The sequence below is a fragment of the Ahaetulla prasina genome, chromosome 2 (genome assembly GCF_028640845.1).
Source record: "Ahaetulla prasina isolate Xishuangbanna chromosome 2, ASM2864084v1, whole genome shotgun sequence".
NCBI lineage: Eukaryota > Metazoa > Chordata > Lepidosauria > Squamata > Colubridae > Ahaetulla > Ahaetulla prasina.
This window is the reverse complement of record NC_080540.1, coordinates 99,412,961-99,557,139: the sequence shown is the minus strand read 5'-3', so window position 1 is coordinate 99,557,139 and position 144,179 is coordinate 99,412,961. Positions and strand designations below refer to the sequence as shown.

The 144,179-nt window shown below is 37.7% G+C and overlaps 3 protein-coding genes across 12 annotated transcripts in view; 2 read left to right on the top strand and 1 right to left on the bottom strand.

The window, feature by feature from the left end:
- AFF4 (ALF transcription elongation factor 4) overlaps nucleotides 1-42,712 on the top strand; it is a 68,975-nt gene extending 26,263 nt beyond the window's left edge. For 3 of the 7 annotated variants that reach the window (XM_058166681.1, XM_058166679.1, XM_058166682.1), the window contains 17 exons: nucleotides 4,072-4,224; nucleotides 4,492-4,618; nucleotides 7,956-8,747; nucleotides 10,433-10,477; nucleotides 12,247-12,333; nucleotides 16,139-16,175; nucleotides 17,156-17,204; nucleotides 18,274-18,294; nucleotides 18,949-19,003; nucleotides 21,589-21,626; nucleotides 21,855-22,017; nucleotides 24,004-24,927; nucleotides 28,323-28,411; nucleotides 29,473-29,707; nucleotides 30,624-30,721; nucleotides 32,510-32,573; nucleotides 32,665-33,717. In XM_058166681.1, coding sequence (XP_058022664.1) covers nucleotides 4,496-4,618; nucleotides 7,956-8,747; nucleotides 10,433-10,477; nucleotides 12,247-12,333; nucleotides 16,139-16,175; nucleotides 17,156-17,204; nucleotides 18,274-18,294; nucleotides 18,949-19,003; nucleotides 21,589-21,626; nucleotides 21,855-22,017; nucleotides 24,004-24,927; nucleotides 28,323-28,411; nucleotides 29,473-29,707; nucleotides 30,624-30,721; nucleotides 32,510-32,573; nucleotides 32,665-32,805 — 2,961 coding nt within the window. In that variant the 5' untranslated portion in view covers nucleotides 4,072-4,224; nucleotides 4,492-4,495 and the 3' untranslated portion in view covers nucleotides 32,806-33,717. Of the gene's footprint in view, nucleotides 1-4,071; nucleotides 4,225-4,491; nucleotides 4,619-7,955; nucleotides 8,748-10,432; nucleotides 10,478-12,246; nucleotides 12,334-16,138; nucleotides 16,176-17,155; nucleotides 17,205-18,273; nucleotides 18,295-18,948; nucleotides 19,004-21,588; nucleotides 21,627-21,854; nucleotides 22,018-24,003; nucleotides 24,928-28,322; nucleotides 28,412-29,472; nucleotides 29,708-30,623; nucleotides 30,722-32,509; nucleotides 32,574-32,664; nucleotides 33,719-35,628; nucleotides 35,701-36,308; nucleotides 36,403-36,749; nucleotides 36,794-37,882; nucleotides 38,104-38,354 lie in introns of those variants that run through there. The other 4 variants (XM_058166685.1, XM_058166683.1, XM_058166684.1 and 1 more) reach the window with 2 other exon arrangements.
- A 35,256-nt stretch (nucleotides 42,713-77,968) lies between these two features.
- Nucleotides 77,969-100,165, bottom strand: GDF9 (growth differentiation factor 9). 2 transcript variants are annotated; one of them, XM_058166693.1, is made up of 5 exons: nucleotides 100,041-100,165; nucleotides 98,300-98,392; nucleotides 86,275-86,428; nucleotides 79,437-79,792; nucleotides 77,969-79,001 (listed from the first exon to the last, which is right to left on the bottom strand). In XM_058166693.1, exons 3-5 carry the CDS (start codon nucleotides 86,298-86,300, stop codon nucleotides 78,055-78,057), a joined length of 1,329 nt encoding a protein of 442 aa, XP_058022676.1. In that variant the 5' UTR covers nucleotides 86,301-86,428; nucleotides 98,300-98,392; nucleotides 100,041-100,165; the 3' UTR covers nucleotides 77,969-78,054. The 2 variants fall into 2 exon arrangements, with proteins under 2 accessions (XP_058022676.1, XP_058022677.1); XM_058166694.1 differs by lacking the exon at nucleotides 100,041-100,165 and adding an exon at nucleotides 99,593-100,002.
- Nucleotides 100,166-100,318: 153 nt separating this feature from the next.
- Nucleotides 100,319-142,463, top strand: SHROOM1 (shroom family member 1). 3 transcript variants are annotated; one of them, XM_058166676.1, is made up of 8 exons: nucleotides 100,319-100,489; nucleotides 101,109-101,179; nucleotides 128,336-131,089; nucleotides 133,498-133,568; nucleotides 136,135-136,701; nucleotides 139,212-139,368; nucleotides 140,669-140,941; nucleotides 141,871-142,463. In XM_058166676.1, the coding sequence occupies exons 3-8, from the start codon at nucleotides 128,486-128,488 to the stop codon at nucleotides 142,123-142,125; spliced, it is 3,927 nt and encodes a 1,308-aa protein (XP_058022659.1). In that variant the 5' UTR covers nucleotides 100,319-100,489; nucleotides 101,109-101,179; nucleotides 128,336-128,485; the 3' UTR covers nucleotides 142,126-142,463. The 3 variants fall into 3 exon arrangements, with proteins under 3 accessions (XP_058022659.1, XP_058022660.1, XP_058022661.1); XM_058166677.1 differs by having other exon boundaries at nucleotides 101,092-101,179; XM_058166678.1 differs by lacking the exon at nucleotides 101,109-101,179.
- Nucleotides 142,464-144,179: the final 1,716 nt, after the last annotated feature.

The window sequence follows — 144,179 nt, the reverse complement described above, 5'->3', positions numbered from 1 at the left end:
CATGCTGTTATCTCAGACACCAGTTGGTCTAAAGCAAGCTTTATGGGGTCTAGCTGTACATAGTGTAACATAGTGTAGTAACACTCAAAATCAATTATGCTAAAACTAAAGTATTAATATTTATTAAGTGCCCTAAATTCATCCCCAGCAACTGAATAAACACCTGATCATATCTCCTGAATAAACACCTGATCAAATCTCCCAAATATATAAAGTGTCATGCATCTAGTAAATGCAGTGCACACATTGAGAATATTGTCCAAGATGCACAGGAACACCCTGACAGTCTTTTTATTACAATTATTACCGGCACATCGTTACTACATTATTGCATTGAACAATATTGCATTGTTCAAATTTGCCTCAACTAAAAGTATTCTCAGGCAGAAAATGGGCATAACCTTTGTTTAGAGCCAAAATGGAACGGTACAGTGCTTCACTTTTTAAAGAGAGTACAGTCTTAAACTCTTAAGGAACATATTTCAAGCCCCACAATGAGTTGCTAATGTAATGATGTTCTCTGAGCTGGGCTTGAACAAAATTAAAACCCATATTTAATTTGCATATTCTCTTATTGGCTAAAGTTACTTCTGTTCCAATGTGGCGTTTACACCCTAATCTTAAGTGACAACTTCATTTTATCTTGCGGTAAAGACATTGCATTAGAAGTTGAAGAACTGCGGTTTAGTCCAATCCTGATAATGGGATATCAGTGGGCAGAGGCAGTCTTTAAACAACAGACCAAGGACTTGAAGACACCCAGAGATATGTTCCTGTACAGTTATTCACTTTTTCCCCAAGCTTCCCTAAGTGAAGTAATAATTCCCAAAGTCAGAAGATCCGTATCCTAGCAAGTTTTAATGTCCTCCAAATAGATGTTCATGGGGGAAATTATGTGGTAGCACACTTGAATACAAACTTTGCTCCTATAATGGAGTTCCTGAATATTAATGCATGTTCTGCTATATTGCTTCTATTAACAAAGATCCCTGCAGCTAATAACATTCCATCAACTTGAATTTTCAAATCACCCGGATCCATTTTATTTATAATTGTTATTGCCAATGTCATTTTATTTCCCATAACATTGTTAAGGTTCATGTGTCAAACCTTGAGCACACCAGTTCTATAATTGAATTTTACTATAGTTTTTCTTGCTATCTCACAATTTTGTTTTTTGTTTATATTTGAGCTGGTGTTTGGCTGTAATAAAATATCTAATAAAATGTATGTTTATTTTTTCATACTTTTGAGACATAATTTCTACATTACAGTACATGATTTATACGGTACACATAAATACTTTATTGAATCTGCTCTAAAATCAGTAATTTGGGAGCTGGCCATCCTAAATGAATATGTTTAGATGGGTGTACAAAGAGCTAGTTATTTATAGTAGCACAGAAGCTTATTTATCATTCATAACTAAATATTGGCAAGCAGGAGTAAAATTGTGTCATGTCTTGCTCACTGGCAACATCTGCTAAGAGCTATTTCTTCTTTGTATTTTTATGTTGCATAGAACACTCTAGTTAGTTAAAAGGTTAGAAATAAAAACAATTAAAACTACATTATTAATCTTTAAAAGTCTATCTAAATTTTTTTTCATCATATTAGAACTAGTAGGAGCTAAACATCTCCCAAAGGGTTGCATTATTCTAAATTTTAAAATAAGATTTTTGCAACTAACAACAACAAAAAGTCCCAACGTATGACCACAATTGAGCCTGGAATTGCAGTCATTAGTTGAGGCATCACTTAACTGGATCCAATTTTTGACATTTCTTGCAGTGGTCATTAAGTGAATATGGTGGTTGATAAGTGAATGCTGCAGTTGTTAAGCAGATTCGTTTTCTCTAATGAGCATTTTTTGCCTGAAACCAAAAGTAAGCACCAGAAATAAGCAAGAAAGTTGCAAATCTCAGTCAACAGTTGTAAAGTGAATAAATTGCCAAGTGCCTAAAATGTGACCACATGACTATGGAGAAGGGGGTGCAGCTGTCGTAACTTTGAAAATATATCATAAATAGCTTGGGGGGGGGATCTAATTTCAACCAGTTAAGTGACCAATTGCAAGCCAAGAAAAACCTGTATTGTATTATTCTCTGAGCTTGGGTGGCTGATAATGATTAAAAAAAAGGAATCTAACTATTTTTAATATTTTAGAGAATGACCTTTGATATTTATTCTTTTTTCTTGAAATATATTTGATTGTCCAAGGTAACTTTAATATCCTTCTCACATATTTGTTTTAGCTGAATGTAACTGTTTTGTACCTACCGTAGCTATTAGCCTTTTGTTTACATAATGTTAATTGAAGTATTAAGTGAGCTTCATGCCATCTAGTCACATTTTACATGCTGTTTAATATAAACATTGAAGTTCGAGTGATCTTATTTTGCAAATGCATAATCCTATAAACACAGTACCACTTGGATTGTTTTGGATAAAATGCAGTTTCTGGTTATTACAAACCTCTTATTACAAGAGGAGCTAATATTTCAAACAGAATTTCTTACATTTTCCAAAGAAATACCTATATCATATATTCACAGTAAAATTTATTTCATCAAAAGCTAGTTGACAGTGCATAAGATTGAATTCAAAACTGAACATATTGATAAGGTTTATGTAAAGATTAGTTGTTAACACAGAATAAGTAGTAGCTTTTTTTATTTTGTGAGAAAGTTAGATATTTTACAGATTGCTATAACTTTGGAGCTATTTACTAAAGTATGGATGTAGAGTACAAATAAATCCTTTCTAGGGAGCATTTGAAGAGTAACGTAGAGACATTCTGTGGAGCATTCTAAGAAGACTGACAGAGAAAGGAAAGAGGGGGGGACTGTTTGTATATAAGAATGAGGAAACAGCTCTTGCTGATAAGAATTTTGAATAAAATACAGGCAGTCTTTACAACAGCAATTGGGACTGGAATTGCCATCACTAAGTGACACAGTCGTAGAGCACAATGTCATGTGACCATGCTGCTTAGCAACAGCAGTTTAGGCAGTCCTAGTTATCATTGTTAAGAAAGGATCTTTTGTGACTGTGACTTCTGACTTCCTGATGGCTTCTCCATTGACTTTGCTTCTGGGAAACCAGCAAGGAAAACTGTAAATTATGATCATGGAAACACTGCAACAGCTGGAAATCTGAGGACTGGTCATAAGTACCACTGATCAGCATTGTCACAAGTTTGAAAGGTCACTGAATAAATGGACATAAGCCAGTGGCTGCCTGTACTTTATTCAAAAGTCCTCAATTATTTTTTAAAAAATAACTTTTTAAATATGAAATTAGACAATACATTTACTTAAACAATAAAAATAATATTTAGAATTGATTGGATTCCATTATGTTTATATAGAAAAGGACTGTCAAACCCAGAATTTCATTGGAGATGTAATAAGGATAATGCTTCTTTAAAATACATATTTTTACAATGATCTCATTTCCCAAGATTTGGGAGAAAGTATGATTGTGCAACAAAAGCAAAAATTCTCAGAGGGTATTACTATCTTAAACTGCACACCTAGTACATAAAAGTTGACAATTGCACAATAAATGTAAATGGATTCTCTGAGTCTACTATGGTCAAAATACTGATATTGCAGCATTGGAAATATAAATTTATGGCCCCTTTCTTTCAGTGAATTGAAGACTTTTGCCTTTGTCACCTATGAGAGGATTTTCTATAGATGTAGATTTTGTAAGGACAAGCATAATGAAATATAGGACTCATTTATACAGCATACAGTAGGTTATATAAATGTATTAGAAATATTTACATATTTGAATAATATTTGCATTAGACAACTATATATATAAAATTATTTATTGTTATGATGTATGTGATGTGTCATATTTTTTCATTTTTTGTTAGAATATTTTAATGTGGGGTTTTTTGACAATGTATCATTATCATTCTTATGTTTTTGTTAATTAAAAAGCAGTAAAAATTACAGTGGTATCTCAGTACTCGTCATTAATTGGTTCCGGGAGGTGAAACGAGTACTAAAAATGAGTACCAAACAAACCACATGACTAATGCGTGACCCTTTGTTTCAGCTGAAAGGGTAGCAAGTCACGAGGCAATTGACATCAACAAGTTCTAGCTTGCGGGTCGAGTACCCAACAAACGACGAATACCAGGACAAAAATTTTGCGTCAAAATGCATCGATTACCAAATTCAATGAGTTTCAAAGCAGTCGAGTACCGAGGTAACACTGTAATTTTTAAAAATAGACAATACATTTAATAGTTTATTTAAAGATTGCAGCATAATTTTTCTTATGATAGTAAATGGCTAGGTTTTGTCCATATGCATGCATAAAACAATTTCTGATGTTTAGGCACTTCTAGTTTTAAAACAATGTGCAATAGAATATTTTTTTGTAAAGAGAGAGCAAAGCTACAGACTGTCAAGGTGTAAAAACCAGAATAATTTTCTGTACCCTGTCGTATAATTACATTGTTTTCCTTTATAGCAACATGAACCGTGAAGACCGGAATGCGCTGCGTATTAAAGAAAGAGAGAGGCGTAATCAAGAAATTCAACAGGGTGAAGAAGCTTTCCCACCTAGTTCTCCTCTTTTTGCCGAACCATATAAAGTTGTAAGTGCATGAGGTTTGTTATTTTTATTAATGATCACACCACAGATTATATTTTTTCTGTAAATTGAGTACTGTGATGAACTTTCTAAGTAAATGTAGTATATACTGTAAAATAATCAGTATTCTAGAAACATAAAAATAAGAATTTGAACCTTACACTCTAAATGCAAATATAGAGGAAAATAGATGTTTTGTAAACTTACATTATTTTTTAAAAAGTTGATGTTGATAGACCTATTAATGAAATGTTAAGACTGTTAGGAATAATACAAGCTCATTCATATCAACATTCTTTTATTAATATCCCAGCACTGACAGCTCAAACCATTTGACTCCCAAACTGTCTAAATATGAATTGGTAGAATAGAATTATGGTTAACAGTACTTGTAGAGATAATTGTTACAATGTACTCTTGCCTTGTAGCAAAAGAGTGATTCAAGACAGTAGCATTACTGAGATTTGCGGAGAATGTTTTCTATAGATGAAAGGTAATTGTTAGGGCTTGATATTTCTAGTATCTGGCTGTTTGTATATAAGAGATTCACTTTGATGCTGCAAAACATGTTTCTTTCATGCAGTTGAGTTATTTTCCTAATCATGAGAGCATACATTATTTAAGCATAAACTGTTATTTTTATTTGTGCTTTCATTTTTTTTAAGACTGAAAGAGGGGAGTAGACAATATGTTACTGCTTTTCTTGTCCCCTTATTTAAAGGTATTATGTGTATTTCAGTATTAAATATATAGTATTTAAATATTTTTAAAAGATAGAGGGAAATAAAGAAGAAGGAAGGAAAAGTTTTCCCACTTATTTTTCAGTCATCTTTGATTTCAACAACATTCTTAGTACAGGAAGGTAAATATGTGTGGTGAAAATTAAGAGTAGATAAAATCTGCATTAAACAGTCCAGTGAAGTTTGTTTATTCAAATATGTTATAGTTGGACAACTCCACTGACACTGGATGGTGTATGAAACAATAAAATTAAATTTAAAAAAACATATAAGAATAAACCAATTTTAAAAGTAACATAAATCAAACAGAATGAGCGGAGGGCCCCCAAAAATTAATAAAATAATAAATATGGGAAATAAATAAAATAAAATAAAATAAATAATATATTAATTCCAGGCCTGGGACCAAGCTAGAAGAGAGGATACAGTACTTATTTAGGAGAGTGGGAATGCTGTTCTAGAGGATGGGGCCACAACAGAGAAAGCAAACCACCTCAGTTCCACAAGATGGCAATATTTGATAGATGGGTGCTCAGTACGCTCTGCTGGAGTGTCCTGAATAGAAAGGAACAATTGGAGACAATTGGCAATGCAATACAAAGCACATATAAAAAATGTATTTGGGTTTGAATTTTTAGTGTTAAAAAGCTTTATTTATTAACTTGCTGGCTAGCTTTATTTGTTTACTTCCTAACTGTATAGGTGATGATTTAGTTGCAGAAATTGTTATATTTCTGTCCTTTGAGAAAGGTTCTATTTCTTTGTATATTTATTTTATTCAGTTAACTTTTGTTGGTTCTTTAGCTTAATTACTTCAAAGTTTAGTATATTTTTAAAGCTTAAGTTCTGAATATGATTTTTAAAAATCTGTTTTCTTCTAACATAAGCATTTATATCTTTCTAAACCATCTTCTATGCAAAGATTGACAATTTGTTGTTTTTTTCCATTCTCTTTATAAGATCTATACCATTCTACAGGCACTCCAACATTGCCTTACAAAATGGTCAGATTTTAGTGACACAATTTATCATTTATTTTTTTCCCTTCAAACAAGAATGGAAATGACAGTGGGAGGAATCATGGACTTTTCTATTCTCATTTTTAAAACCCCCACATGATTAAAATTTTGCCACAAATTCAGCATCGTTATAAAACATTTTTTGGCTTTCAGGGTTGGAATGGGAATGCTCTGTCTTCCCATTTCCACCATCCGTATATAAACTCATCCAGAAACTTAGATCTGAAAGTATAGCAGTACTGGGAGGCCCACAGGTTCTTGGGAAGTAACCCTTCCTTCAGTGTTGAGAATGTTCTCCTGTCTTGCCTTATATGGTTTGTGCCATTCCTTAATTTCAAAAAAGGGAGATACAGATCTCTAGAAAAAGAAAGTTCTTCTTCTGCATTTTTGCTTAGTCAGTCAGTCAGTCAAGTCTGTGAACAAAGCTCTTTATATGTTACAAGTGACAATTCCACTAGGAGGCCAGGTTATCAGTTTCTTTAAATAGGGTTTCAGGTTTCTGCCTTAAATTTATACTGCAAGATTGAAATGGTTTTTTTTACAGTTTCCTAAAGGAAAGTCACATTTACAAAAACCACATTTAAAAAAACTAGAAACGATGGTGCACTTTTGATATAAGAAATCAAAATGTTGAATATTTTTGCTACAGAAATAACATTATTTTGATATGCATGCTCCATTTGATGAAAATTATATAGTTTCCAAATAATATGCTATATTAAGAAGCTAAAATTCAGAAGCATATAGGCCTTGATACTTAGTAACTTGCAAGAATGGTCAAGAATGCTTGCAAAAGCAAAAATAATCGAGAATGATTGCTCAAATGAACGTTTCATAGGACAACGCAATGTCTTGGGAAAAGAGGAACTAGGGGACAATGTACTAATTATGGTATAATGTGCTAATTGTCACTGGAAATTAGGGATAGAAGTGCTGATTGCTGCTAGTTAATGATTGTGCTAGCTAAGCAATATTGGCTGAACTCAGATAACTTGGATAAGATGACCTAAAAGAAACAGGCATAAGGTGAGCTTTTGAAGAAATAACTACCCTATTTCTCCGAAAATAAGACATCCCCTAATAATAAGCCCAATCGGGCTTTTGAGTGCATGGCAATAAGGCCAAGTGCTTATTTCAGGGTCTTATTTTCGGGAAAACACGGTATAAAAATTGTACTATTGATGTAGTGGCCTTTGTACAGAGTGATGCCCCTGTGTTCTTTTTCTGTGCAGAATAAAGTCTTTGCAATCTCCACCTCCATTTGTGTTTCACTAGGCGTTGCACACCTGATACGAACCCAGCTTTCTCAGACAACAAGTGTAGTTTAAAAATCAAAGGAATTTTAGTGATATTTCTGGGTAATAATTATGTATTATTTTTCTGGGCAGTTGGATTGGTTTTTAAATAACTGCTTTAAATGCCAGATGCTTCAGATGGCTGCTGAAAAAGATTATATGGATAATTTCCAAATGTGTATTACCATTTACTAATTCATCTGATGTAAAATTTATATGATTACAGTATATTTTAATACTGTAACATTATGCCTCTTTTTTATTCATTTTATTCATTCTTCATACAGACCAGCAAAGAAGATAAATTGTCTAGCCGTATCCAAAGCATGCTTGGAAACTATGATGAAATGACGGATCTTATAGGTGACCAGTCTCTCCAGAAACTTGTTAGAATTCCCAAACCAACAGGTCCATCAGCAACAGATGACAAATCAAACCAAAGTTTCTTTGGTGATCAGAGACACAATACTGGCTCTCATCAGAGCAGCAAATGGACGCCTGTAGGCCCAGCGCCTAGCACTTCTTCCCAGTCACAGAAACGGTCCTCAGGTTTACAGGGTGGACATAGTAGTCAACGCAACAGTGGCAACAGCACTAGCAATAGCGGACAGAGGCATGATCGTGACTCATATAGCAGTGGTGGAAGCAGCAGTAGCCGCAAAAAAACCCAGCATGGATCAGAACATTCAAAATCCCATTCTTCCAGTCCTGGAAAAACATCTGTTGTTTCTTCTCTGAACCCCAGCCATTCCAGATCTCATGGAAATGACCATCATGGTAAAGAACATCAGCGATCCAAATCTCCACGAGACCCAGATGCCAATTGGGACTCACCTTCCCGTGTACCGTCTTTTTCTAGTGGTAGCCAGTCGTTTCCTCCTTCGCTTATGTCAAAGTCAAGTACAATGTTGCAGAAGCCTACTGCCTATGTAAGACCTATGGATGGTCAGGAATCAATGGAACCAAAGTTATCTTCTGAACACTACAGTAGCCAGACTCATAGCAACAATATGAATGAACTGAAACCTAGTAGCAAAGTACATCTAACAAAGCTGAAAATTCCTTCTCAACCACTTGATGTAAGTTGTCTTTTTAAAATGATGGTTATTGCAGTCAGAACCATGATTACTTTGATGTACTGTAAATATAAACTGGCATTAAGAAAGTTACTAAGAATGAACATTTTCATATAAAGTTAATTAAATACATTAAAATAATAAAAAAAGTATAAAAAATCCATCACTTTTAAAATATTAGTTCTGCTCTTCAGTTCTGCATATTATTATTAATTTAGTATTAAGGTACTAGTCAGCTGTAGTACATAGTAATGTTTTTTGTTGTGTTGATATTAGGTTCTGATAATTTGAAATGCAAACAGCTAATTTTGGCAACCTTGTTATAGTACATGAGCTAAATTCAAAGATTTAATACCATGTTTCCCTGAAAATAAGACCCTGTCTTACATTTTTTTGAAGCCTTAAATAAACTCTTGGCCTTATTGCCATGTGCTCAAAAGCCCGATTGGGCTTATTATCAGGGGATGTCTTATTTTGGGGAAAACGGTACTAATTTATTAGTTGTTCTGTAAGATGAATCCAAACTACTGCCAGCAGATCCAAATTCCGTATCTATCTTCTATATTTAAAACAAAAACACTATATCATATATGACAAATTATTAAAAATTGTAATTTATGTTTTTATTCCATCTCCTTTGTATACTGATAATCTCCCAGAAAAACTGGCATCATTACTTTTTAGTATGCTATGCATTTGGATTAAATGATTCTTATTTTCAATTACAAAATACAACATGCACATTTTTATATTAAAAAATACTTTTTCAATGATTCAGTATTTTCTTTTCATTCTGGATCTAAGGGCATCATTTAAAAAGTCGAGGTCCAGGGATGACATGAGAGAGCTCTCCACTCATATACTTAACTATTTGCCTCTTACTTTTTATTAAGAATTATAGTTTGGTAAACAGCTATAGATTTCTGTGAGCTTTATTCAGCCCATTGAATTTTAGTGAGATTTCTAATAATTGGGAGGGCGGAGGGATCACAGTTATTAGATGAAAGTACCTAATTGAGTTGAAGACCTGACTGCTTTGTAAAATTTACATAAATTTTAACCCACAAAAACAATAGCTCTTTACAATAGTCCTTGACTTATGACCATAGTTGGGTCCAGCAGTTGTTAAATCGGTTGTGCCTGATTTTATGACCTTTCTTCCCACAGTTGTTAAGCAAAATTACTGCAGTTGTTAAGTGAATCGTGATTGTGAAGTGAATCTGGTTTCCCCCACTGACTTTGCTTTTTGGAATCCAGTTGGGAAGGTGGCAAATGCTGATCAAATGAGCCCAAAACTGCAATTATAAATACATAACTTTAATCACATGACTGTGGGGATGCAGTAACAGTCATAAATGTGAGGAGCAGTCATAAGTGACTTTTTTCAGTGCTCTTGTAATGTCGAACAGTCAATAAACCAATGGTTGTAAATCAAAGACTATCTGTACTATGTGAAGGCCTTAGACATTTTAGATCAGGGGTCTTCAACCTTGGCAACTTTAAGCCTGGTGGACTTCAACTCCCAGAATTCCCCAGCCAGCTTTCTGGCTGGGGGATTCTGGGAGTTGAAATCCACCAGGCTTAAAGTTGCCAAGGTTGAAGACCCCTGTTTTAGATAGTACTTTAGCTTTTGGAGATGTTAACATGTTGACATGTAGTTCTGTTAAATTTTCAATATTAATTTATAGGCTTCAGCATCTGGTGATATGAACAGTGTGGATGAGATTCTAAAAGTAAGTTATATGTTTACCCTGGCTATTATTATTTATTTGCTTAATTATTTAAAAACTACTTAAAAGTTATTTAAGCTTCAGGTATAATTTTAAAAATTATGAAAGAAAAGCATATTCCTATATTAAAATAAAAGTAGAAAGCAAAATTCACAAAGAGCATTTCGCTGGAACAGATACTAATGTTGTTAATTAATTCCCTTTTATCCTGAAAAAGTGAGTTCTAGACCCTCAATGGGCATTTTGACAGCTGGTAAAGGAACAGTAATACTGCATGTCTTCAATGTTCTTATGAGCAGAATTCATATTGTTTATGAACGCACTGGTATTTTAGCGCCATTAAGGTATACCTAAAAATACTAATTCCAATTGAAAAAAAACCCGTACAAGGTTAACACAATCTTCATTAAAATAGTTCAAAGGAAATTAACATAATGCTTGATTATTGTAAAATTACTGAGCAAATTGTGTTTTGAATAGTGCCAACTAGCAATGTTAATGCCAGGCAAGTTTTTGCAACTAAAATATTCAAAGAACGGGTGCCATTGTGAATGACCCCTTCACATGTGCACACATACATATGAACAATTTTATCCAGAGAAAAGTTGCCCCTAAAGAACTTATTTAAACTTATTTAAAGAACTTATTATCAGGGGATGTCTTATTTTCACAGAAACAAGGTAGTATTGATATAGGAAGATGTGATCTTTTGTGTACTTGTTTGCCAAGCAAGTTAAGAATTTAAAGGCAAACATAAGCATCTTGAAATGGGTTGAGAATAGACAGGTGGTCTAGTCTTTAAATGAAATGTTATGTTGATCCCATCTGACTGTACCAGTTGTAGCTGCTGCATCCTGCATTAAGGTTTTCAGGTCATCATCAAGAGATAGTAACAAATAGAAACCCAGTCAGAAAACTGAACTGGATTATTGTCAGATCATTCTTGAAACACTCAGAAATCAGCTGAAATTTATTAAAGACATTCTGCTGTCCTGAAGCCACTTGAGCCTTTAGTGAATTCTCACAGAAGAATTTTCTCACTTTACTTGTCTTTACCATTCTTTACCTTTTATGTTTTATTGGCTTTATAGTAATTTCTTTCTTTGCTGTTGTGTGCTGCTCAGAGTTGTGAGGAATTAAGCAGCATATAAATTTAATAATTTATTTCATGATAAGAATGTAGCCCTGTCTAGAATGAGTTGCACCTATTTTTCAAACATGGAAATAGCAGTCTATAGTATCTCCATCTTATCAATTTGGCCTCAAATTATTTATGCAATAAATCCAATATCTTCATTGACTCAGATGACAAAAAATGGAATCAATTGGTAAATGGACTGAAGTGATCCAGTTATTCTTTCCATTCAGTATTTTAATTACTCTACTTTTAAATGTCCAGAATAGATTCATCTCTGCTTATAGCTCTATAGTTGGGGGTTGAGAATGAAAGCGGAGTTGGGTGATTATCATTGGGAAAGAGATTAAGGTGAATCTAGAACAGTGTTTTTCAACCTTTGCAAATTTAAGACATGTGGACTTCAACTCCCAGAAATCCCCAGCCAGTGTGGCTGAGGAATTCTGGGGGTTGAAGTCCATATATCTTAAACTTGCTAAGGTTGAGAAACACTGTGTCTAAATTGAGACACTGTGTCTAGATTGAGTGACACTGATAGTGTTCTGTAGGTATGTAGTTAAATTGTATTGTATTGAAAGAGAATGTTTCAGTGTTTTTTTAGAATTTTTCTAATGTTTTGGGTTTCTGTTCACAACAGGAGATGACCCATATTTGGCCACCACCACTTACTGCAATACATACACCCTGCAAAACTGAACCTTCAAAGTTTCCATTCCCAACAAAGGTAAATGAATAATGCTATAAATATTACAAGTAGCTGTTGTTAGAAATCAAATAAGCCTGGGATGAGGAAATAATATTTTCTGAAGCGTGATTTTCAGAATCTGTTTATTTCAACTCAACACTTCACTTATTTTGTGGCCTTGAAACTTCTCTTTCTTGTGTAACTATTTTGATGTTAAATTCATTTTACACTATTTTTTCACCTGTAGTTAAACATCTTTTTAATATATTCTGCACATTAAATCATATCAATTATTCATAACTGGAATCCTGTCTGGAAGCTTGAGTTGTGCTGTTTTCTAACATCGCACTTCATTGCTTTCAAAGGGTCTTATTAATGCTATAGAAAATCCATTGTAGATGATGCAGTGCTAGATTTCTAACAAACGTGTACTGGTTGGTGACAGTTTATTCTAATGAAAAAATATCCAAAAATGTGACAATCTGTTAACAAATCATTATTGCACTGGGCAGAATCAGAGAATCTATAAACTGGAAAGTGCTAATCATATTCTAGAAGACCCAACCTTGTATCTAAGCACACGAAATATTGCAATTATGGCAATTTCTCATGAAATTATTTCTATTTCTTTTCTCAATAATTGTTTTTATTCAACAACTTTAAAAAAATGTTCCTATTTTCAAATAATTTCTGATTGGTAAAACTTGAAGATTTATAGTCAATTATCTAGACATCTATTTGCAGATCCTAAAATACCTTCTACTAATCCCTTCTCCCACCTCCTCTGTTTACTGTAAATTGATAATTTGGGGTTAAGCAAAGTTTCTGAAGATACTAAATATTTTATAGCATAAAATAATTTTTATGTGGTTTAACGTTTTTCTGCTCAAAATTTGAATAGAAAAATGACAAAATGAGAAACCACCTGCCCAAATGTTTCTAGATAACAAATTTGCCTGTGTTTAATAACAACTAATAATTCAGTAGTTTGAGTGGAAGAAATGACGAATTAAAGCATTTAAGCAAATATTTTTCAATGTGCATTGTTTATAAAAGCAAAAATTGTGTATGAGAATTTTCTGGTCTGAGTTAGAAAACCAATTAACTGTTTTATGGAACATTCAATGTGACAAAAGTTCACAGAAATTGTGAATAGATATATATAAATAAATGGCACTATAACATGTCCACATTATTCATCTAATTGTGTTCTTTGCTGGCTATAATTTTCTGAACCTTATTTATGGAGATACCAATGAAATATTAATATAATTTAATCTTGAAATCCTAAGAAGATAAAGTGCATTTTCATATAGTTCCAGCTAAAGCTGTTCAACAGCGGTTCACACCAGGTGCCAGCTATTATCCAAGAATGAAGAAGTACATCCAGATCTAAAAGCACATCAGCTACCAAACTAGTGTTTCTAAAACAGGGTCTTACCTACTGTACATCTTTCCTTTTTATCTTTACAGCAGCCACAATCTGCTTTTTTATATAAATTGAGTTTAAATTTATTTTGTTTCATTCAGGATTCACATTAGTCAGAAACAGCGTAATCTCTTTTTGACAAAATTATTTGGGAGAGCTGTCCAAGGTCTATGAAACAAATAGATTTTTCTAGATTGTGTTATCAGTGAGGTTTGAAAGATTCAGGTGAGTCTGCATAATATTGTAAAGGAAGTCATTGTTTCCAACTATAAAAATTACTAACATTTGCAGACATGTGAAATGGTAAATATACCCCATATACAGTTTCTTTCTTTTCTAAAATATGTGTTTAACTTCAAACAGTATATAACAGAAAGATGATATAATTGAACAAAGAAACTATGAAAAATGAGTTTGCAATCATTTATTCAACAAAAAATTAACAGATTACCATACCATTACATTCTGTGGAAAAAGCAAGTACAGTTTTGGTAGAAGCAACTCCAGTAGGCATTTCTTATAATCGATCTACCAGTCTCAGACACTGACTGGGAAGAATTTTATCAACTGTGCAATGTTTTGAGGGGCTTCTTGTATGCAAAGCTCATTTGAAATCATCCTATAGCATCTTGATGGGATTTAGATCTCAGCTTTGACTTGGTCAATACAGAACCCTTCATTTCCTCTCCAGCCATTTGTTGATAGATTTACTGGAATGTTTAGGGTCATTGTCATACTGCAAAGTTGAGCTTCAGTCTTCTGGCAGATGGTCTTGCATCATCTTCAAGCATTCTTTGGTACAATGGAGAGTTCATAATGGATCCTATGATGGTGAACTGCCCAGGCCTTGATACAGAAAAGCAACTCTAAGCTCTTATATTTTCCCTACCATGCTTTATAGTTGGTATCAGGTTCTTCTGCTGAAATGCTGTCTTTGGTTTTTGCCTACACATTTTTTGTTACTGTGACCAAAAGCTCACATCATTACCTCATCTTTCTAGAGCACATTGTTTCAGAAGTCCTGGTTTTTTTTCCTTGGTGTTTATGAGCAAACTTTAGCCTTGTCTGATGTTCTTGCTGGACAAAGATTTAACTGGTACAGATTCTTTTTAAAGCTAGACTTAATCACTTTGACATTAGTAGGAGTTAGAGTTACTTGTAAGTCATGGATGGAATACTGGAATTTTTAAAGATTTCTTTGAGCATCTTGCATACTGCTCTTGGGCTTGATGTACTGGAATAGCTTGCCCAGAAATAGTTGGCCGGTGTTTGAAATTTTCCCCATTTGTAGATAATCTTCTGGACAATGGAATGATTTATGTCCAGTTGTTTGGCAATCTTTTTAAATCACTTCAAACTCATTGTCATCTATAACCTTCTTTCTAAAGACCCCAGAAAGTTTGTTTGATATAGGCATGATGATACCACACATATCAATAACAAAGGAAAAATCAAACTAAATACCTAAAATTTAAATAAGACAGGTTTCTTTCAGATCTCCTCTAAAAATGTAATCATCTGCATCTGATCTGGTACATCTGATCCTAATTTCGGAAATTGAGGTAGTGATAAATGTAGGGCTGTATTTTAGATCATTCTCAAATTATGATGGTGGTGAACAAATGATGGTTACCATCAGTTCTTGGAGTTCTGTCTATCCCAACATTCCCATGATCCTGCATTCTGAACACTTGGCAACTGGTTCACACTTATGAGCAGTTGCAGCACTCTGTGATCATGTGATTGCCATTTGCAGCCTTCCCTGATGGCTTCCTCAGAAAGTCAGTGGGGAAGCCAGCAGAGAAGGTCACAAGTCATTGGGGTAAGTCTTCCCCACCCGTGCACCCTCCCCCAGCCTTTTTGTGCTCATGTTGGCTGCTTGTGCACTGTTCCTGACATATGTTGCATCCTCATATACCCTCCCCAACCTGTACACTCCCCGATCCACATCAAAAACTCCCCAACATGCATCCCTGCACACCCTCTACAACTCGTGATGTAGCTCTTACACACCGTTCCTGATCCATGCCAGGCCTCTCATGCATACCCTTATGCATCCTACCCTCACCTGGCAGCAGCCACTTACCTGATTGCTGGCCTGGCATTGCAACTTCTTGTCAGCTTTCCCACTGCATTTGGTTGTGGGAAGCCAGCAGAGAGTTGCCTTGCCTAACAACCTTGGGCTTTGGTTAATAATGACAATCTAGACTGCCAGGATTGGGTTTAGTATCAGTATTTCTGGTCCTAAAAAGTGCTATTGTAAGTCAAGGATTACCTGTACTTTTTCCATATACCTACTTTGCATTTATGATTACTTAAATACAATGGAGTGGCAAATATAAAAGCTGGATGGTAGCTTAAGCTTTTCCTCTTAATATGTTCTGTTAATAACAGAACTTTTTCTTTTTCGTACAGGAAACTCAGCAATCTAATTTTGGCACTGGGGATCAAAGTAAGTACATACTTAATCTTTCTATTGAATTATTCCTTTGTCTAATTTTGATGTTTTACATTCAGATTTCCTTTGGAATGCTGTTTTTTTTAATATAAATAAACATTTAATACTGATCTGGTGGGACTTTCAGCAGAGGAAAGAACTGAATCGCATTGCTCATGCATTCTTCCAGTCATGGTTATATACGTGCTTTTTTAAGAGGACATAAGGTTAGAATATTTTGCATTTCCTTACATTTGCTCTATAGATAAATTTGAGAATTTTTTATGATATATTTTGAATCTGATATATATTTGAAGCTATAGAAATGATTCATGAATCCTATAATATCCACAAATAAGAAAAATAAGCATCAGCAGAACTGTCTTTACTTGCTTTTCTAACTGGGACAGAATTGAAAGCAGGCAACGTCTATGCCAGACTGTTGTGAGATAATTTTCCTGTACATTGGAGTGATTCCAATTTTAAAACAAATTTCTTTTAAAAACTATTGTTGTCAAAAATAATTATAACTAGCATTCTAACTAGTAAAGCTGCATGCAATTTGAAATACCAGACTATTCTTCTATAATTGATCTACTTCATGTTCAGTTGAGTGTCTGAGCTCGCAGACATCTTCTTTTTTTATTCCTTACCAGGTTTCCCTCCATGCCATCTTTGCTCTGTATCTAACATTTTGCTAATATAGTGACCTTGAATGTACTGTATTTTGCTTACATTGAAATCCTGAATAAGTGATGATTGATACACATTTTATACAAGAGTGTCCCTTCGTTCTCCCAGAAGCAGCACTCGCTTTCCATGGTCTAAAATAAGCAGACCATCCATTTATAAAGTTTTTTTCTGAAATAATAAACTTGTCCAATCTTGCAATGTCAATCTGGGCCATTATAATCTGTAAAGTGTATAATTTGGTTAGTGCATATGTTTTCAGGGTTCACTTTTAAGCCATTACATTCTCCTTTTCTTCTGCTCAGAAAGATACAATCCTTCACTAAAAACATCTAATGGCCACCAGTCTAAGTCGTAAGTATGGCTATAATTTTGAGTGAATATAAACTAATTAGCAATGGTCATATTTATACAAATACTGTTTCAAGATACCTGTGTTTGCTACACCAAGGTATATTTATTTCTAAATAATTCACTTCCTGTCCTAAAGAACAGAAATGGAGTCTGTCCTGGAGAACAGGAAATGACTGTGGACCTAGGTTGCCATAATTTTTATTTTATTTAATAAATAAAATAAATAAATAAAGGCTCGATGCATATTCAGTTTACTTGGCAGCAATATGGAAATGTTTGGAATAGGATGTTTTTGATTTCCAGGCCAGCCTATTGTCCTGATGCTTGCTGGGAGTCCACGACTTAAGTACTATCCAGGTCCATCCTTACTGACCCTAGTAGCTTTATTGAATTGCCTTTTAGGCCGCTTGATGCCTCCTTGCTTCTACTCCTTGTCTTGTTCTGTATTTGTATGTGCGATCAAGGACATTCTCAAATTGAGGCCTCCCAGTGGTTTGGTAATCCAAACAACTATAGAGTTGATATTTCCTGTTTCTGCACTAGACTTAGAACTGGACAGACAGTTTGAATATTTTATGGTTCAACGTTTAAACAGCAATCTCAGACTTCCTCTCCAGGGTTTTTATAGTTTAAAGTATTATAGTATTACTATAAGTGCAATGCAGTTGCAGAGGTGATTCCATTTTCTCCAGCTTCAAAAGAGGAGCCCTTACCACATAAATATGGTGAGCAGGTTTCAGAGTCCTACTAAAACCGTACTTGTTTGTAGAGACAAACATCTCTTGGTCATCCTTAAAGTTATTTAGAAACATTCTCAAATGCTGCTTCTGATTATCCATGCCACATAGGAGAGTAAAGCAGGTAATTGGTGCCTTGTATTAAGAGCTTGAAACTGATATGTCTCATATGCAGTCTGCAGCAGTTACAATCCATTTCTTTACCTTTAGCGTCTTTTCTGCTGCATGTGTAGAAGTAAAGTCTGAATGTAAATAAAATAACACTCGTATAATTTTTACTTTGAAGTCTTTTAGCTTGAAAATGTTTAATCCGACTTCTGCTTCTATTCCAGATGTGAATCAAACCAGACCAAGTAAGATATTATGTTTGTTATTGTTTATCATTTAATGTAATGTCTTAATTTTTTGAAAAATATGAATATTTTGTTCAGATTTAGTTATATGTAAAGCATTCAAATCCCAGGTCTTGAATTATCAGAGTAAAGAATGAAAATATGAAATATGAGTTAATAACTTAACAGTTAAAAAGTTATAAAAGTTCCTAAATTGTAAATCTAAAAATAGGTTTTAGCATGCTATCGACTGCATCAGTTTTTAGTTGGATCTTTTGTAAAATTATCTATAGCCTCAGTGATGCTAGTTACTTATAATTGTTGAAACAATAGTTACTACAGTCTCTGATCAGTTTGTTCCTGATTTATTATTGTTTTTTAAATCTTAGTTAGATGTGGTATGTTGAAGCATCTAGAAAAGATTGCAACATAGTTTATTTATGCTAGTTACCATGTTGTTTCTGAGATATGAAATTTTACAATTAAAGGTTGCATTTTCAGAATAACTATTGGACTTCGTTAGCATTATAAGTCCTTACTATCATTCTTGGAGTACTATTTCAGTTTAATAATAAAGGAAAATTAACAGTATCATGATTTGGTGTATCTGATAATATTTTTAACAAAATTGTTTCTTCCATCTCTCTCCCTCTCTCTCTGCCCTCCCTCCCCCAGTGTTCTGATAAATGATTTGAAACTCAGCAGCAGTGAAGACAGTGATGGTGAACAGGTTATTATTACTATTAATTTCTGTTCTGCCTTTTTATTCCCAAATTGATGAGCCTTGTGATGTAATCAAAATAATGTAATATAAACAGAAAAATGAAATTAATCCAAGGCAAGACAAAACTGAAAACAAAATTAAAGCACAGTTTTAAATTGCAGCACAATTAAAATCTTTGTTCTAGAACGGGGTCACCAACCTTTCGGACCTCAGTGACCACCAAATTCATAATTTTAAATCCCGAGGACCACTAATATGATTTACAAAAAAAGATAAATAGTATTTAGTGCAATATAAAAAAATGCAAATAATCTTTCTGCGGACCACCAAAATTTTCTCGCGGATCACCAGTGGTCCATGGACCACCAGTTGGTGACAGCTGTTCTAGAAGAACCTATTTAAATAAAAACTTCATTACTTATATAAAAAAAAAATATAGTGAAGCTGTCAGGCTCACTTTAATGCCTCAAGTTGAAAAAGCTGTCATGTGGCTCCCCAGCCATGTCCTTAGTGGCAAATTTTTGAAATGGGACTTCAGTCCTGGATAGCTGATATGATGTGTTGGTATTCAGTTACCTTCAAGGGCAATCACATGTGAAATGCATTAGTGTACTCTTAACTTAAACAAGGTGAAAAACGTGGAACGGTAGTCCTTGACTTACGACCACAATTGAGCCCCAAATTTCCATTGCTAAACAAATCAGTTGTTAAGTAAGTTGTATTCCATTTACAAACTCTTTTGCCACTGTTTTAAAGAGAATTAAGTGGTTGATAAGCAAATCTGGTTATCATTGATATTGCTTGTCAGAAGTTCCCTCAGAAGATTGCAAATGACAATTCCAGGACTCTGGGACGCTGCAAGCCAGGGGAAGGTCACAAATCACGTCCACATGACAACAGGATGTTGCAAGTGTCATACAGCATATGTGAACCAGTTGCCAAGCGCCCAAATTGTGACCACATGATCACAAGCATGGTATGTTGGTTGTAACTTTGAGGACAGCACTATTGTAACTTTGAACCAGTGGTGGGATTCAGCCAGTTCACACCACTTCGGGAGAACCGGTTGTTAACTTTCTGAGCAGTTTGGTGAACTGGTTGTTGGAAAAATCATTAGGGCAGAGAACCAGTAGTTAAATTATTTGAATCCCACCACTGCTTTGAACCATTGATAAAGCAATGCCCAAAGGCTTCCTGTACTGTAAACTACATCTCTAACTAGAAAAAGTTGTCCACTAGGGTAATCCTCAATTTACAGCATTTCGTTTAGTGACCATTCGAAGTTAGAACACACTGAAAAAAAGCAACTTTTTTATTATTATTATTATTTTATTATTATTATTTATTCGATTTTTATACCGCCCTTCTCCCGAAGGACTCAGTTTTACTAACTTATTGTCAGGGTTCCAAGTAATACCCCCAATTGAATGGAGTTGTAGAGATATCTAGCCATAACAACATTCTTCCCCCCGCCTCCCAATTTCCCACAGCACCAAGTGTGACAGCCCTGAAGATCAAGAGAAAAAGATGGCCTCCAGGGCTGACACGACCGTTGTTCACACTTATGACTACTGCAACTTGCTGATATTTATGACAGTTGCAGTGAACCAAGATCATGTGATCACCTTTTGCGACCTTCTGACAAGCAAAATCAATGGGGAAATCTGATTCACTTAACAACCGTGTTACTAACTTAAAAACTGTGGTGATTCGCTTAATAACTGGTCAAGAAAAGTCATAAAGTGGGGCAAAACTCAATTAACAACTGTCTTGCTTAGCAACAGAAATTTTGGACTCAATTGTAGTCTTAATCGAGGACTACCTATACCGATTAAAGCATTTATTAAAGACCTATCTATCTTGAATTCAGGAATAAATTAGAAATAATAAGGCTGTGCAGTGCTTTAGGTTCTGTTGGAAAGGTGCTTCAATGAGCATGGGAACATCGATTTAATCCCTGTCCAATGCATTAAAGCAACTTTGTCTTTATCCAGAAAGACTGATTTACTTTAGGGAGACTTCCTGCTCAATCATATAAACAGACGTCTCTGCTTTAGTGGGTCCCAAATGTGTTCCTACCCTGCTTTCCAAAGGACTGCTTTCGAACGGAATCAAAAGCATTGCACAGACTTGACAAGATACAAAAATATAATAAACTATATCACTAGTGAAAAAATATCACAGTAGGCATTATAAAAAGCCTGAAGAAAATGTTTATTCAATGTGTTAAGAAAATAAAGTGAGCGAGAGGTTTCATGGCAGATAAATTAACTCAACTGGAAACATTACGCTGTTTTCTATCATTTACTTCATTTCAAGTAAAACTTTAAAAATTAAAAAGCAACACTGGGATTGTACCCATAAGTGTATTTAGTTCAGGTACCAGTCATAGGATGAAAAGTTGATATATAAATTTATACAAAGTGTGTAGTAGTATTTAAACTATGAGTTGACAATCTAATTTCAGATTGTTTTCCTTAGTTTTCATTTATACAGATAATTCATCTTTATCCAGGTCGTAAAACACTAACAAAGCTATTATTACCATAATTTTAATCAGTGTTAATCTGCATTTTTTTCTTTACTTATAGGATTTTGATAAGACAGTACCAAGAGGTACACCCGGAAGGTATGTAGATACAGTGTCTGTCAGTATGGAGTTATTTTAAAATAATATACATGGTAATCTCATATAATCTACTTTTGAAAATTGGGTTTGAAATAATAGGCAGTGGAATTTTACCTGCAAATGCAGCCCTTTCCAAGGTTGTTTAGTTACTTGCTCTTCATCCTGTGAATAATATTTTAAGATTTTAAAACCTCTCAGCCTTTGTTTTCCATTCCCTTTTTCTCCTAGTAATTCTGAGCCTTCCCAGCATGCAAGTGAAGGAGCAGATAATTCTAGGGATGACTCAAGCAGCCATAGTGGGTCTGAAAGCAGTTCGGGTTCAGACTCAGAAAGTGAAAGTAGTTCCAGCGATAGTGAGGCAAATGAGCCTTCTCAAAGTGCATCTCCTGAGGTAAGTTTTTCCCCCTCTGCCTTTCAAATAGTGTTATGGCTGGCAACCAATGACATTAATTGTCCTCAGGTACTTTAATAATCAGCAATACCTCTTTATGTTACAGTTTTGTGGAATCAATTAATTAGTTTATACTGATAATCTGTTTGCAATCAAAACTTTCTAACAGCAAACATAGTCTGATGCCTGTTTAGCTTAAAACCAAAAAGCTACTGGTGATTTTTATTTATTCACAGGATTTCCAAAATTTGCAAAAGTAAATGTGTTCAATTTGTTCTGATTACCTTTTAAATTTTGCCAAATCTTACACGCTGTAAATTAACATTTGTATGTTGAGAAAGCTAGAGGAATTCTTATTCTATGGAAATGAAATCCCCAAATTCACAACAAACACCAAAGGCAGGAATTCTTGGGTGAATTGATTAACTCTATACTTAAGATACAGGTAGTCCTTCGCTTAAATAATTTGTTCAAAGTTACAACAGCTCTGAAAAATGTGACTTATTACTGCACTTATGACCGTCACATTTCCATGGCCACGGGTTCAGAATTCGGGTGCTTGGCAACTGGCATGTATTTATGACAGCTGCAGCATCTAGGGTCATGTGATCACCATTTGTGCCTTTCCCAGTTGGGTTCTGACAAAGAAAGTCAATGAAGGAAGCTGATCGGTTTAACAGCCATGAGATTCACTTGACAACTGCAGTGATTCGTTTAACAAAAAGGTCATAAAATCAGCTATGACTCACTTCACCACCACGTTGGTTAGCAGTGGAAATTCTGGTTCCAATTGTGGTCATAAGTCACGTCCCACCTGTACAAAATGTCACATTGATAGTTATAAAGAAGGAAATAAGGTGGTGGGGTATGGATAGCTTTGATTTGATCAAACAGCAGTTTATCCTCTGGAGGGAGAGTGGGTTAAAATGCATGTGCACACATCTTGATGATTTTAAAATGATTTTAAAATGTCATCCTTGTAGAATTATGGTACAGGGATATTCCAAAACGAAGGAAAGTAAAATATGTTTTCTTTTCCATTCTTCAGAATGATTGCCCTCCGGCTTGCTTATTTGTTTAAAATGTGCTAACTGTTACAGCATATCCAACCTGCTGAAAATGTTATCTTTTTAAAAATGTATTGTAAGTAACAAAGCAAATGTTAAAACAGTAAACAGATACAGGTAGTCCTCAACTTATAACAGTTCATTTAATGACTGTTTAAAGTTACACTGGCACTGAAAAAAGTGACTTATGACTGTTTTTTATACTTAACATCCGTTGCAACATCCCCATGGTCATGCGATCAGAATTCAGATACTTGGCAACTGACTGGCATATTTACAACGGTTGCAGTGTCCAGGGTCTTGTGATCCTCTTTTGTGACAAGCAATCAGTGGGGAAGCCAAATTTACTTAACAGCTGTGTTGTTAACAACTGCAGTGATTCACTTAACAGCTGTGGCAAGACAGGTTGTAAAATGGGGCAAAACTCACTTAACATCTGTCTTGTTTAGCAACAGAAATGTTGGACTCAATTGTGGTCATAAGTCGAGGACTACCTGTAGTCATGATTGATGCTGTCAAGAAACCAGATATCTGAATTGCATAACGAAGCTTCTGTATTGTGCTAGCTAAGCCCCTAGGAAAAGCTCTCTTAGCAGAGAGGATTGTGCTGCTGATTTGTGTCCTTTATTATTGTACCAGCCATTTTGGGTAACACTGAATCTGCTTGTTTGAAAAGAGCAGTGCTTCCTTCCAGGTTGATGATATGAATTGAGCTGAATTCTGTCATTCTGGTGCAGTTCTCTTGGTTGAGAAATCTAGCAAGCTATGGCATCTCATTTCTAGATGATCCTCTTTTCAAATTTGGATGCGGTCACAGCCTTTGGGCCATAGGAGTGAAGTGAGCAAAATATTCCCTGTTTTTCCAGGCTGTATACATGCAGAATTTTGTCATTTGGGTTTTCCTCTTTTCTTTCTTTAGCCTGAGCCGCCTCCAACAAATAAGTGGCAGCTTGACAACTGGCTAAACAAGGTGAACCCACACAAAGTATCGCCAGCTTCTTCCGTTGACAGTAACATCCCATCAACCCAAGGTTACAAAAAAGAAGGGAGAGATCAGAGCACAGGGGGAGGATATGCAGACCAAAGTGGATCAAAGGATTCCATATCCTCCACACCTGGGAGAGATTCAAAAGGTAGCCAGAAAGGATCGGAGAGCAATCGTGGTCGACAGAAGTCACCTGCTCAAAGCGATAGTGCGATCCAAAGGAGGACTGTAGGCAAGAAACAGCCCAAAAAAGCAGAGAAACCATCAGTAGAAGAGCCCAGAGGAGGCCTGAAGATAGAAAGTGAAACCCCCCTGGACATGGCAACAAACATACCCTCTAACAGACATAAAGCAGCCACAAAAGGCTCCAGAAAACCAAATATAAAAAAGGAGCCTAAACCGTCCCCTCGGCCTATCACAGAGAAGAAGAAATGCAAGGTGGCAAACAAACCTGCCCAGAAATCTAAGGAATTCATTGAAACAGATACCTCCTCCTCTGATTCTGATGAGAATGAGAGCCTTCCTCCTTCATCGCAAACCCCAAAATATTCAGACAGCAATAGGACTCCTGTTAAACCTTCCATAGAGGAGGATGACAGTTTTTTACGGCAACGAATGTTCTCTCCTATGGAAGAGAAGGAACTCCTTTCACCGCTCAGTGATCCTGATGAAAGATATCCCCTTATTGTGAAGATTGACTTGAGCCTCCTTACCAGAATACCAGGGAAGCCTTACAAAGAGACAGACCTATCAAAATCAGAAAGAAAAAATGTGTGCGAGAAACATCCAAGAGAACCCCAGAAAACGACTTCTGACAAAAGTTCCAACAAGGGCAGAAAAAAGCATAAATTATGTCAGGTCAGTTTTCACCATGAAAGCTCTAAACTTGTGATCAGAACTGGACATTTAATAAAGTAGTTTTTAAAGTTGGTGGCCTTCATCCAGAGGTTATTTTGTGTGATCTCCGCCTAACGTAACTCACAGGGTTGTTGTGGAGGAAAATAGGAGGAAAGAGTCCTTTGCCTGGAGTTCCTACAAATTATGTACAAACCAAATAAATAAAGGTTAAGTGTTCACAAATAAGTACTGTTCTTTACAGCATAGATTGCAAGCTTGATGCAAAGGTCTTAAAGCCTTGAGATAGATAGATATAGAGATAGATAGATAGATAGATAGATAGATAGATAGATAGATAGATAGATAGATAGATAGATAGATAGATAGATAGATAGATAGAATTGTAGCCATATTGACCGTCTGTGGTCAATAAAAAGTGAGGTATCACATTTGTTTACATTCATCAAATTAAGCAGTATTTCTTGTACTTTCTTGTATATATATGTGTGTGTGTGTGTGTGTTTGTGTGTGTATGCAATTTATATGCATACTGTTGTGACGTAGGCTCACTTAGGCATAAAAGACACAATCTTAAGACAACTGTATTTTATTATAACAGCTGGGAATTACTTCATTCCCAGCTTAGTCCAAATTAATTCAAAAACAAATCCTTCAGAAGAAGTCCTTTGGCCTTATCGCAAACCTTTGTCTTCTTTGGCACCCCACCAAAGGCTTTTCTTGACAAAGCCCCATGAAATTCAGAAACAAGATACACCGACTAGAAACCAAATGTAGCAACGTTGCTTTCCTACAAAGAGCCCAAGAGCCATTGCTGCTCTTTTAAGCCTTATGGGATGGGCCAATCATCTCATGGCCTTACTCCCGAGTTGTCCTTTTTGCTTTAGCTGCTCTTGCCTTCTAGCCGCTCTTCGCATGCGTGCACTAGGAACAGGCTTATCCTGTTCCTCTGCCTCTCTGCTGTCCACCTCTGGAGGCTCCGGACTCTGCGCATCACTCCCAGATAGCCCTGGCCCCATCTCTGCCTCGGACACAGAACCCTTATCCAGGCCTTCCCCTGACTCCAGGACTGGCCCATTGTCCTTCCCAGCCTCCTCACTGTCCGACTCCACTGCTGGTTTCACGGGCTGCTGGTGGACCACAACACATACATACACATACATACACACACAAACACACACACACACACACACACACACATATATGTATGTATGTAATTTATATGCATACATATACACACACACACATATATATACATACATATATATATACACCATGGTTTTCCAAAAAGACAACCCACCTTGAAAAGAAGGCCTATCACATTTTTGAGCGCATGCAATCAAATTAAGCCCCACTCACAAAATTAGCCCTAATTAAGACCCTGCCCACCCCGGGGTGCAGGGAGTGGGGTGAAGCACACAGGTAAAAAATAAGCTAGGGTGGGGATGGGGGGCGTTGGAGCTACCCTTCTTACCAGGCCTCGCACACCCTGACATCTGCCTTGCCTCCTTCTGTGGCCTCTTGCCACCACTTGCACACATTGCCCCGGCCTCCGTTTCGCCTTCAGATGCCTGCCGGATCAATCCGGAGCTCTGTTATCGCCTGCAGATGGCAGGCATATGAAGGCAAAACAAAAGCCAGGGTGATGTGTGCGAATGGTGACAAGTGGCCGCAGAAGAAGTGGGCCAGCAGTGGGCTCCTGCTGGGTGGGGCTGTTGGTGCCACCGCTGTGAGGTGAGTCAATAATTAGAACCCTCCAAAATGAAGGCCCAGCCATTTTTTCGAGGGTCAAAAGAAAGTAAGATCTGGCCTCCTAAATATTTTTTAAATGCTTAACAGTAGTACATAAATAACTAGGTGGTTTAGGGTAGATATGTAAGTTATTCTTTTTTCCTGTTTGCCATGCAGCTTGACATTCCTGCGAGGTTTATTTTTTAAACTTATTTTGTTTTATTATATAATAAATTTGCATAGTTATATTGCTATATAATTTTTATTTCATTTTAATGAGAAGATATACTCAAATGTTTTTAGATCTGATTTAATATATTAATTGTTACAGTACTGTTTTGGCTTTGATGGGAAAAAATCTTTTGAATCATACTGGGCCAATGTAATGGCTGCAAAGGCCAGGGAAAAAATGCAGCTGCAGAATTCCCCACAAATACCACATAAGCATTTCTTACTGCACTTTTTCCCTTTTGAAGCCAAAGCACTGCACAGCCCTACTAACTTAATAGCATAATAAAAATATTCTTAAATATTTTTGGAAATAGTATACCATGTTTCCCTGAAAATAAGATCCTGTCTTATATTTTTTTTGAACCCTGAAATAAGTGCTTGGCCTTACTGCCATGCGCTCAAAAGCCCAATTGGGCTTATTATCAGGGGATGTCTTATTTTGGGGGAAACAGGGTAGTAAATAGGATTAGAAATTTCCATTTTTAGAAAATGCTGTTGTCAGCATAGCAAGAATTGTAGCCATATTGACAGTCTGTGGTCAATAAAAAGTGAGGTGTCACATTTGTTTGCATTCATCAAATTAAGCAGTATTTCTTGTATTATGGCATCATACAGCATCAATGTATGTTATTTACTTATAATATTGTGAGGAGTATTATTTGTAACAGTTGTAAGGAATTGTGGGTAGTAGGCTGGTAAAAAATGGAAGAAATAGCAATGACTTAAGTTGGTTGACAGCTTCATAAAAGGCAACTTGCCCCAAATGGGGAGAAATATGGGTGGAAACACTCAGTTTTTAAAGACATTTTGCCTTAATATAACTGAAAATAATGCTGGGAAATACCTTAATATAATTTCTAAGAATTTATATTTACCCTAGGGAACACATTAAAATTACCTTCTTGAAATCTGAGGTATTTTTGCTTCCTTGGTCTTTTGCCAAGATTGTTATCACTCATCAGGGTTTAGGAGAACTTGCCACATCCAACATGCCATGGCAAACTTGCTGGGACTAACTTGCCATGGCCATCTCACTGCAATCAAATCGCTGTGGGACAACTCACCAAGGCCAGCTCGCCACGGGACAAGCGTTACAATAGTATCAAGAAAAAATAGTGGCATTAAAAAGTAATGCCAAAAGAGAGACAAATGAAATAAGAATGACAAAATTAAAATAATTCTTGCTTGTTTTAAATAATTAGTTGAGTTGACCTGCAGCAAGTTGGCCATGGTGAGTTCCACGGCGAATTGGCCATGGCAAGTTGGCAGCAGTGAGTGGGCCATGGCGAGTTACCTATGGCAAGTTGTCCCATTCTGCACTCATACCATCCTAACATCACTGGCTTCTTTGAGAATTGTGGTGATTTATAAAAATCAGTATAGTTGATATTATTAAACTTTGTCTTGGTTATTATCTCTCAAATGTTCTATCACAGAACACAGAAGACAGCAGAGGCACTGAAAGCAAGAAAACTAAAGTGGAAGAAAAGCCTTCTTCAGCACACAAGACTTCTAGTAATAGAGAGTGAGTAATTTTCCAACCTATAATACACAAGTACATGTGTAAACACATTCTTACATATTCAGTTTCTAGTTTTCATTTCATCTGTGGATCAGGCAAATAATTTCTTTTTAAAAATTCAGTTGTATAGTATTATTTGAACGAACACTGATGCCAAGGTTATGTTTGTACACATTTAATATTTCCATTGCAGTTTTTAAACTTTAATAGGTCATTTTTAAGAGGTACTATTCCAAATATTGGGCATGTACATCTTTCTGGATTAAAGAATATTTTATTTGGAGACTTCAAACAAAGTGCTTCCAGCTGCTATGATGCCTCTGGAAGTTTCCATACACTTTATTTTTTTAATTTGTTTATTCTTATTTTTGAACTTCCCAATAGTCAAAGCTCTTGGGCACTTTACAATATAATACACTGAAACAAAATCAATTTATATAAAAACATCTGTATCACCTTTATATATTGATTAATATTTAATTTGATTTATAGGAACAAAGTTTTTTTAAAAGACGCTTTCTAAGCCTCTGCTTTTTTCTGTTTCCTTACTATTTGACATTTGCATTCCCTTGTTTTATTCAAAATACCTGCTTCCATTTTAATTGTGACAGTTTTGATTAGATGAAAACAAGTATTTCAGGCTGACATATATTTATTTATATTTTGGAGAAAAAAGGATTAGGACAAGGATTCTGGAAGATGGAATCTTTTTGTGATCTTGGCATATTGTAGTTAGTTGCACAGTCAGCCAGATGTTCAGACTGGATTTGGCATTTTTATCCACCTGTTGAATTCTTCCTAAGGACCTGAATAAGCAGATTTGTTATTTGATGCTGTTAAAGGTATCATTGCAAGATATAGACTGTTTCAAGTAAACTTGCCTTTTGCAGCTATCCTTTTGCTCAGTCTGAGAGAACTGTGTCATTCTCTTTCTCAAGTATAATAGTTTGATAAAATAAGTTTATTGCTTGGAAGCTGATTGTGCAAAAGCAAAAAATACTCTTTGCATATAATTAAGTACAACAAACCCTAATTCTGTTTCCTATTTTATTTGGTGAGGACAGATCTTCAAAGCAAAGCACTGTTAAAGAGAAGGATCTTCTCCCATCTCCAGCCACAACCTCAGTTGTTGCAAAAGATCCAAAGCAAGAGCATGGATCTCGGAAAAGAACTATTAGTCAGTCTTCTTCCTTGAAATCAGGCAGTAATAGTAACAAGGATAATAGCAGCACTAAAAGTAGCTCATCTAAGCAAAAGAAGACGGAAGGAAAGGCTTCAAATAACACTAAAGAAACAAAGGTAAAACATATTTCAGTTAGTGATTGTAATGTGTTTTTGGAGTCTTTAAATCTTGTGTGAAATTCAGCATATATAAACTTTATTTTTAAAAATGTCCTGCACTAAAACTCAGGCCTGCCATTAATCCTCTTCCTAATACCAGAGGCACTTAGTTGTTTCACATATCATGCCCCTCTGTGTAAAACAGGTGTGTCCATGTGATTTGGAACATTGCATCAATTGAGTCCCTAAATGGGTAAATGCCCAAGTAAATGGCTCTTCCCTGAAGATGTTTGAGCTGAGTTTAAGATGTTGAGGAACAGATCAGATTGTGTAGATAATATTGAGAGCTAAGCTAATAGATATGATCTCAATTAATGTTGGCATTCCTATATAAGCTTATATTTTTACAGCAGGGAAATAGTTGAATATTTAATCCAAGGATATACAGATATGGCCAAACATATTGGTAGCCATCCACTTCCCATCTGCTCACCCATCCCAACTTGCCATGAAGTAAATTCAAGCATGCAGAATATGATTTTGTCCATTTTGCAAATTCTACTACTATTTTTTAGATGAAAAGTCTGTTCGGAAAAAAAGTTAAAAGGGATGAAGCCTATTTTTTGTCAAATATTTACTGCATAGCCTAGCTCAACATAAGTTAGTGTACTATTACAGAGCCAAAAAAGCTTTATAATTGAAGTATTAAATGATGCAAAATAATTACTGTATTAACAATCTTCATGCAAATTATAATAGCACGATTATTAAAATCTCATCTACTTTCTGTTTTGAATTTATTATGATGATTAACAGTTTGTCAAGTTAGATTTGTGGCAAACATCTGGGCTGCATTTAATTAGCCTGAACTTGGCAATTGCAATGCCTCTCCTTCCAAACATGTTTTAATTAACTGTATTCTGTTTTTTCCAAGGAAAAGATTTTAAATAATTCTTCTAATTGTCCTTCTGCCTCCACCACAAGTTCCGATAGTTCAAAGTCCCGAAGAGCAAAGCTAGTATTTGATGACAGGTGAGAACAAAGATGAAAACCAGGTGCATGGTTTTGTTGCTAGAATGCGTGCCTAAAATTACGGAAATGTTTGGGTATAGTTCATATTAATTTTTTTCATAAACTATACTGTAATTTTTATACTTTATAAAAAGTTACAGGAGGATCTGTGGTAACCAAAAATCAAAAAGAATCTGCGAGCACTTTTTAAGATGAACACATTTCATAATCGTTCATGAGCATTCATCTGTAGTAGAATGTCCTGAGAGTTAAAATGCTCTGTTGTTGTTTTATGCTTGTCCTGAGTCCTGTTGTCAGATTTGTTCCATTAATTCATTTGTTCCATTAACAGGTCTGGCCTGTTTGTGCTACAAAAAATCTAGAGGGGCATTCCAGTTTTGTAGTGCTACATTTTTGGGGTGCCAATATGATTGTTGTTATATTTTAAAAATTGCTGATGAATAAGGTTGTTCCCCGAAGCTGAACAGTATTTTGAACTGATTTTCCAGCCTACCATACATCTATGGAGATTCTCAGTCATCCAGGTCATGGTTGTCCCAAAGGTCTTTGAAGAAGCTTCTTTAGCTCAGCTCTTCAAAGGAAAACCAGAAAGTCCAGTTGCCTCTTGAAAAACACCTTTGGGACAACCATGACCTGGATTATTGAGAATCTCCATAGATATATCCTAAGATCCCAAAGGGGATCTTTTTCTGACAATCATGCAAAATCTGACCCAAATTCATTACTGTATATTCAGCATGTGAACCCATTGCAGACAGTTGAGTCAAAGCTCGATCCAGTATATCTGTTATTCACAGAGATGTACAGATGTAAGTTCCAATACAGGAACATCGTCCATTTACACCAGTATTCTAAAACAGAGGCTCCCAACCTTTTGGGCATCAGGGACTGTGTTTTTCTACGGACTGAAGGGAGCGTGGTTTCATGTGCTGTCTGCATCCCGCAGATGGGGTGGACTGGTTTGTATGGACCAGTTTCTGGTATGCCATGGACCAGTTGGGGACCCCTGTTCTAAAAGCTCTGCGTTATATCAGTGCAGATTGAAGAACAGTGAACATTACTAGACTGGAGTTACGTCTTGGAGAAGATAAGAGGGTTTGTGCTTGTTTGCTTGTTTGTTTTGGAGGCAGGAAGATGACTATTTCATCACTGGTTTCTGGCACAGTATCCTAAATACAGTAGTATTAAAAGTGTTTACTGCTCCTGGTATCAGTATATAATTGTGCAACCCAAGAAAAGTTATTTCCCATGCCAAATTAGTGACAATTTAGGCAGGCTTCCTCATTTCATTCCATTTTTAAAAAATTCTGTCTCAGTTAAATGAGATATTTAGCCCACTCCTAGTCACTTCTGTTAAACTTTGCCATTTCATGGGAATTAGGTAGTGTGCCTTTTCTATGACAGCCATTGTCCTATGGAAAACTGTTTACCCTGAAGTTCAGCAGGTTTCTACCTTCCTAGCCTACCAAAAAGTGTTGAAAACTTGAGCTTTTCCCATCATCTTCGAGATAGGATAAGATGACTGCATGTCAGAAACTTCATTTAGTGCCAGGTTTTTGTTTTTAATGTTTATGGCTTTTATAGCTTTAATATGGCTTTCATGTTTTATTATGGATATTTTTTTATTTTGTGGGAGCCACCCAGAGTTTGTTGCAAGATAGCTAGCTATATAAATGTTTTGAATAAATACTCTTTGCACTCCATCCTCAAATAGACACAAATAATGAAATAAGCAGAGCAAGAAAGATTAGACATTTTGTAATTTTATTGTTTCATTTTATGTTGCAGAAGCTACTCAGCAGATCACTACTTGCAAGAAGCAAAGAAATTAAAACATAATGCTGATGCACTGGTAAGAAAAATGTATTGTCTGCTGAGTGAATCCTTTTAAGGTGAATTCTTTGACTCTGTCATAAATCTCCATGTAAGACTTTTTTTTTTAGTCTGACAGGTTTGAAAAAGCTGTTTATTACCTTGATGCTGTAGTTTCATTTATTGAATGTGGGAATGCATTGGAGAAAAATGCTCAGGAATCCAAGTCCCCATTCCCTATGTATTCTGAAACTGTGGAGCTCATCAAGTAAGTTATATAGACAATCAATTAATATAATTACCAGAATAGGGACACAATAGGGAATTGTACTCCTAAGTGATATACTATTAATAGTTGGTTTTAGAGATGTTCTTCAGTTGCCAACATTTGTTTATAAGACTTATATGGCAGCTTTTTTTTTTGTACAATAATCGTGGATGATTCACAAAAATAGCAATAAAAACATAAGGAATCAATCAAATGAACATCAAAAACTCCCAATGGCCCATTTAGCAATATTTACATTGACCAGACTACAGCCTCATCCTAACTCAGCACATAAAAGAATCAGTTCTTCCAAGGCCTTCAGGAAAGCAAGGAGGGTAGTGGCCTGCTTTCTAGGTCCCAGCAGATGCAACATTTACGATATCTGGAGCAAACATGCCCACCTTCTCTGATATGCTACACTTTGAATTGCAAAACTGGAGAGCAGTGGAGAAGTATAGACAAAGTACCCAAAACTTTGCATGTTGCTGCATTCCAGACCAGTTGTAACTTCCAGATTGTCTTCAAGGGAAGCCATATAACTCACGTTGTGATCTAACTGGGAAATGATTAGGAAGTAAATGATTGTAAGCAAGGCCTTCCCATCTAGGAATGGGTGCAGTTGCTACATGAGTTGAATCTGTCCTATCATTAAATGAGATGAATCTGTCCAAAAGCTCCCCTAGCTTGCTCCTTGAGCCTGCACTGTAGTCCAGAATGCCCCCACCCCAAATTGTGCACAACTCTATCCAAGAGAAAGCAACCCTAGCGGGAGTTAAACATGGCACCAGATCCAAGGGGACCCAAACCCAGTCCCACTACATTTTCCTAGGTTAAGTTGGATTTGGTTCCTCCCATCCAGATTCTCACAGCCTCTAGGCACTGAGTCAATATCTGAACTAAATTGCCTTGCCAACTAGGAATGGAAATGTATAACAGAATATATCATTGGGTTTTTATTGTTGTTTAGTTTGTGGCCAAAGTAAGATATTAAATCTTATATAGAAATAGTTAATATTTTACAAGTGTTTGCAAAACTAAATATCATTTTAAACACTTTCTTAACTTTTAGCTTTCTACAGTGTATTTTGCTATACTTGACATGGTTTTAAGAAATGGGGAATGCTCAGTATATAAGCTCTTTGGGTGATATTTTTTTATTTTGTGGGAGCCACCCAGAGTTTGTTGCAAGATAGCTAGCTATATAAATGTTTTGAATAAATACTCTTTGCACTCCATCCTCAAATAGACACAAATAATGAAATAAGCAGAGTAAGAAAGATTAGACATTTTGTAATTTTATTGTTTCATTTTATGTTGCAGAAGCTACTCAGCAGATCACTACTTGCAAGAAGCAAAGAAATTAAAACATAATGCTGATGCACTGGTAAGAAAAATGTATTGTCTGCTGATTGAATCCTTTTAAGGTGAATTCTTTGACTCTGTCATAAATCTCCATGTAAGACTTTTTTTTTTAGTCTGACAGGTTTGAAAAAGCTGTTTATTACCTTGATGCTGTAGTTTCATTTATTGAATGTGGGAATGCATTGGAGAAAAATGCTCAGGAATCCAAGTCCCCATTCCCTATGTATTCTGAAACTGTGGAGCTCATCAAGTAAGTTATATAGACAATCAATTAATATAATTACCAGAATAGGGACACAATAGGGAATTGTACTCCTAAGTGATATACTATTAATAGTTGGTTTTAGAGATGTTCTTCAGTTGCCAACATTTGTTTATAAGACTTATATGGCAGCTTTTTTTTTTGTACAATAATCGTGGATGATTCACAAAAATAGCAATAAAAACATAAGGAATCAATCAAATGAACATCAAAAACTCCCAATGGCCCATTTAGCAATATTTACATTGACCAGACTACAGCCTCATCCTAACTCAGCACATAAAAGAATCAGTTCTTCCAAGGCCTTCAGGAAAGCAAGGAGGGTAGTGGCCTGCTTTCTAGGTCCCAGCAGATGCAACATTTACGATATCTGGAGCAAACATGCCCACCTTCTCTGATATGCTACACTTTGAATTGCAAAACTGGAGAGCAGTGGAGAAGTATAGACAAAGTACCCAAAACTTTGCATGTTGCTGCATTCCAGACCAGTTGTAACTTCCAGATTGTCTTCAAGGGAAGCCATATAACTCACGTTGTGATCTAACTGGGAAATGATTAGAAGTAAATGATTGTAAGCAAGGCCTTCCCATCTAGGAATGGGTGCAGTTGCTACATGAGTTGAATCTGTCCTATCATTAAATGAGATGAATCTGTCCAAAAGCTCCCCTAGCTTGCTCCTTGAGCCTGCACTGTAGTCCAGAATGCCCCCACCCCAAATTGTGCACAACTCTATCCAAGAGAAAGCAACCCTAGCGGGAGTTAAACATGGCACCAGATCCAAGGGGACCCAAACCCAGTCCCACTACATTTTCCTAGGTTAAGTTGGATTTGGTTCCTCCCATCCAGATTCTCACAGCCTCTAGGCACTGAGTCAATATCTGAACTAAATTGCCTTGCCAACTAGGAATGGAAATGTATAACAGAATATATCATTGGGTTTTTATTGTTGTTTAGTTTGTGGCCAAAGTAAGATATTAAATCTTATATAGAAATAGTTAATATTTTACAAGTGTTTGCAAAACTAAATATCATTTTAAACACTTTCTTAACTTTTAGCTTTGTACAGTGTATTTTGCTATACTTGACATGGTTTTAAGAAATGGGGAATGCTCAGTATATAAGCTCTTTGGGTGATATTTTTTTTAAAAATAAAAGCGAAAAAGAATTTTAAAATGTATTATTCGTCTTATTTTTTGGTTGAAGGTACACTATGAAGCTAAAGAATTGCTCAGCACCAGATGCAACTGCTGCAGACAAAAGGCTAGCAGTACTATGGTATGTATTCAGAACTAAATTAGAAAGATGGAAATAGCTAGAGGCAAAATGTATTTGGGCAGACTTTCATTTTCTGTGTGGTCAGATAAAGCAGGACTGGATTAGATTTTTTAGTTTTTTAAATTTTAAATTTTAAATTTTGTACTGATTTTAATTGGTTTTGTTATTTTTAGTTAAATTGGCCGGTTAAATATTTCATTTTAAAATTATTTTAAATTTATTGTCTATCTATGTATTTTAATAAGGCTGTACACCGCCCTGAGTCCTTCAGGAAAAGGGCGGTCTAGAAATTTAATTAATAAATAAATAAAAAATAAATATATTACTATTCTAATTTAATATCTGCTTAGACTGGAAGCAACACAATCACTAAATAAAATAAATAAAAATTATTTGCTGTATTATTAATAATAAAGCAAAAAAGCCTAATTGAGTTTTAATATTTGCATTTCTTTTTAATCTTTATTGAAATTTAACTATTTCAATTAAAAAACTATTTTTTAAAGAATCTCAGTAGAAGTGCAATTTCTACTTTAAAATAAATTAAAGATCAGTGAGGAACTTTCATTAGCAAATTTCTAAAGTAGTAGCATTCTTCTTTTTATTAGTCTGAGATGCCAGTCCCTCTTATATTTAAGACTTTTCAAGCTGAAGAAGGAAAGTGCGTTAAAATATTCCAAGACACTGACTGAACATTTGAAGGTAAAAACGTGTGTTTTTAAAAAATGTATTAACTTGCAATTTGAAAATTTGTTTGTCTTTTCCTAAATATATGTTATCATTGATATAATTCAGCATTAATGCTTTTGGAAAGTTTATTGTGTCACTTATTTAATTATGCAGACCTGTTTACATTTCATTTTAGTAGTGATTATGCCTAGATTTGACTTCCATTCTTACTCAAATTCTTCCTGGTGCTGTAACATTTTTTAAATTGATTATAATAAAGCATTTCATGGATTGATTCGGTTTTTTAGAAGTTTGTTGTTGTAGAACGTATAGTATTGAATTTGCATTCATTTTTAAATTTGTGGGTTTTTCCTAAACAGAATTCTTATAACAATTCTCAAGCCCCATCACCTGGTATGGGAAGGTAAGCATTTATGTAATGTATTACTGTGTCTTTTGTATGAAGGCATGAATTAAACAGTGAAAACATGAAATGGATATCTGAAATTCCAATCCAGTTTTGAAGCATTATAAAAGCAGTTGTTCTATAAGTCTTTACTTTTAAATTAATTTGTGGGTAAATCTTTTATATATATATATGTTTTAAATGACAGAACTTTTCTGTCTTCTCCTGATAGATTCAAACTTCTTATGCAGACTTCTGTCAAATTTTCACAAATAAATTTTCACAAATAAAGGGGAAGGGGGTTTTATTGCATAATTACTTCATCTACCAGAGAAGTAGTGATAGTAGTAATAGTATAACACTAATAATATCACTGAACACTTATAAGCAGTTTGGATGGAGATTGTATAATAATAATATAATAATATTAAGTAAATAATATTATGCAAGTTCAAGTCCCACCAGGCCCAAGGTTGACTCAGCCTTCCATCCTTTATAAGGTAGGTAAAATGAGGACCCAGATTGTTGGGGGCAATAAAAGTTGACTTTGTATATAATATACAAATGGATGAAGACTATTGCTTAACATTGTGTAAGCTACCCTGAGTCTTCGGAGAAGGGCGGGATATAAATTTAAATAAAATAAAAAATAATATAATATAATAAGAGATTGTACACATGGACCCCAATCATAATTCATTTTCCAGAACAAACACATACATGTTTGTGTGTTTGAAAAATTAGATGGACAGAAATTGTATGTTGCCTGTCTCTCAACTACCGTGGGCAATGCACAACAATCAAAGAACTTACAATTAAGCATAAAAAATAATTTATAAAAACAAGGAGTGCTTAGTACTCTTTATATTCAGTTGCCTCCTTAGAAAGGGTGTTTAAAGGAGGTTTAATACTGGATGCTACAGGGGTTTCTGCTGCAGCTATCAGATAACTCAGGGCACAGATATTTAAATTGTATTTCTGTAGTTAATAGCAGAATGCCGATTTTGAATTACGTAACTTTATAGGAGTTTTGTAGTTTTGCAAGTATTAGTAAAGTTTTCTGTTTTGCAACTGTTAGTAAAGAAAGTTTCCCCTTTTATTTTTTAGCAAACCTGTCAGTATGCCGTCTCCGGTTTCACCGAAATTGTCTCCAGGGAATTCAGGAAATTACTCGTCAGGGTCAACCAACCCTTCAGGGAGTGCTTCTTCAGTTACTATTCCACAGAGGATACATCAGATGGCGGCCAGCTACGTCCAGGTTACTTCCAACTTTCTGTATGCCACTGAAATTTGGGACCAAGCAGATCAGCTTGCCAGAGAACAAAAGGGTAAGATTGTACTGCATTAATTTATACTCCAGAGGAGTGAACTTTTTTCACATTAAAAAAAAGAAAAGAAAGCGTTGCTGCTGCTGAATCAATTAAAGCAATAAAGCTTTGATATATTTTCCAATCTCTTTTTGGATTATAGTTTTATAAAAATTAACAAGGCATGTGACTTTTATCAATTTGTTTTGGGAGATGTCATGGGAAACAGTCTTTTTCAATCTGATTATTTTTCTTTTCTATTTTTTCTATAGAATTTTTTGCAGAACTGGACAAAGTTATGGGTCCTCTGATCTTTAATGCAAGTGTTATGACAGATCTGGTACATTACACCCGACAGGGATTACATTGGTTGCGTTTAGATGCCAAGTGACAACTGGATTGAAGTAAGAGGCTTGCTGCCTCTGATTTTTTTTCAACACTGTGTCATAAAAAAATAAATAAGGAAGACTGCCATAATGAAAGCAAAGAAAGTGAAATCAAAGAGAAAGGAACACTTTCCTGTGTCTCCCAGCATCATGTGTGTAAGAACCTCCAAACATTGTGTTAATGAACTTTTTCAGCTGACCCCATTTTAAAAAAGAATATTTAAAAATAGTTTAAACTCTGCAATGTTTTAATGTACGATGGATTCACTGATTTGCAATTGGATTGGAATTCCAATAATGATGCCTAACAAATCTGTTTTAAAACTTATTTATTTTAATTTGTTTTTAAAAGCTGTGTTTTGGGGCTGGTTTAAAACTTAGCTGTTTTTCCTATGAATTTTACCTAATCAAGTACTTAGTGAAGATTAAATGTAGACACTTTATTTAAGTATTTTGTGAGCTTTGTTATTCTGTAATGTCTTGTGATGGTGGAGCTTGTAAGAGAAAGTCAGGGTTGATAGATTTTAAAGTGTAGACACACACATTTTCCTGCATATTTAAGTCAACCCTTAATGATGGCCACAGTTTTATTGATGTGCTAAGTTCCAAGGTTATAACTTCATCAATTAAATCATTTGAAGTCAAAATATTCAAGTATTTGTATGGCAAATGAGTTTCGAAACACATGTCTTAACACTAATAATCGCAGTACGTTACAAAATATTGCATTTAATGCAATATTCGATGTGATGTGAGTCACAATGGACTTCCGTCTCCAAGTATAAAATAGGAATGGTTTCAGATGGACAATCTTGTACTTTGGTGCAGCCTCTTTTATTTCCTAACTTGTAATTGTTAGACACCAAAGCTTCTAACAGTAGAAATTCCTTATGTGAAACTGATGTGCTTCATCAGAAAACACCATGTGTGACAAACATCTGTCTTTGTCAGAATTACGTAATGGACGAGACGGGCTAGAGAATAGACCTGTGAATTACAGGGACATTTTAAACTGTTTGGTCCAATTAATTTGAAATTTTGCTTTTATGCCATTCTGTGGCACATTCATTAATGTTAAATGTTTGTGATGGGAACAGATTATTTAATTATAATGAAATAACTGTGATCAGCAAGAATCATGCATGGAAATCTGCTTTAAGGTTAATAAGCAAGGTACCTTTTCATAGAAGGTGCTTATCTGACTAAAAGAAAAAAATACTGCTTTAGCGTCCCTATCATGTCTGGTGTGCCTTATGCCTTTTTAGATGAAGATTTTAAATACTGTTTACAAGACGTTTTACACTTAGGACCTGGTATCCAGTCAGTCTCCAGCAGTAAAATTGTACTTCCTTTTCCTAGTGGCTGTCATTTGTTGACAATTCATGTTGCTTGTGCTTTAGAGTCAGACTCTAAACCTTTTCGTTGTGGAATTGTGATATGCTGCTTTGCCTGCCCTTGTTCCTAAAACCCACCCAGATGTGAACATGCATGTTCAAGAAAACAATTGCACTAAAATAATGTCTAGCTGTATAGCTATGTGCCAAAATGATGGCGAGTTTTGAAAGAAGGATAGAATTTTACACCGATTAGTATTGCAGTATCTTTGGGACAGTGAAAGTTCAGTAGCTTCATAAATTATAACAATTAAAGAATAGTTTGTATATTCATAGAGATTTGTATCCTGATGGGATACATGGTTTCTTTTATACCCTGATACTTCCGATCTGTTTCGTTGAAGTTGCTAATCACTTGGTTTGTATTCTGTCATTAAAGCTTACTGTTGCACCCTGCAGCACAAGAATGAGTCTTGAGAGCAGAAGAAAAACATGTAGGCACAACCATACAGCATTTTTGTTTATACAAAAAAGTATATTGTGGTTTTGCCATGTAAGTGATTGAATTATCACTGTAAATTTACTATGTGCAAAAATCACATTAGCTAATCAATAATGGGAAAACCCATCTGTTTATATGAAATTGCAACATACTAGTGTTCCACATACTTGTGTTCCTTTCAGTCAGTGTGAGCAGCTGTCTTGGAGAAGATTTTTTAAATTGCTCCCTTAGCAAACAGTTTATTGTATTTACTCTCAACACAGAGATTAAAGAGTTAAAGAAATATTTTTAGCAGGCTTTCGGTGTTTATTTCATGTGAGCTGCTTGAGTAAAAATATCAATTGTGAAAAGCAATTTTAAAATATATGCATTTTCATAAACCATAGATTCAAGAGGAAGAGCACAGATTCCTGCTAGCTTCAAATAATAAATAGCTAATTTTCCAAGACTAATTTTCTTGCTAATATCAAAAGTCAACATCCTTGACATTTGAAAGTGCCTGACACATTTATTATAGTAAAATCTTTACATTATCCCAGCGTGGATTATAGGCGCTCTTCTTATAAGGTGCTGCAATGATCATTTGACTAGTTTGCTTCCTTTTGTACCCATTTAACATAGACTAGCAGTAAGAAAATGTCTCTTTTTTTATCTATTGTTTTTAAAACTAGAATAGTGTATATCAGACTGATTTTTTTATATATCTCCAGATACTTCCTAAGTGTTTGTCTCTTTATTAATTTAGCAAGGCTTCTCTAGGTTTCAATGTAGACTTAAGCTGCAATGAATTTACCTGTTGCAATAGCTGTCTCGTGGAGGTCCTGTTTGGGTGTCCTAAATAAACTGATTGTTTATTCATAATAAATTGTTTGTTTTCCAATTTAAGGATCAGTCGAATTTTCAAGCAATTGAAATCAAATTATCAACTTTTAAAATGCCACCTAACTTCAGCTGTCTCAGGAGTGCATGAGTAATTTGCCAAAGTTCATTGTTAAGTGCAAGGACGTAATAAACTTAAAGTTCAAAGGCAAGTGACTTTCCTTAATCTGCCTTTTATTGAGTTGGACTTAATCTGTGTTGAGCCTATTGCATATACAACTCGGCCCATAACAGAAATTGTTCAATTATTTTCGTTTGAAAACTCTGGAATATTATATATTATCGAGTCCATGACTGAGCGTTAACACATATCAGTGTTTTAATATATCCCAGTGATGCGTCTTTATAAGATGGCTTAATACTTTACACCTGAGTGAGCAAAATGAATTGCTTTATCGCACACATAATTTTGATCTCTCCCCCCCCCCCCAAAAAAAAAAAAACTTGCTGAGTTTTAGAAGAACAATTCACGAATGATAGGATAAAATCCACTAGAGATCTTGAAATGCTTTGCCAGAGTGTTGGCAGTGAATTTTTCAGACTGTATTAGTCTGAGAGATTATAAAAGTTTCATTTTGGGCATTAGGAATAGGTTAGAAAACAATTGGCATATTCCATTCTAAAATGAAGTTCTGATGGCAAATTTAGTCTAGGATCCAGTGATTTTGTACATACGTGGCTTCTTCCTTTTGGTTCTTAAATGAACATCCAGGGTGCTAGACTAAATGACCCCAACGTGTTCAAATACAATTTAAGTCTCGTATCTGTAAAGAGCAAATGGTTATAGACCTTTTGACAGCAGTATGCAATTTGTAATATACGTGTTTCTAATACTATATCTATATGCAGAAATAGATGAAATTAAGCCTGTTCAAAGTTCGTTATTATCTGTGTTAGATTATAGTACATCTAACTACATCACAATATCTATTGAGTGTTGAGCCATCCTCATTTTGATGGTGGTGATAAATTTCGCATTTTATGCAGGAATGCTTTCAGTTTCTTTTAGATTGTTGAAGCTTGATTATTATGATTTTATACAAAACAACTAATGTAAGAGTGTTTATAAAGCAGGTGCAGCCATATGGCGCCAATAGGTATATTTGCTTGCCGAAGGCAAGTAAGTCACAGCTGCAGCAGATAACTGTATAGTTTGCCAAATTTGGCAGTTTATAGGAAATACTAACTTTGCCATGTATAATTCCTCGTCCTGTAATCAACTCTGCAGTATTTTTATTAAAATGATTTAAATGGGCCTGAGCAAATCAAGTTGAATACATTTAACCAATGGAAGGAGAAAGCAGCCTCCAAATCATAGGATAAGAGTCTTGAATAGCAAATATTTCATAAATATTTGGGTCAAGGACATAATTATTTTAAATTGAGCAGAAAGCAGTATTGTGGGAAATTTGAGTTTCCAGTGGTTCAACAGTATACTTTACTAGTGAACACTATTATGCAACTTCATTTCTCCCCAGGGTGTAACAAACACAGTTTAGCTGTACAATACAAAATGTGATGATCAGTTTTATTCTTTTAGATAAGTTCAGTGTATTTATGGCATTTTATAATGGCGTACGGGAGATAAATTACTAATAAAACTCACTGGAGTGAGGCTGTTCTGGAAATGCAAGCATTTTCACTAAATGCGTTTATGCCCTCCGCATTTATTGATTGATCTGAGTTCTGAACAAATTCAGTTCATTTGTACCATCGCTTCCACTAAGAAACCTGTTGAACTTACTGAAATGTTGGGTTTGCTTCTTGGTTCTATTTAAAAACTTATTGGCAAAGCATTTTGTTTCTGATAATGTGACTGCCAAAATAGGAATGATGTTGGCATATTGGATTCAAAACCATTTTCTCTCTCTTAGTGAATAAATAACATCAAAGCTGCAGCCACTGTCCCATGATGATTAATATGTCTGGAAATGTGGCTGCACAGTCCAGGCATAGTCTTTGCAAGCACATTTGTATCAAACTCCCCTTTTAAATGGTTTTAAGAAGTTTTGTATATGGAGGATAAAGTGCTTATATATTTATTAAAGATTCTTTATCTTATTTGAAATTATTTGGTAAGGAAAGTTTTCTTTTAGTTGGGGCAAACGTATGGGATTGGGGGTGGGAGAGAGGTTATTTGTACCCTTTTATCTTTTTTTAAAAAAATCTTTCTTTTTTAAAAGAAAAAACCTTGAACATGGATCTTGGTACTGATTATGATTGGCAGTATGGCTGTCTGTTGTGTGCATTGTACATGCTGTGTCCATTACTTACATTTTTTACTTACTATTTAGTCATCTGTTCTCAACCAAAACTAAACATATAAAACTGTGATTTTTCTTCTTTTCCTTTCGTTTGCAATACATTTGAAATTTCAAAAGGGTACTTTGGGGCTCCAAATTAGGATTTCTAAGTCAGTATATGTGCATTTCACGTATGTTAATGGTGAGCAAAGTATTATATACTAACCAGATTTTTTTCCACATCTGTATAGTATATTCTATGTATTTTGTGGTATTGAGATTATAGAAAGTTTAGTGTCTGAAATATGCGTTTAATGTGTATTTTTAAACAAATTTATGGCAATTAAATATTTGGAGAAAAGGGTATTGCATTTCAATTTGTAAAGATCTTTTTAACTATTGTGTCATAAAAATGCTTTGTACAATGCAGAACTGTAACTGGAGAAACTAAGTTTAATAAATATCAAATAGATTTTCTGTATTAAACTTTATAAGCACTGTGCTTGAATTAATCCTATAGTATAAACCTTTCTGCCATGGCACTGCACATTAGATCAGAAAATCTTTTTGGTTTGAGAATGGGAGCAATTGTGATCTGTTCTCTCATTTCCTGACCACAGAATAGTGGGAAGGCGACAGGACTTCCTACGATTATCACTGAAATATTTTCATTAAACTGACTGCAGCATTACCCACTACGCAATGTAAGTTTGAAAGCCATAGGAAAAATTAAAAAGGGAAAAAATTTGGAAGAGTGTTGAAATTGGTGGTATTTAAATGCTTGTTGTTAATAATTTAATGTTCTTTAAGTGCTTCATTAAGACTGGAAACTGCTTGAAACTGTCTAGCATTATTAATGGTTAGATAAAGTCAAAATCTTATCACTTTTGCTCAGAAGAGTCATCTGTTGGAAAAGTCCATCTCTTCTCAGAATATTTTCAGTGTGTCTTAATTGTTATGTGTCTTTCTCTTTTGAATGGTATGCAAGAAAAATATCAAAATGTAGTTGCTCTTACAAGTATTTATTTTATTTTTTTGCACAGAAAAAATACAGATAAAAGATAAAATCAGTTGAAGCTACCGTAGCTTGGATAAAAGCACATCTTGAAACAAGATGGAAACTATAAACTAAATTAGCATATATTTCTGCCAAGTTGAAATTCTTTCATTTGTCCATACAACTGAAGCACCAATTGAAAAGCTTTAAATATATATATATTAGGAGATGTGACCATAAATAAAAAAGGGAAGCATAATCCAAGGTAACAGCTTGTTCTTCTTAAGACATAATTACTCTTGCAATATTTTTAAAGAACATAGTTTGTTCCTGCAAAATAAAACAAAGAATCAGTCTGATTACTGTTTTAGGCACATTAAGATTAATCCATATGTAAGAAAGAATCTAGTATTTTAACAGTAGTTTCTGTAATATTGAAGCAAACATTGCATTACTTTGTTTCAGGAAAGCAATAGTGCCACCAGTACTTATTTAGCTCATTTTTTAGAGTTGCACATCCAAATGGGAGGTTTTTGTTCTTGATGGTAATGATGTACAATTGCAAGGAGTAAGAAATGTATCAATAAAGGTAAATCAGTTTTCATGTTAGATTGTCCTAGAATTTGCCTGCATTACATTTTCCAAAATGTTTTTAATTTCAATCTGTACTGTACTATATTAAAAATTACTGTTTAATGTTTTCAGTTTTAACATTAAATAGAAAATATTTTGTAAATGAAGTCTAGATTTGTAATCTCTTTTGTATTGATTTTTTTCCCTTCTGCTAATTTGGAGAAACGTTAATATATTTTTACCTTTCTCCTATTCAAAATGACCTGATAATGGCAGTTATCCTAACAGTAAAAACACTTGCATGAAACACTTTTCATTTCCAGGCATGAAAAGGAAATTACCTGCACACTCTTGTGAAGCATTCACTGTCATCCCTGCATGGTGCTCCAACTGGTCTTGAAAGTCCTCTCCAGAAAGGTGTCGTTCTTTTTGGTCTAAGAAGCTGAGCATTTTCTGGATGCAGTGAAGCACAGTGTATCTGAAACATAATTATAATCTGGCTATGACATAAAACTGAAATCTGAACATGTTTTTTTTTATTTTGTCACAACAGTATATACAATCATCAACATAAAAATAACTCATCATGAGAGAAAAAGTATATATAAGTAAAAGTATAAGTAAAAGTATGCATATAATATTATAATGAAGAAAACAATAGGACAGGAACGGTAGGCACTTTTGTGCTCTTAATTCTCTTCAGACTTTTTTCTCAGATTCTGTCATTTCTGCATGAAATTTATGGCCTCTTACTCTTTCTGTACAAAAATTAATTAAGTCGATGCTAATTTCAAAACTTGCCTGTCCCACAGAAATTCACATAACTTACATTTTAACATTACAATTTTCCATACTAATTTATTGACAGTATTTGCAGATTAGCCCAATTTTGAAACTCTGGGCTTTGTACAAAAAGAAAAGGCAAAATTGTTAAACAAGTTAAATAAAATCCAATAAGTTAAATAAATATACATATACCAAGCTACCTATCACAATAAATTTCCCTGGAGCATAAGATCTCTTGGTCATCATCAGCGTCTTTCCCAGAAAAGCCAGGGTTTATGGCTTCTTAAATAAACCAATGTGATGGAAATCTTGAGACTGCCGTTCCAAAAAATGGAGACCATAAATCAGAAGGTTTTCCTCCATGGTCTCTGAAGATGATATGAGAAGAGACCTGGTCCACCCATCCTTAACTTACTGGGTAAGTAGAAGCCATTGGAAACGGATGTAATTCAATCCATTGAGGAAGAAGTCCAATACTGAAACAGTAATAGGTCATTCCTGGATTCTTGATGATGGCCCTTCAGACACTGAATCCCTTCTGATAACAGACATCTCTTAGGCATGAAATATACTGTATATTGAAATACATTTGCCTCACAATTTTGAAATCCAAATGCCAATTATGTCCTTACCTGAAATAGTAGGGCTGAACAAATTGAGAAGATTGCCAAAACTTTCAAACCCTGAATCATCTTTGAATCCTTTCTGGCCCATCAATTTTTTTTGCAAAAGGGAATGAGTACACCTGAACATCCTTGTTCACCTTTTATAGATGCCCGTTGCATCACCCTCCCAGCTTATTCAAGGGACAAAGTTCACTTTAGAGACACAAAGATTTAATAAGTTAATGTCTACTAAAGTGATAGTCCAAGGTCTGTCCTATAAGCTAAATATATTTATTTTTCAAGTACTTGTACCTTGATCGGTATATGAAACATGCCAGCTGTTCCTTTTTAAAACCTAGAATTCACTCAGTCTTTCATTGTATACTTATAAGTGGGTCAAAGGTCAAAGCGCAAAAAATAAAACTGATGCTGTTTTCTCATTGTGTTTTAGGCTTAATTACATAGGAAATAACTATCTGTTGCAGAGCAAGAAAAAGAAAATGCAGATTTTTAAAAACCTATAGTGAGTGGTGCTTATTTATTATCAAATAAATACATAATAAGCATGCATGCATGTATCCACAATTGGAATTGGTAAATTGTAAAACTGATTTCTCTAAAAGATTTTGCTGAATAAAACAGATCAACCCTTAATTCTTCTGAGTGTGTGGCAATAATATATTCTATGCATATAAATTGCATTTGCATGACTTGCAAATAAAAATAACATCCAGAAGTACTGGGATGCGGATAGCATGTATTACATTTAAATAATAATTATTTTTTTTTAAACAAATTCACCATCAGTCAATTGCAAAAGGCAGCTTTACTCAGAACAGCTCACATCCTGTGATGATATCTCTTAACACACAGCCAGCAGTGTGCAGCAGCTGCTAAAAAAGCCAACACAGTTCTGGGCTGCATAAACAGAGGGATAGAATCAAGATCACGTGAAGTGTTAGTGCCACTTTATAATGCCTTGGTAAGGCCACACTTGGAATATTGCATCCAGTTTTGGTCGCCACGATGTAAAAAAGATGCTGAGACTCTAGAAAGAGTGCAGAGAAGAGCAACAAAGATGATTAGGGGACTGGAGGCTAAAACATATGAAGAACGGTTGCAGGAATTGGGTATGTCTAGTTTAATAAAAAGAAGGACTAGGGGAGACATGATAGCAGTGTTCCAATATCTCAGGGGTTGCCACAAAGAAGAGGGAGTCGGGCTGTTCTCCAAAGCACCTGAGGGTAGAACAAGAAGCAATGGGTGGAAACTGATCAAAGAAAGAAGCAACTTAGAACTAAGGAGAAATTTCCTGACAGTTAGAACAATTAATCAGTGGAACAACTTGCCTGCAGAAGTTGTGAATGCTCCAACACTGGAAATTTTTAAGAAAATGTTGGATAATCATCTGACTGAGATGGTGTAGGGTTTCCTGTCTGGGCAGGGGGTTGGACTAGAAGGCCTCCAAGGTCCCTTCCAACTCTGTTGTTATATTAACATCATTGCACATCAACATCTGTCTATCCAGGGTCCTTAGGAAAGACTAGATAGGTAGTCTTTCCCAAATCCCGTCTGAACATCTGGGTGACTATAAGATGAACCATTTAATAATTATTTAAATTACTGAATAATTTTATCGATGCAAACACCGTCAAAGCGGTCAATATCTGGAGACAACATACACCGCTGGAATTAACTGGACAAAAGCTGAACTGGACAGTTTGGATCAAAAAACAAAATTCAACTCAAACAAATTGAAGAAGAAAACCAAGCATTCACTGATGTAAAGGATCTTCAAAATCAAGCACTGATGCAAGTTAAAAATTGGAACTTACTGAATGTACAGTAGACATGAATATCATGAATATCAAAATGATATAATTAAAAAGATAAACATGCTGGCAAGGGAAAGCATTACATGGCCAATTTCTATAAAAGATCAAGGGAAAATGTATAATGCTAAACCTGGCAATTGCTTACAATAGGAACACTGAAAAAAAGAAACTGAAGGCTTGGTTTTGGTTGCTCAAATGCAAGTATTATAACTAATGCAGCCAACGTCAGAACTAAAAAATCATCAAATGATTGAAAGTACAGATTATGCAAAAAAGCAGAAGCAGCAATAGATCATATACTCAGTTTAGCTGAGAAGATCACACAACTGATTATAAATAATATAACACAGCTGCTAAAATGATTCACTGGAACATCTGCAAAAATTATCGTGCTGATAAGGAAAAATTGGTGGGAACAGATAACTGAAAAGATAGTAAAAAATCAGCAATTTAAAATATTGTGGAATTTCTGAACACAAAACAATAAAATCACACCAAAGTTGTGATTAAAAAGAAAGTGTAGATAATTGACATGACAATACCAGGTGATAATAGAAGAGAAGAGAAAGAATTGAAAAAGGCCACAAAGTATTAACATTTGAAAATTGAAATGGAAAAAATAAGGCATAAATCAGCTGTAGTGGTCCCAATGTTATTGGCACACTGGATATAATACTAAGCAATCTTGGACAGCACTTTACGAAAGCCAACACCAAATTAAAAAACTGGCAGCTATGATTACACAATGATGTGTGAAATAATAAATTATATAGACAGAAATAACTATTGTTATTGAGTAAGCAGCAGTGGTGGTATTCAGCCGGTTCTATCTGATTTGGGCGAACCGGTAGTGGCAGCTGCAGGAGGCTCTGCCCATCCACCCGGATGTCATCACGTCCCATTTTTGATGATCTGTGCATATGCAGAAAGTCCTGCACATGTGTGGAGGTGTACACACACACACGCTCACATTTGCAAACCGGTAGTGAAGGTAAGTGAATACCACCCCTGGTAAGCAGGGCCTGGACCATTGAAAGTAAAGTTACTTTCCCGTTACAAATATACAGTGACTGGAAGCAAAGGAATAATGATTTGTTATGACAAATCAAGTCCAATGAGAAGAGGATATCTGAAAAGAATGCACCAGTTCTGGAAAGAACAACTTCCTGAATCAGAAGTAACAGAACAGAGGCTATCAATTAATAATACAAAATAAAGCATTCACAGAAATAGAATTAGAAGAATTACAAAGGTCTACCCAGGACAAAGAAATTGAAGCTATGCCAGAAGAGTTCAGATAGAAACAAAACAGATGGAATCAATAGAAGAGAAAACTAGCATAGCTATTGAACCATTCTCATTTCTAAACCAGCTACCCTTTCCTCTGCTTTTCCCCCAGAAAGAACAAAGTCCTCTAATTAAAAAAAAAAGGCACAGAAACAAATAACTGATTATCTAAAATAGCACAAAAATGTTGCCTGCATTGAAGCCTGTTACAACCCCCGTCCACAGGTAGCACATGTTAAAAGATGCCAATACTGTAATATTGAACATTAGTACCAGTTCACTGTAAGAAACAAAATAATGTACAGTGCAGCTTTAATAATAACTGAAGATCTTGGATGCAAAATCAACAAATGTTTTAAAAAAAACAGTGTACCAACAAAATGGAAGATCAGATTGGAAAATAAGATCAGGATGCTGAGTTCAGATGTAAGCAAGCCAGAACAAATGAAATAAAAGAAGCTAAGGAGACCCCGTTTGGTCTAGTGCAGGTGTCTGCAACCTGTGGCTCCAGAGCCGCATGCGGCTCTTTGGGCCTCTGCTTTGTCTCCCTGTTGGGTGATCCCACCACTGGCTGGCCCCACCCTTCACCCCCCCCAGGCACTCCTCACCTGGCCTGAGAAGGTGTGGGAGATGGAGAAGCGGCCAGGGCTGATTCTCCAGCACCTCACTCTTGCTGGAGCTTCTTCCAGCCCTTTTTTGTGCTGGGTATGCCTCAGTCACTTGGGGAGATGTGCAACCTGTTCTCTGCCCTGAGACACTGGCCCAACCTGGCTGCAACTGATGCCGGCTTCACTAACACGAGGGCTGCAAGGGTGGGAAGGGGATCTGGGAGGAAGGGACAACGGAAAAGGAAATGGGCCTGTAGCACCCAGCCACTGCTTTAAAACTTGCATGGGGGACTTTCGTCGCCCAGAGGACACTTTTCAATGAAAGCAAGTGGTGGCACTGCTTTGCTGGAGGAGTAAAGAAGCTCAGGGCAGCAGGAAAAGGGGGCTGGCCCCACGAACCTCACACGCCCACCCCAGGGATCAGCTTTGGAGAAAGCCAGAGCACCCTCACCAATGACGCTTGCCCCTCAGCCAGTCTCCCCCCTCTCTCTCTGTCTCTGTCTCTGTCTCTGTCTGTCTCTTCTCTCTCTCTCAGAAAGCCAAGGCTGGGCCAACTCGGCAAGCTCTCCTTGGAGCTCTTTGCTACTCCTTTTCTTTCTTCTTGGCAACTTTTTTGAAATCTGGGCTGGCTGAGGAATGAGCACGAGCCATGGTGGAGGCTTCCTTTCAGGCAATCCTCCCCCTCCTCCCCCTCCTTCTCCTCTCGTGACCACAGCCAGCCAGAGAGAGACAGAGAGACCCAGAGAGAGTGGGGAGATAGAAGAGAGAGAGAGATACAGAGAGAGGGGGAGAGATGGGGAGATAGAAATGGAGAGAGAAAGAGACAGAGAGACACAAAGGAGGGAGATAGAAGGGGAGAGAGAGACAGAGATACAGAGAGAGCGGGAGAGAGAGGAAGAGTGGGGGAGAGAGATACACAGAGTATACACACAGAGAGGGAGGGAGATAGAGAAGGGGAGGGAGAGAAAGAGAGAGAATGGGAGGGAGATGTCAAAAGGTTTTTGCGGTTCCAGGTGTTTTTTAACAACCGGTTCTCTGCCCTAATGTCCGGCTGGGTAGGTGTGGCTAGGGGTGGGTCATGTGACTGTGTGGGAGTGAGTGATATCAAGTTGGCCACACCCTTTCAGGTTTTGTGGCTCCCAGTGTTTTCTGTGGGAAACGGGTCCAAATGGCTCTTTGAGTGCTTAAGGTCGCAGACCCTTGGTCTAGTGGTTAAGGTGCCAGACTAGAAACCAGGAGACTGAGTTCTAGTCCCACCTGAGGCATGAAGGCCAGCTGGGTGACTTAGGCCAGTTGCCCTCTTTCTCAGTCCAACCCACCAACAGATTTCTGATTGTGAGAAAAATAGGAGGAAGAAGTGTTAAGTATATTGAGTCTTGAATTATTTATAAAGTAATAAAGGCAGGATAAAAATCTAATCTATCTATCTATATATATATAAAAGGACCTATGTATACATGTATGCATGTACTTTATGTATGTATATATGATCCAACATAACTCTGGAATGGCTTGAGCAATTTCAACCAAACTTGGTACACAGATGACTTACTCTCTGGAAACAAATACTGTGGGGGTAAGACACCCCTAACACCCCTCGGGGTGTGTGTGTGTTTGTGTGTGTTCCAGCATAACTCTGGAACAGCTCAAGCAATTTTAACCAAACTTGCTACACTGATGTCTTACTCTCTGGAAAAAAATACTTTGGGGGTAAGACACCCCAACACCCCTCGGTGTCTGTCTGTGTGTGTGTGTGCATGTGTGTGTGTGTCGGTGTGTGTTCCAGCATAACTCTTGAATGCCTCAAGCAATTTTTACCAAACTTGCTACAGAGTAAGATGACTTACTCTGTGGAAAAAAAATATTGTGGGGCTAACACCCCTCGTGTGTGTGTGTGTGTGTGTGTGTGTGTGTGTTCCAGCATAACTCTGGAATGGCTTGAGCAATTTCAATCAAACTTGGTACACAGATAACTTACTCTGGGGGTAAGACATCCCTAGCACCTCAGGGTGTGTGTGTGTGTATATGCGTGTGCGTGTGCATGTGTGCATGTGTGTGTGTTCCAGCATAATTCTGGAATGCCTCTAGCAATTTCAACCAAACTAGCTACCCAGATGACTTACTCTCTGGAAAAAAAATACTGTGGGGGTAACACACCCCTAACACCCCTCTGTGTCTGTGTGTGTCTGTGTGTGTGTGTGTGTTTCAGCATAGTTCTGGAATGCCTTGAGCAATTTTAACCAAATTTGGTACACAGATGGTACACTCTGGAAAAAAAATTGACAAATTTTTGAAAAAAAAATGAGACTTGCATTCTCAATCACGATCAATAAGTCACAGGGTGAATCTATTAAGTACTGTGAAGTGGATTTGAGATCAGCATGTTTCCCCCAGATAACTTTATGTTGCTTGCTCAAGGGTGGTTCACCACAGAATTTATTTATTCTTGCTCCTGGAGGTGAAATTAAAAATGTTTATAATCAAGTTTTGTCTTAAATTAATATTATTAATATTGAATAATATTTTACTTTATAATTTGTATACTGTGCTTATACTTTTAAAACCCTGTGATCTGCTTTGATTTAAAGATATAATTCATTCCTTTTCCTGTCTAATACAAGACTGAGATAAATAAATACCCAGGCAATGCCGGGTAATCAGTTAGTATTAAATAAAAATATCAGAATACTGATTAAAAATATCATCTAGAAACAAGGCAGATCAAGCAAGCAGTGGAAATATTAAAGCAGCAAACAACAACCACGGACAAGAAAATTAGTACATACAAAATTCAAATTGCACACTATTGCAAAATCTCTAGTTTAAGATGAATCAGAAACATTTCTACCAATCTTTCAATAGAGAGACAATAATGAGTCAGTCAACACCTGAGAAAGAAGAAACAGTGCATTTCTGGGGACAGCTATGGAACAACCCCTAGTAATACAACAAGAATGCAGTTTGGATAAATGTGTGGATAAGAATAAAAAAAGAAATTGAAATGAAAGAACTTGTAATAATAGCAGGCGAGGAAAATCTAGAACTAGTCAGTACCAAGGGAAGATGAACTGCATATTTTTTTTATTGAAACATCTGACTGGTCTGCACGCAATCATTACAAAGGAGTTTAACAGAGGCAACACCTGGCAACTACAGACCAATTACCTGCTTACTAACAATAATTAAATTGCTAATTGGAATGGTAACTGATGCAGTCCAACAGAATCTAGTTGAAAACAAGCTCTTTCTATCTGAGCAGAAACAGAAATTGTCCAAACAGCAGAGGGACAAAAGATCAATTCTTAATTGACAAGATGATTTTGGAAAACTTGGATGTAGGTTGGATAGATTATAGGAAGGCATTTGTCACATGACTGGATAATCAAGTTACTAGAAATAACAAGAGTCAGGAAAAACATCAGACGTTTTGAGCAAAGATCAATGGCACAATGGAAGGCACAGTTGCTGGTCAATGGTGAGAAACTGAGGGAGATTAATATCAAGAGAGGAATATTTCAAGAAGATGCACTATCACCATTATGGTTTGCCATTGCATTGATTCCTTTGTCAAGAATACTGAACAATTCAAGCCATGGCTATCAAACATCAAATGCATCTGCTAGGCTATTCCACCTCCTTTATAAGGATGAGCTAAAACTGAATGGGAAAACACCATCTGAAATGGAATCACTGCTCAACACTATCTGAATGTATAGCCAAGATATTGCAATGGAGTTGGACTGGACAAATATCCAACCCCTACTATTAATAAGAGGAAAATTGTGAAATCTGAAGGGATCAAGATGTCCTATGGAAATAAGATCAAGAATCTGGATGAGGAAGATCATTACAAATATCTGAGCATTCTTCAGGTTGACAACATCAAGCACACTGAAGTCAAGAAGAAGGTTAGTAGTGATGCATTGAAGCTAGAACATTATGAAGGCTTAATGAATACCAAAGAGACCAAACTGGTCTATAAGAAAGGCCAAATGAAGAATAGAAAAGAGAGATGGCAAAACATAATATTACATGATCCTTACATAACAAAGCTAGTAAGCATAACAGATAATCACAAGACAATAGCTAAGAGCCAGAAAGGGGGCTAATTCTGGCTGCACAAGACAAAGCCTTAAGAACAAAGGCATACAAAGCCAGGAATTGAAAAGACAACAACAGACAGTATACTATCTCTGCAAAGAAGCTTAAGAAACAGTGAACCACTTAGCTAGCTGCTGCAAGAAGATCACACAAACTGATTACAACAATAGAATGATAAAGTAGCAACAGCAGCACATCTTAATACCTACAATAGATATTACTTGTCTGCAAGCAAAAAAAACAAAAAACTGGTGGGACTACAAAATAGAAAACAAAGAAGCTAACGTGTTCTGGGGCATTAGAATTCAAACAGAGAAGCTTCTGCTACACAACACCCTAGACTAAACAATTGTTGATAACAAAAGACAAAAATGTTTGGATAGTGGACATTGCAATACCTGGAAACAGACAATAAATGAGAAAGACTAGAGAAAATCACAAAGTAGAAAGACCTTCATATAGAAGTAGAAGAACTGTGGCAAAAGAAAGTCAAGATAGTACCAATAATTATAGGCGCCTTGGGTGCAATTCCAAGACAGCTAGAAATACCACTTGAACACCATCGGCATTGACAAAATCACCATCAGTCAATTACAAAAGGCAGCTTTATGAGGAACAGCTTACATCCAGCTACAATACCTTTAATATTATTAAATAACAAAATCTGCCTATCACTGGTTCCTTATTTTTTATTTTATTTATTAAATGTTTATGCTGCCAATTTCCCTTATAAGGTGACTCTAGGGAAAGATTTGATAGGTGGATAAAAATGCCAAATCCAGCCTAAATGTTTACCTGACTATGCAACTAACAACAGCAACAATGACAACAAAAATAAATATAGCTATGTATTACACTCAAGTTCATGGTTGAGACTATGGGTCTTCTGTACTACTTAACCATTCTACAAAAACCAAATGCTTATTGATGAAATATACCACCTCCACATTTTAACTAATCCGATACGTTAAGAAATAGTATTTCTTTTACCAACTCCACAAAAAGCCTAAACTTCTATAACATTTCACTTCCACTAAGCAAAAAGTGCCCATACAGTAATGCAGAATTTCTCTGAATTTAGAACTGTGCTTGCTTTGTTTAATGTTTTCTGTTTGCATGTAAGTACTGTTTGTTCTAAGCAATTCACCAAATCTCTTAGAAGCTAATCTTAGCTTGTTTCAAAATACTTTTCACAGAAGAAGTAATTTGGCTTGTCAAACAGGACTTGCAAGAGCAGGGATTGTCTAAAACCTGCATGGAGAGAGAGAGAGTACAGACCCTTTACTTCATTTAGTAAGTCCATGGGTGTCCAATAAAATGTTCTCATGTGTCTCGGAAAAATAAGGGCCAATGTAGTCTTTGAAAGCAAGGGTGGTGTAGCAATAAAAGAGACAATTTAAGAAGCAGCTTCATGATTTTGCCTAAGTGCTTTGTCACTTTAGGATGAGATAGTTCACTAAGCTAGGAATCATTTGTAGAGCACCACTTTTGAATTGTTGGCACAGCCTTAATGTGTACATTTCAGATTATATAAGATATTGACAAATTGCTTGGAGAACTGAAACTTAAAATCACCTCAGTTGTCCATTGTACCTTATCAGTTTGGCCCATGAAAGTTTATGTACCGATACTTCATCCCAGAACATGGCTTGTTATTCTTTGAAGAGAACCTTCTTCTTTGAACCTTGTGATGAAAAAGTTAAGTCTAGAATCTCTGTTTTGACATAATCAGACCCTGATGTCTTGATGTCTAATTTGTTTTGCTCCTGATGTTGAGAACAGTGATGTCATGAACTATGGAAAATGTCTATTGAACTCATAGATTGGAAAGTTTGATATCAGTTGGAGCTGGTACACCAACAGAAAGAATCTACCTTTGTTACTTGTTCAGCAATAACAGTCAAGAGTCTTGTGGCAGCTTCAGGATCTCTTGTTTCATAAACTCTTGTAATCTAATCAGTCCATCAGATACACAAAATACAGTCCTTTTATCCATGTGCAAATAATCTTAGGTGGGTCATGAAAGCATTGTTGTAATCTTCTGTTTACATGAGACTTCCTGCTTACTTGACCATAACATCTCTGCTCCCTTTGTGTTCTTTCAATTGTATCTATTTTTTCCTACCAGGACCCGGATTTTCTTTTTTGAAGTTGAACTTCTACCCTCTCTAATTACAATTATCTGTTTCCATGACTTTTTCAAGCAACTAATTGTTCGTGTGTATAAAGTCACACTATTGTATATGTATGGTGCTTACTGTTGTAGATAAGGGTCTTTGAATGAAAGTGGAGAAATACAGAAACTTGAGTTTTTAGCATGAGTGTATTGTACCTCAATTTTCTCACTTTAGTCTGATTCTTTTGCTTCAGTACTAATCATTCATCACCTACAAAAGTGATATTGGATAAGACTTGATCTAAGATAAAGGTAAAGGTTCCCCTCGCACATATGTGCTAGTCAATCCCAACTCTAGGGGATGGTGCTCATCTCTGTTTCAAAGCCAAAGAGCCAGAGCTGTCCGAAGATGTCTCCGTGGTCATGGGGGTCCCCACATGACTCAACGCCGAAGGCACACGGAACACTATTACCTTCCCACCAAAGTCGTCCTTATTTTTCTACTTGCATTTTTACATGCTTTCGAACTGCTAGGTTGGCAGAAGCTGGGACAAGTAATGGGAGCTCACCCTGTTACGCGGTGCTAGGGATTCGAACCATTGAACTGCCGATCTTCTAATCGACAAGCTCAGCATCTCAGAATAACTATTATGGTATGGCTATCCTTGAAATATCTGGACACCTGTATTTTGTGACAAATAAAAATGGAAAATCCAATACAATTGTTTCAAGGTATCTATTTCCACATACATCCCTATTATTTATCCACAAATAAGTGAAAAAAATCAGTGTCACCATATCATGTCCTTTGGTGCAGAAATACAAGTTCAAGAAATACAAGAATAGTATAAAAACTATAGATAAAGTTCCCAACCTTGGCAACTTTTAGATGTGTGGACTTCAACTCAGAATGTCCTAGCTGGTGTCAAAATTCAAAACTGAGACTGTTTCTTTTTATTCTAAGAAATTCAATAATTGTAATATTTAATTGGAAAATGTCACAATATACATTATTAGTCTTCTCTGGGTCATCCAATGATCCATTGTTAATTGTGAATATGCTAGATTAATAATGACTGTCCAAATTTCACCTATTTTAAACCTAACCCTAACTCTAACCTATTGAAAGCATAGTTTCACCAAATACCTAAATAAAATTCAGTTGAAATCTGAAGCACTTTTTAATTCATATCACTAGAAATGGAGTGACAAAAGTAAAAAAAAAAAACCAAACCACAACTGGAATGTGAAATACTCATCTTTGTTTATGTAATTAATTAAATTATATTTTAGAAAAATAATACTCTATTTTGAACAACTCTTTGATCATTTTACTTTCATGTGACTATCAACACTTCAAAAATGAAAATATTTATGTCTACATAGCTTTCTATTCTCCTTTATGTACTTAATTCCTTTGCATTAAACTCAGGAGAGGTAGAATTGGTTTCTATGATTAAAATGATCATGAGAAATTATATATTACTCATATAATTATAATATATAATAATATATTATATATAATGGCACTGAAAGTATAATAATTTAATTGACTTTGTTGTAGTGGAAATGATCGGGAATCGTATAAGCTTTTAGAACAAGCTGATTGATCAGTTTAAAATAACTGCTTCTTGAAATAAGAATAAGTAAGTACAGAATGGCAATCAATCAAAATAAATAAATAAATAAATATGATTCATCCATCCACCCTGAAATATCAGTGTCTATTTGTGACCTGAATGTGCTTGGCAAGATCTGTATTTATCACATCTTGAGGGCCAACTAAATAGGGATGAATTATATTGTTCCATAAGGCACCTTCTCACAAATCAACTTATGATGAATTCCTGATTTAAATGCACTGATTCTTATCCATAAGGGGGCTGGCTATCCAATAAATTACCTCAAAGTGGGTACTATTGAAAGAGAAAACTAAAATCTTGATGTGAAGGAAATTATGATATTACTTAACTTAACCAATGTGTAACTGCTGGGATGGGAAGAAATTTTTTAAAAAGCATCCTTTAATATTGTGTATACATAGGTGCACGCACACACACACACACACACACACACACACACACACACACGGCATTATTAAGTACAGTGAATTGTCATGTTGTAACAACAGAATGTAACTAATCTTGCCAACCTGCTAAGTTCCATGAAATACTTAAGATAAAATATGAAAATGATAAAGAAGTTATACTCAACCCAAACAGCAAAGGTAGCAATAAATGGAGATATGACTGAACAATTTACAATAACAAATGGCAGGGATGCCCTTTATCTCCTTTATTGTTCATTCTAACATTAGAGATACTGTTAGATAAAATTAGAAGCGATAATGAAATAAAAGGACTGAAAATAAAAAAAGAAGAATACAAACTTCAAGCCTTTGCTGATGACTTGGTCTTCCTCCCGGAGCAACCGATATCGACAGGACCCAAACTACTATCACAAATAGAAGAATATGGGAAGGTAGCAGGACTCAAAATAAACAGGCTAAAAACAAAGGCACTAATGAAAAATCTTACAAAATAACAGGAGAAGGAATTAGAAGACAAAATGGGTATTATAAATGACCAAAAAATGATCAAAGAGTTGTTCAAAATAGAGTATTATTTTTCTAAAATATAATTTAATTAATTACATAAACAAAGATGAGTATTTCACATTCCAGTTGTGGTTTGGTGTTTTTTTTTTTACTTTTGTCACTCCATTTCTAGTGATATGAATTAAAAAGTGCTTCAGATTTCAACTGAATTTTATTTAGATATTTGGTGAAACTATGCTTTCAATAGGTTAAAGTTTTATTTATTTTTATTTATTTATTTATTTGATTTTTATACCGCCCTTCTCCCGAAGGACTCAGGGCGGTGTACAGGCAAATAAAAACAGACAAGACAATATTATATAAAATGCAAGATTAAAAAACTTATTATAATTTGCCTAAAAATTTAAAATATATAGAAGCTAAAACCCCATTTAAAATTAATAATAAAAATTATAAAATCCATAAAATTTAAGCCAGCCCTGCGCGAATAAAAAGATGTGTCTTCAGTTCGCGGCGAAAGGTCCGAAGGTCAGGTATTTGGCGTAAACCCCGGGGGAAGTTCGTTCCAGAGTGTGGGAGCCCCCACAGAGAAGGACCTTCCCCTGGGGGCCGCCAGCCGACATTGCTTGGTGGATGGCACCCTGAGAAGTCCCTCTCTGTGAGAGCGTACGGGTCGGTGGGAGGCATGTGGTAACAGCAGGTGGTCCCGTAAGTACCCAGGCCCTAAGCCATGGAGCGCTTTAAAGGTAGTAACCAAAACCTTAAAGTGCACCCGAAAAGCCACAGGTAGCCAGTGCAGTCTGCGCAGGAGGGGTGTTACATGGGAGCTACGCGGCACTCCCTCTATCACCCGCACAGCTGCATTCTGGACTAACTGAAGCCTTCGAGTGCACCTCAAGGGGAGCCCCATGTAGAGAGCATTACAATAATCCAAGCGAGAGGTAACGAGTGCGTGAGTGACTGTGCACAAGGCATCCCAATCAAGGAAGGGGCGCAACTGCCAAACCAGGCGGACCTGGTGGAAGGCCACCCTGGAGACGGCCGTCAAATGGTCTTCAAACGACAGCCACTCATCCAGGAGGACACCTAAGTTGCGCACCCTATCCTTTGGGGCCAATAACTCGCCTCCAACAGTCAGCTGCAGCTGCAGCTGACTGAATCGAGATGCCGGCATCCACAGCCACTCCGTCTTGGAGGGATTGAGCTTGAGCCTGTTTCTCCCCATCCAGACCCGTACGGCTTCCAAACACCGGGACAGCACTTCGACAACTTCATTGGGGTGACCTGGGGTGGAGAAGTACAGCTGAGTGTCATCAGCGTACTGATGGTACTTCACCCCAAAGCCACTGATGATCTCACCCAACGGCTTCATGTAGATGTTGAACAGAAGGGGCAAGAGAATCGACCCCTGCGGCACCCCACAAGTGAGGGCCCTCGCGGTCGACCTCTGCCCCCTTGTCAACACCGTCTGCGACGGTCGGAGAGATAGGAGGAGAACCACCGATAAGCGGTGCCTCCACTCCCAATCCCCAGCCGGCGCAGCAAGATACCATGGTCGATGGTATCAAAAGCCGCTGAGAGGTCTAATAGGACCAGGGCAGAGGAATAACCCCTGTCCCTGGCCCTCCAGAGATCATCCACCAATGCGACCAAAGCTGTCTCCGTGCTGTAACCGGGTCGGAAGCCGGACTGGAACGGGTCTAGATAGACGGATTCTTCCAGGTATTGGGGTAGCTGACGCGCCACAGCACTCTCTACAACCTTCGCAACAAAGCGAAGGTTGGAGACTGGCCGATAATTTCCCAAAATAGCCGGGTCCAAAGAGGGCTTCTTAAGGAGGGGTCTCACCACCGCCTCTTTCAAGGCGGCAGGGAAAACCCCTTCCAACAAAGAAGCATTTATAATCCTCTGGAGCCAGCCTCGTGTCACCTCCTGAGTGGCCAGCACCAGCCAGGAAGGACACGGATCCAGTAAACATGTAGTGGCGTGGAGCCTCCCCAACAACCTGTCCACGTCCTCGGGAGCCACAGGGTCAAATTCATCCCAAACAGACTCAACAAGACGTGCCTCCTCTCCCTCGCTTGGATCATCCCAGTTAGAGTTAGGGTTAGGTTTAAAATAGGTGAAATAGGTGAAATTTGGACAGTCATGTTACCAAGAATATTATTTTTATTTTAAGTAATACCCATAAAATTAGGGAAAAATTTTTAAAGACTCCAATAAACTTATAGGAAATTATATTTGGCAGGGGAAGAAACCAAAGATTAAAATAAAATCTCTATAAGATAGCAAGCAAAGAGGAGGATTCGGACTCCCAGATTGGGAAACCTATTATAAAGCAACATCATTGATATGGATCAAGGATTGAATAGAATTAAAAAATAAAAGAATTCTAGCATTAGAGGGGTACGATCTACAAAGTGGGTGGCATGCATTTCTGTGGGAGGGAAAAATTAGATAAGTGGGAGAAATTATGGAATACAAATTATAAACTAACAATGTCTGTACCCTATAAAGAAAACATGTATAAAATGTTTTATAGGTGGCACCTGCCACCAATTAGATTGGCAAAGATGTTCCCTAATACTTCACCACTATGTTGGAAATGTAAAACAACAAAATGGAATGTATTATCATATGTGGTGGTCCTGTCATAAAGAAAAACAATATTGCCAAAAAATTAAATTACAAATAGAAGAAATTATAAATCAACATATAGAAATGAGGCCAGAAACATTTTTAATGGGAATAATTCCAGGGTCATATAAAAAAGAAATATGGTATTTAATGATCCACATAGTTAAAGCAGCACAAATAGTCTACGCACAGAACTGGAAAAATAACAATATACCATCTGAAGACAATGTAATTAGAAAATCATGGAATGTGCAGAAAGCTTACAAAGGAGATACAAGAAAAAGAGGAAACAGAATATTATTTAGTATGGGAGAGATGGTATAAATCAGTGGTTCTCAACCTTTATAGTGCTGTGACCCCTTTAATACAATTCCCCACGATCTGGTGACCCCTTTAATACAATTCCCCACGATGTGGCGACCCCAACCATAAAATTATTTTCATTTTGAATTTATCGCGCCTGAAGCCATATTGGCTAGCGATCTGAACTGCTTGCGATTGCCTTGAGGACGGAGGCATTAAAGCAGAGACTCCTCCCCTATTAAGTTTACTGCACCTGAAGCCAGATTAGGCTAGCGATTGGGAGTGATTGCAGCTGGCTTGAGAGGGAGACATCAGAGCAAAGATTTCTCTCTTTTTTAATTCATCGCGCCTGAAGCCGAATTCGGCTAGCAATTTGAAGAGCCTGCAGCTGGCTTGTGGAATCAACCATTGGAGAGTGATTCTTTGACTCGCAAGTATACTTCCCATATTTCCGATGGTCTTAGGCGACCCCTGGCAAATCGTCATTCGACCCCCAACAGGGTCCCAACCCACAGGTTGAGAACCGCTGGTATAAATGGTTGGAGGAAAAGGGGGAAAAATGTGCAAGGAAAGATTAAATAACAGATAAACTAGGAGTAGAAATAGAACAAATAGGAAGAAACAGAAATTGTGGAAAGGAAATTGGGTGCACGTGTATATCTAAGTATATATGTAAGTAAATAATTAGAATAATATAATATATTATAGTGATATACATATGATATATTAGAAATATATGTATAAAAGATACATTAGGATAAGAGAGAGAAAATGTATAAGTATTGATCACCGTCGCAAAACTGTTTGAAAGAATAAAGTGTTAATATTTCTTTTTTGTTTTTGTCTTTTTTTAAAAAAATCTGTTTAATAAAAATTATTTTAAAAAATAAAATAAAATATGAAAATCACTCATGCCACGGATGAAGTGAAAATCATATAGTCAGAAAAAAATCTTGAGAGCTTTTTAGCTCAACCAACACTTAAATTAATTGATGTCCTGAAGTTAATTTTAGCATTTATAAATTTAAATCTTCAATTTAAAATACAAAAATGTCATCAGCTAATATCAACTTTCCTGACAGTATTCAAAAGATTACCCTGTTGAAAGACTTTCTTGGAAATATAATGCAGTTAATTTGAGTGATGAAATAACATCAAGTAATAAATATTTACCTAAATAAAGTTCATAGGCAAAAATTATACATTTTTCTTTTGCCAAATGAAGACCTTTTTTTTTTTGGAACCAATGAACTGTTAGGTAAACACTGGAATCTTAGCTTACAGGGCCAAAAAGCACAGATCCCATGAAATCTGTCTCTCCCAGACTCATAAATTAAAGTTCAAGTAAACAAAGCAAAGTCAGTTACTAAACTGTAAAACTAAACTGAGCTGCCATAATGGACTGTTCCAAATCTCTTCTGCTGTCTATTTACCATTCCGGAACTTAACATATAAATGTCTCTAACTTTAAATTATGAATTTTCAGTTATCTGGCTTAAACTAAACTAAAAGTACTTTATTGAATCAAATATGATTCCATGAAATAATTAGGTTCTACTTACTGACTTACTCTCTGATCGAAATATTCTCATACCTGTGTACAATGCCATACTCGCAGGTATTTATGTCATCTAACCTCCTTTTGTCAACCACATAATCCCATTTTTTGAGGTCACATATTTTCCTTCTTCTGCATCCATATTTAGTTGTTTACTTCCTTACTACATATAGATCCACCTACTGAAAATGGCTCATTTACATAAAAACATCTGAAGTCACAAACAAAATGCAATAATGAAAACATTTTTTTTAAATTTGCATTTATATCACACCCTTCTTCAAAGACTCAGGGCGGCTTACACTATGTTAGCAATAGTCTTCATCCATTTGTATATTATATACAAAGTCAACTTATTGCCCCCAACAATCTGGGTCCTCATTTTACCTACCTTATAAAGGATGGAAGGCTGAGTCAACCTTGGGCCTGGTGGGACTTGAACCTGCAGTAATTGCAAGCAGCTGTGTTAATAACAGACTGTCTTAGCAGTCTGAGCCACCAGACTGCTGAAACAAATGAAGTTAAAATTACTGACCCACATGCCAGGCAATGCTTAACTTCAAAGGTGTGTTGAAACATTTAGATACAGTAAATCTTTTAACTTTCTTGAACATTAATCGCATCAGGATCTTTAACATAGATCTGCTCCAGAGGAGCAGGTTACCACTGTCGCAGCGAGTCTGCAACACGTATTTGTTATCCAAGGTTCCCTGTTGATGTTGTCCTGGGTTCCCGCAGGAACGAGTCTCAGCCCTCGCCAAGACAATTTAGGGGGTCCTCGCAAGGATGAAAGAAGCCGAATAAGAGACACCACACCAGAAGTTTTTCAAGATGAGAGAGCACGAAGAGGAGTGCCCGGGGTGATGTTGTGTCCCCTTTTATTAAGCAGTTTTTATAGGGAGGGGTAACTACAGCAAGGAAGGAAGTAGCATATAGAAAGTTACCAATCAGCGAGAGTCTGAATATACGTGTTAGCAAAATACCACCTGATTTACAAGAAATCATACATTTCACCATAATAGAAACCTAACTCAGGGAAAGCAAAACTTAACTTGAGGATGCAATGCTATGGGTACCATAAATCATGTCTGTCATGTAGCACTGAAAAAGGTTAAGTCAAGTTCTCACGGCTGTGAGGCCTAAGAAAACCCGAACCAATGATATATCCATATGTCCTCTGTTTTTATTTTTTAAGATGGGTAATATTCTTCTAAAGCTATGGCATCCCCAGTGGATCCCCCCTCCGGGAGAGCCCGCAGGGAGCCAGTACACTTTTCCAAAGGAATGGTTCCCGATTCAGAGTCTTCATCAGCCTCAGAGGCTAATTCTAAAAGAGGTTGTTTATATTCATTTTCAACAGTGTGCTTTAGCAAGAGGACATCATCTCCAATACTGTTTAGTCGTTGTTTCAAGAATGCTAGAACTCTCCCATGACACATGGGCCAATTGTACATGCAAGGAGCAACAAAATCAGAGGACCGGCTAGGGCAGAGAGGAGGGTGGTCAACCAGGGAGAGAGATTGAACATTCCCTGATACCACGTGTGGGATTGAGAACGCTCTTTTTCTCTATCTTTCAATCTGCAGTTGATAGAGTAGTGTATATTATAGTCCACCCTCCAGTGTCAAGTCCTAGCCTTTCTTTGGATAAGTATATTGTGCAGGAAGTATAGGCATCCGAGGAGGCATTGATACAAAAGTGAGAAAAGTTAGAGGGTACATACCCAAGGCAACAACCTTGACCTTCAATTGAGGATACCGTTATAGAAGAGTTAGACCACCTGCAACCAGTATCTGAGGTGCTATTGGCAAAAGGTAGGGCGGAACCTATGGCCTCATAAAAAGGGGGTTGAGAAGACATACACAGCCAACACCTACTATCATTGTTAGGAAAAGTACGGGCTGCCACAAGGGCATCATGCGCAGAGGAGACCAAGGACACCAATGGATTGTTGCTTTTAATCAAGGGCTGTAAAAAGGGCGAATTGACTTGTTTGTTTGGGCCCACAGGTGGGGATGTTTCTAAGGACATAGTAAGACGAATTATGAATATATTTCCTGGATGACTGTTTTGGGAATTATCGTTTGACCTTCCCCCCCATCTTTTCCCTTTAAACCATTCAGTAATCGGAAGACTCCTTCCATGAGATGTAAAAGTAACAGTCATAGGATTAAGGCGAACGCCGCAACAGGCCCAATTGGTGCAGGAATTCCAAGGCAAATTGTTATCAGGGCCTAGTATAGCTTTGATATAGTCAGTAGTATAGGGAGCAGTCCACCAAATCTTTCCGGTTGACACACATTGCCAGGACTTGCAGTACCAATCAGAGATGGTCCCACATTTCTAGGTGGGAGAGATCAGTAAGATGTCCTGGGCAGATATACAGGCCTGGACCAATTTTCCAGACGTCCCGAGGGGAAGGATCACATTTTGTTTTATGTTTAAATCCATGGGCGCCGACCAGCATTTCAGCAAAGTCAAAGTAGAGTGCAGGAAACCAAGGCCACAGAGTTCGATTAGAGATGGAATGAAGGACGTTTCCTTGGAAGTCCAAAATAGTCCAAGTATAATTTGTGGGACGATGCAGGTTCTGCTGTGCTCCGGATAAGGAGCGCTGCGAACGGAGAACTGCAGGGGTAGAAACGTGGGAAGAGGGCAAGGAGCGAAATACGCCAGAGGAGAAATGGGTAGCAGAGAGAAGGGAAATTTTCATGTACATTTAGGAAGAGAGGAAGAGGCATTAGAGACAGAAGAGGCAAGAGAGATCAGGGATAGGATCAGGAGGATCTTCATCTTTCTTTTTTGGTTGATTGAGATGACAGGGGCGAACACAGCGAGCCGGAACCCACAGGACTCGATCAGGCAATTGAACTGCAGCGTAGCCTTTTCCCCAGGTAATCAATTGAGCTGGACCTTTCCAAGCTGGATCCGGAAGATGCCTATAATATACCAGAGGACGAGAAGAGGGGAGGGGAGGAGCGGAAAAATGTCTCGAGGCAGCAGTGGAGGCAGGAGATCCGGTTAGATTAAGAAAATTCAATGAATACAAGCAAACATTTAATACATTTTGCAACGCCGGGAGTGTCGGGGGCTGATGCCTTTTGACCCCAAGTGTCTGTCCAAGGCCTGTTTAAGAGTCAAATTCGCTCTCTCTATAATGGCCTGGCCCTGGCTATTGAAAGGAATGCCGAATTTATGGATTATTGACCAGCGATGGCAAAATTGTGCAAAGGCAGAGCTCGTATAGGCTGGTCCATTGTCAGTTTTTAGAGTTTTTGGACATCCCAACGTTACGAAAGTCCGAATACAATGATTAATAACTTGTTTTGCGGTTTCACCCCTTTGCAAGGTTGCCATGATGAAACCTGAATATGTATAAAGGATGGATATTGAGTTACATCCATTTGCCATAGTTGACAGGCCACTGTTCCTCTGGGGTTGACCCCCATCGGAAGAGAGTTACCTTGGCGGCTGCAAGTAGGGCATTGATGTATGATCAGATGCCTCAGCAGCCGTGAAGCCAAATTGTTTCATGAGCGCCTTTTTGTTTTGATGAAAATAGGAGTGACTGTCCCAAGGAGAGACAGGAGAAAGTGTCAAAAGAGAGGAGGCAGAGGCCGCAGCGTCTGCTACATAACAAAATAGGGATGTGTACGTTTGTAAATGAGAGACTTTAAAGTTGTGAAAAGAGAAGTGAGATTAGAATCAAGAGAAGGGGACAAGTAAGATTGAAAAATAGTTTTTACTATTTGAGTAACATATAGACTGTCTAAGATGAGGTTGAAAGGTACTATGTGGAAGACAGAGAAAAAGACAATCAATCAATAAAAACCCAACTCCCACCCTTTTTATTCATGTGTGGAAGTTGGTCACTAACAAATCCATGCTATCAAAAACTTCCAAAAACAAACCACATTCTTAGCAAAATCACCATCTGTCTTACTTTACTTTTCTAACTTCCTAAAACCTTCTCAGCAACTCTCTCTTCACATTCTGTAACCTTCTAACTTATCACATCCTATAACTTTCTAACTCATCTCTGAAATAGTTCCTAAAACAGGGCACATATTGCGCTGCTAAAAAAGAAAAAGAAACAATACAAACAGCAAATAAGGGGCACACTGAGTCTGATTCAAAAAAGAAAAACATGGCGGAAGCTTTAGGGTGAGTCTGTTTATGTGGAAAACCTAAGTGCATTTTCCAAAAAACAGATTTACGCTTAAAAAAAAATGCATCCATACATAAGAAGATAGCCATGTGTCTGAAATGCTGTAGGGTTTCCTGCCTGGGCAGGGGGTTGGACTAGAAGACCTCCAAGGGTCCCTTCCAACTCTTATGATGTATGTGAACAGCTGCAAAAATACAAAGCTAAAGGAAACAGTTTGAGTCAGCTCAGTGCTTTGAAAACATTTATAAAGGTATAGGTTTAATCAGGCAGGTTAAATCTCAAAAAGTTCCAGAAAAGATAAAAAATTAAAATTAAAAGCAAAATCAAAATTGTATGCATGATTAAAAATTAAAATCAAAAGTGTTTTCATGGTGAAAATTAAAATCAAAATTGTTTTCATGGTTAAAAAGAAAATACATCTGCATAGTTTTTACATAGCTCTTTGCAAAAGCAATGCTTCCAGAGAGTCTAATTGTCCCTCCCTTCTCAGACAAGAAAGAAGAGAGAAAAAAAAATGGAGTGGGGGTGAATGGTTTTCCCCGGTAGCCCACCCTCTTCCCTGGCACTGCAAGGAACAAAGGGGGGGGGTAGTTAAGATAAGCCAGCAAGGGCAGAGAAAAAAAGTTAAAAGTAACTCACTGGAAAGACATTCTCATGCATATGAAGAGAAAAAAAAATGTCCAAAAGTAACTCACTTGCTTGCAAAAGGAAAAATACATTTTTTTATTTTTCCAAAAGTACCTGGCTGCTTGCATACGGAATTTATGCAGACAGATACACACACAGACACACACATATGCACACACACATGCAGAGACAATTTCTCACACATGCATACATTTCTTGCAAATCCAAAAGACAACACAGAAATTTCACACCTTCTCAATGAGTTTTGCACATACACACATTCCATGCAAATCAAGCATCACAATTATCTCTACAATTCTTATGCAGGTCTGAAAATGATCACATACATACATACACAAGCACACACATCATCAAACAACATTTACAGACCTGGGGAACTTGTCTGAGAAAACTCAGCAGTTTAAATCATGACTGTGATTGTGGATCCTTTTAAGTCATTTTTGATAAGGCAGAGATCCTGACTCTCTAAGTGACGTCTGCAAGTAAAATGAGGCATTCAAAGATCATGTGCCAGATGTACAAAATTTTTGCAGGGGCTCTTGGACTTTCATGGAAAAAGGTTCCCAATTTTTCCCATGTAGTCGCTGTGAGCAAATCCTTTTCCAGATTGTTTCCAGATATAGAGAAGTAATCAAACCAAATCAGTGGCTGGTTAATCTGAGCGATCGCACCCATGGGGGAAAGAGAGGGGTGCTCTGGGGGAAGGGAGGCAGGCAGGGGAAAGGAGGCAGTTTTCAAAGCAGGGATGGAAGAAACAGGTATAGGTTTAACTTCTGGTTCAATATGCTTTGAGAGTTGAAAGCAAGGGGCTGAAGGGATAGCAAGCACAGATTTAATTTCTAGCTCAGTATGCTTTGAAGGTTCAGAGTGGGGGGAAAGGGAGGAGGAGGGAAAGGAATGAGCAGGCATAGGAACTGAAGGAACGGAGAGTGAATGCCGTAGGAAGTAACAGCTTCTTTTAAATTTTTAAGCACCCGTACATTGATGTTCTCGTGTATTGGCTGTCCCCCTCCCGCTGGATTGAGGTTTAAAGGGTAAGCCGATATCGGGGGTTCAGTTCTTAGAGAAAGAGAAGAAAAGGCAACCAAGGCAGAAAGAGTGCCTGCAGCCGTGTCTGTATCCTCCGGCGGAGGGGGAGACGCTGCAGGAGCAGAAAGAGCTGTGTCTGCTGGGGGAGCAGAGGCAGCTACAGAGACAGTAGGAGACTAGAAAAGAGGTAAGAGATTTCTTAGAAAGAGGATAGACAGTGGTGCCATTAACCTTTTGCAAACAATTAGCCTTCTTCACCAGAGAGTAAAGCTCATCCTATGCAATGATGAGACTTTCGAGTTCGAGGAGCCCATTACTTACGTGTGCACGTGTCGCGTCCCGACGGGTAAGCAATGAGGGTGAAGGTGACGCACCGCTAGACAACGATCGCGCCTCTGGACAACACAACAGGATAGGACGAGCCCCCAGATGTCGCAGCGAGTCTGCAACACGTATTTGTTATCCAAGGTTCCCTGTTGATGTTGTCCTGGGTTCCCGCAGGAACGAGTCTCAGCCCTCGCCAAGACAATTTAGGGGGTCCTCGCAAGGATGAAAGAAGCCGAATAAGAGACACCACACCAGAAGTTTTTCAAGATGAGAGAGCACGAAGAGGAGTGCCCGGGGTGATGTTGTGTCCCCTTTTATTAAGCAGTTTTTACAGGGAGGGGTAACTACAGCAAGGAAGGAAGTAGCATATAGAAAGTTACCAATCAGCGAGAGTCTGAATATACGTGTTAGCAAAATACCACCTGATTTACAAGAAATCATACATTTCACCGTAATAGAAACCTAACTCAGGGAAAGCAAAACTTAACTTGAGGATGCAATGCTATGGGTACCATAAATCATGTCTGTCATGTAGCACTGAAAAAGGTTAAGTCAAGTTCTCACGGCTGTGAGGCCTAAGAAAACCTGAACCAATGATATATCCATATGTCCTCTGTTTTTATTTTTTAAGATGGGTAATATTCTTCTAAAGCTATGGCATCCCCAGTGGATCCCCCCTCCGGGAGAGCCCGCAGGGAGCCAGTACACTTTTCCAAAGGAATGGTTCCCGATTCAGAGTCTTCATCAGCCTCAGAGGCTAATTCTAAAAGAGGTTGTTTATATTCATTTTCAACAGTGTGCTTTAGCAAGAGGACATCATCTCCAATACTGTTTAGTCGTTGTTTCAAGAATGCTAGAACTCTCCCCATGACACATGGGCCAATTGTACATGCAAGGAGCAACAAAATCAGAGGACCGGCTAGGGCAGAGAGGAGGGTGGTCAACCAGGGAGAGAGATTGAACATTCCCTGATACCACTTGTGGGATTGAGAACGCTCTTTTTCTCTATCTTTCAATCTGCAGTTGATAGAGTAGTGTATATTATAGTCCACCCTCCAGTGTCAAGTCCTAGCCTTTCTTTGGATAAGTATATTGTGCAGGAAGTATAGGCATCCGAGGAGGCATTGATACAAAAGTGAGAAAAGTTAGAGGGTACATACCCAAGGCAACAACCTTGACCTTCAATTGAGGATACCTTGAAAGAGGCGGTAGTGAGACCCCTCCTCAAGAAGCCTTCCCTGGACCCGGCTGTGTTAGGTAATTATCGTCCGGTCTCCAACCTTGGCTTTGTGGCGAAGGTTGTAGAGAGTGTGGTGGCATGTCAACTTCCCCGGTACCTGGATGAAACTGTCTATCTAGACCCGTTCCAGTCCGGCTTTCGGCCCGGATACAGCACGGAGACGGCTTTGGTCACGTTGGTTGATGATCTCTAGAGGGTCAGGGATAGGGGTTATTCCTCTGCCCTGGTCCTATTAGACCTCTCAGCGGCTTTTGATACCATCGACCATGGTATCTTGCTGCGCCGGCTGGGGGGATTGGGAGTGGGAGGCACCGTTTATCGGTGGTTCGTCTCCTATCTCTCCGATCGGTCGCAGACGGTGTTGGCAGGGGGGCAGAGGTCGTCCTCGAGGCACCTCACTTATGGGGTGCCGCAGGGGTCGATTCTCTCGCCCCTCCTGTTCAACATCTATATGAAACCGCTGGGTGAGATCATCAGTGGCTTTGGGGTGAGGTACCATCTGTACGCGGATGACACTCAGCTGTACTTTTCCACCCCGGGCCACCCCAATGAAGCCGTCGAAGTGCTGTCCCGGTGTCTGGAAGCCATATGGGTCTGGATGGGGAGAAACAGGCTCAAGCTCAATCCCTCCAAGACGGAGTGGCTGTGGATGCCGGCACCCCGATACAGTCAGTTGCATCCGCGGCTGACTGTTGGGGGCGAGTTATTGGCCCCGATGGAAAGGGTGCGCAACTTGGGCGTTCTCCTGGATGGACGGCTGTCTTTTGAAGATCATTTGACGGCCGTCTCCAGGAGAGCTTTTTACCAGGTTCGCCTGGTCCGCCAGTTGCGCCCCTTCCTAGACCGGGATGCCTTATGCACGGTCACTCATGCGCTCGTGACATCTCGCTTGGATTACTGCAACGCTCTCTACATGGGGCTCCCCTTGAAGGGCATCCGGAGGCTTCAGTTGGTTCAGAATGCAGCTGCGCGGGTGATAGAGGGAGCCCCTCGTGGCTCCCATGTTACACCACTCCTGCGCAGACTGCACTGGCTACCTGTGGCCTTTCGGGTGCGCTTCAAGGTCTTGGTTACCATCTTTAAAGCGCTCCATGGCATAGGGCCGGGTTATTTACGGGACCGCCTACTGCCACCGATCGCCTCCCACCGACCCGTACGCTCTCACAGAGAGGGACTCCTTAGGGTGCCGTCCGCCAGGCAGTGCCGACTGGCGACACCCAGAGGAAGGGCTTTCTCTGTGGGGGCTCCCACCCTCTGGAACGAGCTTCCCCCAGGGCTTCGTCAACTTCCTGACCTCCGAACCTTCCGCCACGAGCTTAAGACACATCTATTTATTTGCGCAGGGCTAGCCTAGGGTTTTAGTTTTTAAATTTAGTTTTTAATGGGGTTTTATATTATTTTATTTTAGTGATATTTTTAATTCGGCCTAATTAATAAGTTTTTTAATTGTTGTTTTTACCTGTATTATTTGCATGTTTTTATCTGGCTGTGAATCGCCCTGAGTCCTTCGGGAGATAGGGCGGTATAAAAATTCGAATAAATAAATAAATAAATAAATAAATAAATAGTCCCTTTAAGACTTGTGGACTTCAACTCCCAGAGTTTGCTGGCTGAGGAACTCTGGGAGTTGAAGTCCACAAATCTTAAAGGGACCAAGGTTGGAGACCCCTGTTCTAAATCACTTCAACATCCATAGCTCCCCTTCTCTTGCTTTGAGCTTAAGAAGAGTCCTGTACCCCCGAGCCACTGATACCACTGCTCGTTTTCCAAAATCCAGCAATGAATCAAAAGGCCGTTCCTTCCTGCAGTTCTGCATTTCCCTAGACTAACCAAGTTCTGTTTTGCTTAGTATCCATCATGCTTAGACTATCCTAGAATTGAAGGGCTGGAAAGAATCCAACTGCACCCATGCAAAAGTTATATTGCTAAGAGAGTAGAGAGAAGAAGCAGAAATCAAGACCCAGATTTGAAGTAATATCCATAAGGAAGTCAATCATTTTATTTATTTATTTATTTCATCAAATTCATATTAGATAATACATATAAGCATAGATTGAAAATATAAAATGAATACAACTAAAGGGAACATAAGGACAGGAACGGTAGGCACGCTGGTGCTCTTATGCACACCCTTTACAGACCTCTTAGGAATGGGGTGAAGTCAACAGTAGACAGTTTTGAGTTAAAGCTTTGGGGATTTTGGGAAGAGACCACAGAGTCTGGTAGTGCATTCCAGGCATTAACAACTCTGTTACTGAAGTCATATTTTCTAAAGTCGAGATTGGAGCGGTTCACTTTAAGTTTGAATCTATTGTGTGCTCGTGTATTGTTGTAGTTGAAGCTGAAAATATTGCCATTTTCAAGATTTCATCTGTTACTTGCATTTAGTTGGTCAGGACTTTGGATCAATAAGAAGTTCTGCACTAACCTATAAATAACAAATAACCTATATGGATGAAAGAATATATGTATTTGAAATGTGATAATTAGTGTAAATATGTATAGGGATAAGGAAGTGTATCAATTATATGACAAAATTTGAAGAAAATGTTTAAACCGGAGATGTCACGCTGTGTCCACTGTTTTTAATTTGTATTATAAATAAAAAACTTTTTAATAAAAACAAATGTTCTACACCATCCCAGTATCCGGTAATGGCATTCTCCAAATTTATACTTGATCTTTCTGATCTTAACATCACCAAAGTTCTTGCAATGTTATTCAAAGGCAGCAAATGGTAAAATGGTGTATTTTTTTCCAAGAAATCTTTTGCCTTGGACATCACAGTGAATTCATTCTCAGTTATCTCTATCTTCACATTACACATAAACCAGGCATTATAAATGATATAGATTGTGAGGCTATACAATATTATACAGTATTTTCTCCAATGCTGATTTCATGCAAATTACAATGTACAAGATTCTTAAAGCATTTTATGTAAGTGTGTATGTGTTATACTTCTTATGCCTTTTGTTTTTCTGCACCTAGCTCCCTACAGTAATATGGAAAACTGTGATACTTACACAGACACTGTGTATCACAAGCCAATATCCACCATTAAAATCTAGTATCGTTGCTTCACTTCCATATAAGAAAATAGTGTTTTGTGGTGTGTTCCAGGGGTGGGTTTCAAAACCCATCGCTAGCGGTTTGCTCATGGGTGGGTGTACATGTATGCGCGATGCTTCTGCACATGAACAGAAGCATCTGGGTGAGTGGGCGGAGCCTGCCACCGCCGCTACCAGTTCACCCAATCCAGGGCAAACTGGTAGCAACTCACCACTGGTGTGTTCATCTATATTTAAAGTAGGCACAGAAAATCAGCCTGTGATTCCAGGATAAATTCTTCTAACAGGCAAAAAATGCACATGCCATTTCTAGCGTATGGCTTCTGGTTCATGGTTAACTGAATCATGGTTTACTTTAGATGTCTGACTTTGCACTGAGCCATACCGGTCAGTTTCACTAAGATGCCGAAGCCACCAATCAGCCAAACACATTTGATTTCACATGTTCTGCAAACCTATCCTAAAGATCTGGCTTGGATTCCTATCATTCTTCACTGTTTCATGGCCTCAACAATTCTTGCTAAATAAAAAAAAGGACTTGCTCCAATCCAGTCACTGCCTTTGCTTTCCTATTGCAAAATAACTCAACCCAACCATGAAAATGCTGAAACTTTCTGCTAATGCTGCAATAATATTAAACAAATAAAGCATCCAAACTATATCATTTTGATGCTTTCGGGTCAGAAAGAGCTTGTCCCTCACAACCTTTGGTTATTTAAATAGACTATTTCTTTCATGAGGAGAACAGATTTGTAGTTCAGGATATAAACCTGGCATAGTAACTCTGGTCACTGGGATTTTACCTGATAGCAATATACTATAAGTCAGTGGGTGAAATCTAAAATTTGCTACTACCGGTTCTGTGGCTGTGGCTTAGTGGGGGGAGTGTAATGTGACTGGGCGGCATTGCCAATTTTTTTTAAACATTTAAAAGCATTTTTTTTACAACCTCTTCAGCCGAAGAGGTTGTAAAAAATGCTTTTAAAAGGCTCTGACGATTCCAGATTGGTTGCCTGATCGTCAGAGGCTTTTGTTTTCTTTTAAAAGCATTTTTTTGCCTTTAAAAGGAAAAAAAGCCTCTGACAATCAGGCAACACAGCTGGGATCATCAGAGCCCTTTAAAAGCATTTTTTCTACAACCTCTTTGGCCGGAGAAAAAATGCTTTTAAAAGTAAAAAAAAATCTCTGATGATTGCGCGGCTCAGCTGGGCATGAGGGGACCAGGTATTTTTACTACCGGTTCTCTGAACCACCTGCCGCCATCGCTACCAGATCAGGCGATCCGGTCCGAACTGGGAGCATTTCACCCCTGCTATAAGTGATCATTGGCACCAATGCCACTGTGCTTTGGCTTTAAAATTAGTATTCAACATATTCAGGAAAAGAACAGCTGATGGAAACTTAACTATGGGACTTGGAGGCATTGTCACCCATAGCCATGGGAGGAATAGTAGGGCTGTCTTAAATAACTGACCACCCATCTTTGGATTTTAAGTCTCATTAGCCTCTTAAAGCATGATTAATGAGATTGTGGGAGATGTAGCTCAAAACTTTGGAAATATTTGCTTCAGCAGCAGTAAATCAACCAGATGACTGAAGGGATAGCTCAGCATTGACAAGGCAACTTGCTGAAGGTCTGTCAAAGCATCTGGTGGGCTTCTCATGAAGGAATGAGTCAAACACGCAGTTTTCCTCAAGATGAGAGAGCCTCGAACAGAATTCTAGCCTCTCCTTTTATTAGGATTCTTATCAGAAGGCATTTTCATCAAAGGCAGGCTTGCATGCATCAATCACATAGCAACAAAGGCACATTCTAAAACATCAAGAGACTTGTGTAGCAAAATCACAGTAACAAACAGAAATTCATCTTGTAACATCCTAACCCTGCATGTTAATAAATCTCATATAATTGTGTGTAGGAGAAACTTCTAAGAAGCTTTGTGAAAGGAACCTTATCAGAAAAGGAATGTCCTGTGGCTATCACAAAAGTGTTGATACATTTCACACCATCGTAGAGGCAAACATCTTTGCAGCCTTGGCATCAAACAAATTTCTGCTTACATGATAAAATTAGCCAGACTTACTTATGCTGATCTTTGCACATAAGCAATCTCTCAAAGGAGTTTGTATGGCTTAATATTGCAACAAAGGGCTCAGTGCATATTTTAGCCTAAGAAAAATGTGTGATTGTGCTTTACTATACAAATCCACCTACAATTTAAAACAGGGTTTGATTCAGCACAATGTCCAAATCAAACTCACTGTTTTCTAACCTATTCTGAGATCTATCCAAGATCCTGAAAATGTTGCTAATTAACCTACTGAACATTTTAAGTTTCAGCTTAGGGCTCACAGCCAGTTTAGAAACTCAATGAATTGTAGCATGGGGGGAAATGCCATCTGTTCTTTTAATCCATGCTTACTTTTCAAGGCAATGAAATTCAAACATGTCAATTTCTAATCCCTTCCTGCAACATTCTTCTATTTGCATACCAACAACCCAGACCTCATCTACCTTCTATCACAGATGCCTTGCTCATTACAGAGATATCTTCACATGACCCATTACAAAATTTATCACAAACTTCAGACAGCAGCAGACTAGGTAAGATTGTGCTGTCTATTACAGGGTTGTATTTCATATCAAGTTTACATATCTCAACATACCTAGTTAGTTCCAAGAATGTAAAAACAATTACTTTCATTTAGGCAGTACTTTTTTTCTTTAAACTGATCAAAGTATTTGACTACCAAAGATTGCTACAAAATATATTTAATAAAGGATTGGGATTAATGGAAAAATAAAAACCAAGCCAAATTACAATTCACATTTATTTACAGCAAGCGTTCAGGCTTATAAATACACTTAAATGGCATTTCAGTTAAAATGCTTTAAGAGATCTACAGAACACCTACTTTTAAAAGTTCACTAGTATCATGGACTATAGTGCAAATTTTTAATTTATATTGAGGTGAATGATGTTTTCCATTGATAAATCAGAATGTAAAACTGAAAGCATTTAAAACCGGAATGTCAGAGTTAATTAAAGTCATAAATCAGATACAGGCCCATTATAAAAGGGATTTTTTTCAGCCTGTTAGGTCTGCTGCAAAGTTCTTTCCGCATTATCAACCCTGTAAAAGAAGAGTTCTTCAAACTTGGCAGCTGGAGAATTCTGGGAGTTGAAGTCCACAAGTCTTAAAGCTGCCAAGTTTGAATTGTTTTTTTTCTTTTTTATCTTCTTATATGTATATATGCTTATACCTCCTATTATTCCCTCATATATATGTTTATATACTATATAATCTTTTTGTGTGATGCTTATATATATTGTTGTGACAAAATAAATAAATAAATAAGTAAGTCCTCTGCTGTAAAAGAAGGTACTTCTGCACAGAACTTATTCTTCAGTGGTGGGTTTCAAAATTTTTTTACTACCGGTTCTGTGAGTGTGGCTTGGTGGGCATGGCATGGATTGGTGGGTGTGGCTTGGTGGGCATGGCAGGGGAAGGATACAATCCCCATTTCCTCCCAATCAGCTGGGACTCAGGAGGCAGAGAATAGATGGGGATGGGGCCAGTCAGAATTTTTACTACCAGTTCTCCAAACTACTCATAATTTCCGCTACCAGTTCTCCAGAACTGGTCAGAACCTGTTGAAACCCACCTCTGTCAAAGTTATTTCCTAGGGGATTATAGAGATTATAGAGATATAACAAATTGAGTCTGCATTATTTTGCATCGTGAACTTGCAGAAAAAAAATGGTATTGCTTTAAAATAAAATTTACATCTGGTAGTTATAATAGTCTCAACCAGCTTCAATCACTAAAAGTAAATATAAAAATTAAGCAATTAAGAAATTAGTAATAGTAAGACACTCTGCCTAAACACTAGTTTAAAAACTTTAAGACTAAAACAAAAACTATTATAACATGACATGGTATTTACTCCTTTTGTTAATTTAAAGAAATATGCTTTTTGTTAGACACCCAAAATCCATGGAAAATTTTTCTATTTTGAAAACAAGAAGACCTCTTGATTTCTCTTGCAGATCAGAAAAAGCTAAGAAAAACAAACACATTAGAATTATCTGCTTTTGCACTTCATACTTTATTTTTCAACTAATTGGCAATTCACAATAAGGGAAAATACCAAACTACAAGGTTCATTACATCACAATTTTAACGACATGTACAAGTTTTCACTATCATGTTCCGATATTCTTGATATACAATTGATCTATCAGCCTCCACCTTCAAAACACTCAAAGGACTGTAGTCAGCCGGAATGCAGGAAAGTTCAGGGACAGAAGAATCCAGTTTCTCCCGCATAATATTCTGTATCACCGCGTGGACTGGAGAGCCATAGCGGTGACCAACAACTCTTGGACAGACACCTCTGCAAAAGTGAGGGTTGTACCTGTGTGGTGCAATTATCCATTTGTCCCAGTTCAGTTGACTGAATTCCATCCAAAAGCTGTGAAGCTCACATTCATTTTGAGGAAAGGAGAACTGTTTGTAATACTGACTTATGTTAAATATTGGAACTGGAGTGGTTTTCATTTCCCCATCTTCTTCTCTTCGGTGACGAGGTGCTCTTCCCGGTTTAAAGCCTTTCCTGGCCTCTTTCTTGGGAACTGTGAAAAGACCCTTTTTGTGAGTAGACGATGTAATAAAGTTCCTTCTGACTTGGAAAAAATTCCATCTGTGATAAGTGTGCTCGCTAGTGTCAACAGTATAGAGGAGAAGAAAAAGGGACCTTCGTGCCCTGTTGAAGAAACCATGATCAGAGTTGGGAGAACGTTTATTTTTCAAGCAGGTGACATTCACAGCCATATGGAGGTTTCTTTTCTTAGTGACTATCCAGGGGTGAAGAACAGTGGTCACATCAATCTTAATCCATTTGCGTCTACGTCCCAAATCCAGATTGAACACCATTGCATGTGGAACATCGATGCACACTTGACTGGAGGCATCACTTTCTTGAACAGCCATGTTGCAAACACAGGTAAGATTTGAAGCTGTAGAAACAGAGTCATCTAATGAAAAGAGTATGGCTGACTTCAGTAAGTGCTCTGAGGCAGTAACACAATCCAAGTTGAAAAACAGGTCCATTGAATGAAGATCTCCTGCAAAGAGATTGAAGAAGAAAAAATGTTTAAACTAAGCAGTCCTGCCCTCCCAGGTTGCTTCTCTTAATCACTTTATACTTTAGTATATTTGCAAATCAAACCAATTAATCTAAGACTTTCTGATTAGGCATACATTTTTTTCTGAGCAAATGGCAAGGCAGGCAGTTCTTTTAGGGTGGCAGCCATTTTGAATATCCATTTTTTTTAAAAAAAGCCTATCAATATAAAGCTTTGGAGAAACAACATGGCCACCACGATTGACATTTGACTAAAAAAAGATAATTTTCCAACTACAGCAAAATATATATTTTACACTATTAAAAGAGACCTCAAAGATGTATCCCATTCCATTGTATATAGAAGAACGAGCAAGACCACCCACATTTTGACAAGGGGTAAAAAATTAGTTACCCAAAAAAAGTTTTCACATACCATTAGTAGTGGGATGCTTGCATTCAGCATGTGGTGTGACAAGGCGGACAGTGTTGTAGAGATGGCTTTTGTTGGGCTTAAGAACACCTTCCTTGGTAGCAAACATTTTATACACCCTTTTCATGTAGTGTAGGGCTCTAGAATCTGGGGGTGGTCTTGAGACATCACTTTCCAAGCCCTGGGGATCACGGCCAGACAGCAGCTTGAAAAGAGCATGTGGGCCCTGGCCATTTTCTTTTGGAAGAACCAATGATGGAAGTGATGTCTTGAAGGCCTGCACCTCTGAGAGTGGTAATGGCTGAGAAGTCCCTTCATTTCTGAAACTAGGGAAACACAGGACCCCAGGAAAGAAGAACCTGTCCAAACAGAAACAAAGAAATAATCTTTCCAAAAGCTTCATGATGAGGATTAATTGGGCAAAGTAGCTATCTCCCCCATAACAGATCAAGGCCTCAAAAAAAAGAAGCAGCAGCAGCTCCTTCTAGCCTCTTAAATAAAGCTAATTAGACACCAAGGAAAGACACACCTGATGGTGTCATCCTATTTACTTCAGACTCCTCCCTTTGCAAGAGAATTAAGTAACGGCTCCTTTTTGCCTGCAGTTTAGTAACGTTAAAACCAGATTAGGTAAAATAATTTGGAACATGTGGTGAAAATGTGTGCTGTAACTCTACTTTCCAGGAAGTAAGCCCGTAATTCAAAATAGGATTTCCTTGTGGAAAGAGATTTAAGTTTGTGCTCAAGATTAGTTAGACCTGATTCTAAAACTACAGCTGTGCTTAACTTTAGTGCCAGATAGTAGAAACATTTAATCTGATAATCCTGTGCATGTTAGTGCTTGTTTGGGATGTGCATTGGCCTTTCAAGTGAAGACAAGCATATAGAGAATAATGAACTCCTGGAGGGAGGGAGAAAGGGTCAATATTACTACTGTATATTGCTACGCCTCCTCCCTCATTGCGTCGGCAGATAACCGCCCAGCCGCCCTGTTTCGGGTGACTCGTTCCCTCCTTCACCAGGGGGAGCAGGATGACCCGCTGCAGGGACGTGCTGAGGAGTTTAACGGTTATCTATACGATAAAATCGTTCAGCTTCGGGATGGGTTGGACCAAAATTGCGGTGACTCAGGTGAGACGCTCGACGGTGGTCTTGGTGACATTGTTTGGGATGAGTTTGACCCTGTGGCTCCCGAGGACATGGACAGGTTGTTGGGTAGGTTGAATGCCACCATGTGTTTACTGGACCCGTGCCCCTCCTGGCTGGTGCTGGCCACTCAGGAGGTGACACGAGGCTGGCTCCAGGCGATTACGACTGCTTCTTTGGTGGAGGGTGTCTTTCCGGCCGCCTTGAAAGAGGTGGTGGTGAGGCCCCTCCTTAAGAAGCCTTCCCTGGATCCGGCTGTTTTGGGTAATTATCGTCCGGTCTCCAACCTTCGCTTCGCGGCGAAGGTTGTAGAGAGTATGGTGGCATATCAGTTTCCCTTGCACCTGGATGAAACTGTCTATCTAGACCCGTTCCAGTCTGGTTTCCGGCCCGGTTACAGCACGGAGACGGCTTTGGTCGCGTTGGTGGATGATCTCTGGAGGGCCAGGGATAGGGGTTGTTCCTCTGCCCTGGTCCTATTAGACCTCTCAGCGGCTTTCGATACCATCGACCATGGTATCCTGCTGCGCGGTTGGAGGATTGGGAGTGGGAGGCACCGTTTATCGGTGGTTCTCTTCCTATCTCTCCCACCGGTCGCTGTCGGTGTTGACAGGGGGCAGAGGTCGGCCCCGAGGCGCCTCACTTGTGGGTGCCGCGGGGTCGATCCTCTCGCCTTCTGTTTAACATCTACATGAAGCCGCTGGGTGAGATCATCAGTGGTTTCGTGTGAAGTACCAGCTGTATGCGGATGACACCCAGCTGTACTTTTCCACACCGGACCACCCCAACGGTTATCAAGTGCTGTCCCGGTGTCTGGAGGCCGACGGGTCTGGATGGGGAGAAACAGGCTCAAGCTCAATCCTCCAAGACAGAGTGGCTGTGGATGCCGGCATCCCGGTACAGTCAGCTAAATCCGTGGCTGACCATCGGTGGCGAGTCATTGGCCCCGATGGAGAGGGTCCGCAACTTAGGCGTCCTCCTGGATGAACGGCTGTCTCTAGAAGATCATTTGACGGCCGTCTCCAGGAGAGCGTTCTACCAGGTTCGCCTGGGACGCCAGGTGCGCCCCTTTCTGGACCGGGATCCCTATGCACGGTCACTCACGCACTCGTGACGTCTCGCCTGGATTACTGCAATGCTCTCTACATGGGGCTCCCCTTGAAGGGCATCCGGAGGCTACAGTTAGTCCAGAATGCGGCTGCGCGGGTGATAGATGGAGCCCCCCGTGGCTCCCGCATAACACCTATCCTGCGCAGACTGCACTGGCTACCTGTGGCCTTCCGGGTGCGCTTCAAGGTTTTGGTGACCACCTTTAAATCGCTCCATGGCATAGGGCCGGGTTATTTACGGGACCGCCTACTGCTACCGAATACCTCTCACCGACCCGTGCGCTCTCATAGAGAGGGACTCCTCAGGGTGCCGTCAGCGAGGCAATGTCGTCTGGCGACGCCCAGGGGAAGGGCCTTCTCTGTGGGGGCTCCCACCCTCTGGAACGAACTACCCCCCGGACTTCGTCAGCTTTCCGACCTTCGGACCTTCCGCCGCGGGCTTAAAACATACTTATTTAATTGCGCAGGACTGAGTTAGATTTTAAATTTATGGGTTTTAAATTGGGTTTTATGTCTATATTTTTTAATTATCGGGCTTTTAGAATAAGTTTTTTAATTGCTTTTATATTGTATTTATGTGTTTTTAAGTGCCTGTAAACCGCCCTGAGTCCTTCGGGAGATAGGGCGGTATATAAATATGATCAAATAAATAAATAAATAAATAAATAAATATATAATTTGTTTATTTTCTGTTAACGTGAATAAAATGAACAGGCTATTCTATTTTTTAAAAAAAATTCTACAGTTTTAAGAATGATAATAATGATCCAGTGTAAAACAACTTTTCTTGCTTAAGCCACAATGAATGCCAAGACAATTTCATTAGAGTTTTTTCCGTGAATGGAATGAAGGAGAAAAATGAATTGCAGATGTTGCTGCTTGTTATTTATTAAAAGAACTTACGGTGGTTGGAAAAAGGAGGCAAAGAAATAAAATAAACAGCTTTCCAATCAGTTCCTCCAGCTGAATATTTTTAACTATCACTGGAGAGTTCTAACTAGAGTCCTTGGTAAATCTAGCAAGCAAGCCTAACTCCTGAGTAACAGTTTCTACCAAGCTCCAGTCTATAGTTAATGTAGAAGAGAAATCCAAAGACCTTCATAATGTTTCATTATACAGCTTCATAATACAGTGACTGGAAAGATAGATTGGCTAGTTAGCTAGTGTGTTGAATACCAGTGTATGCCTTTTGTCTCCAAATTACATACTGTTTGGAAAAGTTCCTTCAAAGTTCCTTTGATGGAGAGGAGTTATCACAAAATGAAGAGTAAAAAAAATATTCTGCAATCACCCAAAACAGCAAATGCAATGCTTTGGAACTCTAGAATGGATTTCAAATCACAGTAAGGCTAAAAGTATTCCTTACTATGGCTGTTAGCTTCAAAGGTATGGGTTTGTTTGTTTTTACAGATCTACAGTTTGATTTTTATACATTATATTATTTTTCCATATTTATTTAGAAATATCTCACATGAGCATTCTGTTGTACTCATTCCATAATGAGCATTTATTATGTGATTTTGAATTTTTTAAAGCAAGTTTTTAAAAGGTTTTTAGTATTTCATTTACATAATGTAATATATTTGTATATTTGATTATTGTTTCTTTGGTATTTACACAAAAATGTACTGGTTAAAGGTTCTTTCATGTTGAGTCAAACTCCTTCTGACTATTGATTTATTAAATACATTTCTATCCTACTGCAATTAAAAAAACTCTCCGTGCTATAGACATGTGGTAGAAATATGTAGGTTTTTGAAAGTAAGTAATATAAAACTGGTTGCCATTGGTCTCTTCCAGAATGTTTTTGTTTAAAATTCCAATCTAGTTTCCAGATCTGAGCTTTCCTAGTGTCTAGGTGTTGGTGTGTAAGTGGAATTCAGTTGCGGTTGGCAGAATTTCCTTAAATAATGTCATAGTTGTGTAATCTGAGTTTTTGTCTTTCTATTTAACATCAGACTTTGCTTGAAGGGTTTGTTCAGAGAATTATAGTCAGAGAATTAATCACTAACATTTAAAAATGTTATTTTGTGATATGGGGCTATTCAGAATAGGGGCTCTTCTCCTCCAGAAATGAGCAGCCTCTTCTAGGTAGACTTTATGAATTTATTACATTGTAGAGTCTGTCGTCTTTATGTATTCTTTATTTCTAAAATTCTCAGGATTTCCAGATAACCTAATTCCAGGCATTGTCCATGGCAGAGGTCTAGAGAACAATTCATAGAGAGAGGGCTTAGTTAATGTTGAGGAGTCCATTTGCTTGCAGTGGAGAAGGGAAACAAAGCTAATTGTGGATGATGACACCAACGAAGTAAGTGCAATACCCACCATTTTTCTTTCCCTCTTCATCTTCATGTAGGCTGAACAGGCAGACAGGAGAACAACAGATTGCTTTGTCAGAATCCTAAACTGGCAATTACAAAGACTTTGAAACTTAAGAACTGCACATCACTTTAGCCTCAAGAAAGCAGTGGGGCTAGAAAAGTTTGTAATCTGTTATAATAGATTAAGAAGACTCTACCATTCCTTTCATCTTCCATTCATTTTTAAGAGGCCATTCGTTTTTTTTAGAACACAGAAAAATGGTTAGTTATCTGCTATAGGGAAATGCAACTGGGAGGAGTATCACCAAATTCTAGGAAACAGTGGTAAATTCATCAAAAAATTGCCCTAGTCATGCTTAATAATTGATCAGAGAAGCTTGGCCTCCAAACAGATTTTATTTAAAGAATATTTTACAGATACTTCTGTTGAGATCTCTAACAAATCAAAGGAAGGAAGTTTGTTCTGAACTATTTCCTGAGTCTAAATTATTTTCAGGCTCTGTTTAAAAGAGCTGGACTAGAACATAGCCTTTCTGATCTGCAGGTATTTCAATAGCTCATCTACTTCTAATGGGTTTAGATTCAGTTATGAAAGCCTTTCTCTTCCATTCCTTATTTTGTTCCATTCTAGTTTTGGCAAATTTTCTTCTGCATTCTTTACTCTGGATCTCTGCTTGGTTCTGCTGAAGTTCAGGCATGAGAAGAATTTCTTGTTGGACTCTTATATGAGCTCATTTTCTGATGAATCCATTATTTCCCTGAAGTATTTTCTGTTAGGTCTCAGTTTTGTTAGCAGTTCATCTTTTCCTCATATAACTCTTGCCAGTATTGCCATATTGATGCTATTTTGTGTGGACTCTGCTCAGTGGTGGGATTCAAATAATTTAACAACTGGTTCTCTAACCTAATGACCAGCTGGGTAGGCGTGGCTGGGTGTTCATGTGACTGGGTGGGTGTGGCCAACTCGACATCACTCATGTCAAGGGACGCTTCTCCTCACCTGGCCACTCGTGATGTGGAGACACTGCAACAGTTGTAAGTGTGAAAAATGGTCATAAGTCACTTTTTCAGTGCTATTGTAACTTTGAATGGCCACTAAATGAACTGCTGTAAGTCAAGGATTACAAAAATACAAAAAGCTTCTTTGCTTGCAAAAAACTGCTCTAAATACCAATCATTAGATTAGAAATGCCTGCAATCCAGTTACAAATCAGGCAGGGTGCCAGGGCACCTTGAGGAATTAAAGTAGTTAAAATGCAAGGATAACTATTAGCAGACAACTCTTGCTCATAAAGTGAAACCTTTTAGCAGAGAGGTCATTTAAGCCAGCGGTCACCAATTTTTGTAGTCCACAGAAAAATTATTTGCATTTTTTATATTGCACTAAATTAGGGGTCTTCAAACTACAAATTACTTGCATTTTTTATATTGCACTAAATCAGGGGTCTTCAAACTACAGCCCCTGGGACGGATATGTGCAATGAATGTTTGTGTTGCTGCAGAGAGTATCCCCCTTTGGGTTCTATTTGTATGGGACAGAGGGGGGCAGAAATTCCAACTTGGTGTCTGCTTCGGCCTCCTGGTGTGGGGCTTTGGACAAAGGCTGAAGGGAAGTGCCTCTGCTGGCGAAGAGCCGGAGGGCCTTGTTCCAGTGAGACTACATCATGGCCTGGAACTGGCTGACCACCTCAGCCCACTGAGCCTCCAGGCGCCAGTACCTGGCCTTGCACTCCCACAGGTTTTTCCTCTGCTTGGAAAGTCTATGCTCCTAGTCCTCAGTAAGGTGCTTCTACTGAGCTCCTTCTCAATCAGATCCAATTTGAACTGACTTTTTTTGCCAATTCTTTCTCGTGGTGACTGCTTAGCTCCAACAAATGCTTCCTATTGGAGTGCTAAGGAGCTCGGGTGGGAAGGCGAGGAGTGGCTGAGAGGGGAGGGGCAAGTAGAGCTGGCAAGGTGCCCCTTGATGTGAGTGACATAGAGTTGGCCATGCCCACCCAATCACATGACCATCTAGCCATGCCCACCCAGCCAGTCATTAGGCAGATCATATTAGTGGTCTGCAGTATTTAAAATTATGAATTTAGTGGTCCCTAAGGTCCAAAAGGTTGGTGACCCCTGATAGAAGCTCTCCAGAAAGTGCGTGGGCATATTTGGGCTACAAAATGGCAAGCTAAAAAGACAAATTAACAAATTATATAGGGAACTCAGGTTCAAGTCTCTGCCCTCCCAAGTTTGTCAAGCAAGGCTGGTCTCACTCACCTCACAAGATAGGAAGTCATCCACATTTAAGGAGAAATCACATGCCCACCAGAAAGGCAGTAAAAAAATCAGTGCCAAGCTTGAATCCTGCCTCTTGGAAGTACACCCCAAAAGGACAGCGCCAGGAACCACTAAAACAGTGAAAGAAGACCCCCTCCCCAGATAGAAAAAGAAACCATGAGGCAGGAAAAAATGCAAACACAATACAAATAATTACAAATCACAATAGTTTAAATCCTTTTAAAACTAAAACACAAGCCTTGTCTGGCTCACTGCCAGAGTTCACACCCCAGGCAAACTCAAATGTAAACACTTGAGATAAGCCTAACTACAAAGACAGCAATTAGTGCTAGTAAAAGAGCACAGTAGCTGTTGCTTGTTAAACCAATTACCAGAACAAATAGACACAGCAACTAGCAAGATTTCTGAACCCTGCTACTTTTCAGGTACAGAGATTAATCTTTTTCCTTCCAAACAAAGCTGAATACGAAAAATTATCCCATCAATAAACACAGGATTAAACTTCACCAAAAACCAGTTTTAGACCAAAACTCAGCGTTTGAATGTCTAGCTAGCCAAGAAGCCTTGCTGAATGTCACTCATCTTGGTTCCTTGCATTAAAAGCTTCTTTCTGGCAGCTCTGCTTTGTTATTCAATTATTTTTTCAAAGTGCTGATAGTTGCATTCCGGCTGAAAGAACTCCAACAGGGGAGTATTTCTTCCCAACAGCAGTGTAAAAAGTTTAAAACAACCCTTCCCCTTTAAGAAAGTCAAGCCCCAGCAAAGTACCAGCAAAGGGGGGAAAAAACACCTCCAGAGAAGCTCAGGCACAGTAAGTCTGGGCGTACTGCCAAGAACCTTTAGCTGTTACAATGTAATAAGGGTTAACCAAGAGGCAGTTTCTGTAAGCAGGGCAATAAAGATTAGGCTAGAAACAACACCAGAATGTTTCTTTCCTTCCTGCCTTCCTTACAGGATTAGCCCTGTGAAGTGGAAAAAAACAAAAGATTTCTTCTAACAACCGGTTCTCCGAACTGCTTAGAAAGTTAACAACTAGTTCTAGTGAATAGGTGCGAACTGGTTGAATCCCACCACTGACTCTGCTCTACTTTGAAGGGGGCACTAATTCCCTGCTTGTGCCCTGTTTATAAGATTGGAAGATCTCCATTTATTCCTTGTTTCCTAAATTCATTAAGAGATACCCAGTGATTCAAACAAACCTTCTCTACTCTTAAACCATGGTTCTTTGTCTTGTGCTAGACTTAGGTTTGTGGCTGGTATCTTTTGATGAACAAACAGTGCTAGATATGGATTTGGCCTTGTAGCATTTGCTTTCCCCCCAATAATTTTAATGGACAGTTCTACTTTATATTATACATTGTTAAGTATTTGGATCAAAGTCCCATCCCACTTTGCTGTAAAAATCTTTCAGTACTCTGAATGCACTTGGTGCTTGATTTCTGCCAATTGTGGAATCATTATTCCTTCTTCCTAGAAATGGATGCAGTTCTGCATAGATAGGTCATAGATAGATAGAATGCTGAAACAATTGCTTAATTTTCTTCAGTTCATAGTCCTTTGTGTCTTGCCACTTTGTAATATAACAAATGTCAGATTCTAGGAAAAGTCATTTCCCTCTTAGCATTGTCATTTTAGCAAATTTCCATGGATTGGATCATTATAATACCATATCAATAGGATTCTGTTTCAACTTCTACTGATCCCTCTAGTGAAAATTCTGGTAAAGTTCATCCTCCTATGATTTCCTGTCACCTGTTGATCCCTCATTCTATCCTTATTTAATATGAATTTTTTTTTTTGGTACCTTGTTAGTCATGAGCTTGTGATATGCAATTGTTCTCTTTAACTGTGACCAGATTCTCATCAGAAACTATAACCTAAACCAATGCTTGTTAATTTTTTTGTCCCTCGGGACTTTTTCCCACTTCTAAAAAATTATTGAGAACCACAAAAGATGTAGGGGTTTGCATGGAATATGTTTATTAATATTTACCATTTTAAAAATTAAAATTAATGCATTTGATGCCACTACTGCTTCTCATGATTGTTTACGTTTCAACCTAGGCTGGCAAATAAATTTGATTTTGTGGACCTATGAGAGAGTCTGGAAGGATGCCCGGAGGTCCTGGCATCACTTGGAGGAGATATGTCTTGGAGGAAGTATGTCTGCTTATTGGCACTATAGGCAAATGATTGGGTTGCTGGATAGGCATGGCTTTATTAATTTAATTAATTGCTTGATTGATTTACCAGGCTGCCCTTTCCAAGTACATGATTCTGGACAGCCAACAATAAATACAAGCAGAACGAGTTTTGTGGGAAGATCATGTTTATTTTGTTCAATCCCTGCGACATCTGGCTCAGTTATAAAGTACAAACTGCATGCTCTCTTGACCTAGTGTATGTATCATCTGAACCGACAGCTGCTCACTTATTTAAAAAGCAGCAAGTGTGCACATCTAGAAAAATGTGTCGAGGTACAGGCAACCATAAGTGATACCCCTGTGTATTAAAGTAACAGTAAAAAAAGAAAAGAACAACAGAACAATTAAAAGGACAGTGAGAAGCATTGTGGGAGGCAAAGCCTCCAATATGGTTAGAACTTCCATTTTTAAAGTAGGAAAGAAACTAAGTGGGGTTTAGAATGGAACTCGGCCACCACATGGTGAGAGGAATTTGAATTGCTCTCTCCTATTGCCCTCTCATCTGATCCTGGAAGGGAAAAAAAAGCACAGAAAAGAAGATCCAGCACAAAAAATAGACATGAATTAAAGAAAAGAGAGTAATGATTTACTATAGAACAGCCAAAGCAAGTTAGGTTCCAAAACTGATCCTGGCTGGTTTGGATTGTTTGCTGATCTAAACTTTGTCTTCCCTCCTTTATATCTTTTCCAACATATGGGGAGCACAGACAGCAGATGAGAAACTGTTCAAGGGCCAAATTCCTAGTCAGCCATGGAAACACACTGGCTGTCTTTAGTCCAATTATTATTTCTGAGACCGGACTTTTTCCTTTGAGAATAGAGAATAAATTCTTTTTATTGGCCAAGTGTGATTGGACACACAAGGAATTTGTCTTGGTGCACCTGCTCTCAGTGTACATAAAAGAAAAGATCATCAAGAATTCTAAGGTAGAACACTTAATGACAGTCATAGGGTAGGAAAAGTAGGAAAAAAAGGAGGAAAAGTAGAAGGGATAAGGGACCATGATACCTGAGTGTAAACAACATTTGTAAAATCATTCCAGAATAGCTGGAGAAAGGGGAGGGAAAAGTGTTTCTGTAAAGTGTCACAGGGGGGCAGAAGTGCTATACACAGTTGTGATGATAAACCCCTGTTTCTGTTCAAGTCAAAGAATGATTTGATTTGAATGGAAACCTAGTCTTGAAAGGAGTAAACTTTCAAGAAGGAGCCAGAGTGAATGGTCACTATCCACAATCTTTAATTATATTAGCCTTGTCTTAATTTTATGGGAAAATATTATAACATTGGATATTTTCCTCAGTGGTATATTGGTATATTGGAAAAAGAAATAGATTCTTACACGCAGGTACTATACAAATTGAATCTCCAAATAAAACTAAATAATAAAAGGCAGAAATTTTTCAGGGATACCTGAAAATAACCACCTGATTATTTATAGGGTTACATCAAATTATGTTTATTTTTTGGCAAAACATTTTTGTTGGAGATGGATGGATGGATGGGAAGATAGCATGTCATCTAGGTTCAGCAAACATAGGAAAAATAACAATATAGGTTATAATGACCCTTTCTTTTCTATTTAAAGAAACTGCTAGAAGTATAACAATATATTTATTTTCATAAATTTAGTTATTGAAACTAAATTAATTCATCTGCCTGCCAAGCACATATTTCCCTCCAATCTGAAACTTTCAAAATTAAACATATTTTTTAAAAATGATAAGAAGAGACTTGATATATTGTAACTGGAGCATGATCAATTAGACAAAAAAGGAAATAAATACAAAATATAATTTTTAAAAATCCTTAGCAGATCTACTAATGAAAATTTGTCTTTATGCTAATCCATTTGAGTTGGCATTGTCTTTCCAGCTTTAATGAAGTGTAATTCAATTTTTATTAAACACTCATTGGTCTCTTGAGGAAAATATGGCAGTTCATCAGGTCTCTTGATAACTGGTTCCACAGTCTAATTGGGTTGATAACATTTTGTCTTCATTTGCACTATTGCAAACTATTGGATTGTCCTGTTGGATTATTCATCATTTGACCTGCTACCAACAGAACACCTTAACTTTCATTGACACTCTTTGTATTTACAGGGTGCAAGTCTTGTTTTGTTTTGATAGGCACCTGAATGCAAAATAATTGATCTCATTTGTAATGTTTCTTCTCATGAACTGCAGGTGTTGACATATTTCTTCTCATATTGCTCACAGTTTACTGTATTGTTTAACTTCTGTTTAATTTTGGTTCTACATTTCCTTTATGGACTTTATGGACTGTCTATATAGATAGTCCTTGACTTATGAACATAATTGAGCCCAAAATGTATGTCGCTAAATGAGACAGGTGAGTTTTGCCCCATTTTAAGATCTTTCTTGCCACAGTTAAGTAAGTCACAGCTGTTGTTAAGTTAGTAACACGGTTGTTAAATGAATCTGGTTTCCCCATTGACTTTGTTTGTCAGAAGGTCACAAAAGGTGATCACATGATGCCAGGACACTGCAACTGTCATAAATATGAGTCAATTACCAAGCATCTGAATTTTGATCATGTGACAATGGGGATGGTGCAATGTTCATAAGTGTGAATAAGTCACTTTTTTCAGTGTCATTGTAACTTCGAACGGTCACTAAATGAAATGTTGTAAATCGAGGACTACCTGTATAGGGATTCTATTTTACCTTGCTTGCTTCTCCGAAGTTTTTCTTTCCTATCTCAAAATGCCCCAGATTCTGCACACTATTTCTGAGTATTCGAAGGCTGTAACTTTCTACAAGTTTTAAACCTTTTAAAACAGCTCACTTTAATCCCTGGTTAAAAAAGAGGTGATGGGGAGAGAAAAAACTGTTTTTCCATGCTTGCAAAAATTAGGGATATTTAATTTATTATTAAGACTGTTTTATCCTGTCCAGAAGAATAGTTGCTCTCTCCTTTTTTTCATTTTCTTTTTTCTTTTCTTGCCTTTCATTTTTAAAAAGTATAAAAACAGTTTCATTTTTCTATGTTTTTCTTTTTTAAAATATATTCTGCAAAATTTATGAAGGCCTTAAACACTCTTCTCAAATATTTCATGCCCAAACTCCGTTCTCCATTAAATGTGGCTGGTGGTTTCAGAGTCTCCATTTATATTCTTTTTCACTGTTTGTTGTTCTTCTGGCTCACTTTCAGTCGCTGCCGCCAAAATGTGTGTAACAAGTTAGGAATGCTTTGAGGTTTGCAGACTTTCTTCCAACAGGGAAGACGCTGGTATTGCTTTTAACTCATTCCTTCCCGCCCAGAACTCCAGAACATGGAAACTGTATCTCACGGTTGTCTATGGAAATTCTCAGTCATCCAGGTCATGGTGGTTCCCAAAGGTGCATTTTTCAAAAGGAAACCGGACTTTGTTTTTCTTCATGGTTCTTTCATATTGCATGCCACCTGTCATGGTTCAGGATTTAACACCCTGCATACTTAATTGGAGAAAGAAAGAACAATAGGTTGATCCCTTTGTCATTTTTCTTTTGCTTTTTAGTCATTGACTAAATTGCAACTTTGGGACAGATTGTAATATTCTGGAATGGAACAATTTCTGCCTGCTCAGATATATAGAGTAGACAGGCAACATGGACAGGAGGGCAAAAAGACAGAAATAAAGTTGGCTCGGGATAGTTTTGCCTTCTAGATAATATAGTAAAGATGCAATGGCAGGATATGTCCTGCTAGAACTCGATTTAGTCACAAGTCACAAAAACTTTATTACCACATGTGGCCAGGATAAAACAACACAATATAAACAGGGTATAAGACTAGAGCCAGTTTGGTCCAGTAGCTAAGGCACCAGCTCCAATTTAGGAGACCCTGAGTTCTAGTCCTGCCCTGGGCATGAAAATCAGCTCAGTGATCTTGGGTCAGTCACTCTTTCTCAGTCCAGCTCATCTCACAGGGTTGTTGTTGTTGCAGGGAAAATAGGAGGAAGGAATATTAGGTATGTTCAATGCTTTGAGTTACTTATAAAAACAAAAAGTGGAAAATAATAAAATAAAATAAACAAATGCAAAAGATGCAGCGTGGGAAAAACAGACCTAAGTAAGGATCAAAAATGGATATTTTTACAAAAACTCCTATATATAAATAAGAAAGGAAGTACAGTAAGTAAATACATTTAAATACATAAACTTACTAGCCTCATAACAATTTAAGAAACCCTTTGGAACTTGCTTACAGTACTAGACTTCAAATGGGGATGAAGCAGCTCATTTGGAAGAAACAGCACATGAGTGACTCTCTAATCTGAAGAAAGAATATTTCGATGCAATTGTTTACCTGTGATATTTCCCTATGACAAATGGATAGAGTTTCTAGGGAGTGTCCTAGCTTTCTCACCACATATAATCTCCTGTACTAGCAAAGGATTTTTGATTCATGTTTGTCCCATGTTGTCTGTGTTGTCCATTTATTTTGTCCCTAACTACAGCATAATTTAACTCAGGAGAGAGGTGTTTGTGAGCTACATTTATTAATGTAATAAAAATACACCCCACCTCCCGCCCCAGTGACAGCCGATCACACGAGCCATTTAATGGGCTCCATCCCAATCTGGGTTCCCCAGGCGTGCTGGCAGAACCAGGTCTTCAGCGCCTTCTGGAAGAGTACTAGAGTAGGGGCCGTTCTAATCTCTGGGGCAATGATGTTCCAGAGAGAGGGAGCCACCACAGAGAAGGCCTTTCTTCTGGGTCCCTTCAGATGTATCTCCCTTAGGGATGGGACCCACAGCATTCACTGCCTCCCTGCTCTGATGGGTCAGGTAGATGTGACCGGCAAGAGACAGTCCCTCAGATAACCTGGTCCCCAGCCATGAAGGGCTTTGAAGGTGATAACCAGCACCTTGAATTGCACCCGGAAACAAATCGGCAACCAATGCAGCTCCCATAGGAGAAGTGATACATGTGCACACGGGGGTCTGCACAAAACCGTGCAGGCCGCTACATTTTGCACCAACTGGAGGTTCCGGATGCTCTTGAAGGGCAGCCTGATGTAGCGCGCGTTGCAATAGTCAAGACAGGAAGTGACTAAGGCATGAGTGACTGTGACTAGAGATTGCTGGTCCAGGAAAGGGCGTAACTGGCCCACAACTTGCATATTAGCATATATGATGCTAATATTTAAAAAATGCTGTTGGTTACCAAATTATTAACTCCAATTGAAAGTTCTGATAACTACCTAGAAAATCCATTGTAATTTTGGATTCAAATATCTGAAAGAACACATATTTATATGGGCAGCCTTTTAGAGAATAGGGTCACTTTTAACCCTACATTGGATAATGAGATTGGGCAATGCTTTTCCCAATGTAAGTTGTCTATCTATAGGTGCCTCATTTAAAAGTGAAGTACTTGCTGAAATTCTTGGGTTGTAAACTCCATTAGAAAGGTTACCTAGATGCTGATAGACCCTGGGAAGCAGGAGGCTATTTAATTTAATGGTAACAGAGTTGGAAGGGACCTTGGGGGTCATCTAGTCCAACCCCCTGCTCACGCAGGAGACCTGTACTAGGGATTCGAACTGCTGAACTGCCAACCTTTCTGATCGACAAGCTCAGTTAGCCACCTAGCTGTTGTATGTCTATGTATTATGTATTCTTTACCAATTTCCTTTGCAGTGGTATCCATATAAACCTAAAAGTCCTTAATCTTCATATTTGCCATAGATAACTACAGACTCTAAGAGGGAAGGTGACAATTTGGGACCCTGAGGAAGACATGGATTGTTTATAAAAGCCTTGTTATTCCTAGCCTGTATGCTCAGAAGAGATTTCTGTACAAGGGAAGAGGTGCCTAATTCTGAACCTGAACTTATCTTAGAGTCAACATGGATACCTTTCTACCTCCTCTGCCTTCTCTTGAAAACAATCCTGATTTGGATGACATTCAGCTGCCAAAAATTCCTTGCCTAAAACCTTTCTTTTGGGGGAAAAAGGGAAGCTTATTTCTCTGTTGCTTGAGAGTAGAGGAAGAGGAGAAAAGGTGGACATTATTTGTATATCGGTTGCTTCTGCCAGGATTCGGGGAGTGGGGGGGGGACAGGAAAATCTCCAGCATTCTCTGGGGACAAGGAAGGGAAAAAATTAAGAAGACGTAGTTTGAGAGTTATTTCTCACACTGATAGGAAGTCTAGCAAAAGTTTCAAAAATAACAGCAACATAATTGCATTTACCAAACTTCAAACCTGCTTCCTTATAAAAGCTCAAGAAAATTATGTTCGATAAATAGTATATATATATAAAAGTGCTACACTTGACATAGAGGAGTCACTTGATTTTTTGTGTTTTCACCTAACAAATCATCACCATCATCTCATCATCATTATTCTCCTGCTGCTTCTTTTTTACCTCCCGCCTAGGGAATTGAGGGAAGTATAAAATTTGGTTCTTGTTCTTTTGGCGGCCTTAAACATTGTCAATTGATGTTCAATCAATCAATCAATCAATCAATCAATCAACCAACCAATCAATCAATCAGAACAGAGCTGGAAGGGATCTTAGAGTCTTCTAGTCCAACCTCCTGCTCAATCAGGAGACCTGATACCATTTCACATAGGTGGCTGTCCAGTCTTATGTGATTTTGATATTGTCTCTCCACTTCTTCTCGGTCTGCCTTGTGTTCTTTGACTTTCTCCTCTTTTTGTATATGCCTTGTACGGTATGGACTACCATGATGTCCTCTCCAGGTGAGCAAGCCACTTTATCTCTGCCAATTGGATCTCTGCCAATTCTTTCTCTTATGATCTCATTTCTGATTTTATCTCTTCTGGTCATTTAAGCAGCTTTCCTCAAAGATCTCATTCCTGTGGTGACTAATTTTCATTTATGTTTTATTGTAAGTGCCCATGTTTGGTACCCATGTTTGGCGATGAATATGTTTTGTATGAGATGCTTCTTTGTACTGATTGGCACTGCCTTATGCTATAAGAATGGAGCCAACTGTCCTAATACTTGGTTTGCCTTATCACATCATATGTTGATCTCTTCATCTCATTCATTCTAGAAAACATTATTAATCTGAATTTTGATCCTTTTTCCTTGTTTTCTGTCTGGACTGCTAGGAGGGAAATCTGGCACCATTTAGTTAGTATTAGTGCTGATAGTTGGGGGCTGCCATTTTAAATTTTTCTTGCATATTATTACTTTATGATTATGTTGATGTTTTGATTTCTCTTCACTGTCTAGAGTTGCTTGTCTTGCTGTAGTTGTGCTGTAGTAGGTTGAGTGATCAAGCAGAAAATAGTACCCTAATCAAGGAACTACCAAGGAGCAAATTATATCCCACCCGCCACACTCCACAATTTAACCCTGAACTACATATATTCTATTTCTTGTAAAATATTTCTTGGATATAAATAAGTATAATTTTAATTTCCTGATTAAGTAGTTATGAAAGTTTTCTTTTTCAAAATTAATGTTTTCATATAGTAACGATGGCTTTAACACACACAAACACACATAAACTATGAACAAACTAAATAAAGTCCCTTCTCTGCTTCCAAAATTGATTGAACAAATTGTAATTCAGCAATCTTTTGCATTTGGAACATCTTTACTTAACCTTTATGTCTTGTGTTGTCTTTGGAAGTGTTGAGTATGGCTTCCTGAGTATATTGCATATAGCTTCTAGTTGGTGGGATGTGGGTAGCAGAATGTTGGCTTGTAAGGGAATTCCCTAGGTTAGAGATCCTAGCTTGTATGGAATAACATAAGCATACGTGGTGTAAAGCTGGGCTTTTGTTGCACTTGTGGCATGCTGGTCAAAACATGGCAAAACCAACAGTTCTTGTTTTTATTTAAATAATGTTTTTATTTAATCTTATTTTATTTAAATTGTGTTTAAGTCACAGTTGAGAATAAGCTACCAACTTAATATTCCTATAACTTTTCAAAAATTGTTATGTGAAAGTACCAATTGATTGAAGCTATGAAGACTGAATAAGCCATGATTGGAAGTAGTTGATGAGATCCTCAGAAGAAAAGCAGACGGTACAGATACGAATGTTTGAAGTGGTGGGTACAATTTTGATTTTCATGATGCTACTTGCTTTCATATTTTTAACCTTGGAGGTATCATTGCAGGCATAGATCACTTCAATGAAATTTTAGCCTTAATTTTCCACGTCTCATATCTTTGATATCATCTTTATGATTTTATAGCCATATTTATTGGTGTCATTTTTAATTGGATCAATTCCTTTGTAAGACAAAGGAAAATATTTCCATTATATAATGTTTAAATAAGTTAGAGGCTCTTTTTAGAATGCTTGTATTGGTGTGGTAATCTCATAACTTTAAGTTTAGTTACTTTTTTTTAAATTTAGTACTCTATCTTATTGATTCCAGATAGTTCTATTCCATTACCTAAGCAGGGATGAAATTCAGCAGGTTCTGGAGACCCGGTAGCGGAAATTTTGAGCAGTTCGGAGAACAGGTAACAGAAATTTTAGGTAGTTCGAAGAACTGGTAAATACCACCTCTGGCTGGCCCCAGAGTGGGGAGGGAATGGGGATTTTGCAGTATCCTTCTCCTGCCACGCCCACCAAACCAGGCCCACCAAGCCAACTAGGCCCACCAAGCCACGCCCACAGAACCAGTATTAAAAAAATGTGGATTTCACCACTGTACCTAAGGGTATACAGCAGGGGTAGTCAACCTTTTTATACCTACCGCCCACTTTTGTATCTTTGTTAGTAGTAAAATTTTCTAACTGCCCACCGGTTCCACAGTAATGCGCCATGTATCTTCGTCTGAACTTGCCTCTCGCGCATCGTGGATTGGGTTTGGGGAGGGGGGCGCCGGCTACCAGCTCTGCTTGTCTGTTACAACTGGGTGGTGTGGGGGGAGATGCGCGAGCCATTCTGGGACGAGGCTCTTTTAACATAACATAACATAACATAACATAACAACAGAGTTGGAAGGGACCTTGGAGGCCTTCTAGTCCAACCCCCTGCCTAGGCAGGAACCCTACACCATCTCAGTCAGATGGTTATCCAACATTTTCTTAAAAATTTCCAGTGTTGGAGCATTTTGTTTGCGATCGCGCTATAGCACTATTTAGTTTCACTTACATAACATGAACTAAACTTATGCACGGGCGATACAAATAGTATATTTTCAGAAATTTAAATTGGGAATTTTATGAAAACCTAATGAAAATGTTTTTAAATAATACTATAAATTTTTTTAAAAAGTCAATTAAATTAAAAAAAAGGAAAGTGCTTCAGTATCAGACAAAACCCCTACCGCCCACCATGAAAGCTGGAATGCCCACTAGTGGGCGGTAGGGACCAGGTTGACTACCATTGGTATACAGTATCTCAAAGTAGCTTAAAATAAATATATTTCAATGAACATCTCATCTCTGTGATTGTTTATCAATTAAAAATGATTTTTTAAAAATTGTATAGTTCCATTTCTATTTTTCTTTAAAAAACACCACCTTTCTGTCACTTAGGAAGGATGATTATTATTGTGACTTCCTTGCCCACATTGCTACTTATTCCCATAAATGTGCACAGAATGGAAACAGATACAAGATTAAGCTTGCAACTTAATGCTAAGATCAATTGTGCCATAAGAACCATCGGTTGTGCCATTAACCTGGTCAGATGGCAGATACCATGAGTCTGCAGTTATCTAGTTGTCTTTCATGAGCACCAGTTTCTCCTTCTGCTAGAAGACTATTTATTTATTTTTTTGTCACTGGATAAATCTATATCCTCTAAAGTGATCTGCTATTTGACAGTAGAGTGAAAGATGTCAACTTACCTTAGTTTTACAATAATGTCTGTTTTGTAGATGGAGTAAAAGAAGTTCTCGTTATTGACCTCCCCTCAAAAGATTGGTTATCTTGTTCTGGCTCTGCACAAAGGAGAAGAACAAGAATTGGGTATCTTTTAGGGTTTCCTTTATTTATCAATCAAATTTATATGACTGCCCATCTCACAAATGGGAGAACTAAAGCCAGCAATGAAAACGTTCTTCAAAAGCCATTAAAACATTAATACATAAATACAAGTTCATGAGAGAAGGCATCAGAATCTTACATAGGACACAACCAAGATGTGGGCTCCCTGTTATCCGGGGATCCTCAGGCCTGTTGAAAAAACTATGAGTGATTTGGCCTTCAAAAAACATCCTTCCCCACTGCAATTGTCTTTCATACTTCATGGTGCAAAATTCAAGCGAAACAGAGCAGGTTTATGGACTTACAGTTTACTATGAATAAAACTTTCCAGAGATTATTTGTGAAATGTTACCTTTAGGAGAATTTATGGTTCCCATGCCATCTCCTGGTCTTTACAGTAGTGGCCAAAATTGTGGAAATCTTTTGGGAAACGTGTATTTTTGAGGTTTGATGGCTAATAACACCATTTTTTTTTGGAGTTTCAAGATATTCATATTCCACTGCTGGAATGGCATGGGAATAGCCCAGATCCAATTGAAAATCTATGGAGCCGACTAAAGAAATTTGTTAGTCAGAAGTGACCCAGCAATAAAACCCAGTTAATAGAAGCAATCATTCAATCCTGGTTTCACATTATAACAGCTGCAGAACTAAAAGACTTGGTTCACTCCATGGGAAGACGTTGTAAGACCGTAATTCATGCTAAAGGTTACCCAACTTAGTCTTAACTGACATGATCATTTTTGTATATCTTGTTTTTTCCTATGGTGATAATTTTTGTATAGCTCATTTTTTCTACTTGTTTCACTTTTCTTCTTTATACTGTAACTGCTATTCTAATAGCAAATCCTTCATAAAAGTTATTGCATTACGTTCTTGATTAAATTATCTTTTCATTGCTATATAATTTTATGGTACTACTCCCCCCAAAAAGTGGTGTTATTAGCTAGTTTTAGAAAATACATTTTTCCCAAAAGATTTCCACAATTTTGGCCACTACTGTAGGTGTTTGGCTGCTCAATCTCTATGGACTCTTTCAAGTCACAAAAGGAGAAGGAAGTTTTTATTTATATACCCAGTTATAATTTTTGGAAGTCTTGCGAAGCGCTGACTGCTTCAGCTGAGAACTTTTTTTTAAAAAAAAATCTCATTACCTGAAGAAATTTAATTGAAGCTTTTGGAATTGTAGTAGAGGCCTTGTTGCCTTGAACAATTATTCTGCTGTCGAATGATAGTCTTTCCCAGCAGTTGTTAATGAATTATATATGGGATACACTCAGTCAATCCTAGATTATAATATGCACCTGACATATGAGAAGTCAAAATGTACATACTTTCCACACTATGATTTTCCTCATGCATATAATTTGCCAGCGTTTCTGGAAACCAAATATGTAATTAGAAAGTCAGAGAAAGAGCTGGAAGGGTTGCCAGAATATTCTGAAGCCAAACTTCACTAATGTTTGCAACATTAAAAAAAACAAAGAAAAAACAGGATAGCCTTACAATAATTTTCTGCAGAGACAAAGGAGGCATTTGAAATCCTTGCTGTAAATTAAGAGCCTTATAAACATGTAGCCATTCTATGCAGTATAGCAATACCTTAAAAGATTCTAGTTACAATCTAAGCCTTGACAGAAATTCAAAGCTGAATGTAAATCTTCCTTTTTATCATTTTTTGTGCTGGTAGGCGCTTCTCTTCTCTTGCATGAGAGGATCTGGGTCAGGCTGAAACACAGTTAGTCTGAAGCCAGCGTTTCAGGTTCATTATTTTAACCCCACCTACTTTCATGCGATTGGATGAGGAATTCTTCCAATTGCCTGTAAGATGTAAAAGTAGCTAGGGAACCAAAGAAAACTCAAAAGAGCTGCTTCTACTGTGCTTAAGGAAACCGTACTCCTAAATCCAACATAAAGGAAGAGCAGCAACATCTTGCTATAGATAGCATGACCAGGAATGCATATCATCTACATCAGTCTCTTTAATGCTTCCAAGTTGCTACTTTGGAAAGGGCAATTAGACTGAGGCAGCATCAAATGATGACAAGCAGGTAATTATGACTGTTTTATAATGATCCCCATATAGTCCTATAGTACATTGAGACAAATCCAGAATGATAACATGATATCTACCTTAAGTTTATAAAGTTTGTTGCCTAGGAATGTCGCAAAAATTTATGCATCTGAAACAACTTTTTTTTTTTAAGATAAAGTAAATTGAGATTTCTAAATGAAGATGAGCTTGTAATTGGCGGGGGTAGGAAGGCCTTCTTGTTGCTAGAATTTATAGTTTAGGGGTATTTTAAGGAAAAAAACTATGTACTGTAAGCAATTTGAATCCAGTTTGGTGCATTTAACAATGACAAAAAGATAACTGCATGGGAAACCATTCATTTATTTCAAGCAAGGTTGAACTGGAGCAGATGAGGAATTAACAAATGGAGCTATGTATGTTTTTTCATTGTTTGCATTTGAACTATAGATGACTTGGTTTTTAATGTATTAATTTATAGTCATACATTACTATAATATATACTATTTTCTATAAGTGTGGGAAACCTTATGAGAATCTATTGTGTGTAAAATAGTACTTTGGGGATTTTAGTCAGATTATTCTGAATTTGCAAATACTTTACAATTACATTATCTGCAGATGTTTGTTTAATTCAGGAGAAGCAAGTTCTTTCAGGACCAAGCATATTGGGATTGCCTTATCTTCTCCAGGATGCTGAGATTGTAAAGTACGTGAATATTATTCATTTTATTAGTCACTCATATGGGGTTAGTGAAGCCATCAGCTAAACTAGCAGCCTTTAATTATTAAATCATGCAAGAGTCCTCTAATACGATTTTCATTGCTTCCAGAGCAATCTTTCAGGCCAAAGAAATAACCAGAAGCTGGGTAAAAACAGTAACTCTTTCTCAACAAAATGTTCAAAGGGGGGAAAAAAGGCAGCAATGTTAACACAAATTAAATTCCATCAACACTAGAAAGGCCATGTTCCTTTGTACTGCAATATCATCAGAATATGTGTTTTTTAAAAAAACTTTGGATATATTTTCTGATTTTGTTTTAACTGCCACAAATGTAAAGTTATAGCCAGCTTTCAATAGGCAAACAATAAATAAGAGAATAAAATAATTTTTTTGAATAAAAATGTTTTACAATTTCCTTTGATAAAAAACTTAAGAAATAAAACCTATGAACAGTTCAGGGGATTTACCAAAGCTGTTCTACCCGAGTGGAATTAAAATTCTTTTAAATACAGCTGAAGATACATACATACCAGAAGAAATAATTCTGGGGCTACCACATTTTGGCTGCAAAACTTCAAGGAACCTGCAGTGCAAACTAAAATTTAGAATCTCTATTTGTCTCTGGTGCTACTGTGTTTCCCCGAAAATAAGACCCTGTCTTATATTTTTTGAACCCCAAAATAAGCATTTGGCCTTATTTTCGGGGAGGTATTATTTTGGGGCACATGGACAAAACCAGAGGAAATGGTGGGGACCAGCTGTGCATGCATTTAAATATTTTTGGAGAGGACTTATTTTCAGGGGGGTATTTTAGGGCATGCACTCAAAAGCCCAATTGGGCTTATTATCAGGGGATGTCTTATTTTCGGGGAAATATTTTCTAGTGGCTGTCGGGAGTATTGCAGCCCAGATGTGTCACTGTGTGAAAAGCTACAGTAAACAGTAGTCCTTGATATGTTCCCAAGTTTGCTACTGATGAGAAACGAAGTTGAACAAAAACTGCAGAAATGGCTAGATGTCTGGAAAGAATGTCATTAGTGAAATGAACCTTCCCAACCAGTCTAATAAAAATAAATTATACCCCTTCACAACCCAATGAATGTTTAAAATGACCAATTACAGGTAGCCCTCAACTTACAACGGTTCATTTTAGACCATTTGAAGCTACAATGGCACTGAAAAAAGTGACTTATGACTGGTTTTCATACTTATAACATCCCCAGGGCCATGTGATCCAAATTCAGACTCTTGGCAACTGATTCATATTTAGATTGGTTGCAGTGTCCTGGTCATGTGATCATCTTTTGCAACCTTTTGACAAGTAAAGTCAATGGGGAAGCCAGATTCACTTAACCGCCATGTCATTAACTTAACAACTGCAGTGACTCACTTAACAAATGTGACAAGATATGTCATAAAACGGGACAAAATTCATTAACTGTTTCACTTAGCAACATACATTTTGGGTTCAGTTGTGGTTGTAAGTCAAGGATTTCCTGTATGAGAAATATCATCACACTGCTACATCACTAAGGCAGAAATGGGAGCAATATTAATTTGCCGACATTAACATTCTGATTTCTGAATTTTAACTACATTAAGAGTTGTTACTTCATGGGAACTTTAGCTGAGTTTTGGATTTGTTTTATTCTGAACCATCCTGGAAAACATTAGATTCAAAGTCAGACAAAATATCTAAAATTAAAGGCATGTCCTCAACAGAAGTAGTAATCATCAAACCGCAAGAGGTCCAGATGTTATGACTTTGTTTTCCACTCATTCTCTGTAGCTTAAAGTCAGATTTGGGGGGGGATAATTAAGTTAATCTTGTCAGGGCAGTGAAGAGGCTGACTGCGATCCATTTTGGTTTATCATCATTCAAAGCCATACCATGACTGTGGTGAATTTGGCCAAGTAGCAGCATTAAAAGCTTTCATTTTTCTGATTTCAGACATTTTTTTTTCTCCTTTTTTCCTTGCTTTTCATTACCTTTTATACAGTAAATCTGGTGCTAATTGGGAAATAAAAGATGAAGTAGCAGCATCTGTAAGTGGGCCCTTTGCCTGTGATGGATGCTCTTTGGCTCCATAGGTCTCAAAAGTCTTTTAGGCAAGAAACACTTTGGCATAGTTAATGCATCATCTATACAGGGAAATGTAAATAAACCAGTTCTGGTGTTACATAAGTAATTCAAGTATTTAAGGAATGCTGCATAGCTCAGAGAATGGTAATTGTGTGGGGCCACACAAGGTGAAATTAAATCAATCTTAATAGTAACCCTTCCATCAATATATCTGACATTCAGGGTTTTTTTTCATAAAAGTGTTTGACTTAGCTTTTTACAGATACTTTATCATTTAAGAAACTATTAAGACTTGGAACAAAATCAACTGGGAGACTGTTTTTCTGATTTAATGTTTCCACTTAAATCAGATCAGCAGTTGAGGGATACAACATGTATGAGATAATTGCCTACTGAATTATATCCTTTTAAAAAGTAAAATTCTGTTACTCTAATATTCATGTAACAGCTATAATTCCATTTTTATGACCCCTTCAAACTCTTATAATAGTATATTTGATGCATATTGGGAGATATGAATGATATTTGTTGCAACATTCTGTTCTATGCAATCAACATTCTTGCAGATTGAATGGAGACTAAATGTGTTGCTTTTAAATCCCATTTAAAGCAGCGTGTAAAATAATTCATGGATTATATTCCATTGGTGGTGTTAATAACCATATGCAATCACTTAGCTTATATTCAGTGAATTATGATTTAATCATTTCTTGAAACTGTTAAAAATGTCACCAGTCAAGTACGAACACTTTCCCTATCCTGAAACAAAATAAAGGGGGAATAACGTAACATGTTACGTTAAAATTAAATACAATTTTGGAGAAAAAAACAGTGCATGTGCAGTTGTCAAAACATTGTTAAGGATATTTACATATTTAAAAATGTAAATTTAGGGCCTCTGTGGCTCAGACTGGTAAGACAGTCTGTTATTAACACAGCTGCTTGCAATTACTGCAGGTTCTAGTCCCACCAGACCCAAGGTTGACTCAGCCTTCCATCCTTTATAAGGTAGGTAAAATGAGGACCCAGATTGTTGGGGGCAATAAGTTGACTTTGTATATAAATATACAAATAGGATGAAGACTATTGCTAACATAGTGTAAGCCGCCCTGAGTCTTCGGAGAAGGGCGGGATATAAATGCAAATAAAAAATAAAAAAAATAAATAAAAAACCACTGTAGTACTTGAAGCTAAGCATTTAGAAAATATGTTCCTTGGATGTAACAAACTGTTTAACCTGCATGAGAATCCTGAAACAGATTGTGCTATCGTGAGCAAAATGATTGTCCAGCCATTTGAGACTTGAATAGCACTGGCAATTCCAAGTTGTGATTGCCAACCGAAAATTGGCTCAGCATCAGTGCACCTCCTCTACAGGGCTCCTTTCGCTACTTTTCACTGGAGGACGGTTGAGCGCAATTTTTAACATAATCACAGTGTTTTGGAATGCTTTTGGGCAGAAGATAGTTCTGAGCAGGTCTGAAATTAAACTAATTTGAAAGAGGAATTTGCAAACCAACTTAAAGTCAATGATAAAAATGTACAGTTCCTGTGTAATTCTTTCCTTTATGAGGGCAGAAAAATATAGAGGTATGAAATCTGCTGCTTCTGTTCTGTTCGTTTTGGCTCCCTGCTGAATGGTGCAGCCCTGATTATGGATAAACAACCTGTAAACAGCAATGGGGTTAGCTGCAGGATTCTCTTCATTGTCTCTAGGTTTCTTCCTTCCTCCCTTCTCCTTGTTCTGTCATAGTCTGAACCAGTAGTGGGTTTCAATTTCAGTCACTACCGGTTTGCTCATGGGCAGATGCGTGCTCACATATGTACGTGATGCTTCTGCACATGTGCAGAGACGTCTGGGTGGGTGGAGCCTCCCACCTCCACTGCGACCGGCTGACCCAATCCGGGATGAACCAGTAGCAACCTACCACTGGTTTGAACTGAATAACATCAGAAACAAACAAACAAACAATTGGGATTGCAGAGGTTGCCAGATCACAAGAATAACTTTTATTTGAGATTTTTCTCTTGGGCCTCTCCCTTTTCTTTCTTTCTTTCTTTCTTTCTTTTTTAGTACAACAATGTTTGAGTCTCAGACTCTTCTATTTCTTATTCAGGAGTCATTGTGGAGGGGTTATTGGCTTGCTATTCCAGCTTTATGCTAAACTGGCAGTGGAAACAGTCTTGAAGCTCTTCCAATAAGCCTGGCCCACTTATGCAGTTTTAATAGATGTCTGGCACATTCCTGCTACATCCAGTTCTTTAGGAGACAAGAGCAGAGGAATGAAGGCAGACAAAACTGACCAGAAAGGAAGTTCAGGCACGGATCAGCCTGAAATGGTCAGAAGCAGCTGGGCAATGCCACCCATTATTGGTTACTTGCTCACACCTCCGATATAATGGGTGGTGAATCATAATAGTTAAGCTTCAGTAGTGGGTTTCAATTTAGTTTGCTACTAATTTGCTCATGCGCGCGCACATGCACAAAGCCTCCCACCACCGCCACTACTAGTTTGCCTGATCCGGGGCGAACCAGTACAAACCCACCACTAATTAAGCTTTATTGTCATTGCACTTCGTACAATGAAATTAAAAGCCATCTTCAGTGTACATCATACATAGGAAAACAATAAAAAAATAAAACAAAAACACACATCCTTCACATCCTACACAATTGAATTGAAAACCATGATACTGCATTAATATTGCACTATACAGTAGAATTCAACATAGTTACTGCTCTGGGATAGAAGCTGTTTTTCAGCCTATTTGTCCTTGTTTTTATTATCCTGTACCGTCTGCCAGATGGTAATAGTTCACAAAAAGGGTGCCCAGGATGAGATGGATCTTTAAGAATGTTTTGAACTTTCTTAAGGCATTCCCCTTCCAAGGAGGGGAGAGGGCAACCAATGATCCTCTGAGCAATGATGTTAACCCTCTGGAGTGCTGTCCTATCTGCCACTGTGCAATTAGCAAACCATACACAAGTGCAGTAAGTTAAGATACTCTCTATACTGTAGAAGGTCACCAGCATTTTTTCATTCAGTTGTTGTTTCCTGAGAACTCTCAGGTAATATAATCTCTGCTGGGCCCTTTTGACCAATGCTGCAATGTGAGTGCCGCAGGTCAGGTCCTCTTTTATGATAACACCCAGAAACTTAAAATTGGTCACTTGCTCCACTTGGTCTCCATTGATAACCAAGGACTGGATGTCTGATCTATTCCTTCTGTAGTCCACTATATGCTCCATGGTCTTATTGGTGTTAAGGACCAAATTATTGTCTCCATACCATGAAAGTAACTGGTCCACCTCATCTTGATAGTACACATCTTGCAGCTGAAATGGATGTCGACTTAAGAGAAAAAAACATTGTCTTAGCATGAGTCAACTATGAATAATTTAAGCTGTTTCAGCAATGGCTTGGGATAAGATGGTCATGGGGATGCAGCAGAAAAAAGATGCTGCTAGGTCATGTTTATATCTTGATTAAGTTCAAATAGTGAAACGCCTAGTTTGTTTTATAGAATGAAATATATATTCTGTCTGTCTGTCTGTCTATTTGTCCCAAATGTGCTTTTTTAAGAGGCAACTGGAATTTCTACTTTTCTTTGAAGACGTTTCACTTCTCATCCAAGAAGCTTCTTCTTCTTTATTTTATTTTATTTATTTATTTATTTTGTCACAACAGTATATATAAGCATAAGCATGAAGTAAGTATATAATATATAAGCATATATATGAGTATAAGTATGTAATAACTATATTAATTGGATATAATGAAAGGAAACAGTAGGACAGGAACGGTAGGCACGCTTGTGCTCGTATGCACTCTCCTTACAGACCTCTTAGGAATGGGGCGAGGTCAACAGTAGACAGTTTTTGGTTAAAGCTTTGGGGATTTTGAGAAGAGACCACAGAGTCAGGTAGTGTGTTCCAAGCATTAATAACTCTGTTACTGAAGTCCTATTTTCTGCAATCAAGATTGAAGCAGTTAACATTAAGTTTAAATCTATTGTTTGCTCTTGTATTGTGATTGAAGCTGAAGTAGTCTTCGACAGGAAGGACATCCCAATAGATGATTCTACGATTCTTCTTCTTCATCTATGATTCTATCTATCTATCTATCTATCTATCTATCTATCTATCTATCTATCTATCTATCTATCTATCATCTAATTCAGGTGTTTGGATTCAAAGGCAAAAAGGTGCTTTAACCACATAGATTAATTTGCTCCAGGTTGGCATGGCAGTGAGCTACACAATTCTAACACAAGGTGCAACCGTTTTTCAGGGTGATCCATGAGCAACTCTGTATGCTCCAAATCATTTTGTGCCTTTGAATCAGAAACATGGCATAGCCCTAACATTAATGCTTATTGTTTTAAGGTTTGGATCACCAAGCTGCTTCAAAATGGAAAAGATAAACCAAGAATTGCTTGATGGTTTTGGAATAAGGAGTGACAGCAGTGGTAGGTTGCTACTGGTTCACCCTGGATTGGGTGAACTGGCAGCAGCGGTGGCAGGAGGCTCTGCCCACCCGCTCAGACACTTCTGCTCATGCGCAGAAGCATTGCACATGCGCAGAAGCGTTCCACGCGCACGTGAGCATGTGCACGCCCATAAGCGAACTAGTAGCAACAGGTTTTGAAACCTGCCCCTGAATGGCAGTCAGCATATGGTCAAAATAAGGCCCTTGTATGACTAAGGTTGGAACTAACATTGTGTTTTAACTTGGCTCAAATCACAATTGCTCAACTCAAAATGAGGAACTCTTGGCATCTGGTTTTACATCAACCTGAGTTAGGATGGGTATCTAACTTCCTTTCTTTAATTCAACATCCTACATGGAGCTCCCCTTTCAATATATAGACTGGGGATTCTTGTGGTAGAAAGGACCATGAGCAAAGGGATTTTGAAAAGTCATAATCGTTGGGGTTTGCTCATACAAAGTCCAGCTGGGGAAGGTGAACAATGTATTTAAGAATTTGACAGGTCTGTTTTCATGATGGGGACACTTTCAATTAGTCACACAATCCACAACCTTTTTAATAAAATGGGATGTTTGTGAAAGCTAAAAATACAGATTGATAGAAATATACCTCTTGTCACTGATTAATATCTTGTTGCTGGTCAGGCTTTCTTTTCCATGGTTACATGGTGTGACACTCTTTCCCAATTCAATTTATTTATCTTTATCATCGCTCCCATTCGCTTCTAAATATCTTTCAGTTCTTTAATTTATCCAGATTTCCATTCTGATTTTTTCCCCTCACCCATCCTTTCCTTTCCCAAGGTATTCCAACCTATTATCTTATTTCAAGGCTGTCATTTTACTATTTTCCTGGGATTTTTTTGTTGTTCCTCTTTTATTCATTGATTCCTCCTGCAAATCATTTGTTATTTATTACTGGCGTGCTTGCATATTTTACTGTGTAACTAATTGAAAGGACTAAATCGCCATGAGTGCCTGTTGTCTCCCTTGGTACTTCTTACACAACAACCCACATTCATCTGGCTTTGGTATGCTTGATAGATTTGCACTTATTAGGGCAGACTGAGAACTGAGAAGGATTGGGTCTCAGTCAAACTGCCCTGTAAAAATTATTAGAAGAGTGATGCTATAGTTAAAAGTATGCAATATATAAAAAAAGCTATTTGGCACATGGACCGACCTCACTTTACCAGAAATTTCATTCTGTTCTGATAAAAAGCGTATGTACGCTTGCATGTGTATGTAGTATTCGTATGCACTGCAGTAACACAGATTGTAAATATGCCTCTCCCCTCCCTTTAAGATTTATGAATTTTAACTGGCTTCATTCCCCCTCCCCAAAGAAAGTCCTGTGAATCAGGTGGCCTGCAAATAATTGTAATAAGCAATAATACCTTGATATTACTCCAAATACTTGCCCTATGCTGCAGGGGTGGTATTCACTTACCTTCGCTACCGGTTTGCAAATGTGAGTGCGCATGCGCAGAGCATCAAAAACGGGACGTGACGAAGTCCAGGAAGGTGGGCGGAGCCTCCTGCAGCCACCGCTACCGGTTCACCCAAACTGGATAGAACCGGCTGAATAGCACCACTGCTATGCTGATCAACAATATTTTTGTTTTTCACATGTTATTTAATGGGAGAGTCAAGCTTGAGATTGGATATAGGAAAGGTCTCCAAACTTGCTATGCTCCCAAAGAGCAGGGGGTGGGAATGCTTGTTTTATGTAATTTAACATGAAATCACCGTTCCTCTTACCAGACATTTGCAAGAGTCATATGTCCTGCTTTACTGGTGGATTATAGGGAAATCCAGACAGAGCTACATATCTTGTGAAACCATTAGGAAATCTAGGATAACTTGGAAGAGGGTATTTAATCTCTGTATATAAGTATTTTAATCAACTATGCTCCCTTCCCTTTGGAAGGAATTCTTAATTTCTTGTAATTTTCTAGAGTTAAGGAGAATATTGATGTAAAATCCTTTTGTGTGTATCTTTGAGTCAGTGTTGACTCCTGGTAACTGCCTGGACTAGTCCCTGTAATTTTCTTGGTAAGGTTTTTTTCAGAAGAAATTTGCCATTGCCACCTTCTTCCTAAGGCTCAGAGAGAAGGACTGGCCCAAGGTTACCCAACTGGCTTTTTACCTTAGGCAGGACGAAAACTTATGATCTTCTGGTTTCTAGCCTGCTGCCTTAATCACTACCTTATGTTGGTTCTCCCATAGACAAAATGATGGAAACTATGTCAGAGTGCCAGCTGAAATATCTGCCACCTCATAAAGAAGCCACTTGATTAGATACAGTAATTATCATTCCTCATTTGAGGGATTAAATAAATATACATGATTTGTGTTCAACTGTTCAGACTACAATGTATGCATCTCTCTTACATCTGAAACTTTGCCTAGGCACAATAAAAATATCGCCATCCTTCTAAAAAAAATATGATTTGCCTACTCTGAATAATTTCAATTTTATTAATGGGTTTTAAATTCAAATACAGAAGCCAAGAAGATGATTTTGGTTTTTGTTTCATCTCAAAGAATTGAGAAAAAAATATGTCTCTGTGTGTATGTGTGTGTGTGTCATCCATGCACAATGTGTGTATGTACATAGAGTCTCATCCATGTATAGTTTGTTCCAGTAGCCTATTGCCCCAAAGATAATTTTCAAAAGGCACCTGGAATTCCTTTGTTTTTTCTTTGAATACGTTTAGCTTTTCATTCAAGGTTTACGCCAAATACCTGACCTTCGGACCTTTCACCACAAATTGAAAATGTATTTATTTATTCGCGCGGGGCTGGCCTAAGTTTTGTTATATTTTAAATTCTAAATTTTATATTTCTAAATTTTATATGAATTTTAATCGGGTTTTTAGATTTTTAAAGCTTTTAAAGTTTCGGCCAACTGTATAATAAGTTTTTTAATTTTGTTCTTAACTATATTGTTTGTGTTTTTATTCTGGCTGTACACTGCCCTGAGTCCTTCGGGAGAAGGGTGGTATAGAAATCTAATAAATAATAATAATAATAACCATCTTCAAAACTTTTGAAAAAACACCTTTGAGACAACCATGACCTGGATGATTGAGAATCTCCGTAGACATCCAGTAGCCCATTGTTCTTACAAATAAATGGGTATGTAAAGCAAAGAATCTGAAGCCAAACCAGCTTTCCCCATTCGGATATCCTCTAATTATGCTGACAACAGCTTCCATATACTCTTTGAAAAGATGGCTAAAAGCTATTTTTGTTGGTTTAAAAATTCAGCAAAAATGGAGATTCCCCACTTTTGAGGAGTCTTAGCCTAAATGTTTGGAGTCCTGAGCTGTTTTGTTTGGGAGGTTTGCAGAATGAAGACAAACAAAAAAACTAGTTTTTCTGTGGTCGAGAGTGTTATTATTTATTCAGTCACTTGGTAATAAAGACACTATTGTTTCAAAACTTTGCCTCTGCCAAGTAACACTAGCAACACAGTAGCCGAAGGCTTCCTGCTTCATTTATTCATTGGTTTCCCTACAAAAAAAGGAATGAAAATACATATACTGTAGTATTTTTACCCCTTGTGATAATTTGCAAGATAAATAATTATGCCTCTTAAAGTGGAATTGTCCCTCTTTATGGCTGTAACACACCGGATTGTTTCATTATTTAGCTTTTCAAATGGTTAGTCCAATCAACAACTTGAGGAACAGGGAAGTGATCATTCAGGTTAGCCAATGCCATTATAGCAAGGGTGAAATCCAGCAGGTTCTGACAGGTTCTGGAGAACTGGTAGCAGAAATTTTGAGTAGTTCAGAGAACCGGCAAATGTCACCTCTGGCTGGCCTCAGAGTAGGGTGGGAATGGAGATTTTGCAATATCCTTCCCCCAGGAGTGGGGAGGGAATGGGGATTTTGCAATATCCTTCCCCTATTAGGCCAACCAAGCCACACCATGCTCACCAAGCCATGTCCACAGAACCGGTAGTAAAAAAAAAATGGATTTCACCACTGCATTATACTGATGGAACTCAGATTAATAGGTTAGTGTGAAATTTCCCTATGGATGATACACACTAGGACAGGGGTGTCCAAACTTGGTCCCTTTAAGACTTTTGGACTTCAACTCCCAGAGTTCCTCAGCCAGCTTTGCTTTGCAGAGTTCCTCAGCCAGTTGAAGTCCAAAAGTCTTAAAGGGACCAAGTTTGGACACCCCTGCACTAGGATGTATATTGATGTAGTTTATGAAGCATGGTGAAACTCATACAAGATACGCTAAAGACAAAGTATACCAGAAAGTCAGCTTTAGAAATAGTTCTGGGCAAAAAGATGGAAGTCTGAAAATAACATTTATGAATCAGCTAATAGGCAAAGAAAAAGGGGATTTTATTGTAAATATTTAGTCAATTTAGAATTACCTGGTTTATGGTTGATAACTTTTCACATACATTTTATTCATTCTATTATAATAATAATAATTGACTTGCCTCTCCTATGTGAATAAACTTGCAGAATCTTCATGTAGTTTCAGAAGTTATTATAGTCATCTGGCAGGGAACATTGCTTGCAGCTATAGTTTACTCTGTGTACACTATCCAGACTCATTGTTGTGAGCTTGACGGCTATATAAATTATTTAAATCAGTGAATTTATTAGCAAAATACAACAGCATTTTTAAGCCTTCTTAAGAAACGTTGATTATTTTACATGTAACAGATTTTTATCATGAATAATCTAAGTTCATTTGCTCTCATTGATTCAAACATGACTTAGTTGAAAATATGCAGAGTTGGAGAAGGTTAATACAGACAATACATTGTATAGCTGCTGGAATAGAAGAATTTCCTACTTAAATAACTTATGCGGCTATTATTATTTTTACTTTTCTTGCCTTTTCAGAGAACAATCATTTAACTATGCCACTTTATTCACGTTAAGTTAAAATATGCATTTTCCTTGATTCTTGATCCTGGATAGCCTAAGTATAAAATTATACAGGGCTTCTTCCCCAAGTAATAATATGCTCCTTGCCATGTATTTAATTTTTTTTTTTTTTTGAAGATCAGAGATAAATCTCAGCTGGTCATAATAAATGCAGTCGGCTTGTATTTTATTTCACTGTTGTAGCTGGAATCTCAGAATAACAAAGGCTCTTCAGTATATGATATATCCCTTTGGAATATATTTATTTATTTAGCTTACATTTATGATTGCTATCTACCAAAGGCACCCTGATCTCAATTACTGAGATATTTAACTCTGTGAAATTGCATTTCTGCATAGAATTTTAAATGACACATCTTGGATATATATGTGACTAGTGTTGAAAGTACTATTGTTGTTTTTTAAAAAATACAGCTTTTCCGTAAATCTCTAAACTATTGAAAACATAGGCATGGCCAGGAATCCATTTTTATACTGACCTTGTTAAAGCATGAAGACTGTCTAACTAAGCCTGCACCATAATACTGATTAATATAATTCGTATCTAATTTAATCTAATGTAATGTAATCTACCCCCAGACCCCCTTCAGGCTAAATAGATGGATTCTTTTAACTTCAAAGGAGCAGTAGATGTTGTTAAAAGTAATATATAGTCATATGGGAAATGTAGTTTTACATTCAGACCAGACCAGAAAATATGTTTATTTTGCAAAATTGTAATCTGAAATTTACCTCATCTTTTGAGGTTAGTCAAAAGATGGATTTTTGACTTCCTATGGCTCCGCTGGTCATTGAGGATGGTCTTTTTAGACCGCCAGCCCTGGATTGCGTAGAGCTGCTAAGACAATGAAAATCAGCTGTCTAGCGGCTTGGAAAACCTTTCCCTTGGGTGAAGAGGGAAAGGTGAGCGATTGGGTGGAGGTAGAGCTCCCCCCAAAGCTCCAGGAATGATCCTGGAGGCTTGAAGGGAAAAGCTCTCTTAGTAGCCCGAAGAGCTCCGGATCTAGGACGCCTCTGTCTTTGGCAGAGCAAAACGCCCACGTCCACATCTGTGATCGATGAGTTTAAATGGATTTTTGACTTAACCAGACAGAGCAATACCAGGAGGCAATGTAGATGTAAGTACCAGACATCAACTCCCTGTGTGGATTTTGTTCGAGAAGAAAGGAAATGGCGTCTGAGTATAAAGGGTGTGAAAGTGGAAGACAAAGAGGTGCTTATTAACATTGTTACCGTTTGTAACTTTGCTTAAACTTGCTGGATTATACGTTTATATGAAGAAACTATAAAGTGAAAGCTGGAAGGATTATACAACTGACCTAATTTATCTTAAATACTGTGTTTATGGAAAGACTTTGGCTTTGTTTCAAATTATAAAATTAAAGTAAGATGGCTTCTGTACAAATACAGCCTGCTGTTTTCAAGGAAGTTGGAGTGCCGTTAGTTCAACTATATAAACTACAAGAGGAGTTGAAGGAATTTCTGAAGGCTCAAATTTCTGTTCGGGATAAAAAAATTAAGGAAATTGAGGAGAAAATATTGAAAATTAAAGACTTTGTTGCAGCTGGGGATGAAGAGGTACAAGAAGAAATGCTGGCAGCATTTAAGACTTTGATTGAATACACAAAACAATTGGGTGAAAAAGTGGAAGAGATGGATCAAGTTAATTCGAATTTAAAAAGCAAAATAGAGGAGTTTCAGACCAAGGCAGAGAATATAAAGCAATTGGATGATAGAGTCGAAGAAATTAATCAAGTTAATTTGGACTCAAAAAACAAAATAGAGATTCTCCAGATTAAGGCAGAGAGAGCAGAAGAAGAGCAGGTTCTATTGCAATACTGAGTTACGGAATTTGCATTGAGAGTAAGAGGTTTGAAAGAAAATAAATGCGAGGACTTGAAAAAGATTTTTGCAGAGGCTTTTGCACAGTTGATCTGACAGAAACCAGTGGACTTTGAAATCCAAATTGAAAAAAATTACCGTGTTAATTCATGGGTTGCAAAGCAGAGACATTTGCCAAGAGATGTAGTAATTTATTTTACATCTAGGAAGATTAGGAATGAGATTTAACAAGCTTCTTACAAAAATAAAATTCAAATATTGGGACAAGAGGTATTGGTACTGAAAGAAATTCCGCCTAAAATGTTAAGAAATAGAAAAGAATATGCTTTTTTGGTGGATCAGCTTAGAAACCTCCAGATACAGTATAGATGGAATGTACCAGCTGGATTAACAGTAAACTATAAGGGAGGGAGATATTGTCTTAATACAGTTTTTAAAGCAAGGGATTTTTACACCAAAGTATTGAAGGTTGGAAGTCTGCCATTGTTAGAAGTTAAGATGAAAGGAGAGGTGGGAATGCTTAAAAAAGGGGAGAAGGAAGTAAAGCAAATACAACCTAAAATTGGGGTTGTAAATTTGGGAGAAGAAACACAGAAAGCCGTAGGGAAGGGTCAAAGTATGATTGTAACTACTAAACGTAAACAGCAAGGAGTAAAGAAGTAATATTTTCAAATGAAAAGACTTTCCTTTCATGGGATAGAAAAAGTAAGAAGTTATGGATTGTATGATAAATGGGGTGTAAATTGTTTAGAAAGTTATGGTATGGGGAATATGGGGAAGAATATGAGGTAAATGTTAAATTCCTATAAGGAAAGATGATGTTTAATATTAAGTATGATGGAGATAATATGATGGATTATAAGGTATATTGAGGAATAATTTTTGATATTACAACGTTGGAAGATGGGATATTGTTTAATACAAAAGATTGGAATTTAAATTTAATGATGAGAAGGTTGAATTATCACCATATTTGAAAGATTATTTTTGAAAGATATATACAATGGAGATTGAAATAACAAAATACTAAATAGCTTTTAAATGAATAGAAGGTAATTGTATTAGTACTAATATTTTACTTTTCTTTTTCTTTTTTTTTATGGAAAAGGGGAGTTGAGGTTCAAGAAGAGGGATGGGAGTTTATGTTAATTAGCATATTTTAGTTCATGATTGTCAGATACGATACCCTGTATTTGCTCTGGGAAGTCGGGGGGGGGGAGGGGATGAGGGAAGGAGGGAAGGAGGGAGGAGGGAGGGGAAGGGTTAAGGGAGGGGGGAGGGGGGATGTATGGGGGGAAATATTTTGTAAAACTTTTTCAATAAAAAAAAGTGGATTTTATGTTTAAAAGCCACTCCAAGTCATGTACTTTGAACTGGGCAGCTAATCAATCAAACAAATGTGTGAAACATTACGGATGTTATTGAGAATTGGATATATGTAGACTTTTCTTGGCTTAGGTTTCTTGAGCAGTCATGATACAAAAGAGATCATAAGGGGCGTGCATAAGTGCACCAATGTACCTACCGTCCCTGTCTTAATGGCCCTTTTTATTTGTATCCATTTCATGTATTCATAATCATGTTTATACTTTTATCTGTTATCTTATATATCCTTGATAAACAAATAAATAGAAATAAACAATCCCCCCCAATTACACTGTTCAGGCTAAGGTTGTCATGTCCCATTTCTTCACTTGCCAGTTAAGTGGTAAAGTGTTATCAGAGATCTCCTTTATCTCTTAGCCTCAGGCTCCAAATTGTCCAGAAAGACCGGTTATGATCCAAGATCTCATTCTGGTTATGAAAGATCTGATCTCTGATATTTGCTACAGGGCTGAGCTGGTAGTTGTTAAGTCTGTGTCTGTTGCAAGAAAAGTAGAGTATTACACAAAGCCTCTTGAGGCACTAATTATTGTTCACAGGTTGGGGGCTAGACAGATTTTGGTAGAAGATGTAACTACATGTACTGGCTAGATGTTCTTCCTTGATATGGCATTAGACCAGTAGTGGATTGTTCCTGGTTCACTCCGGTTCTTGTGAACCGGTAGTAAAAATGGCTGGAGGCTCTGCGCACCCGCCCAGACGTCATCATGAATAATCTGCGCGTGTGCAGAAACACACGTGCGTGCTCCCATTGCAAACTGGTAGTAAAGGTAATCAGAACCCACCCCTGCATTAGACCAAAACCCCTATAAAGTGACGAGTGGTCATTGAATTAGGGTGCCATTGCAATCGTAGAAAAGGATAATATTTTGAATACGCACAAGTCCTGGCTTAGCTGTAAAACAGTCTTCCTTCTTCCATCCGCCTGCCCTATTTTTGATGTTTGCACATTTTTGATGCACCGTAGCTTTTATTTTTATCATTCCTAAGAGGACTGTAAGGGGCGTGCATAAGCACACCAACGGGCCTACCGTCCCTGTCCTAATGTCCCCTTTTATATGCATCCATTTCATGTATTCATAATCATGTTTATACTTTTGTTATCTAATATATGCTTGACAAAATAAATAAATAAAATAAATAAAACAAATAAATAATATTTCAAAGAAAAGCTGGATTTTGTGCTGAATGAGGCAAATCATAAATAGGCATTATTTTTTGTTTGCTGCAACATATCAAAAAGGTTCAGATTTGCATGCAGAGGCACCTCAATATTTCCTTAGATTTTGATAGGAAATCATTTTCATTTCAATGCAACATTTGGTCTGCAATAGCTGTATAGCATGCTGTACAATAACAATAAGAGTATGCTATAGTTTAACATTTTCTTTTTATCTCTGTTTCGTATCACTCTTTACTCTTACAGAGATTGATATTAGTATCAAGAAAACACACATAAATTACAGTAAGCATATGTGTGTATGGAATATTAGTTCAAAATGATTACAGTTGGTCTGGGGAATTTGGGACACATGTTTCAAATTGGAGGCTCTCCAGATGTTGGTTCACTACTATCATCATCCCCAGTCAGTGGTATGCTGGAACTGGCTTATATTGACTCATGAGAACTTATTGTTACATTTTGTTTTTGAAATTTTGTAGCCAGATAAAAGCAGAGTTGAGCAACAATGGCTTAGTTTGGTGGCAGCAGTGCAGCCTGATGCTGGCGATTGAGCTGGCAGATCCAGCACACCACTATATAACATATCAATATATCAATGGTCTCTTCCCAAAATCCCCAAAGCTTTAACCAAAGACTATCTACTATTGACCTCACCCGATTCCTAAGAGGTCTGTAAGGGGCGTGCATAAGAGCACCAGCGTGCCTACCGTTCCTGTCCTAATGTTCCCTTTGATTGTATCCAATTTGTATAGTTATTTCTTGCTTATACTGTTGTGACAAATAAATAAATAAAATAATAAAAAATAAATAACATCTGGGGTTGTTGTTGTGAGGGTTCCAATTTGGAATTGCTAGAACTAGATAACATGGCCAACAATAAAAGAAATACATATAGAAATGTTGCTTTGCTGGACAGAATAAAAATTACAAGTTTCCAAAGAATTCTAATTTTTATAGGGACGCAATGGCTAAGACGCTGAGCTTGTCTATCAAAAGGTCGGCAGTTCAGCAGTTCAAATCCCTAGTGGGATGAGCTCCTGTTCTTTGTCTTAGCTTCTGCCAACCTAGCAATTTGAAAGCACATAAACCACATGATCACAGAGACGTCTTCGGATAGTGCTGGCTCTTCAGCTTTGAAACGGAGATGAGCACTGCCCCCTACAGTCAGGAATGAGTAGCACATATGTGCAAGAGAAACCTTTACCTTTACCTTGACTTTTCAAAGGGTCCCTCTGGATTTAGGTGAAGGGGACAAATGTCTTACAGTCATGTTTCTCTAAAAGAAAGTACAACTTATGGTACAAGCAATGGAATTTAAAAAAATGTTAAACTATAGCATACTCTTATTGTCAAACACCTTAAAGGCATCTTAAGAATGCAGTATTGCAGGCTAATTCTGCCGACTGCCAGCAGTTCAATTTTTACCGGCTCAAGGTTGACTCAGTCTTCCATCCTTCTGAGTTGGGTAAAATGAGGACCCAAACTGTTGGGGCAATATGCTGACTCTGTTGTGACCTAGGGTTACCGAGTCATTACAAGACACAATTAGTCCCAAATAAACCTATTTTATTGTAACAGCTGAGAATTACGTTCATTCCCAGCTGAATCCCAATTAGTTATAACAAAAGTCCTTTGGAAGAAGTCCTTCCGGATAATCACCAAACTTTTTCTTCTTTGACACCCTGCCAAAGGCCTTACTTGGCAAAGCCCCACGAAGTTCAGAAACAAATAAGAGATGCCAAGTGGAAACAGAGTTAGCAATGTTGCTTTCCTGCAAAAGGCCCCAAGTGCCTTTGTTTCTCTTTTAAGCCTTATGGGAGGGGCCAATCATCTCCTGGCCTTACTCCCGAGTCGTCCCTTTTGCTTTAGCTGCTCTGCGCATGCGTACACTAGGAACAGGCTCCTCCTGTTCCTCTGCCTCTCTGCTGTCCGACTCTGGGTGCTCCGGAGTCCGCGCAGCACTCCCAGATGGCCCTGGCCCATCTCTGCCTCCAATGCAGAGCCCTCATCCGGGCCTTCCCCTGACTCCAGGACTGGCCCACGTTCTTCCGCAGCCTCCTCTCTGTCCGACTTCACTGCCAGTTCTGCAGGCTGCTGGCGGACCATAACAGATTCTGTAAACTGCTTAGAGAGGGCTGTAAACCACTGTGAAGTGATATATAAGTCTAAGTGCTATTGTAAGTGTAAGAAAAGCAAACTTTAGGAAAATTTTGAACTTCTCTGAAAGCCTAAGGAGTCCACTGCTAGATCTGGTCTGTTCACTTGACATTTGGTTGTCACATTAGCTAACCAGATTTGAACAGAAATGCAGTGGTGCCACCCAGGATTTTGAGAGACCTTGTGACTGTTCTACTGGAGTTTCAGTCATTAGTGGTACCCAGTGATAGCGTTCTCGCTGATTTTGTCAATTCTTTTTAATGTCGTTCTTGTTGGTGTTTATTACTACATTTCAGCGTATTTCATATTTGGAATACTTTGTGAAGTCATTGCTTTCAACTGAATGAAACTGAACTATAAGAAGGAAAGGAAAAAGTCCTTGTTGGTCTCTGAGCTTGCAGATGTTTCATTACCCAAACTAGGTCAGACCATCAAAGCTGCTCCTCATTTCAGCCCTGAGCTACAAATATTCTCCTTTATAGGAAAAAGTTTCTTTGCACTTCTGTCTGTCATGCCTCCCTTTGCTTGCTTTTTTTCTCATCTAAAACATCCCAAATGTGGTGATTTTTCATCATTCAGAAGTTGCTGGTTGATCGTTGAGGTTTCCCTTTTACAATCTGCATTTTCCACAATGTACATTTTTCCCTACCGTTGACCAACAACATCTCACTGATCCTTATTTTTTTTTAATTTGCATTTATATCCCGCCCTTCTCCGAAGACTCAGGGCAGCTTACACTATGTTAAGCAATAGTCTTCATCCATTTGTATATTGGATACAAAGTCAACTTATTGCCCCCAACAATCTGGGTCCCCATTTTACCTACCTTATAAAGGATGGAAGGCTGAGTCAACCTTGGGCCTGGTGGGACTTGAACCTGCAGTAATTGCAAGCAGCTGTGTTAATACAGACTGTCTTAGCAGTCTGAGCCACCAGAGGCCCAATTGATGTTTTAGATGCTAATCAGGGGCTCAAGTTTTAATAATTAGATCTCTCCCTGAATGACTAGGTTGTGCCTGATGGTGGTGCTTTCACCCCAGAGGTTTTGCTTGTAAATAAGAAACCGTGGATGCCAGATGCCACTTGTACTGAATGGAATTTTTGGAATGTAGTTAAATATTGATCTTAGCCATTTGTACCTTGATAAGCCATGGGTCGTTCACAGCTGGGTACCAGACATAGTTTTAGTGAACTAGTCATGATATTTGCTTTACATTTCACATTTTTATTGATTGCATTCTTCTGAGAACAACTGGATTTAAAAAAAAAATTGAATAAAAACTATTAATAGGGTGGTGAGTTCTGTTGTCTCATAATTTTCTATTAAGAAAGGGCACTCTTTCCCCTCCCTCAATTGGTTAAAAACAAATGTACAAATGCATAAACCACAAATCAGTTCTTGACAGGGAGGCCATAAATTAATGAGTGTTGATCATATCACTTACCTGTGAGCCTTTAAATCAAACCATGCATGTTCCAGGTAGATTTTAACATCACAGGAGCAATACTCTTGCGTGACCCAGAGCGTCTTCAGTAATTTTCACTTGTTGAGGAGAAATGTAGAGAATGGGGTGCTGACCTTGAAAGAGTTAAAAGGAAAAAAAACAACCCTGACATATTAATATTAATTCAGATAAATGGGCAGGGATATCTAAATCCCGCAAAAAAAATATCAAACTTTGAAGATCCAGTCAGGAGTGAGAAGTGGTCCCTTTCAAGTCACCTTTAAAAAAAGGGTTAGGGTTAAGATTATGGTCAACAAATGTTAACAAAACATATTTGGTAGACAAAAATCCATGCCCATTTTCCATCTCCAGGTAGACTCAGTTGTTGTATGAAAAGATAGGTGTGTGATGTGTGTTGAGGTGGTAAACTCCAAAGATTTTTTGATTTTTTGATTGATTTTTTGATTTTTTTGATATTTATTTATTTATTTATTTGCCTTCAGTTTGCCTTCAAAGGCTGCTGAGATGTGAATATAAAGGTCTGAGCATTCAAAGAGGTTCAGAATCAGAATGGGAAAGTATCCAGGCTTAGTTCTCCTTGGCCTCTAATCTCTTCATGGTTTTTGGAGAAACAAAACAGCATGGTGCTTTTTCCTGTGATCCTTGAGCTCTCTTCTCTTCTTTGCACCGCCACCTCTTTATTTCCTGAACTGATTATTTCTTTCTTCAGTATACAGTATATTTACTTTTCCATCACCACTCCTAATAGAAGTATTTGTTGTTTGCTTGTAACTAAGAATAGTACAATAAAAACATTATAATAAGGTAGCTGTAATGGACTATGAGAATAACCTTGGGAGACAGGAGGAAGAGTTGCAGCCTAACAATGTTTTGATAAGAGAAAGTCCAAAGGAACAAAGGGGAGGAGAAAGCTACTGAGAAGGGATTCTCTCTAATTCTTTCGAAAATAGAATGAGGGCAGGGAGTGCTTTCAGACATACAAGTCTCGGTTATGGTAACACTACAATAAAGGTCATATTAGTACTCATGGTTTTGGTTTCCTATCTGGGCTATTTTGAAAAGCTAATAGAAGCCGATTATAATCTACTGCAAAATCACAATAAATACATAGTTAGACAGACAGACAGACAGACAGACAGACAGACATTAGTGGCTTTACTGCATAATATTAGTGGGGTTTTTTCAGAGACAGATTTACCCTTCTCTATTATTTGCCATTTCTAGTGTCATGACTTTACTCTTCCTCAGGACTTGTCTTACTTGCAAGGCTGTCTCCATCATTAAGGCAAAGGACTTAGACCTCATCCCTCTGCACATGGCATGGGGAGGGCTATATTCTGCTCCTCAAGCAGCACATCATTTTGGTTTGTCCTTCCCCCTTCTTTAATCTGTCTTGTAGATCTACTTTATCAATTAACTATTCTCCGCTTCTACCTCTTACCCAACTTGGCTGCTTTCCCTAACCCTAAGCTCAAAATAAGTTTTGATATCAAAACTGTTCTTGAAACTATGTTGGAATGCTAAGCTTTTTGCTGGGGAAGCTAACTCTCCAATGAACTTACCCTTCCAACTGAAACCCAAAATACATATAAGTTCCCTTGTATGGAAAATGGTATTTCTCATGAAAGTCTGTGGCATCTTCCTTCTCCCATTCTTCTGCTAGGAGATGCTGTGAGATGGAGCACTCAAGAACCCTTACAATTGTTGATATGAGCTATGGAGTTACTTGCTCTGCCATTAGGCAGGTGAAGCATCAGTCTCAGGCATCTGATTCTGGGTATCCATGAAAGATAGAAGATTGTTTGTAACTGATTTAGAACTGGATGTAATTCATCAGTGTGTCAGAAGTTTGAAAAATAATCTTTTGGCAATCAAATTGCTAAACATGTCTCCAATTGCTTCTAAGAACTTACAGAATCCATATTATGTCAAAACGACAACATGTGAATCATAACGTCACCAAACAAGTGGCACAATTAAGTCATGATGTCTAATACATGTATGCAAGTTGAATCTTTTGTGTACTCACATTCCCAGCAATCATCTGTGTTTCTCTTTGCTTTCATAAATAGGCAACAAATGCCAGCTGAAGAGTTCACTGTGCTTTATTAGGGAAACAATGGGCAAGAGTGGTTTTTATTTACTACCACTTATTACATCCAAATAGCATGCTACTTCAAGCCCTTTATGTCCATGTGCTGCTGTATCCATCTCTTTAAAGAGACAAGAGCAGATAAATAGTGGCAGATAACAGTCATCAAGGACAAATAATGAATAGACACTACCAAATGCTAGACCAATTCTTGAATACAGCTCGCCTGTCTGGAACCCATACCACATTTCAGACATCAATACAATTGAATGTGTCCAGAAATATTTTACAAGAAGAGTTCTCCATTCCTCTGACAAAATACCTTATGCCACCAGACTTGAAATCTTGAATTTAGAAAACTTAGAACTCCGCTGCCTTTGACAGGACCTGTGTTTAACTCATAGAATCATCTATTGCAATGTCCTTCCTGTTGAAGACTACTTCAGCTTCAATCATAACAATACAAGAGCAAACAATAGATTTAAACTCAATGTTAACCACTTCAATTTTGATTGCAGAAAATATGACTTCTGTAACAGAGTTATTAGTGCTTGGAATATACTACCTGACTCTGTGGTCTCTTCTCAAAATTCCCAAAGCTTTAACCAAAAACTCTCTACTATTGACCTCACTCCATTCCTAAGAGGTCTATAAGGGGCGTGCATAAGAGCACAAATGTGCCTACCGTTCCTGTCCTATTGTTTCCTTTCATTATAGCCAATTAATATAGTTATCACATACTTATGCTCATATATATGCTTATATATTATATAGTTATTTTCATGTTTATGTTTATATATACTGTTGTGGCAAATAAAAAATAAATAAATAAAATAAATACTATGAGGCAAAAAAAAAGATAACTACAGTAACTCCTGTAACATGAACATTTTTAAGGACCAGGAACTAGAGCAGAGGATCATGCAGAAGATCAACCTGGGATCATCTTAGGATGCCACCTTCCATAGGTTAGTTGATCACACCTCTGATGTGATGCAGATTTCAATCTACTGGCATGTTCATTGTCAGGACTTTGGAAAGAATTTGCCATAACATAAGCCTTGTGAAAGAGCAGTACAGGTCCCCAGGTTCACAATTTTTCAATCTCCTTATCGTCTAAGCTAGCTATAGAAATTGTGGCTGATTTTTGAGGTGTCAGGAAGGTAAAACTTATCTACTTATTTATTAGGTATAAATCCTATCTGTCAAGGCACTGTAGGCAGAATTCTTTTCTGCACAACTCAACTCTGAGGTTGGGCTAAGTCATCCAGTGGCCTTCCAGGACTGATGAGAGACTAGATCAATAGCAGCGATAAGTAGGTTACAAACAATTGTCCAGGATAACCAAAGAGGGAGATTTTAAAAAGTTACATTTTTGTTTTTGTTTTATCACCCCATCCCTCCTTTTCCAGGACACTGTTAGAGTCAGTGCTACAGTGCCAGTGGTCTCGTTTTTTTCCAACTTTGGTAGTTTTATACTATATTGTGTCAGCTTTGGAAGCCATACTAGGCCGAAGGCTTCTGCACGCTGCCATTTTCTCCTCTGTGGGAAAGGAGGGGAGGAGGGTGGTAGTATAATGGATGATTAGAAAAAACAACATTCTTCCTGCCTGTCAAGGTCAGATTAGGTTCGCATCTGGAGAAGGAGTAGTTAGAGTGATACTTCGACATGGGACGGTTGAGGACTGGAGCATGTGACCGGCAGAGGGGTCATGACGGCGGAGATTTTGGGGTTTGTATTATTGAGGGAGGAACCAGAATCCCCAGTTTCAGTTTTCATCCAACTGTGCCAGTTTACCTATACTAGTAAAAGAACTTTGAAAGATGTTGGCTTCGGAGTCTTTTCTGCAGGAGGGGTTTTCTGGAATGCTGACATATTGACTATCATGATACGTTTTGAAATGCAGAGCTCTGTTGAGAGACAGCTTATTTATTTATTTTTCTCAATGACCTCAGAATGTTTGCAGGGAAATTGCTATTTTGGAGGCCAAAACTGTTTGCCTGTCATTAAGATGTATGATTCACAACTGTCAGACTACTTTAGGGCACAGCGATGCCCAAAGGTAGTTGATTCGAACATGGGTTTTCTAACATGTTAACCTCTGAATATGTCCTTCATAAAAACTATACCATCAGATCCCCCAGAAATGTATACCCATTGACCTAGTAACCCTGTGTCCAAACCTGGGACAAATATACTAAAATATTGAAAATATGTGTACCTTTCCAATACACCCTCCTGGGGCTATGAAAGTAACTTGATTCTGGCAAAGATTAACAATAATCTTTGTGAGATCTGTAGACCATTTAAACAGTAAACTCTGAATTCTTTAGCCTCATGATCATTAGGTGAATTTCGTACTATATTCCAGGTACAATTTCTCCAAGAAAACATTGTGTCCAAAACAGTAACTAATTCTCTACCCTCTTTGGTTATTTTGAAAAATAACGATGCCTTGTTCCGGTCTTTGGAACCGGAATAATGAGGTGTGTCAAAAGTTGGAGCAATCCCTGTTGCTTAGACACCCCATGTGGTCTGGTTGCCACCATCTGCAAACTGGATGGAGCAATGCAACGAATAAATAAAATCTGACTGCTCTGCACCAGGTAGTTGTTTCTTTAGCCTACCTTCACAACCGAAGGAAGATGCTTTCTTCTGGCACATTTCTCCCATGCTTTGCTTCTTTATTGCTGCTGACTTGCCACTCAGCTGGTAGAAATGAAAACAAGATGGAACAAAAGCTTTTACAATTGGCTGGTAAATGACACAGGTTTTAGTGATATGTGATTTGCTCTTGTGTGGGCAAATATTCCAGCAATAGCCAGATGACAATTCCAAATTCAGGAAGGTATATTGTATCTCTCTTTCTTTCTTTCTTTCTTTCTTTCTTTCTTTCTTTCTTTCTTTCTTTCTTTCTTTCTTTCTTTCTTTCTTTCTTTCTTTCCTTCCTTCCTTCCTTCCTTCCTTCCTTCCTTCCTTCCTTCCTTTCAGCATGTATTAGATAACAATATAAGTATAAACATAATTATGAATACATGAAATGGATATGAATAAAAAGGACATTAGGACAGGGATGGTAGGCATGTTGGTGTGCTGATGACCTCCTAGGAATGGGGTGAGATCGACAGTAGACAGTCTAAAGTTAAAGTTTTGGGGATTTCTTAGGATTTCTGACATTTTATCTGATTATCTTTTGTAGTCTACGAAGGAAATTGCCAGATTTTTTCCCTTCTTCCAGGTGGGGAAAATTAAGTGGCTCAAGTGCTTTACACATGTTGCCAATTAAGATGTGCATTTAACTTTAGCTAAGTCTTTGATGTGGCAGTGAAGATTGGAGAATGATTCATGATTTGTTAAATACGAGTCTTAGTTTATCTAACTGGATTAGAAACTATTTACCCAGCATGCATTGAGAGCCTCCTGGGGTCTAAACCCAAACATAGGACAGGTAAATAAAAGTTCATTACTTTCCTAACTGATTATGGAGCTTGAACATGAGATAAAATCTTGCCTTCCACTGCATAGCCTGATTTAGATTCGTAAAAATACCACCTTTCCAATATTGCACTAGCTATATGTTGGCAGTGAATTCTGGTGTGGAAAGTCTTCATGCTCAGTAAGGTCACAAAACCAGCGTAACTCTCGGGAGTCTTACCAATGTGACTTATGTGGCATGATACTCAGGGCCCTGGTGCTCAGGTAGTTTCTTTGCATTCTTTTTAAACATACTTCTTATTTTGGCAGCAAAGAGACCTTAGCAACTCGCTGCCAGGATTCCTTCAACGATTAAACAGAATCCAAACTGCCACTCTAGAAAATAACCTTGGATCAGACTAGGATAAACATACCATTATTCTTCTCTGAGGCAAAAGGCTATTTCAGTGGACTTGCTAAGCAGTATCAGCTATGCTGGCTTTAGTATCATTTAAAATAGTTTAACACATGTGATGAGGATTGAATTTGAATGTCCCAGCACTGACAAGAATCCAAAGTATTTGAAATACAGTTATAATTCTTTTTTCCCCCTAATAATCTTTTCTTTGATTCATAAGTTCTCTTCATTGCATGGCTTATTTCAGAAAAAATTCTTTGGTCATGTGCTGGATTTGTTGTTGTTGTTGTTGTTTTTGGATTCAAGGTTTGATTTGCATGCTAGTTTTCTGTCTAAAAATTAAAGAACATGAGTTCACTTCTTTGGACTAATATAATTTTTTTAATGGTTTTTAAAATTTCCTGCCAGTGAATTGTGGGGATAACCTTCCAAGACATTTTCATATGCAAACTCTTTTCCATTTTACTAAGTATTATGTAATAATAAAGATCATTAGCTAAATTTAAAATATCTTCACATTCATATAGTATTTAGGAAAACTAAAGGGACAGTCCTGCCATTTAAGATATAACCATAGAAGGTTAATATTTGCTATGGTGTCTTCAGAGTTGGAGATCAAGTGGGATCCTTCGTTTGCAGTTTCAGTCTCAAATATATCCGGAGACAGTAAAGGCTTCTTGGCACTAGGACAACCAAATGGAAAAAAAAAATGAGATAAGGTTCTACAAAGAGAAGGTGGGAAGAAGAAAATTGCACAAGGGATTGGCAGTTTCTAAGTGACCAAAGTCTGAACAAAAGTCAAATTCCAGAATGAGGAACCAGGAAATGAGAAACTTATCACTCAAACAGAAGCCTTTGAGAACAACCCTACCTTGTTTTTTTTCTCTGACCAAGACAGGTTTCGGGGAGGAATTGCATTATTGGCAAATAAATAAATGGCTGAAACAAAATCTGTTCAAATTTTACACAGCAGTGGCAAAAGCAGATAAAATATTTCCATAAAAACAATTTGAATTTTTTTTAAGGCTAACCATTCAAATGTTTCTGGATAAAAGTACAAGTGGGGGAGGAGTGAATAAACACGACAATTTTTGCTGTGTCACAGTCAGCCAGCAGTTGATCACTGCACAAATAATTTGTAAAACAAATATATTCATGTAACAGATGAGAAAAGTTAACATGTCTCCTCTTCTAATGTCAATGCACATGTAAATATAATTCATGTGACAATAGGATTCATAATTACAGCTTCAGTGCTATTACTCCTAATATTTGGTATCAAGTGTTTGTTTGCTGCATTGGTTAAAAAGTACAATATATGTGATAAAATATATGTAATATGATTATTATAAAAACTATAATATTAATTACTGGAATTATGAAATTCCAGTAACAGTTATATCTGTAAAATATACCAGAAAACAATACCACAATGATTTCACACGATATAAGTGTAGAATATTAATAATTGTGCACCAGAGTTTCGCAGGTATATTCAATCATAAGAGCAATTTTTTAAAATTATATCACGAGAGATAGATTATTTTCTTTATAAAATATGGTACTGGATGTTTAAAACATTTGGGTTGATAAATGTTTTGCTTGGTTTATCATCTTAATGATTAGCTAGAAAAAGCAAACAGATGTACTAGTGGTGTTTTAATTCTTTTTTTTCTTTTCTAGCATCCATCTACTCTTCTCATGAAAGGTGAAGCTGACGGGTGAAACTTTCTCCAAAGAAATATGTTCCAATATGTGCATTCCTGGCAATAAGACCAGAGATCTCTTCAGATTACTTCTTTTCTGGAAGACCAGACTGATTCAAAGTATAAAATGTCTTCCTCTGACAACGAAGTGTCAAAATGGCACCCTGAAGATGTCAGAGAAATAGCTGAGCTCTTGTCACCATTGGTCTCACCTAACAATGTTCACATTTTATCTCCAGAGACCCCTCTTCCTGGCATAGACCAATATATGCACATTTCTGGAAAAACAGATTCTGCATACAGTTCTTTCTCAGGGAGCTCAAATCTTCCAGACGTCCCTATGTCATTAGGCTCTGGTGAACATGATTTGCTGCCTCTGAAGCAAATGCCATATATGGATTCAGGATATATAGGAAATATTTGTAATCCCAGTGCAAGGCATTCTGAGGATGGACAGATGTATGAAAATAAGATAGGGAGAAAAGGCAATTACCCTAGGCTGGACAGCCCTACATGTATCAAATCATATGGAAGCCAGCCAACCCCTGAGATGTTATACCAAACTGCATCACCATTGATCAGGCTCTCACCTCTGCTTTCTCATCCGCCATCCCCAACAGGTCAAGTAGATCACTATAAAATTAACCGAAATGTGGATGAAACTCATGCTGGAATTTGCTTTAGCCGTAATGTTCAAGGAGAAACCTACATGGAAGAGGGCAACCAAGGGCTTCCTTTGCACACCCTACCAAATTGCTGTAATGACTGTTGGCTCTCATTTTCTCAGAATGAAAGTCCAGTCACAGAAAAGGACGCCATTTGGTGTCCTACTAACCTGAATACTACAAAGAATAGTACTACCTCTTCCACCAAGCATTCTGTTCTTCAAGAAAAGTCAAAACTGGGCTCTTTGGCCAAGAAGTTGTTGACTGCTCAGAATGCAATTTATGCTTATAAAATTCCAGAGGCAACGAGGGCTAAGCCTTCTCTTTCACTGCAGACCAACCGCAAACCTGTTAATGATCCACTGGAGGACAAACAGTATTATGCCAGCAGTGTACACAAGCCACACTTTGGAGAAGCTGATTTGACAAGCAGGGCTCCAGTACCCAGGAAACAGGAGGGGCAGCTTTATGGGCTTCTGGACCTGTTCAGAGTTGATGATTATTCAGGTTTTGATCACAGTATATACAAGAGCAGTAAAAGTTTAAAATACGCTGACAGCTCTGTTCCTAATGAAGTTACACCGAGAATAATTAATACGTATGAAGATAAGGACAGCACTTTCTGTTCTGAGGAAGGAAACAACAGAAGCATTTCGCAGCAACCTTTAAAAATCCAGAACCTGCCATCTCAGTCTTTGGCTCCCACCGAAACATCTTATGGTAAGATTTATGAGACATCACGTTCAGGATCTTATTTCAACTATGATGCAGAGGAAGTTGCTTCTCAATTATTCAGCAGCCCTGGAAAAGCAGAGCAGAATACAACCAGCAGCACCAGCCTTTTAGCATTTCCTAAACAGGAGGAAATGCTCAAGCCTTTTGGTTTTCCCAGACTGCCCTTTTCAAAGGCTGAAAGTCAACCCCAGAATGACTCTGCCAATATCAAGATAAACAGAAAGACAACTCCTTTGCTTTATTATCTCTCTGGTGGGAGAAATTCCAGCCTTATGAATCATAAAAATCTGGATCAAGAACATGAAGACTTTTTGATGAAATCTCCACGGAACAATCATTCAGGCTTGGCTGAACCAGGAATAAGGCCAAAAGACAGTAACAGCCACGCGGATGATATTGTCAACAAGAATGAAGGTTCCTTGGATGAAAAGTTCAAGAATGACTACCGAGAAAAACTTAAATTTGCCCAACAGAAAGTCCTAAGAGAGACATCTTTTAAGAGGAAGGATTTACAGATGAGCTTGCCTGTTCGGCTAAAAGAGAAGCCGTCTTCAAGGCCATCTATTGAACATCTAAGATCATTTTCATTATCTAGTACAAATGAGGACTCCAAATCAATTCCTCCAACCAAGCCACAGGAAAATACCTATGCAGACTGGGAATCCAAAAAACCACAGACTCTTCGAATTGGAGCCAGGAAAAGGGCAACCAAAGAACAAAAGAAGATGTCTTATTCTGAACCTGATAAGCTCAATCAATTGGATGATCAGAAGGATCAAAATATATCATGGGGACAGAAAAAGGCAAGATCCCGGTCTGATGAAATTACCGGACAGGGGATAAGGATAATCAGAAGTAAAGCTCTGGAAAATCAAGGCAGAGCCATTTCAAAAGCTGAACTGAAGCAATTGCAACAGAATGCACTCCTAGAGTACATGGAACGAAAGATTGGGCAACAGCCTGCCGTGGCAAAGAACTGGTCACAGCAGACTTCACAACTCAGAATTCTGAGTTCAAAGAGGCTTCCAGAAGACAACAGTTCCAATCCTGATATCATTAGGAAGTCACAGAATATGTCCTTTCCTTTCCCTGCTTCTGGGAGAATTCATGAACCACCTTCTTCCTTCCCTACTTTAACCTGCACAACCACCACAACTGATAGATGTATTGTCAGATCACTGGAGTCTGACCTGTTGAATTCAAAAGCACAGCCTGCTATCAGTGAAGAAAGCTATAACAGCAAATATGTACCTGCTCAAAGTTTTCTTCACTCAGATTCTGTTTCTAGCAGAGTTCGAGAGAGATCCCAATCAGTTCCTTCTCCTGTTCAGGTAGTTATGAAGCTATTAATGCATAATTTACTTCTGGTGATAATTTGCTCTTTCCTTTAGTATACTTTAATACATATGAGTCTGAATGTGTAAAGGCAATATATTGAAGTGATCATTGAATGAAAAAAAATCAGGGAGGAAAGCATGACTTATGCTTCATTGTCACATTTATTTCCAGCATGTTCTTGAAGAATGAATGAATTTCATAGTCTGAAAAATTAACTCACTTGTACTGTAATTCCAATGATGTCAATTGAACTTCAGTATGTTTGAGCAGAAAGAAAGAGAAAATATCTGCACTACTTTCTCTTTCACTAAAATCACTGTGACTTAAACAGTAACTTGCTATAATATTTTTATTCTTCCTTTCCCAATACTTTAATATCATAAAGTAGTTAATAGATTACTGGTAGATTTTTCATGATAGGTTGTTTTTTTTAAAGAGCCAAATTTAGAAAGAATGAGAGACTAGATAATACCTTCCTCTTTATCTTATACATAGAATTGTTTTGGCTAAGATCTCCCATTTCATGTAAAATTCTGGTTTCTTATGTTCTATTTATTTATTATTTAAACAATGTGCATAATTATCAATAACTTTGTGGCTAATTTATACATTCTGCTTTTTGTATAGCACCTTACATTGCTTTCTGATTTTCTTTAATTCATATATTTGTTTGTGTGTCTGTAAATATGAACTAAAGAAAAACAGAAAGCAAAGTAACACTTTGGGTGAATTATAACACAGAGTTCAGGGAAGTTGCAGCTTTCCCCTTCATAGCAGTGACTTTCCCACTTCCCCAAGTATGTTTCTTCCTGCATAGTTACGAACGGTGGAAAAAAAATTCCATTGGTCATGTGTGTGCATGTGTACATGCATGCATGTGTGTATGTCAGAGAGAAAGAGAGAGAGCTGTTGATTGTAGCTGCACAACAACATATTTTATGGATGGAGAGGTGCTCAATCTGGATGGAGCAAGAAGGAATCAGTTATATAATATTCCAGTTTGAATTAGCTGTTCCGTAGAGAAACCACATCTTCTCTTGGCTTCTTTTTTAAGGATAACAGGCCTAGTGAGCCCATCCAAACCAGATCTAAGCACCTTTCCCTCTTTGGTCCCTGAATACAGGTAGTCCTTAACATACGATCACAACTGAGGCCAAAATTTCTATTGCTAAGATGTTTGGTGAGTTTTTCCCCACTTTACAACTTTTCTTGCCACAACTGTTAAGCGACTCACTGCAGTGGTTAAGTTAGTAACACAGCTGTCAAGTGAATTTGACTTCCACAATGACTTTGCTGATCAGAAGGTCACAAAAGGTGATCACTGCCACAGTCATAAATACATGCCAGTTGCCAACTGTCCAGATTTTGATCATGTGACCACGGGAATGTTGCAACAGTTATAAGTGTGTAAAACAGTCTTAACTCACTTTTTTCAGTGCCATTGTAACTTTGAATGGTCACTAAATGAATGGTTGTAAGATGAGGACTACCTGTAGCGAAGTTACATGATGCCATGTGATCACTATTTAGGAAATAAGTCTGGGATTATTCACTGGTAAGCTCCGGGAGTGTGAAGCAAATGTTTCATCTGCTTAGATTTTCTGTTTTTTATTGTGTGAGATGAATTTCTTGACCAGTCCCACTTCCAATCCCCTCCTAGGGATCCCTTCAGTACAAGTCAGCCAGCCTTTCCCCTTGTTATCATGCATTCTTATCAGTTGTAAAAATAATTTTTCTCAGTATTGCAGTTATTCATCAACACTGATGAATGGCAATTGTTTGGGAATGAGATGTCCGCAAGGAAACCACCAAAGTTAGAGAACACCCTCATTTCATCCCTGAGCCATAAATATTCTCATGCTCAAACTTTAGTCAACAAACTTTGGTTATATAAGATGTCTAATCTTTGAGGTCTTTCAATTGGCCCAAGAGACTAGTGACTCAGTGTAACCTGCTATATTTAGAAATTATGAAACAATCTGTGGTTTCTGTCTAGGGTTGGCATTTCTTGGGTGAATGTTATACCAGTGGCCAGTTTGACTCATAATGAGGGGTAAAATGCTTTGCAGAGTATTGAAATACCATGCAGGGCAAAACAGGTCCATAGTTAAGCCTATCTTGCCAATCAGCTGACCCGGTCTTCTCCTATTGGGTATACCACTAGGTCTGGTAGGTATCAAAGTCTTTGTTTCTGCCTTTGAACTGAAAACATGTCTATTTGGATTCTTAGCAATCTACATTCTTGAACCAGAGTCCCTATGTACAATACTTTGGCCTCAAACATCCTCATTTCCTGTTGCTAACGTGTTATTTTATATCAACACATTTAGATTAAAAGTAATAAAAAAAACCCAACCTTTGTAATGATGAAACTTTCTTACAGAATTTTTATTTTTTTTAGGATTACTATAGATCTACAGCTTTTTCAACCTCGTCATCTCAGGATCATGAATATTATGCTGCACACCACAGGTAAATGGGACCATATAATAAATCTGGCCAGTTGACGTCATTAGAATTTTCTTATGCAGAGATGAACATGATTTCCGACATGTGCTTTACATGCAGGGTGCAAGAAATTTCTTGCATTTTCATATGCATTTTCCCTCGCCCTAATCTTTCACTGTATCGTTCTACCAAAGATTCTTTTTCATACTTTTCATTAGTGCATCCTAATTAAATATACTTCTGTGGTTCTCTGAAAATCATTTGCTGCATTCTCTTCCAAAAGAAGCTTCCAGATCCTCTTCGCTTTGCCATCATTTAATACTTTTTAAAAAGTCTTTGTACTTTCCCATCCTGCTGTTGTTTAATTTTTAGTTTCTTCTTTTATTTTTTGCCTTTTCTTACATTTCCATTTTTTCTCTCTCCAGTGTTGACACTTGGCATTATCAAAAAGTGGTTTGTTCCACACAGAGAACCTCTTACCTCTCTTGTATGTTTCCCGCTTTCTTTCACCATAAGCAATCAAAACAATCCGTGTTTTCCCAGACTTATGCTTAAACTGTGTATTTCAAAAAGGACATTTTCCAAGTTGAGCCAATAGCAGAAAATGCCTTGAAAATTTTTTAAATTTATAACTTGCCATTTCATAGAAAATGCTCAGGGCAATTATATTAAATATATATTAAATATGTGATGATATATATATTAAGCAATCACATGATAATCTGATATAACTATCAGGTAAAAAAAGCTGATAAGTGTAGAGTTATTTTCCCAGTAGTGATCTATAGCATTTTTTAGAGTAATCCAATCATTGTTACACCAAAATAGCAGTAATGAAAACAGAAATTCTATCACTTCAACAGTGCCTGGGTGAGATTATGAAGTGTGTGTGAAGGAAAAAAATGGAAGGAATTATAGACATGAGCAATCAACAGGTGGCAGAGTTCATTTGTTACTTATAAATAGCAGCTCAGCCTAGGTTACCGAAAGCCTGAAAAGAAAAGATTTAAAACTATCCAAGATACTTTTTTTTTTAATGTACTCAATTATAAATGAGGGCTGAAGTTTCCTGTCACGGTTTCTGTACTTTAGCCCTAAGGATGGCATTAAAAATCCTTCTTGTAATCTGGGTGCTTTTTGTTTCCTTGCTCGTGACCTGCATTAGTGACCTTGTCAAAGGTGCTATAAATCATTAGGGGTTAATGGCTGATGAAGTTTCCAACTTACCTGGATAAAAAAAGAGGAGCATAACTATTATATTAAACCATGCGCAAACCAAACACTAATTTCCTTTTTTGCAACATCCGCCCCCATCCCCCTGCTTATTGTTAAAGGCAAGTATTAGTACAATGATTGCAGTCCAAGAATATTTGCCACTATCACTAAGCCTAAAGCTAAACCAAGAAATGTGTTTAAAATATTGAATGGGAACTAAAATACTTTTGTTGGATGAGTTCTTCTGACTTCAGCATTTCAGCAGTTTTTGAATATAATGTTTAAAATAATAAAGGAATTAAACATGTGAACTTGTTTACAAAATAAAGTAGTGTTTTGATAAGAAAAGGATTCAGTCTTGTCTCTGAAGCAACTCTGAAGCCTATTTCAGCTGTGAAACTGTCAGTAATAGTAACAAGGCATTTGAGATACACAGGTCCCATCAAGTACCTCCTATGCAGGCTCTGTGCTTGGATAATTGGTGTAAAAGAGTACTATTAAATTAATCCATACAAGTACCTCTTTAGATGAATTTTTAAAACTAACTTCTGGTGGTCTTTTTATTTTTATTTTTTTTGAGAAAAAATACTAATTCCAACAGGATGTGATTGAGATATGTGAGGCATTTATGGCACTTCGTATTATGTTCCAGCAGTGCTATTGTACAGAATTTTTGCACCCTTCAAAACTTCATGGTATTAAGTTTGGGTGGATGAGAAATCGAAAACAAGACTGTCCAAAGAAATATTTGACACTGTTTCCAAATTAATAACATCTGGGAAAAGATGTTTAATTTTTTAAAGTTATTATTATTATAGTATAAAATGTATATACTATTTGGTATGTAAGTAAGTGAGCTTATGGTAGAGTGCAGCTCTAAAACTTTTTTTTAAAAAAATGGAAAAATGACATCTAAAGAAGCCCGGGGATATAACCACAATATTTGGGTTTATACAATATCCTAAACCAAAATTAAACAAAATATATTGTGGCTTACTGTCACATGTAAACACATCCCATGCATTGGCTCGTAAGAAGTATAATTTTTAAAAAAAAGACTGTGTAGAACTGTATAAGGGCTGTAGTAGCTCAGGCTGGTAAGAAGCCTGTTATTAGAACACAGCAGCCTGCAATTACTGCAGGTTCAATCCCGGCCCAAGGTTGACTCAGCCTTCCATCCTTTATAAGGTAGGTAAAATGAGGACCCAGATTGTTGGGGGGGGGCAATAAGTTGACTTTGTAAATATACAAATAGAATGAGACTATTGCCTTATACACTGTAAACACATCCCATGCATTGGCTCGTAAGAAGTATAATTTAAAAAAAAAAGACTGTGTAGAACTGTATAATTCTGTATCTACTTTTTTGTTCTAGCTTCTCTGTGTCTAAGAAAGAAGATTCTGCAGACAGTGAAGAGGATAAGAAATCCTTAGAGAATTCACACAGTAAAGAAGTTGAATTGTCTTCGTTCTCCAAAGAAAACAGTAAGAATTCTCAGTTGAAGCAACAAATAAGTGAAAACTTGGAAGTGTTCAGTGATCCTGGGGGAACCCAGTGGCAGCACAGAGAGGAAGAAGATGCATCAGATCAGTCAGAAGAAAGAACAGACAATTGCACAACCCTGTTAGACAATGAAGGACCTCAACATTTGAGTCAACAATTTGCAAATTTAAAAGTTCCGCAAAATGAACAGGAGCATCAGTTTTCATTGCAAGATACAGCTTTATCCATAGCTCAGTCAAAATCTCAACAGGATCAAAAGTATGGCCATCTTGCAGTGGAGGTTATTGCGGAAGACAGCTCTCTGGTTGACATCCTCATGCCTCATCCCTCAAGAAAGACTGTCTATGATCTCATGGAAGGCCTTTTTCCTGTGAACAGTTCAGTGGTAGGGAGGACTCACAGAAGGAATGGGGGAAATCAATCTGCCCAAGCAAATGAGTAAGTTTAGGAAGCACATAACTTTAAATTGAATGTAAGGGTAGAGATAAATGTGTGCAGCACAATGGATGTTAACAGCTCTGTGGATTGTTTGTAACTGGAAAAAATACATTGGTGCATGAATATCATAGGCACAATCAGTGGAGAGCCATGTTAAATCTAATATGGCAAAAAAATCAGGAGTCTGGTAGCTAGCTTTTCCTGCTAACAAATTTGAGCATTTGTAATTCTTCAGGAGTTTTGTTTTTGTTTTTCCATGAACATCAGAGATACAGCATTTGTTAAAATATGTGACACTATCCTGAAGGAAAGACTGTAGTTCAGTAGCAGAGCACAAGTTTTGTGTGTGGAAGGTCTGAAATTCAGTCAAAGTAGAATATATTACATAGAGGAATAAATACTCTTATCTCGGATCAGATAGTTTGCAATGATGCTACAAGGAATTTTGGCAATTTTTTGACAGAAATATCTGGTGTTTATATAATCTTTTTCTTTCGTGTGCATGTAGGATCTAAGAGCCATGGTGGCACAGTGGTTAGAATGCAGTATTGCAGTCTAACTCTGCCCACTGTCAGGAGTTCGATCTTGACCAGCTCAAGATTGACTCAGCCTTCCATCCTTCCGAGGTTGGTAAAATGAGGACCCAGATTGTTGGGGGCAGTATGCTGACTGCTTAGAGAATTCTGTAAAGCACTGTGACATGGTATATAAGTCCAAGTGCTATTGCTATTGCCATCTGATGGAACTGCATGGTGCAGCAGGCAGCAAAATTATTGTTTCTTCCTTTATCGGATCTCCTCTTCCTCTCTTGCTGATAGTATCTTTTTCTGTGATATTACCTCCAACTTTGAAAATGCAACCTTATAGCACTGGCTTCAATCCCAAGAAAATTATTCTTTCAGAACTCTTCTCACTATAAACACCTATCAATTAGTGGGTATAATTGGATGTCACAATTGACTGGGTTCTTTTGGAACTGGAGGTATATTTAAGTTTTCAATGATGGCAATCCTTTGCCACAGACTAGGACTTCATCAAAGGTTCCAATCCTCCATCCATAGCCAACCATCTCCCTCATTCTCCTCTTGAGTCTTGAGTGAAGATACCATCTCTCTGGGATTTTGCTTCTCTTCCTCCAGTAAATTTTTTTAAATTTAAAATTATTTAAATTTAAATTTTTTTAAATTTAAAAGTTGTAAATGTTGTACCTTGATGAACGTATCTTTTCTTTTATGTACACTGAGAGCATATGCACCAAGACAAATTCCTTGTGTGTCCAATCACAGTTGGCCAATAAAATTCTATTCTATTCTATTCTAAATTGCATGTTAACTTTTCTTTTCCCCTTCTGACTCAGGAACCAGCAACTTCTCTGCACAGTCACTTCAACTGTACTCTCCAATTGTTGTCTCCAGCCACTCCCTTCTACAAGGGTCTTTGTAATTCACATTTTCTCTCCTTGTTCTCCCCTCATTTCTCCCCTACCCTTTCTCTCAAATTTTGGGTTACACCAGCAGCATGACCCCTTAAAGCTCTAGTCCCCAACACCTATTTACAAGGCTGGACCAATGAGACCGCTGTCTACATCTGCCCCACAACTATCGTGGACAGCAGCCAATTTAGCTCATCAGCCAGTTTAACTTTAAGACACGTCATGGCTAGAACTAAATTTCTTCTCCCCTTTTCTCCTTTTTTGCTGACTCACGCTAGCAAAATAGCAGCCATACCAGGCCACTAAAAACTATATATGCCACATTAGGAAAGCAAGTATCTCAATATTGTCCATGGCTTAACAATCAAAACGTATCTATGTTCAGTGGTGGGATTCAGCCAGTTTGCACCACTTGGGGAGAACCGGTTAACTTTGTGAGCAGTTTGGCAAACTGGTTGTTGGAAGAAATCATTAGGGATGAGAACCGGTTGTTAAGTTACTTGAAACCCACCACTGCCTATGTTGCACTGGGAAATACTGAAACAAGCATATACCATTCTGTCTCTGATACCCATAAAAACATTAGATAGGATCGTGGATGTGGTACATATTTTTAAGGATCAATTTAAGTGCTTGGAAGAAAAATGATCTAGAACCATGATGGCGAACCTATGGCACGCGGGCCACAGGTGGCACGCAGAGCCCTCTCTGATGGCACATGAGCCGGCCCCCCCAGTTCAGCTCTGCTGCACATGTGTGTGTGCCTCCCGCCAGCCAGCTGGTCTTTGGGTCTCTGCTGCGCATGCAGGGTTGCGGGGCGCATGCGTGGGGTGCATGTGCGTGGGCCTGCACACACAGGGGGGCCCTGCGGGGGGCATGTGGAGGGTACGCATTTTGGGGGTTCAGGTGTGCACATGCAAATCCACAAGCGCGTACACGGTCTTTGGGCACTCGGTCCAGAAAAGGTTAGCCATCCCTGGTCTAGAATAAACCATCTATTTGAACAATAACTTCTCTATTGGCTAATTGTTCATCACATGGTTTGGGTGATAATGTTGTAAGTGTTTAATTTTTGCAGCCAAAGAAGCAATGAGTGTGGAACAGATCCATATCATGGAACTGCAAATGAGTTTGGATACAGAGCGGAAGACGAGATGTTTCATATAAATGAAATGAATGAAAATAAAGAAAATAAAGAAAGTCTTCCTGATGTAGACAGAATCACAAGTAAGAAAGTAAGTAGCTGAATGGCACAACAACCTTTACATGTCTATTCACAGGAAAGTTCCCTTGAATTCAATAGAATTATTTTGTGGTAAAAGCATATTGTGTTGCTGGAAAAAAAATGAACAAAATCCTGCTGAAAATATATTTACTTAAAAGCAAAAATTATATGAGATGGCAATCCATTTTGTCAGAACATCAGGTGAGGAATTATGGACACTATAGGTCCACTTTTATAAGACCTTCCAAGAATTTCCAATGCTTCACCTGCCCAAACTATAAAATAATTTTCTTGTAACATTTCTTTCAGAAAAGAAAAAAATTAAATAGACACCCAATAGTTGCTGAGTGACAGAGAAAAACAGGACAAATGTTTTAAAGTAAAATGTTAGTTTATAACAGCCTTTCCAAACTGTGTGTCCTTCTGATTGGTTGGATCAAAATGCTAAGGATTCCTTGCCAATATTTCCAACATATTTCGAGGGCCAGATTGTAAAATCTTTCTTGGATTAGTTCATGACTCTGAATTGAATGAATTAAGTAACACAGGAAGCAACTTGGTGAATCAGACCAATGTAATACAAAGTGACTTGCACCAAACCATGACAAAAATGTTATTTGTAGATCTGTGACATTGAAGATAATGCTGATCCTTTTTAAACTTCATTGGTGCCATAGTTAACCTTGAGCTATTGCTCAGCCCAAAGTACTGAGCAATAGTACTTCAGTAGGGGTACTGAAAAACAAAAAGCTGAAATCTTCATGCTACCATTTTGATCTGGATCAGATCCAAAGTTACAAATAAAGAAGTCTTAGCTGGTACTAATAAATTACTAACGATGTTTAGCTCATTAAAGAAGAAATGACATTTTTTATACTATGCAAATAACAGCAGAATCTTTGATTGCAATAAAAATCCCACAAATTCTTACATCTGCTATGTCAAAAAAAATGCTATTCTACTCAAGGTATTTCCAAAATCCAGGTAGTTCCTAATTCATTGATTCTTTTAAAGATATCTTTCTTAAATTCAGTTCTGGCTCTGCCAGTCCTTCAAGGAAGTCTAGACGAGCAACCAAAACTATTAAGTGCTAACACTACCTTTATTTTGAGGTTACAGAAATAGAAGTTTGCAAGTCCTCTCTTTTTCCTTTTCCTTTCCACTAGGGATTGTCCCTTCTGGGTGCTTTTCATCTCGTGCTCCCTTATGTGGATTGAGATATCTTTTGTCTAATCCACAGCTCTTCCTCCTGTCTCCCAAGGTTATTCGCACAGCCTGTTATAGATTCCCAGCTGTTTTTCTTCTTGCAGAAGCAGCTTATTTTGAGCATCCAGTCGAAATTGCAGAGTCTTCAAGATGAGAAGGAACTTATCCAGTCTGAAGCTCTGGAACATGCTGCTCATGGGAAGGTGCTGGACTCTCTGGTGCGAGATCTATGTAAACCCAATGAGTTTGAGCGCTACCTGATGTTCATGGGTGATTTAGAGAAAGTTGTGAACTTGCTGCTGTGTCTCTCCACCCGCCTTGCCCGGATCCACAATGCTATGGGGAAAATGGATGAAAACACAGATGCTGAGGAAAAAGTGAGTGCCAGGAAAGATACTGTAGAGTTTTATATTGTTGTACCTCGAAAATTGAAGGGACGCGGTGGCTCAGGGGCTAGGATGTTGAGCTTGTCAATTGAAAGGTCGGCAGCTCAGCGGTTCAAATCCCTAGTGCTGCCGTGTAATGGGGTGAGCTCCCATTACTTGTCCCAGCTTCTACCAACCTAGCAGTTTGAAAGCACATTAAAAATGCAAGTAGAAAAATAGGGAACACCTTTGGTGGGAAGGTAACAGTGTTCCGTGTGCCTTTGGTGTTGAGTCATGCCGGCCACATGACCACGGAGACGTCTTCGGACAGCGCTGGCTCTTCGGCTTTGAAACGGAGATGAGCACCGCCCCCTAGAGTCGGCAACGACTAGCATGTATGTGTGAGGGGAACCTTTACCTTACCTCGTAAATACATCCTGGTACTTTTTTCCCAGTTGCCCAGGGAACTGAAGTGAAGCCTGTGTCTGTTGTTGATAGGTTGGGGACCCAAAGAAACTTTACACAGGGTTGGGATAGAAGATGGAACATGATGGGACATAAGTAGATCCTTTCTTCTTTTGTCATTATACCCTTTAAAATTACATTGTCTTCCATTTTTAAATCCAAATGAATAGAAAAAGAGATGGAACTGAACTAAAAAAACAACTGAAAGAACAATGTATTTTTTAAACTTTAAGTGGCAGCTGTCCACAACTGCTTTTCAGTATGGTGAAATATCTAATTTGGTCCCTTATGTGCTTGGATTCAGTCAAGCAAAAAAAGGAGTTAAATTTAAATTTATCTGCTACACATGGTGTCACTAATCACAAGATACAAGGGATTTTCAGAGGCATCTCAGAAGGAATCAGTAATTCTCACTTTATGTTATAATCCCATTATATTTTACCTATTAACCCTGTTTTGGTCATATTTGCCTTCAGGAATCCTTAAATGAGCGGTACCGACTTTTATCCAGGCAGCGGGAAGATGCAAAGGACTTGAAGGAGAACTTGGATCGCAGAGAAAGGGTGGTGTCAGGCATTCTTTCCAAATACATGTCTGAGAATCAGCTCCAGGACTACAAACACTTTATTCAAGAGAAGATAACTCTACTGATTGAACAAAAGGACCTTGAGGAACATGTTAAATTTCTTGAAGAGCAACTGGAGAGACTAGAGAAGAGTATTCTTCCTTAAAACCCTATTATTTGCTCTTGCTTTCCTAAATATCTATTAACAAAGCATCATTTACGATGTGAGCAATGGCACCTTTTGATTATTTCTAGCAAGCCATCACAAGATCCCATTGACAAAGGCTAAATTGGCTCAGGCATACAGTATATTCTTAGAAGAAAAAGACAAAGCCTTCACTGCAGATAGCACTTTTTAAAAAAAATAATAATCTTGAAATGACTGGTACAATGTGCATTGTCTTTTCATAAGGAATTAATGTGATCCTTTCTTCTTTATTGACTGCAGTCTGTTTTTTCAGACTGATTATAATAATAATAATTCCATAAATATATTTTATGTTATATTGAACGTTCATCATTGTCCATTCTTAATTTTTTAAAATCCCAAACATCATCAATATCTCTTCCATTGTTATTTATAGTTACTGCCAGGTATTATTTTAAAATCATGCGTTTTGTTCTTGAGGCCCTTTCAATAAAAAAAATATACCTTGGTTATGGAAATGCTAATCTAATTTACACTCTTACTGTCAGGAAATCAGTGTTTTAAGATTGTAGCATGGTCTGTAGAAGAAGCAAGGGCTGGTTCTCAAGCCGTGCTAGCCATTGCTGGCTTCATCATTCTTTATGGAGTAAGCTACCATTAGCCCAATGTCCTCAGGCTTAATTATAGTTCTAATAACCACATGCCTTTACTATAAAGGACAGTCCTTTATTTCAGAAAGCTGTTCACTATATTTATGTAATTGATTTATTCTTGTTGCTTTTCTCTTGAATTTTCCTTGGCAAAGAAAAATTATAAATGTGAACTTTTTTTTAATGAACCGCATTCAGATTCAGCTCTTCTCTAGGCTTGTCTTTATTTTTTCCAAGAAAATATGGTCACTGTAACTTTAGTTCAATTCGCACCAAATTATGGATTGGAATCTGTGAACACAGGTCATGTCTTATTTATCATGTATTATTTAACAGCATCAAAGATACAAAAAGTATAGAATAGCTATGAACCACGAAGAGTTCAGTAGCAATAGCAACAGCAACTTAGACTTATATACCGCTTCACGGTGCTTTACATCCCTCTCTAAGCGATTTACAGAGTCAGCATATTGCCCCCAACAATCTGGGTCCTCATTTTACTGACCTTGGAAGGATGGAAAGCTGAGTCAACCTTGAGCCGGTGAGACTCAAACTGCTGAACTGCCAATAGCTGGCAGTCAGCAGAAGTAGCCTGCAGTACTGCACTCTAACCGCTGCGCCACCATGGCTCTTAAGTAAATGATTTCTAGAGGTTTATAATGATATTCATTTTGTCAGTAGCCCTTGAATGGGGTGGGTGTGACTTGCCCTTAGCAGTCCTGACATTAATACAGAATTTCCCGCTTCCTCTAATACTGTTCAAGGTCAGCCTCAGGATGGAGTAAAATCTATGAGGTTTTACCCCTCATTTCTTTGAGGAAAGTCAAGTGTCTGCATTGCCTGTGAATAGAGACTATGGAGGCAGGAGAGGGTTAGGATGGGTAATGGGGATAGCAAATTCCATGCCAATCTAGTTTTCTGCATGTTTTCTCATGAATCATTTAAAATGCTATCTGCAGAGCCTGGCGATGCCACCCACATCAGCTAGCACCAAAACTGGAATGAAGCAAAGCATTGTGCCTTGAGATTCTTGGTTTTTTCCACATATAGTTCTAAAAGAATGCAGTTCCAAGCTACCATATGGTCAGTTATTAACTGTTTTGCAACATCCTACTTTCAAACACCCACTATCATTTACACATTATTTTAAGTGACTTTCGTTTAACTGAAGGACAAAGGTGCCAGTATGTAAAGCATGGATTGGATCTACCGTATTTTTCAGGGTATAAGATGCACCTTTTTCCCCCCTAAAAGGGGGTGAAAATTTGGGTGCGTCTTATACACCAAATGTGGCCTGGGCTCCAGAGGCTTTTATTGAGCCTCTGGGAGGGCGAAAACCGCCTCCCCAGGCTGTGGAGGCCTCTTGTAGGCTGGAAACGGGCCCATTCCCGGCCTTCCCGAACTTTTGGTAGGCCTGTTTTT

What these genes read in the sequence shown, in the direction of transcription:
- GDF9 (XM_058166693.1), bottom strand. Translation starts at nt 86,300, where the DNA reads ATGTGGATGACTTCCTATCTTGTGAG. An exon ending in ATGACTTCCTATCTTGTGAG is followed by an intron (nt 79,793 to 86,274) that starts GTGAGTGAGACC and finishes CTGTTTGGACAG; the next exon opens with GTTCTTCTTTCCTGGGGTCC. An exon ending in CAAGCATCCCACTACTAATG is followed by an intron (nt 79,002 to 79,436) that starts GTATGTGAAAAC and finishes ATCTCTTTGCAG; the next exon opens with GAGATCTTCATTCAATGGAC.
- SHROOM1 (XM_058166678.1), top strand. Translation starts at nt 128,486, where the DNA reads ATGTCTTCCTCTGACAACGAAGTGTCAAAATGGCACCCTGAAGATGTC. An exon ending in ACAGAATCACAAGTAAGAAA is followed by an intron (nt 139,369 to 140,668) that starts GTAAGTAGCTGA and finishes TTCTTCTTGCAG; the next exon opens with AAGCAGCTTATTTTGAGCAT. An exon ending in ACACAGATGCTGAGGAAAAA is followed by an intron (nt 140,942 to 141,870) that starts GTGAGTGCCAGG and finishes ATTTGCCTTCAG; the next exon opens with GAATCCTTAAATGAGCGGTA.